This window comes from Salvelinus namaycush, chromosome 39 (genome assembly GCF_016432855.1).
Source record: "Salvelinus namaycush isolate Seneca chromosome 39, SaNama_1.0, whole genome shotgun sequence".
NCBI classification, from domain to species: Eukaryota; Metazoa; Chordata; class Actinopteri; order Salmoniformes; family Salmonidae; genus Salvelinus; species Salvelinus namaycush.
Genome location: NC_052345.1, coordinates 14,981,139 through 15,122,677, shown reverse-complemented (window position 1 = coordinate 15,122,677; position 141,539 = coordinate 14,981,139). Strand labels below are relative to the sequence as shown.

The 141,539-nt window shown below is 44.1% G+C and overlaps 9 protein-coding genes and 1 long non-coding RNA gene across 16 annotated transcripts in view; 8 read left to right on the top strand and 2 right to left on the bottom strand.

The window, feature by feature from the left end:
• LOC120032502 (regulatory-associated protein of mTOR-like) overlaps window positions 1–28,505 on the top strand; it is a 178,314-nt gene extending 149,809 nt beyond the window's left edge. Inside the window, exons 23-36 of the mRNA XM_038978613.1 lie at window positions 1,575–1,678; window positions 1,884–2,076; window positions 2,474–2,584; window positions 6,114–6,219; window positions 10,791–10,905; window positions 11,452–11,576; window positions 13,279–13,380; window positions 17,949–17,999; window positions 23,158–23,264; window positions 24,572–24,699; window positions 26,632–26,718; window positions 26,928–27,044; window positions 27,330–27,459; window positions 27,726–28,505. Of these exons, the coding sequence (XP_038834541.1) occupies window positions 1,575–1,678; window positions 1,884–2,076; window positions 2,474–2,584; window positions 6,114–6,219; window positions 10,791–10,905; window positions 11,452–11,576; window positions 13,279–13,380; window positions 17,949–17,999; window positions 23,158–23,264; window positions 24,572–24,699; window positions 26,632–26,718; window positions 26,928–27,044; window positions 27,330–27,459; window positions 27,726–27,794 (1,545 nt within the window). The 3' untranslated portion in view covers window positions 27,795–28,505. The remainder of the gene's footprint in view (window positions 1–1,574; window positions 1,679–1,883; window positions 2,077–2,473; window positions 2,585–6,113; window positions 6,220–10,790; window positions 10,906–11,451; window positions 11,577–13,278; window positions 13,381–17,948; window positions 18,000–23,157; window positions 23,265–24,571; window positions 24,700–26,631; window positions 26,719–26,927; window positions 27,045–27,329; window positions 27,460–27,725) is intronic.
• A 3,788-nt stretch (window positions 28,506–32,293) lies between these two features.
• si:dkey-237i9.8 (platelet endothelial cell adhesion molecule) lies at window positions 32,294–45,988 on the top strand. 6 transcript variants are annotated; one of them, XM_038979121.1, is made up of 17 exons: window positions 32,297–32,465; window positions 32,589–32,612; window positions 33,946–34,230; window positions 34,433–34,590; window positions 34,739–34,862; window positions 35,141–35,413; window positions 35,788–36,069; window positions 36,805–37,086; window positions 37,233–37,508; window positions 38,768–38,869; window positions 38,972–39,002; window positions 39,431–39,513; window positions 42,266–42,316; window positions 42,447–42,539; window positions 43,406–43,462; window positions 44,273–44,298; window positions 45,688–45,988. In XM_038979121.1, the coding sequence occupies exons 1-17, from the start codon at window positions 32,390–32,392 to the stop codon at window positions 45,796–45,798; spliced, it is 2,334 nt and encodes a 777-aa protein (XP_038835049.1). In that variant the 5' UTR covers window positions 32,297–32,389; the 3' UTR covers window positions 45,799–45,988. The 6 variants fall into 6 exon arrangements, 5 of the variants coding, with proteins under 5 accessions (XP_038835052.1, XP_038835053.1, XP_038835049.1 ...); XM_038979122.1 differs by having other exon boundaries at window positions 32,298–32,465; window positions 45,691–45,988; XR_005473867.1 differs by lacking the exons at window positions 43,406–43,462; window positions 44,273–44,298; window positions 45,688–45,988 and having other exon boundaries at window positions 32,296–32,465; window positions 39,435–39,513; window positions 42,447–42,504.
• A 9,701-nt stretch (window positions 45,989–55,689) lies between these two features.
• On the top strand, window positions 55,690–71,297 carry LOC120032627 (protein disulfide-isomerase-like). The gene is made up of 11 exons (XM_038978798.1): window positions 55,690–56,011; window positions 58,047–58,253; window positions 60,093–60,226; window positions 60,549–60,686; window positions 62,562–62,666; window positions 62,923–63,048; window positions 63,311–63,511; window positions 64,164–64,284; window positions 65,195–65,376; window positions 67,019–67,135; window positions 69,696–71,297. Exons 1-11 carry the CDS (start codon window positions 55,873–55,875, stop codon window positions 69,756–69,758), a joined length of 1,533 nt encoding a protein of 510 aa, XP_038834726.1. The 5' UTR covers window positions 55,690–55,872; the 3' UTR covers window positions 69,759–71,297.
• An 845-nt stretch (window positions 71,298–72,142) lies between these two features.
• On the top strand, window positions 72,143–74,407 carry LOC120032906 (protein phosphatase 1 regulatory subunit 27-like). Its single transcript, XM_038979163.1, has 3 exons — window positions 72,143–72,579; window positions 72,869–73,019; window positions 73,486–74,407. The coding sequence occupies exons 1-3, from the start codon at window positions 72,348–72,350 to the stop codon at window positions 73,613–73,615; spliced, it is 513 nt and encodes a 170-aa protein (XP_038835091.1). The 5' UTR covers window positions 72,143–72,347; the 3' UTR covers window positions 73,616–74,407.
• A 1,292-nt stretch (window positions 74,408–75,699) lies between these two features.
• On the bottom strand, window positions 75,700–79,239 carry LOC120032610 (anaphase-promoting complex subunit 11). The gene is made up of 3 exons (XM_038978775.1): window positions 78,412–79,239; window positions 77,637–77,756; window positions 75,700–76,042 (listed from the first exon to the last, which is right to left on the bottom strand). The coding sequence occupies exons 2-3, from the start codon at window positions 77,743–77,745 to the stop codon at window positions 75,897–75,899; spliced, it is 255 nt and encodes an 84-aa protein (XP_038834703.1). The 5' UTR covers window positions 77,746–77,756; window positions 78,412–79,239; the 3' UTR covers window positions 75,700–75,896.
• On the top strand, window positions 78,538–81,380 carry LOC120032609 (THO complex subunit 4-like). Its single transcript, XM_038978774.1, has 6 exons — window positions 78,538–78,914; window positions 80,073–80,231; window positions 80,327–80,474; window positions 80,595–80,664; window positions 80,771–80,960; window positions 81,061–81,380. The coding sequence occupies exons 1-6, from the start codon at window positions 78,681–78,683 to the stop codon at window positions 81,073–81,075; spliced, it is 816 nt and encodes a 271-aa protein (XP_038834702.1). The 5' UTR covers window positions 78,538–78,680; the 3' UTR covers window positions 81,076–81,380.
• A 988-nt stretch (window positions 81,381–82,368) lies between these two features.
• On the top strand, window positions 82,369–101,784 carry LOC120032563 (rho GDP-dissociation inhibitor 1-like). Its single transcript, XM_038978702.1, has 6 exons — window positions 82,369–82,450; window positions 94,171–94,362; window positions 97,679–97,762; window positions 98,577–98,653; window positions 99,640–99,703; window positions 101,003–101,784. Exons 2-6 carry the CDS (start codon window positions 94,173–94,175, stop codon window positions 101,200–101,202), a joined length of 615 nt encoding a protein of 204 aa, XP_038834630.1. The 5' UTR covers window positions 82,369–82,450; window positions 94,171–94,172; the 3' UTR covers window positions 101,203–101,784.
• A 4,986-nt stretch (window positions 101,785–106,770) lies between these two features.
• LOC120032941 (protein phosphatase 1 regulatory subunit 12C-like) lies at window positions 106,771–118,926 on the bottom strand. 2 transcript variants are annotated; one of them, XM_038979215.1, is made up of 20 exons: window positions 118,614–118,926; window positions 117,879–118,053; window positions 117,638–117,768; window positions 117,233–117,351; window positions 116,785–116,944; window positions 116,431–116,575; window positions 115,996–116,070; window positions 115,598–115,677; window positions 113,697–113,806; window positions 113,466–113,530; window positions 113,082–113,212; window positions 112,068–112,155; window positions 111,823–111,940; window positions 110,578–110,687; window positions 109,972–110,036; window positions 109,844–109,883; window positions 109,490–109,594; window positions 108,999–109,049; window positions 108,759–108,809; window positions 106,771–108,283 (listed from the first exon to the last, which is right to left on the bottom strand). In XM_038979215.1, exons 1-20 carry the CDS (start codon window positions 118,835–118,837, stop codon window positions 108,197–108,199), a joined length of 2,130 nt encoding a protein of 709 aa, XP_038835143.1. In that variant the 5' UTR covers window positions 118,838–118,926; the 3' UTR covers window positions 106,771–108,196. The 2 variants fall into 2 exon arrangements, with proteins under 2 accessions (XP_038835143.1, XP_038835142.1); XM_038979214.1 differs by having other exon boundaries at window positions 107,190–108,283; window positions 113,082–113,215.
• A 7,114-nt stretch (window positions 118,927–126,040) lies between these two features.
• On the top strand, window positions 126,041–134,613 carry LOC120032846 (nicotinate-nucleotide pyrophosphorylase [carboxylating]-like). Its single transcript, XM_038979057.1, has 5 exons — window positions 126,041–126,265; window positions 132,652–132,943; window positions 133,218–133,528; window positions 133,800–133,931; window positions 134,188–134,613. The coding sequence occupies exons 2-5, from the start codon at window positions 132,691–132,693 to the stop codon at window positions 134,401–134,403; spliced, it is 912 nt and encodes a 303-aa protein (XP_038834985.1). The 5' UTR covers window positions 126,041–126,265; window positions 132,652–132,690; the 3' UTR covers window positions 134,404–134,613.
• Window positions 134,614–135,666: 1,053 nt separating this feature from the next.
• Window positions 135,667–138,743, top strand: LOC120032807. The gene is made up of 3 exons (XR_005473853.1): window positions 135,667–135,714; window positions 136,068–137,079; window positions 137,465–138,743. It is a non-coding gene; the product is annotated as an uncharacterized LOC120032807 (long non-coding RNA).
• Window positions 138,744–141,539: the final 2,796 nt, after the last annotated feature.

Sequence of the window (141,539 nt, the reverse complement as noted above, 5' to 3'; positions counted from 1 at the left end):
GGCAGGATGTTCCTCAGCGCCGCGTTGGCGTCTCCGTTAAGTGCACCGGTGGCGGAACTGGACGCGTCTGTTCGAGTGAAGAACTCGGGCAGCGTACAGTTATGCAACAATATGTCATGTTTTGAGTGCATTACGTTAGGAAGCGTTGTCTATGGGGAAACCATACAGCTATGCGGCGAAGATGACTATGCACACACTGGTGGTGGAACGAGTTGGTTTGAACCAGCCGGGCACTGAATGCCATGCAATTATTGGACACAATTACGCAGCAATTCTATGTTCTGCTGGGAAGCGTTGCCAATTGGGGAACGATACGCATGTTTTCCATGCGTCGATGATGACTATGCGCCAATGTTGGAACGCGTCGGTTCGAACCAAGCACTTTATACCATACAATTATGGGACACAGTTACTCAACAATGGTATGTTTTGCATACAGGAAGCTTAGTCTGTGGGGTAACGATACCTATTGTCTTCCATGCAAGAATCATTATGACAGTGTATGTTACATCCCGGTTACGCTGTCAGACCGACTTCATCACCAGCTCTTACTGATTGTCATAAAATGGCACGTTTCACATCTTCCTCCTTTTGCTATTCTCTCTCCTTTTCTTCCACTTGCTATGACTATTGTTTAATAATGATACCTGGACTCTGTACAGAGGGAAAGCTCCATATCTCCATTGTTCCTTAGTTGATATGAGCATCTCAATTAACACTTAGCAAAGACTCCCAGTGGGAGATGAGAGAAATTTTACCCTTTTGAAGATTTCTGTCAAAAAACAAACAAATACTGCTTCTCAGCTCTCTCTCTCGCTGTGATGGTGTCTGTTTGTGCGTGTGCGCATGTTAAGAGATTTTTGCCAAGATGCGCCAACGTGGTGGTGTGTGATAATTACTTGTTTTCTCCCACCTTATTCATATTTTACTCCTGCGGTTTGTGAAGCCTCTCAGATTAGTGACAGCCCGTCCGTAACGACTGTCATTTCTGTGCTTCTTTTTAATGAAGCGCTCGCCTGCAAACACAAGTAATTGATGCTGCCGCAACCCACACACACACACAATACACACACTACTACTGGCATTTCCAGATGGTAAAGTATGTTTGCTGGTGTTAACTGTATCTCCTAAAGCTAACCAGGTTTTTCTCTCTGCTCAGGCTTTTGTAAACAACTCACTGTTATTCATCAGGTTTCCCTTATTGAGTTTTACTCTCCTCTGGTGAATATCTGTTTCAGTGTGTACTGGCATTGATTCTGTTATTGATGGGTGCAGTACCGGGAGGATTTCAAGGTGTCTGGCTGTTGCTGGTGTTGTTGTGTAGATCATGTGTTGAAGGGTAATATGTTGAAATACAGTAGAAGTTCACTGTCCAAGTTACTGAACATAGTACAGTAAGTTTCCTTACAAAGTGTGGTTTAGCCTGTTTGCTTATGTTGCATTGAGCTCTTCATGGCTATTCTCATTCCTCACTTTTTGTACTCCTGCTCTCTCTTCTCTCCTCCGGTCTCTCCGTCTCTCTTCTCCTCCTGTCGCCGGTCTCTCAGGCCCTGTCTCTGTCTCTGTCTCCCCAGGCCACTATGAACGCTCGGCCCCAGAGGATCCTGGACTCTGGCTCTCTCACCCAGTCGGCCCCCGCCAGCCCCACCAGCAAGGGGGCACACATCCACCAGGCAGGGTGAGTGACATGCATGCGCTCACACACACAAGACGCACGCTCAACTCATATTACACACAGTCTTCATACTCTTAACCCTACCAGGAATATTGGCGTAGCAGACACACACACACTACTTTACATCCACCGTCCTCATTTTCTCACCAATGTTCTCCTGCCACCGACACTAACCTCCCTCTCCCTCCCAAATCTACCTCTCCCCCAGTGGTTCTCCCCCCATGCCCAGTGCCAGCAGCTCCAGTCTGACCAACGAGGTGCCCAAACCCCCGACACGTGGTGGAGAACAGCCCCCCACGCGACCCCCCTACACCCCCACGCTGGGCGGACAGGCCCCCCACTCCCACCAGTTCCCCCGCACGCGCAAGATGTTCGACAAGGGGCCCTCCGGCTCTGAACAGGTACCCTGACATCTAAGAACTCATTTCTGTTCAACTTGTTTCTTAAAGGAGAAACGGAAGAAATAACGGAAGAACATTTTGAGGGACAGCAACTTTTCTTAACTTTCTTCTGAAGTCTATAGTAAAGGAAGAAGTGGCACTTGAGAAGAAATGTAGTCTCTGGACTCCACTAGCATACCCATTAGAACCAGAATTGTATGCTAATTACCTCAATTGCTCAATTAAGGCTTCTGGATAAAAAATGTTGCTTAATTTTTGTCAATTTCATCTGTTTGATTCATTATTTTTGGATGATCTTTTACAGTGAATTCTGAGACTGTGGTGGTGTGTATTGGTGGTAGTGTGTTAAAATTTGAATATTTGTAATTGTCTGTGTGTGTTTGCGCGTGTGTGTCAGGCCGGGGATGATGCAGATGACCCAGGAGGTCACAAGGCCTACATGAATGCCAACCTGTCTACAGGGCTGTGTGACTGGAGCGCCAAGTACTTTGCTCAGCCTGTTATGAAGGTACTGTACTACACTTCTCTTTCTATTTTCATCCCTCTTTCTTCCTCTCTCTCACACGCTCTCACATACTCGCTCTCACATTCTCTCTCTCACCGTCTCTCTTGCACACACACACACACACACACACACACACACACACACACACACACACACACACACACACACACACACACACACACACACACATAAAACTGTAGTGTGTCTCAGTACCTGTTCAAGGAAGCTGTTAAGCCTGTTACAGCACCTGACCTTCTTTTGATGGTCAGAGGAAGCAGCTGAGTCATGTGTATGGCTGTCTCCACACAGACACACACATACACTCACTCACTCCAACACACAAACTTGCGCACACACATACACACACTGTGTCCTCACACACACACATTCTCACACACACACGTGCCTTGGCAATGCAGTTATAGGAGTCGCTACACCCAGCTAGGGCTTTTTTCATTCGATGTCATGCCAATTAGATTATTTGCCCATATCCTGCAGCCCTAGCTGAGACCCAGCATCATGACAGCCTCTCACCTTGACACACACACTCATCAGCTCTGACTGAGGCAGGCCTTAGCTCTGTAGAGATGTACAAGCAAACAGTGACTTGCACACGCTATTTCCTTTATTTAATCATTCTTTTTCTCTCCCCCCTTCGACTCTTTCTCTCTCTCCCCTTCTACTCTCTCTCTCTCCACCATCCCTGTCTCTCTCCCTGTCTCTCTCCCTGTCTCCACCATCCCTGTCTCTCTCCCTGTCTCGCTCCACCCCCCTCCATCTGTCCCTCCCTCCACCCCTCTACATGTTATGTCACTGTGAGTGCTTGGTGGTGATTACCAGAGCATATGAATCCACATGCGGTTGCAGCTGCAGTAGCAGTCAGTGGCTGTGTCCGAAATGGCTCCCTATCCCCTATAAAACGCACTATGGGCCCTGGGCAAAAGTACATAGGGACTAGGGTGCCATTTGGGATGCAGTCAGTGTGTGGCTGCTCTGTTAGTGTTTAGTATTCAGAGGGCAGAGCAGGGAGCCTGGTGGGGCATGTACTTAATAAGCAGCAACACTCTGGCCTCACAACACTTCACCATTACACTCCATTACAGCCTTTCTCTGTACATTACCAGCCCTGTCCATAATGCTAATGGTTACAGCTATACAGGGACACGTACACACACATATCTCCATAGAAATGTGTGCGCACACACGGACGCACAGAAACAGACATGCACACACATCCACTTAGAAACACACATATCTACACAGAAATGCACACATGCACAGAAACACATAAACTCAATCCCTTCCTTGCCCTCTGCAATTACACCAGAGGACCTCCATTGATGTTCGCTAATGATTCTCTCCCTGTCAGGGACTAAGGGATGGAGGAAACCCTCAACACAGCCTGAGAGGCAGCCCTCAAAAAGAGGGATGAATGGATAGAGAGAAAGAGGGGGCTATGGGAGTGTGAGGGAGGAGAAAACCCCTCAACACAGCCTGAGAGGCAGCCCTCAAAGAGAGGCGATGGATGGATGGAGAGGGAGGGAGGGAGGGAGGGAGGGAGGGGTTAATGAATGGATAGAGGGGGGAGGAGAGAAGACAAGCAAGGATAGAGCTTTTAACACTTCAAGCCTACGAGGCGATCCTCTTCATTTATCTCATTAACCCATCATTCCAAAGAATGGGATGACAGAAAGAGAGGAGGAGGAGGAGGAGAGGGTGAGATAAGAGAGTGTTAGATGGGCAGGAAGAGGATAAGGGTGGGTTGAAACGTGGGAGAGAACACTTAGCAGCCTGAGAGGCAACCATGTTCATTTAGCCCAGTAGCAAGAAGCTCTTGTCTTTATACAAGACCATGAAGGAGTATAATTGGAGGAGAAAGAGAGGAAGGGAAGCAAGTGTGTCTTCCTCTTTTAGCTCTGTAACCACTTCCAGTTTAGACATGCTTCTGCCCTATTCAATCTAATATAAATAAAACATGTACAGTTAAAGTCGGAAGTTTACAGACACCTTAGCCAAATACATTTAAACTCAGTTTTTCACAATTCCTGACATTTAATCCTAGTCAAAATTCCCTGTCTTAGGTCAGTTAGGATCACCACTTTATTTTAAGAATGTGAAATGTCAGAATAATAGTAGAGAATTATTGATTCAGCTTTTATTTATTTCATCACATTCCCAGTGGGTCAGAAGTTTACGTACACTCAATTAGTATTTGGTAGCATTGCCTTTAAATTGTTTAACTTGGGTCAAACGTTTCAGGTAGCCTTTCACAAGCTTCCCACAATAAGTTGTGTAAGTAACTGAGTCAGGTTTGTAGACCTCCCTGCTCGCACACACTTTTTCAGTATTGCCCACAAATCTTCAATAGGATTGAGGTCAGGGCTTTGTGATGGCCACTCCAATGCCTTGACTTTGTTGTCCTTAAGCCATTTTGCCACAACTTTGGAAGTATGCTTGGGGTCATTGTCCGTTTGGAAGATCCATTTGCGACCAAGCTTTAACTTCCTGACTGATGTCTTGAGATGTTGCTTCAATATATCCACATACTTTTCCAACCTCATGATGCCATCTATTTTGTGAAGTGCACCAGTCCCTCCTGCAGAAAAGCACCCCCACAACATGATGCTGCCACCCCAGTGCTTCACGTTTGGGATGGTGTTCTTCGGCTTGCAAGCGTCCCCCTTTTTCCTCCAAACATAACGATGGTCATTATGGCCAAACAGTTCTATTTTTGTTTCATCAGACCATAGGACATTTCACCAAAAAGTACGATCTTTGTCCCCATGTGCAGTTGCAAACAGTAGTCTGGCTTTTTTATGGCGGTTTTGGAGCAGTGGCTTCTTACTTGCTGAGCGGCCTTTCAGGTTATGCCGATATAGGACTCGTTTTACCCTGGATATAGATACTTTTGTACCTGTTTCTTCCAGCATCTTCACAAGGTCCTTTGCTGCTGTTCTGGGATTGTTTGCACTTTTCGCACCAGAGTACGTTCAACTCTAGGAGACAGAACGTGTCTCCTTCCTGAGCGGTATGATGGCTGCGTGGTCCCATGGTGTTTATACTTGCATACTATTGTTTGTACAGATGAACGTGGTGCCTTCAGGCGTTTTGAAATTGCTCCCTGAGGTCTTAGCAGATTTTCCCATGATGTCAAGCAAAGGGGCACTGAGTTTGAAGGTAGGCCTTGAAATACATCCACAGGTACACCTCCAATTGACTCAAATGATGTCAATTAGCCTATCAGAAGCTTCTAAAGCCATGACATCATTTTCCAAGCTGTTTAAAGGCACAGTCAACTTAGTGTATGTAAACTTCTGACCCACCGGAATTGTGATAGTGAATTAATCTGTCTGTAAACAATTGTGGGAAAATGTACTTGTGTAATGCACATAGTAGACATCCTAACCGACTTGCCAAAACTATAGTTTGTTAACAAGAAATTTGTGGAGTGGTTGAAAAAGGAGTTTTAATGACTCCAACCTAAGTGTACGTAAACTTCCAACTTCAACTCTCTCTCTCTTTCTCTCTCTAGATTCCAGAGGAGCATGATGTGGAGAGTCAGGTGAGGAAAGAGAGGGAGTGGAGGTTCCTGAGGAACGCCCGCGTTCGAAAACAGAGCCAACGCATCACACAGAGAGGTGACACACACAAACACTATGCGTAGCTACACATAAATACGCAGATACACTATGCATATCTACACACACACACACTTGTGTAGATTTGCTGTCACTCACCCACAGTATAGATGAAAAAAACTGTGCCCATGCACTGTCACACATACCGTGGCAGAGGGATAGGGAGATATTTGAAGAGTGAAACAAACCAGTGAGGGGACCGTGAGTATGCATATGAAGTTAGAGTGGGAGCGAGGATCTATTGGAAACCCCCCTTGTTCCAAAAGCTCTGCCAGACGGGTCTCTCTGTGTCAGAGAGACACCCCCCCCCCCACACACACACACACACACTACACACACACATTAAAGACCCCAGGCTTCAGCGCAGCTCCCCAGCTCCCCCTTTGAAGTCAGAGCCTGCTCAAACAGAATGGCTAACACTCCCACGTCACTGCCAGCTCCTACAACACACACGGGCGTACGCACACTCACACACACAGGACATACACACACAGGACACAAACACACACTCACGAGTCCATTGGCGTCAGAGCTGAGGCTCACATACGCATGTATCGCTCTCTCCGCTTTTAACCATCCCTTTCTGCCATCCTCTAAAGTTGAGAGACTAAAAGATCAGGGCTGCCCTCATTCATTCTCCTGCCTCTGGGGAGATGGACAGACAGGGGAAGGGAGGGGGTACATTTAAAAAGAAAGCGAGAGAGACCGATAGGGGGAGTTAGAGGGTGACAAAGAATAGAGAGGGAGGAGTAGAGACTGAGTAAGTGAGAAAGGAGACGAGTAAAACAGGATAGAGGGTCAAGAGTGGGGAAGAAAAAAGAGGGCAGGCAACAGACAGGAGAGAACAGAGACAGGAAAGAAGAGAGTCGGGGAACAGAGACAGGAAAGAAGAGAGTCGGGGAACAGAGACAGGAAAGAAGAGAGTCGGGGAACAGAGACAGGAAAGAAGAGAGTCGGGGAACAGAGACAGGAAAGAAGAGAGTCGGGGAACAGAGACAGGAAAGAAGAGAGTCGGGGAACAGAGACAGGAAAGAAGAGAGTCGGGGAACAGAGACAGGAAAGAAGAGAGTCGGGGAACAGAGACAGGAAAGAAGAGAGTCGGGGAACAGAGACAGGAAAGAAGAGAGTCGGGGAACAGAGACAGGAAAGAAGAGAGTCGGGGAACAGAGACAGGAAAGAAGAGAGTCGGGGAACAGAGACAGGAAAGAAGAGAGTCGGGGAACAGAGACAGGAAAGAAGAGAGTCGGGGAACAGAGACAGGAAAGAAGAGAGTCGGGGAACAGAGACAGGAAAGAAGAGAGCCGGGGAACAGAGACAGGAGAGAAGAGAGCCGGGGAACAGAGACAGGAGAGAAGAGAGCCGGGGAACAGAGACAGGAGAGAAGAGAGCCGGGGAACAGAGACAGGAGAGAAGAGAGCCGGGGAACAGAGACAGGAGAGAAGAGAGCCGGGGAACAGAGACAGGAGAGAAGAGAGCCGGGGAACAGAGACAGGAGAGAAGAGAGCCGGGGAACAGAGACAGGAGAGAAGAGAGCCGGGGAACAGAGACAGGAGAGAAGAGAGCCGGGGAACAGAGACAGGAGAGAAGAGAGCCGGGGAACAGAGACAGGAGAGAAGAGAGCCGGGGAACAGAGACAGGAGAGAAGAGAGCCGGGGAACAGAGACAGGAGAGAAGAGAGCCGGGGAACAGAGACAGGAGAGAAGAGAGCCGGGGAACAGAGACAGGAGAGAAGAGAGCCGGGGAACAGAGACAGGAGAGAAGAGAGCCGGGGAACAGAGACAGGAGAGAAGAGAGCCGGGGAACAGAGACAGGAGAGAAGAGAGCCGGGGAACAGAGACAGGAGAGAAGAGAGCCGGGGAACAGAGACAGGAGAGAAGAGAGCCGGGGAACAGAGACAGGAGAGAAGAGAGCCGGGGAACAGAGACAGGAGAGAAGAGAGCCGGGGAACAGAGACAGGAGAGAAGAGAGCCGGGGAACAGAGACAGGAGAGAAGAGAGCCGGGGAACAGAGACAGGAGAGAAGAGAGCCGGGGAACAGAGACAGGAGAGAAGAGAGCCGGGGAACAGAGACAGGAGAGAAGAGAGCCGGGGAACAGAGACAGGAGAGAAGAGAGCCGGGGAACAGAGACAGGAGAGAAGAGAGCCGGGGAACAGAGACAGGAGAGAAGAGAGCCGGGGAACAGAGACAGGAGAGAAGAGAGCCGGGGAACAGAGACAGGAGAGAAGAGAGCCGGGGAACAGAGACAGGAGAGAAGAGAGCCGGGGAACAGAGACAGGAGAGATGAGAGCCGGGGAACAGAGACAGGAGAGAAGAGAGCCGGGGAACAGAGACAGGAGAGAAGAGAGCCGGGGAACAGAGACAGGAGAGAAGAGAGCCGGGGAACAGAGACAGGAGAGAAGAGAGCCGGGGAACAGAGACAGGAGAGAAGAGAGCCGGGGAACAGAGACAGGAGAGAAGAGAGCCGGGGAACAGAGACAGGAGAGAAGAGAGCCGGGGAACAGAGACAGGAGAGAAGAGAGCCGGGGAACAGAGACAGGAGAGAAGAGAGCCGGGGAACAGAGACAGGAGAGAAGAGAGCCGGGGAACAGAGACAGGAGAGAAGAGAGCCGGGGAACAGAGACAGGAGAGAAGAGAGCCGGGGAACAGAGACAGGAGAGAAGAGAGCCGGGGAACAGAGACAGGAGAGAAGAGAGCCGGGGAACAGAGACAGGAGAGAAGAGAGCCGGGGAATCAACCTCAAAGGCTTCTAAAAAAAACTGATTGAGAGCCGGGGAACAGAGACAGGAGAGAAGAGAGCCGGGGAACAGAGACAGGAGAGAAGAGAGCCGGGGAACAGAGACAGGAGAGAAGAGAGCCGGGGAACAGAGACAGGAGAGAAGAGAGCCGGGGAACAGAGACAGGAGAGAAGAGAGCCGGGGAACAGAGACAGGAGAGAAGAGAGCCGGGGAACAGAGACAGGAGAGAAGAGAGCCGGGGAACAGAGACAGGAGAGAAGAGAGCCGGGGAACAGAGACAGGAGAGAAGAGAGCCGGGGAACAGAGACAGGAGAGAAGAGAGCCGGGGAACAGAGACAGGAGAGAAGAGAGCCGGGGAACAGAGACAGGAGAGAAGAGAGCCGGGGAACAGAGACAGGAGAGAAGAGAGCCGGGGAACAGAGACAGGAGAGAAGAGAGCCGGGGAACAGAGACAGGAGAGAAGAGAGCCGGGGAATCAACCTCAAAGGCTTCTAAAAAAAACTGATTGAGAGCCGGGGAACAGAGACAGGAGAGAAGAGAGCCGGGGAACAGAGACAGGAGAGAAGAGAGCCGGGGAACAGAGACAGGAGAGAAGAGAGCCGGGGAACAGAGACAGGAGAGAAGAGAGCCGGGGAACAGAGACAGGAGAGAAGAGAGCCGGGGAACAGAGACAGGAGAGAAGAGAGCCGGGGAATCAACCTCAAAGGCTTCTAAAAAAACTGATTGAGAGCCGGGGAACAGAGACAGGAGAGAAGAGAGCCGGGGAACAGAGACAGGAGAGAAGAGAGCCGGGGAACAGAGACAGGAGAGAAGAGAGCCGGGGAACAGAGACAGGAGAGAAGAGAGCCGGGGAACAGAGACAGGAGAGAAGAGAGCCGGGGAACAGAGACAGGAGAGAAGAGAGCCGGGGAACAGAGACAGGAGAGAAGAGAGCCGGGGAACAGAGACAGGAGAGAAGAGAGCCGGGGAACAGAGACAGGAGAGAAGAGAGGCGGGGAACAGAGACAGGAGAGAAGAGAGCCGGGGAACAGAGACAGGAGAGAAGAGAGCCGGGGAACAGAGACAGGAGAGAAGAGAGCCGGGGAACAGAGACAGGAAAGAAGAGAGCCGGGGAATCAACCTCAAAGGCTTCTAAAAAAACTGATTGAAGTCTGTTTTTCACTGTTTTATTTGTGATGAAAAACGTGATGAGTTTGCTGAAAGCAACAATACAAGGTTTCCCGCTCGCAGTATTGAATTTTGCATGGTAGAGAAAACGACACAGACAAGACTAGCTTTTAATGAACACCTTTTCAGCTTTTGATCACCAAGTACAGAGTCGGAAGTCCTTGCCAAGGTCTTGCTAGGCTAGATTAAAAACCTTTTCCTCCGGTATTTCTTTTGTTCCCGACTTTATGAAATATTTTTTCCAATTAGTATTTCCTCTCTGAAATTCCTGACAGTCCACTTTGAGACATTCCAGATAGCCGAAGGACACCTCGACGACACAAGCGATGCTTGTCATGGCAGCGTAGCCAGACCTTTTAGACGAGGATTGTAAACGTGACTGTAGGACTATTGAATAGGGCTCTCACTAGCAAATATTCTGGTCTTTATGGGAGTTACAAGAGGGTTTTCATCCAAACATATCTTTACTATCGTGATACTACAGTCACACGCCCATATAAATACAGACCACTTGACTTATTTTCATGAATTGATGAAGCCAAATAATATATATAGATTGTATTGTTTGACCGTTTACGTTTGGTACATTTTTATTTATCTATGACTGACTGTTTGATTCTTGTTTGGTGTCAGGTGACTGATAGTGCTCGGTGTCTCCTCCCCCTCTAGGCGTGACCCGTCTGGACGACCAGATCTTCATCAACCGTAACCCTGGCGTTCCCTCCGTGGTCAAGTTCCACCCCTTCAACCCCTGCATCGCCGTGGCAGACAAAGACAGCATCTGGTGAGAGACTGCCATCTTGTTCGCGACGCCTCAGCTATATTTGAAGCGCGTTATTGACTGTCTCATATGAGTCTGTCCCTGTACGTAATGCTCTACTTTGGCCAGAGACAAACAGCGCCTTCAGAAACTATTCACACAAGGAGCACTGCAGTATATGACAAATAGGAAGCCATTCGAGATGTGTCCATTGACTGTGTTTGTTTGCTGATCTGAGAGGACTGGATATGTGGAAACAAGCCATATGGTGTGGGTTATTTGTGTTCCTCTCTGTGAAAAGAGTTTGAAAGTCATCAGAACCAGGTCATTCAGACACATGCTGTAGTGGCAGCCCTGAGAAAAGTCTGTCCCCTATCAGGGCCATGACACAGTCCAGTGACGCACATAGAGACATAGCTGGCAGTGCTACAGACACTTTGTTTGATGTATAGTGCTGGAAGTGCTGGAAGTGCTGGAAGTGCTGGAAGTGCTGGAAGTGCTGGAAGTGCTGGAAGTGCTGGAAGTGCTGGAAGTGACGGAAGTGACTGAAGTGTATATGTTTTTCTGTAGTTTCTGGGACTGGGAGAAGGCGGAGAGGTTGGACTATTTCTACAACGGGAACCCTCGCTACACTCGCATCACAGCTATGGAGTACCTCAACGGACATGACTACTCCCTGCTGCTCACTGCTACAGGTCAGACACACACACACACACACACACATACACCGTACACACCTATTCACTGTACACACCTATTTACTGTACACACAGGCAGGTAGCCTAGCGGTTAAAGAGCGTTGGGCCAGTAACCGAAAAAGTTGCTGGTTCGAATCACCAAGCCGACTAGGTGAAACATTTGCTGCCGTGTCCTTGAGCAAGGCACTTAACCCGAATTGCTCCTTTAAGTTGCTGTGGATAAAGTAGAATATAAATTATCCCCCCCTCGATCATCTCACGAACACGCACATACACTCAGACTCAATCATCTTGCGCGTCACACAGACATATGCAAGCACACACACACGTAAAAAAAAAAATAATAGAACAAACTCCCAGTCAGTCAATCACTTCAGCGTCACCCAATCGAACTAAATGCAGAAACTAAATGGACCCAAGTTGCCTCAATTCAAGGACACCATCAATTTGCAGTAAATAAATGTGCATGTTTTCTTTCTCCTAGACCTTGAAGCCTTAATAAGCCAGCCTCAAACGCCTACCTCACATCCTCAGACAGGAGCGCGCACGCACACATTGTTCCCTGGGTGAAAAATGCACTCTTAAATAATTCTAAAAGGAATGAAGTCGGCAGCATTATGTTGAATTGCTGTTCACTTTATTTCTCATGTCAAACCAATTATCGCTGGGCTGTGTTAAAATGCTTTGCGGCTCCAAAGTCATATACAGTAATGTGGTTTTGTCTGTCATTTTAAACATGGCCATTCATTCACCCAGGTTTGCGATCCTGTCTGAATACTTTCAAAATACATCCGTATTTGAAGTTCTTCCCTACCTTGACGTGAAGGATTGAGCACGATGAGTCATTACTTCTAGGAAGAACAGAGTGTACATTGAAACATGGCTACCTAGGCTAAGTGGCTCAACTGAACGCTCTGGGATTCTTTGGCAGTCTGTTCAGGAGGACTAGAGAAACAAGACCCTGTTAACACGGCCTTGAACTTAGTTTCAGTTTAGTCTGCGGTGCCTTTGTACAATGGGTGGCAGGGAGCATGGTATTTGTGTGTGTGTAGGCTTGAAAGCAGTGGGAAGGTGCCAGGCTTGAAGGGGAGGCACAAGCGCATTGTATTGTACATATGAGTTTGTTAAGTTGAAGGAGGCTAGAGGCTGAAGAGACGATGTCAAATTGCTTGAAAGTTGCTTTGTGTAGACCCAATGTAAGAACTTTTGTTCAGAGATTTGTTAAGAGATACATGTTAAGGGATAGGATGCCTCCCGAACAGCAACCTATTCCCTATACAGTGCACCCATAGGGCTCTGGTGAAAAGTAGTGCACCTATCTAGGGAATAGGGTGCCATTTGGGATACAACCATAGACTGTGCTTCTGTTGTGTTCTTTCGGCACTCTTAGGTCACGGACGCGCTCGAGGCCATAGTGGTTAATGCAAATCCATGTGCACATGCTTCGTCTCTCTTGGGCACAAAGGGAGGAAGTGTTTGCAAGTGTAAATATGGTGGTTGTTAGCGACCTCTAACCTTGTATGATAATATCTAACATTTTTTTCTCTTTACTTTTCCTTCTCTGTCGCCCCCCTTCCTCTCTTTCTCCAACCATCCTCTCTCTCTTTTGCTCTCTCTCTCTTTCTCTTGCTCTCTTTTTTCTCTCGCTCTTTTTTCTCTTATCTCTCTCTCTCTCTCTCTCTCCCCCCTCCTCCTCTAGATGACGGGGCGTTGCGTATCTGGAAGAACTTTGCGGACCAGCGGAACCCCGAGATGGTGACGGCGTGGCAGGGCCTGTCCGACATGCTCCCCACCACCCGAGGTCAGCCCTCCTCCAGCGCCCACAGTAAAGACCACGTTATTTACCCCCCCTAGACCCTCTCCGTTTATCAGCCTAGACCCTCAGTGTACCGCCACATCGACCTCAGTTTTACCCCCCGTCCCACCACCACCGCCACACAATACAACCTTTACCCATTCCCAACCACCCCACTACCCCAAACCCTCAATCCACCGAGTCCTCGTGTCCACAATCATTCAAGTCCCCCCTCCTCCCCACCCGCTCAGAATTCAGACCCGCATCTCCCCACATCCCCTTTCCACTAATTCTCCAACCCCCTCATATTTCCCACTCTACATCTGCCAATCGCTTGTCTATGTTCCTCTCTGTATTTCTCTGACATGTGGCCATTCAGAGAATTATAGGCTATGCTTATGGATGGCAGGTGCAGGAAATTGGCTGCTTCATTCTGCATTCATTCATTCATTTGTCAGGGACGATGTGCAATGTTTCATACTAATCTAGGAATTTATTTTGATGCAGATCACCAGGTTTTGGTGCAGTATAGGCTTGAGTTAGAATTGCGTCAAATCAAAACAACGTTTATTGGTCGCGTACACAGTTTAGCAGATGTCATAGCGGGTGCTGTGAAATACTTATGGTTACTAGCTCCTAACAATGCAGTAAACTGTAAAGAAATGAAGCGCGTCGGTATGAATCTAATTAACAACCCAAAAAGCGCTGTAAACAGTAATCCAAACGCAATCTGTACGTATGTACACCAGATGAATTTCCACGAGATATACGAAGAATGCTATGTGCAGCACTCGATTAAGAGTTGAGCTATGTCAGGAATCCAGTATATGAATAAGTATGCGGTGAGTATAAACAGTGTAACTAAAATGTACGGTAGTAGAAATATAAGAAGTGTGTGAGTACATACAGGTCAAGGATGAGCTGTTGTATGACATTCAATACATAGCTGAATCACATTCAATTATTATCTGTGGTGGGCGTGTAGGAGGAGGGCAGGCGAGTGCGCTAGCTGGTAGGACGTTAGCTCTGACAGCTCTGTGTAGAGTCATAGAATGAGACACGCTCTGGGGCGGCAGGTAGTCTAGTGGTTAGTGTTGGACTAGTAAGCGAAAGGTTGCAAGATCGAATCCCCGAGCTGACAAGGTAAAAATCTGTCGTTCTGCCCCTGAACAAGGCAGTTAACCCACCGTTCCTAGGCCGTCATTGAAAATAAGAATTTGTTCTTAACTGACGTGCCTAGTTAAATAAAGGTAAAATAAAAAATTAATTATATTCTTATGAGTGTATGTGTGTTCTGTGTGTCCCCCTTAACAAAGATGAGCAGCGTCCCTGCTCAGGCTACCTTCTGAGAGGCGACACACTTAACTAGCGTCACAGGGAGAGCTGTCAGGTATTCCGCAATCAGGATTTAGCAGGGTAACCGCCACTTTACCTTGGAGGTAGAGAAGGGTAGAGAAGGGTAGAGAAGGGTAGAGACGGGTAGAGACGGGTAGGGAGGGTCTGCACAGCTCAAGCTAGCGCCGTTCAAATGAACAGATGCCATCGTGAGATCATCGTTGGCACCGATATGTAACTGCTTCAGAAGCACAAACACAGACCTTCCAAATCTCCCCCATCTCCATAACACAGGCTCTCCCCTCCATCCAGTAACTTGTGTCGGGTGCTATTCCTCGTCATTTTGCCTCCTTTCATTGAGATCTTCTAACTCTGGCTTGCTACTTTCCTGCTACGTTGACTTTGTTGGTTTTATGTTTCATCTTCCTCTAGCAGAACAAGGCTGCCAGCTCCTCCACAATGTAATAGTTGTATTGGTGTTAATTGTCACTATGCTATATGCAGTTAGTCCTGTTGTATCGCAGTACACCCATGGACACACACACATTCATGTGCGAAACATGCTCTTTCCATGATAGACTGACCAGGTGAATCCAGGTGACAGCTATGATCCCTTATTGATGTCATTTGTTAAATCCACTTCAATCAGTGTAGATGAAGGGGAGGAGACCGGTTAAAGGATTGTTAAGCCTTGAGACAAATGAGATATGGATTGTGTATGTGCGCCATTCAGAGGGTGAATGGGCAAGATAAAATATGTAAGTGCTTTTGAATGGGGTAGTAGGTGCCAGGCGCACTGGTTTGTGTGTCAAGAACTGCAACGCTGCTGGGTTTTTCATGCTTAACAGTTTCCCGTGTGTTTCAAGAAGGGTCCACTACCCAAAGGACATCCAGCCAACTTGACACAATTCTAGGAAGCATTGGAGACAACAGCTTCCCTGTGGAACGCTTTTGACACCTTGTAGAGTCCATGCCGCTACGAATTGAGGCAGTTCTGAGGGCAAAAGGGAGTGAAACTCAATATTATGAGGCTGTTCTTAACGTTTTGTACACTCAGTGTACATACATACATACATACATACACACTCATTCACACTCGCATACGTGAACACCAACCACACGTGCATTCAACAAGGTGCACACACACACACACACTCGTCTTCCCTGTGGTACAGGGGATTTAGACTCTTCTGCCCTCCAGGCTTTTGGATGAGATATAATCTGCATCCCAAATGCACCCTATTCCCTATATAGTGCACTACTTTTGGCCAAGGCCGTAGGGTGCATATACACTGCTCAAAAAAATAAAGGGAACACTTAAACAACACAATGTAACTCCAAGTCAATCACACTTCTGTGAAATCAAACTGTCCACTTAGGAAGCAACACTGATTGACAATAAATTTCACATGCTGTTGTGCAAATGGAATAGACAAAAGGTGGAAATTATAGGCAATTAGCAAGACACCCCCAATAAAGGAGTGGTTCTGCAGGTGGTGACCACAGACCACTTCTCAGTTCTTATGCTTCCTGGCTGATGTTTTGGTCACTTTTGAATGCTGGCGGTGCTTTCACTCTAGTGGTAGCATGAGACGGAGTCTACAACCCACACAAGTGGCTCAGGTAGTGCAGCTCATCCAGGATGGCACATCAATGCGAGCTGTGGCAAGAAGGTTTGCTGTGTCTGTCAGCGTAGTGTCCAGAGCATGGAGGCGCTACCAGGAGACAGGCCAGTACATCAGGAAACGTGGAGGAGGCCGTAGGAGGGCAACAACCCAGCAGCAGGACCGCTACCTCCGCCTTTGTGCAAGGAGGAGCAGGTGGAGCACTGCCAGAGCCCTGCAAAATGACCTCCAGCAGGCCACAAATGTGCATGTGTCTGCTCAAACGGTCAGAAACAGACTCCATGAGGGTGGTATGAGGGCCCGATGTCCACAGGTGGGGGTTGTGCTTACAGCCCAACACCGTGCAGGACGTTTGGCATTTGCCAGAGAACACCAAGATTGGCAAATTCGCCACTGGCGCCATGTGCTCTTCACAGATGAAAGCAGGTTCACACTGAGCACATGAGCACATGTGACAGTCTGGAGACGCCGTGGAGAACGTTCTGCTGCCTGCAACATCCTCCAGCATGACCGGTTTGGCGGTGGGTCAGTCATGGTGTGGGGTGGCATTTCTTTGGGGGGCCGCACAGCCCTCCATGTGCTCGCCAGAGGTAGCCTGACTGCCATTAGGTACCGAGATGAGATCCTCAGACCCCTTGTGAGACCATATGCTGGTGCGGTTGGCCCTGGGTTCCTCCTAATGCAAGACAATGCTAGACCTCATGTGGCTGGAGTGTGTCAGCAGTTCCTGCAAGAGGAAGGCATTGATGCTATGGACTGGCCCGCCCGTTCCCCAGACCTGAATCCAATTGAGCACATCTGGGACATCATGTCTCGCTCCATCCACCAACGCCACGTTGCACTACAGACTGTCCAGGAGTTGGCGGATGCTTTAGTCCAGGTCTGGGAGGAGATCCCTCAGGAGACCATCCGCCACCTCATCAGGAGCATGCCCAGGCGTTGTAGGGAGGTCATACAGGCACGTGGAGGCCACACACACTACTGAGCCTCATTTTGACTTGTTTTAAGGACATAACATCAAAGTTGGAACAGCCTGTAGTGTGGTTTTCCACTTTAATTTTGAGTGTGACTCCAAATCCAGACCTCCATGGGTTGATAAATTTGATTTCCATTGATCATTTTTGTGTGATTTTGTTGTCAGCACATTCAACTATGTAAAGAAAAAAGTATTTAATAACAATATTTCATTCATTCAGATCTAGGATATGTTATTTTAGTGTTCCCTTTATTTTTTTGAGCAGTGTATGATTTAAGATGGAGTGTAGCTATCTGGAGCCTGTTTTAAATGCACAGCCAGTAGTGTAATATCTCTGTTTTTGATCCGGGCGTGTCAGTGGTGTTCATTTGGAAGATGTCATGCTGGGGAAACTGTGGCCTTGTTCTTCCGCTGCTCATTGTGTCTGTCGGTCTCCGTCTGTCTGTCAGACTCGCACAAACTAATACACAGAGAGAGTGCGAGACTGCGTGTATGCGTCAGAGTGAGTGTGTGTGTCTGTGCATGTGGGGGTCCTTGCTAACGGTGTGACGTGCTGGGGCTGATGTGCTTCTGACTCTCCTTCCCCCCTCCCCGGCGCCTCCCCATCTCCCTCCTCCTTTCTGCTCCTCCCCTTGCAGGTCTGGCCAGGCGGGTCTCCATCTATCTTGACAGGAGTAAGGGACAGGGAGGTGAGTGCTGCCGTCGTCTTTCCCTCTCGCCTGACTCAGTGTGCTGCACAAACTCCAGCAGTCTGCCCCCTGCACTACTTCTTCCTCCTGTAACCTGACCCGTCCATCCCTCCATTTGACGATCCCCCACCCCCCCAGGCCTCCCTTTCTTCAGTATCCCTCTCTCCACTGGCCAAAGCTGGTATCATGTATTCCTACCAGTGGTCATGTACAAAACAGACATGAAGGGTGACAAACTCTGCCCAGACGACTGTCTAGTTTGAACTGTAAGCTTTCACACACAGATATAGCGTGATTGTCATTTTAGTTTTCAGGAATTGTTAAAAAAAAATGTACCCTTATGAATAAATGATCACAAAAAACGTTTGTGTAGACGTAGTTAGAGCAATGCTTCAACTCCAGCGTGAACGTGCCGTTTCTGGTTCTATCGGCCCAGTATCGTTGCAGGGTTGGAATTGCAGGAGTTCCAGTGGGAGTCGTGTACTAATCGGGGAACCCCCATTAGTCTTACAACTGTCAACACGGCACCCCCATATGGGTTATAACATATTATATTTAGGGCATCCTCAATCATCTAATTAGAGGATCATGTGTATAATTAGAGGCCTGCTGGTAATGTGGGATGTTGATAGTAGAACTAATGGACCTCCTTCCTCTAGCCCTGAGGCCAGTACCCATGATTAGTTCATGGGTACTGGCCTCAGTATCCATGATTAGTTCCTTACAGTACCCATGATTAGTTCCCTCCACAGCCAAGCAAGGGGCCTTAAAACTGTCTTCATCCAGACTTGGGTTTTTCCCCTGCAGCTGAATTGGCATGCGAAGTGTGTCGGAATGAAGACTATAGAGATTGGGAAGGAGGGTAGAGAGATGGATGGGACAGGGAGAGAAAGAGAGGAGAGAAAGTGAGGGGTTGACCGAGAGCGGAGGAAAGTGAGAGAGGGGGAAAGCGATGGGTGAGAGATGGGAGAGCCTGCCTGCCTGTTTGGGTGCTGTTTATTTTCTATCTGTTGTGGAGCAGCGCCGTCTCCCTCTCAGCCCTCATTATACCCTATGGAGTTATCATTAGTGTTTGTTTAGCATTCCGGAGAGGGAGACCCACATTGACTTCCCGTCCACACAGACAGAGCGCAGACCTAATTAAGTTCTCATGCAGATGTCGTTTATAACATCTTGCGCTCTCCCCCCTTTCTCATTCTCTCTCTCGTCTATCTCTCCTCTCATTCTACTGCAGCTTGAGGAAGTTTTTCATTTCTTTTCTTTTTTTCTTTTTTTCTTACGAGACTGGGGAAGTTTGAGTGAAAGTAGGGCAGTCCTACTCCACATACACTGGATGGCTGGAGGCTTGTTAAAAAGGCCTCTGGGAGGTAGTGGCTGGGAGATGCAGGACTAAAAGAGGATAAGTACACAGAGAGTGGAACAGAGGGGGGAGGACAGACAGACGAAGAGAGGGACAAACAGAAACTAAAACAGACTGAATATGAGAGAAGGCTCAGATGTCTCAGCGACTCTGGACCCAACCCAAATATCTGTGCCAAAGTTTTTAGTAATCACTGATCTAACACTCAGAGTCCCTTAGCCTGTAATACAGGTTAAATACAGGCTCCACTCTAGAGCTTTTTTTCTCTCGTCAGCTCACAGGTTAACTAGCCTAGCGCCAAAAGCGTCATAAACTACCGGTGTCAGTGTCCATCAAATCAACCCCATCCATGGTGACGGCCTCATCGTTAGTTACAGGCTTGTGCAGCGTAGTCCTAGTTAATTCCATCACCTGGGTCCTGGAGGACACTTTCAAAGCAAACACGATTAAGGGAATAAAAGAGAGAGAGGAGGGAAGTGTGAAGTCGGGGCGCAGTCTTTAATAACCTGCGGCATGTGAGAGCCAGTCCATCAACAGGTGATTAATGGTGTGGAATGAGAATGCAGAGGCAGTGCTAGTCCCCTAGAGAGAAATAACGAGTGATGGAAATATAACGTGACACTGAGGGATATATAAGGAGCGCTATAGAAGGGGATTAGGGATGAGAGCCAGGGGCAGAGGTGAATAGTGGAATGGGGTTATCGTAGCCACTGGAGACCGCTAACGCTAGCTTATGCAAACGCTAGCTATAGGGCTAACCTCAACTAGCACATATATGCACCAGCAACACCCACGCACAGGCAGCCCCGAATATCCATTCAATTATACATGATGCTAATGCTAACTAAATCATTAGCCGCTTTTGTAGTCGTTATTAAGGAGAACAATGGGCCTCCAGATGGGAGGGAATTTGAGATGGAGGGAGAGAGGGATAGTGTGAGAATGAGGGAGAGAGGTAGAGTATATATTCGAGGAGGTTTTCCCCTGTGTATAAGAAGAACCCTGAGAATCCGATTGTGACGAGGCAGCAATGCCTAGGCTGCACTCCCTCATCCACTCCCTCAGTCACACATCTCCATACATAATGTCGCTATTGATTTCTGTGTGGACTTCTCAAATCCCTGCCTCACTGGTTAGGCTGCCATAGGGAACTGGGATTGATTCTCTCATTTTAGGGAAGTTGACTAGTAGCATATAGAGTCTGTGTATGAACTCAATGCGTTGACCCTGATGTGACCTAAAGCAAGGGAAATCTTTCAACGCCTGAGAAATGTTTTTGAGTGGAGTTGGTTACGGTTGAACTGTATGGAGGGAGTGAAGAAAAGAGAGGTGATGGAGTGAGTGGAGGAAAACCTGAGGTGGTGAAGGAGTGGGAGTATAAAAAAGATGGGATGGAAAGAGAGAAAGCAAGCGAGATGGGGTGGACCGTTTTGTTCTCTTATTCTCCTGGCATTGGGTTTAGTCAGTGTGTTGACTTGTAAGCAGGGGTTGGAACCGGTTCAGAGAACAAAACCGAAAACTGGAAAGAATTATGTTTTTTGAGGAACGTAAACAGAACCGGTAATGAAAGTTATCTCTAGTGTTCGGGAACATAACTATTATTTTAAAAGCATGAGAGACGGTTATTAACGTTCTCTTTTTTTGTCCCACAAAAAGCGACATTCAAAGCACTCACTCTGTCACACAGACACTTCTCCTTCCAGTGTCTGCCTGCCAGCTATTTTTCTAGGTTAGGTTGCGAGGCTGGTTGGATGTACTACAAAATTCTCTGAAATTACGTTTGGAGGTGGCTTATGGTAGAGGAATTAACATTAAATTATCTGGCAACAGCTCTGGTGGACATTCCTGCAGTCAGCATGCCAATTGCGCGCTCCCTCAAAACTGCACATTTTAAAGTGGCCTTTTATTGTCCCCAGGACAAGGTGCACCTGTGTAATGATCATGCTGTTTAATCAGCTTCTTGATATGCCACACCTGTCAGGTAGATGGATTATCTTGGCAAAAGAGAAATGCTCATTAACAGGGAGGTAAATAAATTTGTGCACAAATCTTGAGAGAAATAAGCTTTTTGTGCATATGGAAAATGAATGGGATCGTTTATTTCAGCTCATGAAACATGGGAACAACACTACACGTTTAGTTTATATTTTTATTCAGTGTATATATAAACCGGTACTGGTTCGAACCGGTTCAGAACTTTATTATGCTGGTCGGAACATTGGAATGGAACTAAAACAAAATTGTGCTTCTGTTCAGAACAAAATGTTTGGGGTTTCCAACCCTTGCTTGTATTCATTGACTTTAGTACTATCTGCCTGGAATAGTAAGAATAAACAAGGTCAGGGTTTCTCTGCTGCATTCTCTTCCTCTCTCTTCATCAACCAGAGATTTCTCACTAACAGAGAGCTCCGGACTTCAAAGGAATGCCTCCTCTTCCTCTGTCTCTGAATGGGGCCAGTCGTTCTGTGTGTGTGCTTGTGTGTGAGTGTGTGCACGCGTGTGCTTAACGGGGGAATCACAGAAGTTTGTGTGTTGTGAGGGTCCCAGCTCTGTGGGTGACTGAGTACACTCTGTGAAGTGTTCCCCCACGCGTCTGCATGTGAGCCTGAGCTAGCTAACAGCCCGCGTAGCTGTGACGCCAGAGCTAGCCACACTGGGGCTTTGAAACAGGGCTGTGAGGGATTTGGACCAGACTGATAGAACAGGGTTGGGATTGTTGATGATGGGGAAGAGGAAAGGAGATCATATGTAGGAGGTGGAAAAGTAGGAAGAGAAGCTGTGTGCGATTCACTTAGAGAAAGTGTGTGTGTTTACAGTGTGTGTTGCAAAGCCCGTAGCCGCTTTTTCAGAGTTATCCCCTGTTCCTCTCCACACCTGTCTATCACACAGCACAAGTACAACACTCCGGGAAGCAGTCTCCCTCTGCCAGTCTTTGCCTGTTTGTCAAGGTTAGGCTACGCCCCCGGCCCTCTGCCGGGTGTCACACACTCAGTAGCAGCATATGGAGGTGCTGAGGGCTCCTCTCGTCCTCCTCTCTCTCTCTCTGGGTGTGAGAACCTGTCACTGCTGCCTGCCAGTAGCAACATCTGGTGGAGGAGTTGGTCCTATTTGATTTATTTTGACCCCCTTTATTTCCCCCTACCCAATGTCCATCTTGTCTCATCACTGTAAGTCTCCAACGGGCTCGGGAGGCGAAGGTGGAGTCACGCGTCCTCCGAAACCTGACCTGCCAACCCGCGCTTCTTAAAACCCGCCCGCTTGACCCCGAAAGCCAGCCGCACCAGTGTGTCGGAGGAAACACTGTTCACCTGATGACCAGGCACCCGGCCCGCCACAAGGAGACAGTAGAGTGCGATGAGCAAAGTAAAGCCCGCCCCTAATCCGGAGCTGGGCCAATTGTGCGCCGCCCTAGAGGAGTGGGTCTTTTAACCCCAGCCTGTTGTGAATCACAGGGTTGGCAACCGTCTGAAAGGCTTTTTGTCCACTTCCAAATCGACCCCTAGCCCCCTAATCTTAGGGTTGGATAGGTATTAGTGATATCCTGATGGCTGGTGTCAGACAGTGACCTTTCATTTGACCCACAGTTGACTCAGATGGTGTGTTTCCTGTTTACATCCGCCAGTCTGAGTGTCTGAGAACTCTTGGCAGATGCCATCAGAACCCGTGCTCAGCTGGTAGATCATGCGTCAAACTCCCAGGCATTAACAGCTGGGTCGTTGTCAATGGTAACCATTGGTTTCCGCCTGTGTGTGCTCCCTTGTATCTTTCTGTCTGTGTTACTAACCAGTGTCCTCTTAGGTGCAGGCATGGTGGTGGACTGGGAGCAGGAGACGGGGCTGCTGATGACGTCTGGAGACGTGAGGGTCATCAGGATCTGGGACACGGAGAGGGAGATGAAGGTCCAGGTGAAGAGAAACACACTGAACATAAATAACCTGTTTATTTATTTATGACGTTGTTTTGAAATGTCACAGTTGCCTATTGCACATCCAGGATTTCTCAGGTGACAAATCTCAAATCCAATAGGTACATTGGGAGCGTTATGACACTCTGGAACTGTGGATACTTCCCCCTGCTTTCTTGCATATCGGTTTACAGTGGCTTCAGAAAGTATTCACACACCCTTGACTTTTTCCACATTTTGTTGTGTTACAGCCTGAATTTAAAATGGATTACATTTAGATTTTGTGTCACTGGCCAATCTCAAAGTGGAATTTTGTTTTTATAGAAATGTATAAAAAATGAAAAGTTGAAATGTCTTGAGTAATTATTTAACCCCTTTCTTATGGCAAGCCTAAATACGCTCAGGAGGAAAAATGTGCTTAAAAATCACATAATAAGTTGCATGGACTCACTCTGTGTGCAATGATAGTGTTTTACATGATTTTTGAATGACTACCTAATCTCTATACCACACACATACAATTATCAGTCTAGCAGTGAATTTCAAACACAGATTCAACCACAAAGACCAGGGAAGTTTTCCAATGCCTTGCAAAGGGCACCTATTGGTTGATGGGTAAAAAATAGAAAGCAGACATCGAGTATCCCACTTTGGATGCTGTATCAATACACCCAGTCACTACAAAGATACAGGAGTCCTTCCAAACTTGGAGAGGAAGGAAACCACTCAGGGATTTCACCATGAGGCCAATGGTGACTTTAAAACAGTTACAGAGTTTAATGGCTCTGATAGGAGAAAACTGAGGATGGATCAGTAACATTGTAGTTACTCCACAATACTAACCTAAATGACAGCGTGAAAAGAAGGAAGCCTGTACAGAATAATGGGTGAGGGAAAAAATCTATTTAATCAATTTTGAATTCAGGCTGTAACATAACAAAATGTGGAATAAGTGCAGGGGTATGAATACTTTCTGAAGGCACTGTATGCATCCTGGTATTCAGCACCTGGCTCAACATTATCGGTTTGTTTTTCCATTCAACCTGTTAACCCTTTATTTGACAGACAGTAGTATGGGAAGCATGCGAGCCCTACCCTGTCTCTGGCTGTATTGACGGCAGAACCCAGACGACATTCTCCATCAGTCAGCTGTAGACGTGATTGATCGAGTTGTTAGCCAGTTACTCAAAGTTTAATGAGCGCCGTGACAACCACAACGTTCGCTATGTCACGGCAACGACTATGTAATTACATTTTTTTAAATTCTTCCAACATTGCTTGAACTAATTGTGTGTGTGTGTCTACCAGGACATCCCAACGGGGGCAGACAGCTGTGTGACTAGCCTATCATGTGACTCACAGCGGTCCCTCATCGCAGCGGGGCTGGGCGACGGCTCGGTCCGCCTCTATGACAGGAGGATGGGCGCCAACGAGTGGTGAGTGGTCGAGCGCACGCGCACTCACACAAACGCAGACACAAACTTTTAATGCTGCCTCCACACCTTGATTTTCATAAGGCTTCAACAATGAGAATCATCCCTGCACGCACATGGACCTCATCACATTATTCTGTCTAAAATGTGACTGGAGGTAAACGTGAATGTGCTTCTAATCTTCCTAATTCATTACTAATCATAGGGTTGCTTATTCCCAGTAGCACAAAGAGAAGCTGTGTGTCTTAATGTTTTATGAAGGCCTCATTAGCATCGGATATATTTTATGCAGGAGTGCTTTTTTAAATTCCCTTAGTTATCATCAGACACACTGTAAAATCGTATGAGCAAAGCAAAATAGGTAAAGTTGTTAATAATTTTTTTCTTAGTCATCTCATATACACTTACTGGACAGTTTTAGGTACATCAATCTAGTACCGGGTCGGACTCCACTTTGCCTCCAAAACAACCTAAATTCTTCGGGGCATTCTCCAAGGTGTCGGAAAAGCTCCACACGCAGATTGAGTTGTGCATTCCGAGATGCCGTTCTGCACACCACTGTTGTTCTGCGCCATTATTTGTCTTTGTGGTCTGCCTGTTAGCTTGTCATTCTCATTCGACCTCTCTCATCAACGAGCTGTTTTTGCCCATAGGACTGCCGCTGACTGGATGTTTTTTGTTTGTCGCCCATTGTCGATAAACCCTAGACACTGTCGTGGGTGCAAAACCCAGTGTGGTTGTGGTTGTTCTGAGATACTGAATCCGGCGCGCCTGGCACCAAGATCATGCCACGCTCAAAGTTGCTTAGGTCACTGGTTTTGCCCATTCGAACAGTAACTGAATGTCTCGATGTCTGTCTGCCTGCTTTATATAGCAAGCCAAGGCCACGTGACTGACTGTCTGTAGGAGCGATCCATTTTTGTGAACGGGGTGTTGTACCTATTAAACTGGTTGTTTATTTTATGACTCATATCACTGTACATCATTTCATTGATGAGTTGTTCATAAAGTGAGTTTTGCTGTATTCTCACCTGTGGAGCTCCCAGCTCTCCTGCCACATCCTGTGTACACACGGTCATGTGCATCTTCAAATGCCCCCCCCCACAGCCAAACATTATTTTAGTTCCCCCCAAAAAAGAAAACAGGGCAATTAAGGCATAGTGTCCCATAAATCTTTAATGTTAATTTAAGAGCTTCCCCTCAGGCACTGAGACTGTAGCACCCGTTCCCTATGTGCTTTCCTTTTAAACCAGTAGGGGGCTAAGCAAACACACGCATTGCATACACACTCAGGCGCACACACACAATCATGCACACTCTTACACAGAGTTTGTCACTATTTTCGCCAAGGGAACAAGGATAGGTTTTGGTCCTCACTTTGGCGTTCTGTTTGCTTCTTACTGCTGGCCCAGGGTCAGATTTTGTTTTCTACTTCTTAAAGCTAAGATTTGGGGTTAGGTCATCTGGAACATAGATCTGTGCTTAGGTGCAACTTTCCTCCTCAGTCTTCAATCACAGTGCCTCAGTCACTCAAGGATGCTGTTACCATGGAGATTGGCTGTCCAATAGTGCTTATACCCATGTACTGAGGGCGACACCCAATGGCCATATACACACACTACAGCCTTGCTTACTGTTTGGGGTTTTAGGCTGGGTTTCTGTATAGTACTTTGTGTGACATCTGATGTAAAAAGGGCTTCATAAATATATTTGATTGATTGATAACATAGACTCCGTTCAACACCACGACACTGCTTTAAATTCTCAAACACCGGTCACTTTTACACTGTGCGGCGTCTTGCATGTTGATTACTGTGTGGGAGTCCATCCACCCACGCCGCATACTTTTCACATCTCCCTCTGTCTCTCCCGTGAACAGCAACGTGGTTGTAGGTGGACTAAAGTTGATGACGCTTTTCTTCTGTCTCCCCACAGTCGTGTGATGACGTACCGGGAACACTCGTCCTGGGTGGTCAAGGCCCACCTGCAGAAGCAGACGGACGGCAAAATCATTAGTGTCAGGTAGTGATTTGAACGGTTGATTGATTGGATTATTTCTGTGACGGTCAGGTGTCCAGATATGGTGGTACTACTATTCTTGACTCTCTCACACGCTCTAGTTCTCTCGCCGTCTGTGGCCCGGTCCAAGACCAGCGGCCTACTTCCTGTAGATCTAAATGGATGTCATGTCATGTCATGTAATGTTTGGACTCCTTCATCCTCCTCCCCAGTGTCGATGGAGACGTGCGGTTCTTCGAGCTGCGGTCGCCGGACTCTGTGAACGTGCTGCAGACGGTGAAGGGTTTAACGGCGCTGGACATCCATCCGCAGGCCAACCTGTTCGCCTGGTGAGTTCACAGGTTTTACGGCACGCGGCAGGAAGGGCCTTTATAATTGGTCTAAACCATAGAGTTCGATAGAGTACTCTAGGTGGATGTAAACCGTTTTAGCCCTCTATCAAACTCTATGGTCTAAACTCACTTTGAGGAATTAAATGTGGTCAATATTATATCAACGGGTGAAAGGTCGGGGACAGTCTGACGATTTCAACGTTTGCTACATTTGGTATAGCAGCTATGAAACTAATTTCTCACTCTTTCCTTCATTCTCTCGTTCTCTCCATCCTCTCCCAGTGGATCAATGAACCAGTTCATAGCAGTGTACAACTCCAACGGTGACGTGATCAGCAACATCAAGTATTATGACGGTTTCATGGGCCAAAGGATCGGGGCTATCAGCTGTTTGGCCTTCCATCCCTACTGGGTACTATGCCATTCTTACTCTCTTCATTCATAGTCTGAATCCCAACTAGATAACGTAACATGGGAACTACAGTTTGGGTGAATAATGCATTAAAGTGAATAAGTTGGAATTGCGTGGGTACAAGGAGTTATCCCTATGTCTCTTAAACTATACTCTGCAGAGCCTACTAAACTGTACATGTAGTTTCATCACACCTAATTACACGGAATGGTTTGGAAAAGGAATGTTTTTACGAGTATTCTTTCTCTCTCCCTATTTCCTAACAGCCTCACCTGGCGGTGGGCAGCAACGACTACTACATGTCCATCTACTCAGCGGAGAAGAGGCTCAGATAACCCCCCCCCCCCCCCCCCCGAACTTTACCTTTGACCACTGACCCCTCTCCCCTCGGAGCCAGGATGTAAATGACTTCTAATGTACATATGCAATTGTTACCACCCCTGAATGTTCTATAGTGATGGCTGCTGACAAACTCGTGTTTATGATGTTGACTTATATTATTATTCTTGATCGTTTCATTCATATTCTTTATTATGAAGCTATTGATTGTAGACTTGGCAGTGCTGAGGAGCGTGTATATTTAATTGTGTGTATACAGAGATGAATATTAGGTCTATTTTAAAGGTTCCAGCCTTGGCTGGGGGAGACGGGCGGTGTCGCTACTTGAATGAACTCGGAATGACCTCTATGCATCGGGGTCAAGAGGTTATCGAGAGATAGACAATTCCCTCTCTCACACACGACTCTGGACCTGAAGGCGTGGCTCACGGACACCCGCATGACCCTTATTGAAGCCCCTCCCCCCTGCTGTAGCTAGTAGACTTTCTCTCACAAGATGGTGGACTACGGGGCACATCTGGTGTGTGAGAAAGTGAAATGTAGAACAGAGCACAGATGAGCCCAAAGTTGGCCCACAGCCTTGGACACAAACCGATGCCCATACAGATGTCCACTATTTTTTATTTTACCTTTATTTAACTAGGCAAGTCAGTTAAGAACAAATTCTTATTTTCAATGACGGCCTAGGAACAGTGGGTTAACTGCCTGTTCAGGGGCAGAACGACAGATTTGTACCTTGTCAGCTCAGGGATTTGAACTTGCAACCTTTCGGTTACTAGTCCAACGCTCTACCCACTAGGCTACCCTGCCGCCCCATGCTATACATGTACATGCTATACTGTAGGACTAACCAGACCTCCTTGCATCCATGCACCCTCACCCCGTTGTGCTAAACTCACCAACCTTTGCCATTCATCTCCATTATCCTATGCCCAAGGGCTGACCCCATGTCCTTAGCGCAATGGTTGACTACTGCTCAGCTCTAATCCCAAGACTGATGCTACCTGTCTGCCCTACCTGCAAAGCAATAATGAATTAGCTTGGAGCTCTCTACAGCCTCCAAGCTTCTGCTGCTCCAGACCCCCCGTCCCCCCCACTCATCGGCTGAACCATACCCGCCTGAGGAGCCCCAGCACTGGGAGACATGGAGCAGTTTGCTGGGGTCCTGAAGTATCAGTTCCAGAGTTCTGGCTGAGGCCCGCTTGGCCCATGCCCATCCCCAGTCTTTCCTACAGACCCCAGCCAGAAGCACTCCGAGGCTGGACAAGAAGAAACAGCGCCCACTGCATCCCCAGGGGTGGGGTTCTGCTGCTACTTTTCTGCATCCTCGCACACAGGCTTATGAGGACTGTATGAACTGTGTATGGACTGTCCCCAGAATCACACACACCAGCCCTAGGCAGCCCTTTCCCCTGTGTGCCAACTACCAACCTCCACCCTGCTATCTGCTACACTTTTTGGAGAACAGTCTGTGGCAATTTTCTTCTATCTTTGTTTATTTTTTTCTTTTAACCTTGATTTTATTTACCAGCCGTGTTTGGTTTCTTTAGCAGAAAGGGAGTTTCAAGAAGATTGGGATAGAGAAGTTGGGTCAAAAAACAGGAGTGACTTCAGACCTTACTTTGTGTAATACAGTGCACTGGTAAATACACAGTAACGCTCCATAGCACTTCTTCAGTTCAGTGTCCTTGTTGTCAAAAGCCACAGCTCTCCTGTCAACCTCCAACACTAGCTCAGGTACCTCATGAGCCACGATATACCACATAATACCGCGGCGTCTCTGCATGGTAGACTCACAGAGGTCTGACGTTACTCTTGATATGACGAACTAAGATGGTCAAAATAAGAGTCCTGAGGTGCCTTTTTTTTTTTTAACAAGGGTTACCCCTCTGGTCAACACTGGCTCCAAGTGCGGTATCGCCATTAATGTGCCTCCATTAGGGGTCACTTTTTTGGTTTGCTCTGTATTACCTTCCTGTTTTTCTTTGAAACATAATTTTTTTTTTGCACACTTTTGTAATTTTATATTTTTTAATTTGCTGGTATTTGTTTGCCTTGGCCCTCAGTGAGATGGAGATATGGGAGAGGACTGTTTCTCCCCCTTTCACAGATTCTCTTACCCACACGGTGTCTCTCCTCATACAGTACTCCCCGCATGGACGCTACTCTCACCTTTTTGCCTCTAAAGTCCTCAGCTTGGCTATCACCCTAGAAAGGAATGGACAATAATGCTTTGCCTGTGGACTGAACCGGTCACAGTAACCGGTAACACATGCCATGCATTCAGTATAAGCGGCTGCACTCGCGGTCATAACCAAGCCCCACTACGCTCAGTAGCTCCCCCTCTAGGGTACGGAGGAGGTACTGCAGCCTTCACTGCTATCACTGACACCTACAGCAAAACCCCACAACGCTGTCTGTCAGCCATGCTCAGAATCACATCTCTAGTTACCCTGCTTTGAGTTTTAACATTTTAGATATGGAAACAAATGAAACTTTGAAGATGTAAAAGGAGAAATGAAGGCAATCAGGTGTTTCTCTGTGACGGTAGACTGCTTTGCTGACTGGTTTATAAGACAGGAGTTGAAGTCAGTCAAATAAACCAAATACACAACACAAATCCTGGTGATTTTTATTTGGTTTGTATATTCATGTTTGTGTTAATGTTCATGCTCTCATTCTACATGTATTGTGTAAAACAAATGTGTCTGCTATTGCGTCACAATATTCATGTCGTCATTACCATATCGGTTGAGCTGGAATGTTTTATTTAAATAAATATAACACTATCAGGCATATTATCCTTCTCACCAGACCGCTTCAAAAAAATCCCCTGAGGAGTGAGTGTCTGTGATGTGAAAATCAGTCCTGATATGAATTTCATAGCAAAGAGATGATTCAAACATTTTTCATAGACTTAATTAAGCCTGAGATTTGAGGTGCTGCTTGCTACATTTTGTTTTAGTTTTTCATTCTGAATCCTTGTATTTATTCTTTGTTTGGTATTTCATGAATATTCTGGATAAAATCAGATCCGGGGCTGTATTCAATCCGTATCGCCGAAGTTCAGTGTTACAGCGTGATTGAAATGATATGGCAGTGATATGGCATACTCACCATAAATGCTGCATATCCTCGGCTCAATGGGAAATGACCTTTTACAATTCTTTTGTGCAATCTGTAACACTTCAGCGAGACAGATTGAATAGAGGTCTTAACTTTGTTAACTGTTTCTCTGTTTGCTGTGACATTGGTTTGTCTATGGTTAAAGGTCAAGAAAGCCTTGGTATAAAGAGAGACCGTTTAATTGATAACAACCAATGATACTTGCCAACTAGCAGTCCCTTATCGGAGTTTAGACATGCAATAGAATCCTACTCGTCTGGAAGTAGAGATAAGTGTGCCTTAGCTCCTGCCCTGGCTCCAGTTAAGATAAGTCCAGTCTCTCACAGTCTTGTGCAATTGGATCTCAGGCCAAAAAAATTAAGTGAATTTAAAAGTAATCCAAGAAGAAATCTAGTTTTTCTAAAGTATCTGTAATCTGATTACAATATTTTTGCTGGTAGTGTAACAGGTTAGTTTGTTTTGTAATCAGATGTAATCAGATCAGTTAGTCCCCAACCCTGCTTAAGGGGGTATAAAGAGGTTGCTGGTTCTTGAGCGAAAAAATACATGGACACCTTTCTGTTTTCACAATGACATTCAAGTCAGCATTGAAAAAAGTGCAAGTTTGAGTCTGACCACAAGTCAGAGACCACTATGATGACACCAAATGCGTTTGATGTATCTTTTTTGTCTTCTAATGCCTCTTAAGGACATGAATCCAAAGTAATCAGATTACGTTACTGAGTTATTGTAATCCAAAAGTTAACAGATTACATTTAGAAAGTAACTTAGCCTGCCCTTAAGAAATTTACATTTTTGTAATTTACCAGATGCTCTTAACCAGAGTGCATACATTTTCATATTTATAATTTTTTATTTCATATTGGTACAAAGGTAAGAGTGGTATATCATAGTAAAACTGTTTTATTTTGTTCTAGTAAATTCATCCAATAAGGTATATGTCCGGCGGTAGGTAGCTCAGTAGTAGTTAAAACAAACAAAATCGTAACTAGGAGCTTAAGTTAACAGTAGTTTGACAGCTTTGAAGGGCATGCTGTGATTTACGACAGTGTAAACCCTCAAGAAACAGGGTCTGCTGAGCACAGAAGCAAGGGTGCCCCTCTGCATGTTGCCCCATAGTACCTGCAGAGGCCCAGACACTGGGGGGGGAAGGTTAGCTCCAGCTTACTGCACCCTAAGCATGCTGAACAGTGTCTATGACTACGCACACGGCCCAGAAAGAGAACATTCCAAAACAGCAAAACGCCAGCAGCGCACATCCTGAGGAAACAACAGTCACTTCCTGGCAAATTAAGCCAAGTCGAGGGCTCTGCTCGCTGTGATAACCAGCGGCCAGGCGTCCCACTCTGTGGCCAAGGTAGAGCACCTCCCATGTCCTCTCCCTCCTCCCCTCCCACCTCTGCCCCCCAGTCAATCCTCAGCCTCCAGTCACTCCAGTCGCATCAGCCCAGGACAGCCACCACCAATGTGGGAGCTCCAGCAGCCCTCCGTCAGGATGGTCACCCGACTACTACTGCTAACCTCCGTACTCCTCTCCACCTGTAAGGAAGCTTGATAATAATCTACCTCTGGGAGGGTTTTGGGTTGGGTGGGGAAATAAGGAAGTATGGATTTTCTTTACATTGATGTACTGTTTTGTTTTTTTCCCCTCCTGTTCCGTCCAGGCCAAGTGGCGGAATCGCAGGCATGTAAGTATTAAAGGGTTCTTGAGGAGATTCTTAAAATAGGATAGTCAAGAGTGCAGTGAATGCAGTTTTCAAAAAAGGGGAACTCTTGAGTGTGTTTCAGGTTTTTCTTTTTGGAGTGGTATGTTATTCCGCTGTTGTTTTGTTTCTCCTATCAGTGAAAATGTGTGTATTTGTAGATAGTGTGCTTTGGGACTGGACATTCTTGCTTCTATACTTCTTTCTAACGCTATGGACCTGTTTTACTAAGAAATATCTTATACTGAGAGGTGACCGATATACCCTAATCGTAGTATTAACACAGGTACAACTCTATTGACACACTGGAAATACCATAACTGGGAGTCCTATGAGAATGGTGCCTGGATCTTGTCTTATCAGTGTTTTCACTCTTTTAGAGTCCGAGGTTGTGGAAGGCTTTGGGAACTCACTTGTTAGCTGTGTCACACGCCTCCTCCTGTTAGGATAAGGGAAAAAGCCAAGCACTGGGCAGAGAAATGAGTTCAGCTAGCCAATGGTAGAGATGGACGCCTTATCCTGACCATGCCGAGATTAGCAATTCTGGGCTTGGAATAGCAGAATACCTCTATTCTAAGCAGGGACGTTGACTCCATGGCTTTACCAAGACCAGTCAGTGGTCACACAGCCTTTCCATGGGGTTCCGCTATGGCTCGTGCCCTGGTTGGAACTGCCCACTACCCTCTGCCCTCCTATCAGTGGTTTTCCCCTCGGTCGCGCCAGGCCCTGCTGAGTGACATTGGGTGGGGACGGCGGTGTCTAAAATAACGATGGGTCCCCTGAGAGGGTGTCTGTTTGCCTGTTTGTTTAACAAAATGCCTTTCCTTCCTCTGGTTGGCGGGGGCCTGTTTACTGGGACGAACCCCCTCGGGACAGGAGCCACCCGGCCTGTGGGTCTCAACCTGACAGACTGTCTGCACTAGACCCCACTGGGAGGCCCCTTATCTAGAGAATCACTCTGTGGAGGACAAATGTGGGAAAACAGTTTGCCATCAGCATGCGCTGAATCAAAAGACTTCTTGTGGTGTTTTTGTTGAGGGTCTGTGTTTATGTCCAATTCATTGGTGTGGGTGATTTCATCTCCTGAGTATCTTGGAGCTGGAAGATGACTAGCTATATAGCACTGTGATTTATTGCACTGTTCTCTTACTATGGAGGTATATTTTTTTGCCTTGGTGAACAGATTCATGCGACTACAAGGTTGTGAGTTCACTAAATAATGTGCTTTGGTACAAGATCACACAGGCTTGTTTTCTAGGACTTTTGTTACACAGAACGTTTGATCAGTCCGAGCATTGACCTTGAGTTCTTTCTCCAGTGTTCACAGGTGTCACCCTGACTCTCGAGCCCAGCAACGACGTCTCCCAGGGTACCAACGTGACGGTACGCTGCCAGGCCGTGGTCAGCAGCTCTGGGTTCCTGAACCGTAAATACACCATCTACAAGGACAACGCCGAGGTGCACACGGAGAGCATCACCACCGCAGAGGACCTAATCTACTCTCTGCGCATGGCCAGAGTGGCCAACACTGGGAAGTACAAATGCAAGGTGAACATACAGGACAAGGAGCTAAGCAGCAACTCTGAGAAACTGACTGTGACAGGTTAGTACTCTGTCAACTCCTCTGTTGTGGACTGAAAAACTTGCAAGTTAAGCATTTCACTCTACTGTTTTACACCTGCCGCATGTGACAAAGCGACTTTGTATCCTGCATGAATGTAGTCTCTTGTAACTCTGTCTACGGCATGTGATTTTTATCTGTGTGTGTTTCCTGCGTGCTTTCACTCGTACTCGTGTCCGTCCAGGCCTGCAGACGCCAGTCCTCAGCGTCGACAAGCGTGTGTTCAGCGAGGGAGAGGAGGTGACTGTTTGGTGTAAGGCCCCTGAGGAGTCCGGCAATATCGTCTTCTACTTCTACAAGGATTCCAAAGAGCTCTATGAGGAGATGGTCAACGCCAACCAGGTGCGTTAATATTGAGTGTGCTTTGCTTAGTTTTTTTCTTCTACAACTTATTTCACAAACATCAATACTTCAAGTAGCAAGCACACACGTTTACTTTTAGGAAATGTCCTTTTCTAGTTAACGTTGTTGTATTATTATGACCAACCAGGTGGAGACTAGGCTGCGATTCAACAACGCTGGCGACCACAGGCTACACTGTGACTACAGGGTCATACTGCTGCCAGACTCGGTCCCGTCCACTGCCAGCAACAATGTGGTGGTCACTGTAAAAGGTGAGTGGGAAAAAAAAAGAAGAAAAAGAACACGACGGTGAACATCTCGGGTCGGTTTCCAAGACACAGGTTAGACCTAGTCTTGGACTGAAGCGCACATTCAGTGTAGATTTTCAGTTGAAATACCTTTTTAGTCAAGGACCCTACTGTTGTTCTCAATCTCAATGAATCTCTAATCATTTTAACCATGTCTGAAACTTAATAGAATGTGTCTGGGGAAAAGTCTCTTAGTTTCAACCTTCAGCTTCCAGACCAATTTTTCTCGTTTTGTTCTCCAGAGCTGTTCATCACACCTGTAATCTCTGTCCGACCACACGGATCAATGATCATCGAAGGGGACATTCTGGACATCTCCTGCAGTGTCAGTGGTAACCTCCAGAACAGCTCCAGGCTCAAAGTCTACCTGAACAAGGGACAGAATCTGCTGAGTACTGGTCAAAGTAAAGCCAACCACAGCATAAGAGCCCTGGCCGAGCACTCTGGGGAGTTTCAGTGCACTTTGGAGATGGGAAATGTAGTCAAGCAAGTGACGGAAAACGTGACGATTACAGGTGAGTGAATGGATTTACAAGGAATCTGAAATGTAGAATGTGGTGTTAGCTGTTGAAAAAAGCTGATTTAAAAAAAAGCTATTATCTGTTCTATCAGTTTATAACCAAGTCGCAGCTCGGGTTAAAACATTCTGGTGAACTTTCCTTAAATTCCTAGGTTTTCCAGAAATCCTGGTTGGAAGTTTCCTGGAATCAGGAGCGAATAAACAGGAAATCCAGAATCCTCCAACCAGGATCTCTGAAAAAACCTGGGCAACCCTATTCACATCTATTACCTTATCAATGTTAATCACAACATTCCTCGGGAATGTTCTTACATGTACTCAGCCTCCAAGAGTGTTGATTAATCCATGTTTTTTTAATCCACCCAACAGAACTGTTTTCCCAGCCAGTTCTGACCATGTATCCGACAGAGGTCTTTGAAAAGGAGAAATTCACGTTAACCTGCAGGAGTACCAACTACTCCTCTGACAGAATCAGCGCTTCGGATGTGAAGTACTCCATTTACAAGGACAATTACACACTGACACCGGGCAGCTTCAATGGGATATATGTTGTCCCCGGGGTGGTACGGAACTCGAGTGGGATTTATTCATGTAAAGCAGATGCCAGGATGATCTCCAAGTACAGTGCAAAGCTGCCTGTCCATGCAAAAGGTACTACTACAGCCTATAAGGCTTTAATGTGTGACCCAAAGTAAGTCAATCTCACTTGTCTTTGGTCAGTCCCTGGATGGGAGACCAGATGCTGCTGGAAGTGGTGTTGGAAGGCCAGTAGGAGGCACCCTTTCCTCTGGTCTAAAAAAAAATATATTCCAATGCCCCAGGGCAGTGATTGGGGACATTGCCCTGAGTAGGATGCGATCTTTTGGATGGGATGTTAAACGGGTGTCCTGACTCTCTGTGGTCACTAAAGATCCCATGGCACTTATCGTAAGAGTTGGGGTGTTAACCCTGGTGTCCTGGCTAAAATCCCAATCTGGCCCTCATACCATCATGGACACCTAATCACCTAATCACCATTCACCCCCCCTCCTCTCCCCTGTAACTATTCCCCAGGTCGTTGCTGTAAATGAGAATGTGTGCTCAGTCAACTTACCTGGTAAAATAAGGATATGCATAAGGATATACTGATAATATGTATGGATGCAGTATCTGTCACAACAATATGATATTAAAGGGGAACTCCAATCAAAAATGATAATGTGGGAAATTGTTCTTTAGGTGAAATTTCCATCTTTCAATCTTGACTCAGATACAACCTTTGAGTCGAAGTTTAGTCATATGTGTAGCTGCTAAGTAATGTTGGGGATGTCATTGGAAGGTAACCTCTCCACATTAACAGTCCATTTTTTAATTTCCGTCACTTTCCTTGTTCTATTCATTCCCCAGTTCTTGTCAGTAAACCGGAGTTAACGGCCATTGGCAGAGTGGTTGTGGGAAAGCCCTTCCAGGTGCGCTGTCACTCAGACCGAGGCAGCCTACCCATCGAGTACACCTTGTGGAAGAAGTATTCTGAGGTTAACTCGACCACCGTGCAGCAGCCGCACCATCAGGCCATCTTCCCTATCACCGTCCAGCACTACAGCGACATGCAGGACTATAAATGCGAGGCGCGGAACAACCCCAAAATCGACGCGGTGGTCAGCAACAAACTCAACACCACAGTCATAGGTGAGCCTGTTGAAGTGTGGAATGGTATACAACATAATGCACGTCCCTTGCTTCATTTGATTGTAGCATTATTGGACCTTTATTATTTAATCATCAGAAATACCTTTGTGTCGTTACACCACCTAACACTATTCACCCTCTCCCAGTGCCTCTGTCCAATCCAGGACTCAGCGTCGTCCCAGATCTGTTGGAGGTCACAGAGGGAAATGAGATGTACCTGATCTGTGGGGTGGAAGGTTCCCCGCCCGTCACCTTTAAGTGGTACCGACGTGGGAACAACCAGCCGCTGTTCACCATCACCTCAATCCAATCCAGCGAGTCCCTCCAGATCAAAGGATTGGGGAACGAGCACAGTGGCACCTACTACTGCGAGGCTATCAACTACGCTAACATGGTCCGGAGTCAGCCAGTCACCGTAGATGGTGAGAGTTATGCATACACACACACACACTCTCTGAGAAGATAGACACACACACATGTACAGTGATGTGCAAGGCCCTGCTGTACTTATCACAATAGGTTGAGAGACAGACAAACACCACACTCCACCATAGAGTCCACACACTCCACCATAGAGTCCACACACTCCACCATAGAGTCCACACACTCCACCATAGAGTCCACACACTCCACCATAGAGTCCACACACTCCACCATAGAGTCCACACACTCCACCATAGAGTCCACACACTCCACCATAGAGTCCACACACTCCACCATAGAGTCCACACACTCCACCATAGAGTCCACACACTCCACCATAGAGTCCACACACTCCACCATAGAGTCCACACACTCCACCATAGAGTCCACACACTCCACCATAGAGTCCACACACTCCACCATAGAGTCCACACACATGTATTTACTGCTCTTACTGGATGCAGAAGTCTAGATTAATTTGCGTTCACAGTACCACTTGTGTAAGATCTAAAGACCCTCTTTGGACCAGCAGCGACAGTTTTGCTCTTTTCACAACACTGTTCAGGTGCTGCTTCAGTGACAGCTGACAAGTTTACTTCCGTCTGATCTGATCCCTCCACCCCCAGTGCCTGCCAGCAAGGTTATCTGACCTCACTATTAACGAACCCCAACGAGCTCCTCTGCTGTGGCTGTTGATGATCATGAGCCACACTAAATACCCCGCCGCTAAGCTAACCTTGGCCCGTAGCCACTCTGCCCTCTATGTCCTGTGGTGTGGTTAGCGCCGACGGCTAACGCGAGAGCACAGTCAATCCGGATGCTAGTGGCGACGCGCTAGGCTCCCATGGGTTGTGACTCCTCAGCAAGACGTGGCTAGCACTCATTAGCCAGAGCAATTAGACCCGGCCTGCTTCCCCCCATAGTGGCACTACGGCAGCTACAGTGGCAAGGCAGAAGATGGGGAGGAGAGGGGAAATGAAGGGAACACTTAAGTTCAGACCCCAAGAGGAGGAAGCAGATGACTCTGAACTTTAAGATTGACTTTCTCTCTCTCTTTCAACCATCCTTCTCTGTCCCCTCCACTCTGTCCTCATCTCCACCCACCCTAACTTTCTTTTAACCTTTACCCTTTTCCTCTCACAAACACCCTGCCTACCTCCCCCCTCTCCCTGCATCTCTCTCCCCTCTCCCTGCATCTCTCTCCCTACCTCTCCCACTCTTGCTCCCTTCCTCTCTCTCCCCCTCTCTCTCTCTACAGTGAAGATGGCAATGTGGAAGAAAGGTTTGATCGTGGCCTGCTGTCTGCTAGTGGTGGCTGTCCTAGTCCTCGCCTGCGTGCTGCGCTACAATTCCAAGAGAGGTAGAGAGACCTACAGTCCCCCAGCAACACAGGCCTTTGCTGGTGTCTGACTATGTATGAACAGCCTCTTCTCTCTCTCATCCCCTTCTCTTTATTGTATAGGTAAAAGAGAGAACGCAGCTGAACTGTCAGTGTGAGTTGGCTTGCCTATTTCCTAAGTCGTTTTCTGTGATAGTGGCTATCTAGGATGATAGCATTAGCTGGCGCCAATGGTTTTTGGTCAGTGCTTAGCACCATGCTGCCACGTACAGCACGGCCAATGGGCCTTAAAGGGATAGTTCACTCCAAAATGAAAAGTTTGTCAGATGTTTTCAGATCTTGAGAGTGGTCTATTGACAAGATTTATCCATGTGCCGTGGTATCTGTTATGTAGATCCGGCCGTATGCCTCAATTTCTCGTATGCCACCATTTCATTTTAGGTGTGAGCTGAAAACATTTAACAACCTTTGATTTCATAATGAATTAACTGTCCCTTTAATAAGCTTTAAGGGCCCTAGAATTATGAAATGATCTCTTGTTGTGTCACTGCCAACGTTGACTTTATGTTCACCATTTCTCAGAAAGCCTTCGAGCCCTAAATCAGATGACTCTCTAACAGTGAGTCTTACCCACAGCACTATGGAGGTTTATAACCCACCCGAAGGTAGCCCGTTTTCCTACTCTCTCCTGTGTGTTTCCGTCTTGACCTATCGTCATGCTTCGAACCATAACCGACATTCAACTGCCCACGTCTGTCTCATCCCCCATTTGTGTGTTCCATTTCATGCTAGCCGTTAGCATGCTAGCTGCTTGTAGCATGTCGGTGTCAGAAGTTGTCATCCTAACGTCAGTCTATACCATGACACCCATACTGTGTGCATGTAAGGGTCTCTGAGGGGACCTTAGGTGACTTCTTAACTCCCTGCATCTCCTCTCCTCATATTTTCCTGTTAGAGGAACAGAAATGCATCGTCTTACCGTCCAGCTGTAGACATCCTGTGCAACTTAGAATTCATGAGAGAGGACATGGCAGAGAAGCTTGCTGTGTGTGTGTGTGTTTAGACAGGAAAAGTAGCTTAGTTCCTTATACAAATCGATGCAGGTCTTAACAATTGATGTTTTACTTCAGCAAACATTCCTCATTAGATGTGCAGATTCTGCAGGGGTTTGCAGGATGTAGCTGGCTACAGGGCAGCTGTGTTCAGTAGTGATTGTGTCAGGTGTTGAGTGTTTGTTGAGAGTGGCCATATCATCTTATTACAGACGCAGCGCCACCCTTTGACGGCATGGAGGGGAGAGCGACCAATGGGACGCGAGATAGTGTGGCATCACTTCCTGCTGGCATCAGCAACAGGAGCAGCTACAGTCTCCCAGCAACAGTGTAGAGAAATCCCACAGAGGGAGGGACTTTTTTGGTTTGAACAAAAAAAAGAACAAACATTTTGCACCACTTGGTTGAATAAAGGGATATATGGGATGAAAACCAAGGATAACAATTGGAACAATGGCTCAAACAAACAAAATCCCCACTGACATTTTAGAGAGGGAAGAATGGCCAAAAATGTCTTCCTTTTGAGAAAATATGACTTATTTGTTATGTGTTGTAGATGTAATATCAGAGGGTACAGGTGTAGTGGACTCAAGATGGCTGACACCAAGGGACTTGTTGCCAACATCAGTCCCAGTGACAGACAGCTGAACTGGCCCTATTGCTCCCTCTCCTCTCCTGCTGCTGTCTGGAAGAGCTGTACTTTCCTGTCATTATCAACATACTGTCTTTGTCCTGTGTTCTCACCTCACTCTGCCTGTCTGACTGCATGTCTATCGAATGATGGAACTAGCCCATTTGTCTAATAGTCTGTTTGTCCAAAACCAATGTGTGCATGTCTAAATGCATAGACCTGATGCTGTATATACAGTACACTAGACAATCATCAATAGAAATGTGTGTATATATTTTTGGTTTGGTTAATTGATTGATTTTGAAGAAGCACTTCTAGAATAAAACATTTTTTTTTTTAGCAATGTGTCAATACTGTGCATTTTGTTTTCAGAGATACCATAAGCTACCAATGAATGTCTATAATGTGTAGCTACACTGAGTGTACCAAATATTACCACCTGCTCTTTCCATGACATAGACTGGCCAGGTGAATCATGATGAAAGCTATGATCCACTTCAAATCAGTGTAGATGAAGGGGAGGGGACAGGTTAAAGACGGAAGCCTACGCCTTGAGACAACGGAGACATGGGTTGTGCATGCGTGCCATTCAGAGGGTGACTGGGCAAGACAAAAGATTGAAGTGCCTTTGAACAGGGTATGGTAGCAGGTGCCAAGTGCACCGGTTTGAGTCAAGGACTGCAGCGCTGCTGGGTTTATCACCCTCAACAGTTTCCTGTGTGTATCAAGAATGTTCCACCTTCCGAAGGACATCCAACCAACTTGACACAACTGTGGGAAGTATTGGAGTCAACATGGGCCAGCATCCCTGTGGAATGCTTTTGACACCTTGTAGAGTCCATGCCCGGATGAATTGAGGCTGTTCTGAGGGCAAAATGGGGGAATGCAACTCAATAATTGTAAGCTGTTCTTAATGTTTTGTGCACTTAGCCAGTATATGTAGGCCATATTAGGTGCTTTATCAACCATCTTAATATGTTGGCTAAAGTACTTTAAGACGCAACACCCTTAAAGGAGTTTACTAGCTAAGGCTGCCTTGAAGGAATACTGAAACAATAGCGTTTGTGTGGAATTTCCTATGTTGGCACCAACCATTTATAAAACGGCGTTTGTTAAATTGTGGACTTGGGGGCAGACTGTTTGTTTCAGACCAGTCGAGTTTGAATGCAGGCAGCAGGTGGAGGAAATGAATCGCTTAGGCCCACTCTGAGGTTCAATAGAATCTGAGATTGCATTAACGAATGGGAAGTTGTAATGGGATGTTGTTTTTGCAGGGAGCTATTGTGTTCCTGTTGTTTACCAAACAGTAGCCAGTGTGCGTAAGGTACCGGAACAGCTCTGTGGAAATCAAAATGGAGGCCTGATATCCACTCCTCGTTTGTCACAGAATGTTCTCTCGCGGTGTTCTAATCGCTCAGCAGCCTGTTAAAGGCTCCAATAAATTCTAGAAAAGATTTGTGGGGGGATTTTAATTCATTCAAGCGTTGGAATAATATTCAACTTGTGAAACAATAGACATAACTGTCTACTAAATGTTTTACCTCGCCTCAGAACTTTCCGGTTGGCGGTTTTAATTTAATAGCACCCTAAGTCTCAATTTCCTGTTACACCTAACAGTCATTTGACTTGGCTGGGCAGTAACTTCACTGGGAATCTTGGATCATTAGATCTCCAAGCTTGTGTCAGGGAGCATTGCTTTATGTCTGTGTGCATCTATGTGTTTGTGTCTTGTAGTTGGAGTGGATGCTGCTGTAAGTGTCTGGAGCGAGAGGCCGGTAGACCCAGGTGAGACCAACAGAGTACCTGGGTTATAACCTAAGTTGCATATAGAGTTCAAGCTGTGTTGTCTAAAGTCTGCCTCTTGTCTTGGGCTGTTTTGTGTGATGGAATTTATATGTATCTTGTCCTGGTGCAGGCAGTGACGGGGAGAGCAGTGTAGCGTCTAACAATGAGCCTGATGTGGAGTACACTGAAGTGGTACACCGTCAACCTGTGGACCCTGCCAGAGGTGACCACACACACACACCTGTTTTTCACTCGGGCTACCTCTCCCCCTTATTCCCTTTATCTTGCTCCCCTTTTCTACAACAGCTATCCCTCTCCCTCTCATAGCTCTTTCTCTACCTCTTCCCGCTCTCATTCTGTCCCTTTACTTATATCGAATCATCACAAGAGGGCTTGCTTTGCCGTCATTATTTCAGCTTATAAGACTCGGCGCCACTTCCTGGGGGGGGTCTAATTGGCCACGATTAAGTCGTCTCCATAGTAACCTGTGTGATAACCATGGTGACCAGGCTTCCAGAAACATCTTCTGGTAAATAAACAGGAAGGGCTGAACTAATTGCCGGGTTACTCTCTATGGTACCAACCCCCCTTGATTAGTATACTCTGTTGGTCCCCATGGGTTTGCTATGGCAGTTGGTTGGGCTTATCCTTAAGCAGGGGCGTGACTTTGGTTTTAGAAGTGGGGGGACATACTATTTATTTTATTATTATCCAGTTGGATAAACAGTCCAAACAGCCTACCCGACTGCTCGGAGGCGTCCGCATGGCCCTAAAGCACACCGTTGCCTCATTTTTGTATCACATACCAATGATAAAACCGATGGGGAAATAATGCAATTTTAGTATGTGGGGGTGACATGCCCCCGTCCCCCATCCCCAGTGAAAGTTGCGCCCATGTCCTTAAGTATCCAGTACAATGATTTGCCAGGAGATGGAGCATCTGCTAAGAGACGAGAACAAGTAAATGTGTAACGGTTGTAATGCAGTGATATGTGATGATGATTATCTAATGTGTGTGTGCCCATGAGCAATGTTTAAGTGGTACAATTGTGAAACATTGTTACATTATTTTGTTTCTATCTTTTGCAGTTCCCCTGAGAAAAGGCACAGAAACGGTGTACAGTGAAGTCCAGAACTCTCCAACAGGTGAGTGCATCACACTGTAAATGTGGATTACATTTATAAAGTGCTTTGAACTAGGTCTCAAAACACTTGACATTTCATGGGGGTAACTCACCTCATCCACCAGCAGTGAGTAAAAGGAGGTGGAAGGTGAGGTGTTCATTACTGTATCCAGAACTGCTGGAACAGCCAGGTCTGTATGAAGGTGACCATTTCCTCTTGCTGCTAGCAGGAAGTTCCTGTTTTTAGAACGCAATCCAAGTTGAATTTGTCAGTGAAGCAGTCCATGTGGAAATGTACCTTTGTCAACACAAATTGAACATAAAACACGTAACATACATTTGTTTGTAATTTTCTCATCTCAGGTGAATTGGTGGGTGTTTGCGATAAGGGTGGGTGTTTAGGAAGAGGGCAGAGACCGCGCTTGTTGCTTTTTTGGCTTAGTTATACCCCTGCTGTGATAAAACAATGGGCTCTGCTTCAAGGGAACCAATGAGTCAGCAACTAGGCCTGGGCGTCATAACTGTCAAATGAGACATCATGATGAATACATTCAGAGAATGATTATTATTCAATGCCCTCAGAATGTGGTCTAATGAAAGAGGGAAAGGGAGGGTGATATGCACATCCTGAACTTGAGAATACTGATGCTGGGCTAAGAAATGGTACACATAAAGGAATGAGAGGCCCTATAACACACTGGGGAGTAGTAGTCCCTCATTCCTTTATCAAATGAAGGAGTACACACACAGAGACACAGGTTATACACTATGTCATCTCTGTAATGGACTAGAGGTTGTCCTTCTTCCCTGATCCTGTGTCTTGTGTTTCCAGGTGCACCTGGTGACCATTATGACTATGTAAGTACAGCTTGAGTCTCAGTGTCTTACATTTTACTGTCTGTGACTGTGAAAACAAACGCACACGGCTAACATACTCCGTAACCACAACTGACCTTTCCTCCAGCCCACAAAAAGGGTGAGGAGTGACAGAATCAAGGCCACAGGGCGCACCTTCTCCTCCTTCCCTCTCCCAACCAGCCCCAGTCACTCTGTGGGCTGAGGCTCTTGGGTAGTAGTAATTTCACTATGCAGGAGAGAGAAGCTGCGGTCAGAGTTTCCAGGCAAGAACAAAGGGATTTTGGGCTGGGGCTTCCTTCCCTATCGCCCAGTGAGATCAGCAGCCAAAGGCCCAGTCAAATTATACCTCCATGCACAGCTCAACCTCAACCACCACACTGTCCTCCTCTGGCTACTCACCAAGACACATCAGTGATTTACAGACAGCCCATTACAGTCCACACTGTTTGCCCTTACTTGGAGCTGAGGGACTAAGGCCGGGTTATCTGTTTTGAAGGGGAATTTGACATAATGAGTCAGGATATGACATGATGGTCTACACTTAAGACACTTAATTCACTCCTTGATGGTAAAAGAGGAGCAGCCAAGATTGTGGTGAGGTGGTTTTTAGTGATAAAAGAATTTCATTGCATGTTTTTGAATGTGTGCCGCTACCCCTGGAGAAATATCGTTTCGTATTCTGTGAAGCCTTGGTGAAATACAGTGTAGTGTTCTGTGAAGCCTTGGTGAAATACAGTGTAGTGTTCTGTGAAGCCTTGGTGAAATACAGTGTAGTGTTCTGTGAAGCCTTGGTGAAATACAGTGTAGTCTTCTGTGAAGCCTTGGTGAAATACAGTGTCGTCTTCTGTGAAGCCTTGGTGAAATACAGTGTAGTGTTCTGTGAAGCCTTGGTGAAATACAGTGTAGTGTTCTGTGAAGCCTTGGTGAAATACAGTGTAGTGTTCTGTGAAGCCTTGGTGAAATACAGTGTAGTGTTCTGTGAAGCCTTGGTGAAATACAGTGTAGTGTTCTGTGAAGCCTTGGTGAAATACAGTGTAGTGTTCTGTGAAGCCTTGGTGAAATACAGTGTAGTGTTCTGTGAAGCCTTGGTGAAATACAGTGTAGTGTTCTGTGAAGCCTTGGTGAAATACAGTGTAGTGTTCTGTGAGGACCACTTTCAACAGTTGATGGACTTTTCGCCTGCCTTGAGAGAATCAGATTGTGTTCCAATGTGAGGGTGTAGAGTTGCGCTGTAACAGTTTTGATTTGGGTTGCGTTATGGTGTGGACTTTTCTGTGTGTGATGGTGTTGAGGTTAGTTACGTGTGTTGACTTTCATTGTGACAGTGTTTAACATAATTGACACTGTTGTGCAGTGTGTCAATATTCAGTGGGATCTCTGTTGTCTCAGCAGGGTTCAGTGGAGTACGCCGATCTCAACGGTGACCAACCGGAGGTCAACCAGGCCCTGCTGGAGGTCAATCACCAGGACCACCATGACCTCCCAGTGCCTGTGGAGTAAAGGTTACCTCTGATCCTAGGACCACAAACTAAATTATCCCCACCTCTGCCCCCGACCGTAACCAGTCCTTATTTCAATATTGTTCTTGTAGTCTGTACATTTTCCCAATAAGGAAAATTGTTGACTCATGTAAGCTGTAGGTATTTTGCATAATTTTATAGCCAAATAAAATCACAAGTCCTAATTAGGATTTACTCTATAGTTCTGTCATACCTTCTAGACTCTTATCTTTGTTTACCTTTTCATCATATCTCATGACCATAGAGGGTGCTCCAGAGTTCAGTTAGCCTGGCCCCCTCCCTCCAACACAGTTCCTTTTGATCTCCTAAATGGACAGCATGACCGTTCCGCTCTGTCATGATGGCAAAAAAAATCCCCCTTTTAGACTTCGGTTGCAGGGCAGTGTGAGTGGACTGATAACCTCCCTACTGTCACTAGACTGGGTCCACACCCAAACCAGGGCATTCTCCAGTAGGGCCATCCCTGAATCACACTATGGAAATAACTATGGAAAAAAAGAGTGAATGTAAACAGAGGACCTGCCTGTCTCCAGCTGCTCAGCCTGATGGCATATGGCATCTGTGATGTCACATCCTGCCAGGCTGTGTCCAAGTGTGTCGAAAGTTAGCGGGGGAAAAGTGTCAGGCTTGAAGTGATTCAGGCATGCAATATTGCACATAGTTTTAAATGACCTTCTTACTGCAGTTACTGTTTTTGTAAGATCACACACAAAATGATCCAAGTGAAGTCAAGGTAATGTTAAAAACATTTTTTAAAGATCCATCTTTCTAAACTTTGAGAATCGTATATTGAGTTATTACGGTTTGTTAAGCAATACGTTATATTAATAGACAATGGTTACAATCGTCCTGTAAATTACAACGTAATTGTAACCAATATCTAGTATAGTGGTTTATCATTATTGTAATATTCAGTTTGGCCAGTAGAGCGCAGCATCCTCTTAAAAATACAGTGACGTTTGTACAAGAATGTTTCTGTTGCCTTATACTTCACACAGACATTCGCTGTGGAGAGTTATTGGTGTGTGGATTCCGCCATCTTGTGACTAAAAGTCGTATGTGTCAGATAGTTTCTAGTCATAAGAGCTATAAGGGCCCATATCTCCAATTCTCAACTTAGTAGTGCTGATCTAGGGTGTCCATAATGTTATTCAAAAAGGTAAAACTGATCCTAGGTCAGCCAGCACTCCTACTCTGAGACGCGTTTTAAATACAGTCCCTGATTCTGTTTTTGTTTTATTTTGGAGACAGGAATCCTATTCCTATCATATAAAAAGGCTTAAAGTAACCCTAAAAGTTACAAAATGCAAATAGTTTGGTGGTTTTTGAGAAACTATAATATATGTAGGCCTATGTCATCTTAAACTCAGAGCACTTGCAGAGTAACTCTGTCTTAGAAACAGATAAACACCATTTTCACACCTTAAAAACACGTTCAAACAGCTGTGACGTCTTTGTAGCCCTCCTTCCGCTGAGTGTTGCTTCCTCGAGTACGGTGCATAATGTCTTTCCTGCGTTGTTTACGAACATGTCAGCTAACACCGAGACACTCTCGTAATCATCTCTCGTAGTCTTGACAACAGGACCTTCCGTCAATTATCTATCTAAATTGTAATTTCCTCTCTTTGATAACCTCAAGGCCATTGGGAAACTGCAATTGCAGCATTGGCATGGCAACCACAAATTAAACCCTCTTCGTTCTAAGGTCCATTTACATAATGTCCCCAGTTCTCGCTCTCTCTGTCATCGTGGTCAGAAGCCTGTTAGACTAATTAAAGGACATTACCGGAATGGCCATAACATCGCTTGAGTGCTTCGATAGTTGACCTGTGTTAATGGTATCATGACGCTGCGATTTTGGATGAATACATTTGGTTCATTTGTGCGCACCATTTTTCACATCTAGAGTGGGAAGTAGAGTAATGTTTTGCTGGATCAGACAAGATGAGTAGCCTATACTATGATAATTTAACTGTTATGTAGCCAAATATCATTGTTTTATAGCTCAAACATATAGCACCGTTGGCCTAATGAAATGGCAGGGGACAGGGTAACTGGGAACAGTTACAGTGCTCAAACACCCTTCTATTTGCATATCATTTGCATATTGACTTACAGATAAAAGGAAACAATAGATAATCATCCTGCCACCCTTCACACCAAATGCTATTGTTTCTGCCCTGCAGGCACTGTGAGTGTTGCTAATACTGGCGTGTGGTGAATGGGCGTGGAGAGAAACCTATATATTTGTTTTGTCTATCTGTCATTCCAGAGTAGCCTACTTTAGTACTCGCAGTGTTTTTGCATTAGTGGAAGGAGATTGGACTGACTGTGAGAACAGGGCGGGAAAAGAATGAACTCCAATGACCGTAGTTGAGATGATGTGGACAAACCAAGTGTGAGCAGAGCAACTGTCAAATCAGTTTGTCAGCCAGTCGCATGACAGATTAGATGACTGTGAGAAGAGCTGGCGCCTGTTAATGCGATGTCACCTACTAGTGTTTGCACATAAGCAGAAAAGTTGTGAATTTGTGTTGTCGGTCTTTGTTTGGAAGGAAAACACATCTATGTAAACAGCATTATGGTGCCAAACGTTTAAGAATTCTATTATCTCTACTGTAAGTCGCTCTGGATAAGAGCGTCTGCTAAATGACTAAAATGTAAATGTAAATCTGAAATGAAGCAAGGGAATGCAATTAATCGCCCTATCGTGCGCTGTAACTAATAGACAGGTGTGAATTACCTCTTAGATCCATGCACGTTATTTCTTTGAAAAGTCGGTGAAAATGAAGTATTGTCATCTGGGTTCAAAATAAAATTGTGGGCAATAGCAATGAGTACAAGAACTAAACATTGGCTGAAACCTGTCTAAAAGAAGTGCCCTGTCTGCCCTTGCCCATAGGGCTGAGCAAGAATACCAGTTTGTCAGTGGTATGCTGGCAGTTAGATTGTTTGCACGTCCTTATCTGGTCTATTTGCATTTATTCAGCTCAACTGTTAAAATGGACTTTGTGTAAGCTTTATTTTCCCGAAGCCATCTTTATGAAATATATACTGAAAATGCTCAGTTTGACTGACTCGGTTGTAGAGTATGTATGTCATCAGTGTTTCAGTATTGACCAATACTGTGACTAGCTTTCAGTGCACTCAAGGACAATACAAAGCCAATGGCTGCAGAGGTTTTGTTAGTAATCACCAGCACACTGTTACAATCATGCCTTAAAGATCACAAGACAATCCTTGTCTATTGGGAAATAGCCTGGTTATTCAACTTGCTCAGTGCAGCGTCAGCGTAGTGATAACCCTGAATTGGAAGAAGTCATTATGATGTGTGCTGATGGCCTCTGATTTGGGATGACCTGGCTCCTGTGACCTGACCGTCGCAGACTTTGTACTTCCTGAACACATCACCCAACACTTACTCATGCCAGGTAGTTAATATGGCCAGCAATGTTGTAATTAATTCAACTCAACACTGTCAGTTTAGCGAATGAATAGAAGTCAATTTCGTGAATTTAAAATAATAATATAAAATGTTCTAATTCATACATGGTGTTTCCATTCAGTAGCCCTGTAATTTGATGTTATACAATAAAATATAAAATCAGGTAATAAATAATTTAGTATTATATTGTTTACATTTACGGTAAGCTAGCACAGAACCTTTTACACAATATTTGATACCGTCATTGTAAACCTATTTCTTAGACTTCAAATCCAAGGTTATTTGTTGTCTACACAGATTTGCAGATGGTATAGCAGGTGCAGCGAAATGCTTGTGTTTCTAGCTCCAACAGTACAGTCAGTAATACCTAGCAATAAAAACAAAACAATACAAATAATCCCCCCAAAAATTATTTTGGGGATAAATTAAGAAACGAACAATGTCAGAGACCAGAATATAAATATACAGTGTATATATAATGGTGTGTATAGACAATATGGACAGTATATGAATAGAGAATTGACCCTGTATAGCTTCTTACTTTCTTGTTCTTATTTCCTATTTTGTGTTTTTGTTCTACCTTATGTTATCTTTAGTGCTACATTTATATTGATTACTGCATTGTTGGGTTTAGAGCTTGCAAGAAAGGCATTTCACTGTACTTGTGCATGTGACATTCAAACTTGAAACTTGAAAAGGTGTGTACAGCAGTAGTAATATAGGTTGTGTGTTCCGAGTTGTGTGTCCCTCGTCCATAGTAGGCTATTAGAAATTAAATGTTTTATTAAACTTATTTTTATTTTAGGGCGGCAGGTAGCCTAGTGGTTAGAGCGTTGGGCCAGTAACCGAAAGGTTGCTAGATCGAATCCCCGAGCTGACAAGGTAAAACGTCTGTCGTTTGGCCCCTGAACAAGGCAGTTAACCCACTGTTCCTAGGCCGTCATTGAAAATAAGTAGAAGAAGAAAATAAACTTTGGTATCAATATTTCCTGTGATAGGTCAAATGTACTATATGACAAGTATGGTGTGTTCCTTGACCTCTCTTATCAAAGGGACAACTTTTATTTATTTTTAATTCCTCACCTTTGATTTTCTACAAATACACTACTCTACACTGAGCCTTTTTATAAAATGATTTCTGAGATTGCAGAACACGTTGGGAGGGATCTTAGACCTTTCCTCCATACAGAATCTTTCTAGATCCTTGATATCCTTTGTCAGCGTGTTTGGACCGCCCTCTTCAATTCAAACCACAGGAGATTGCCATTGCAAAATATAGAATTTCTGGTAAATTTACCATATATTTGATGTGTGCTTGGGGTTATTGTCTTGCTGGAAGACCCACTTGCGGCCAGGTTTCAGGGGCCAGGAGCTGATCTACGCTACTATGCCCATCATTGGGGCGCTGGCAAAGACCTCACCTCGTGCCTGCTCACCAATGGTCATCAATGGGGAGAACAGAATTAGGTAGGTTTAGAATGACCTGTTCAAACTTCAACATAATATATGTTTGTGTGTCAGATATCACCTATCCCTAACTGCCATTGGTAATAGAACATTGACTGTATGTGTTCACAGAAACATGTATGGAGCCAGCACATGGAGACTTGCAAGATGATGTGACGAGGTCCAGACTGACAGACGGGCTTGATACTGATGTCTCCGAATGGAGAGAGACCTGGCACTCGGCATACACATTTTACTAGACAAAACTTTCTTGTATTGTCTTTTTTATTATAGAATGGAATGGGGAGGAAGAAACCCTGTTATTCTGCATCAGGATCAGGGAATTACTGATGTATAGGGGACACACCACACAGGAAGGTATGACCTCTGATATGTTTGCCAAAGTAGCCCCATTACCACCAGACAAAATGCCTATAGGCACATTATCTGTATTGGCTGGGAATGACAATGAAAGGTACACATTGTTCTATTAGCAGATCACTGGTATTATGTAAAGCAGGTGTCAAACTCATTCCATGGAGGGCCGAGTGTCTGCGGGTTTTCGCTCCACCCTTGTACTTTATTGATGAATTAAGGTTGCTAATTAGTAAGAAACTCCTCTAACCTGGTTGTCTAAGTCTTAATTGAAAGGAAAAAACAAAAACCCGCAGACACTGCCCTCCGTGGAATGAGTTTGACACCCCTGATGTAAAAGGTTGTTTATTTTACTATCTTTGAAAGTTATCAAAACACTTCGTTTAGAGTATCTACATAAATTCCGCACTTGCTTTCTCCTCATATTACTCTGTAAGCTACTGACCTATTCAAAGCTCCTTCCGGCATCTGTAGTTAGTTATTGAACTCAACCTGCAGGAGGTTTGTTTGTTGTGACTGAGTGGGGGAAGAACCGCTGCGTGCAAGGTTCTGACAGATGGGTGTGTCTTGGTGGTACCAAAGACACACCCATGAAACACCCACATCAAACCACACCCCCAAGCCAACTCATGTTTGGCCTCTGTCATGGCCAGGGATGTTGCTGGAAAATTTATTCTGAACAATTCTAAATAAATGATATTTAATACCACAAATATACCATGAAAACGGTAGAATGACAAACTAAATACATGGTGGTTTCTTCCTTGTCTTCTCTCTGGTGGTGGCGCGAATGATGAATAACTGTAGGCATGTGTGCAGAGGTCCTTCGGTCGGAAGCTTGACCACTTTGAGCAGGCCAAATCCAACGTAATAAGAACAGCCACAGACATAAAAATATACCAGGGGTTGCTAGAATGGCTGTCCTCAAAACAGTTTGTTATGGACTTAGGGCTCATGTACGATGCACTTTAACCCTACTGTCAAGAGTGCTACAGAAACAAACGTATACACCGCATGGACCTTATCACACCAACAAGATCTAGGATCCAAGTCCCCCGCGTGTGGGCCTGGCTGTGTCACAGCCGGCCGTGACCGGGAGACCTATGAGGCGGCTCACAATTGGCCCATAATCGTCCAGGTTAGGGGAGGGTTTGGCCGGCCGGGATTTCCTTTTCCAATCCAATTTTCCTAGGAAGAAACCTGGAGAGGAACCAGGCTATGAGGGGTGGCCAGTCCTCTTCTGGCTGTGCCGGGTGGAGATTATAACAGAACATGGCCAAGATGTTCAAATGTTCATAAATGACCAGCATGGTCAAATAATAATAATCACAGTAGTTGTCGAGGGTGCAGCAAGTCAGCGCCTCAGGAGTAAATGTCAGTTGGCTTTTCATAGCCGATCATTAAGAGTATCTCTACCGCTCCTGCTGTCTCTAGAGAGTTGAAAACAGCAGGTCTGGGACAGGTAGCACGTCCGACCAGTAGCCTACATTGGGTTTATTCTGTTACCGATAATATTTACTTTAATACTATCTTCTGATTACAATTATTGTCTCATCTTTTAACAAAATGCTTTTTATTAGTTTTAAGTAGGCATATCTAGCTGTCCGATAACACGTTCTGATGGAATGGCTTGTCCTGCACTTTGTAAAAACCCAGAGAACATTGAGTAAATGTTGGAAAAAGATCTTGGTTCCATTCTAAAGGTAGAAATGTGAATGCAAAGAGGACTCTGACCACAAAATAGGTGAACTGGCAAGTGTTGAGTCCTCATTCAAAGGAAGGGCAGTGTGGATACAAAGACATTTGTTGTTCAGCTTTTTTCTTCTTCCTAGAGTTCACTTTAAAGAGCACTATGTATGTGAAAACACTCTTCTCTCCCAACGTTTTCTCCAATCTCAAACATTTTAGAAAAAGGCTGTGTCATTATCCTCACAAGGGGAGGATAACGAGTATTGAAAACAGATGGTTCAATAACTTTGACACTTACATTTTTGAGAATTTTGTTTGACTTGTTAAACAAAATCTTTCTCAGACCAATTATGTTAGTATAAAATAATATAATTTCCCCAATATTTTTAGCATAAATATACACTCACCGGCCAGTTTATTAGGTACACCACCCCGTTCACGCAAATGGATATTTTACAGACAGTGAGTCACGTGGCCATAGCTTGATATATAAAACAGGCATCAAGGCATTGTTACTGTTCAATTGAACATTAGAATGGACAAAACAAGTGCCCTAAGTGAATTTGATCGTCGGTGCCAGGTGCGCCGGTTCCAGTATCTCAGAAACGGCTGCCCTGTGCTTTTCTCGCACGACAGTGTCTAGGGTTTACCGAGAATGGTGCCACAAACCAAAATAATATCCAGTCATTGGCAGTCCTCTGGGCGAAAACAGTTTGTTGATGAGAGAGGTCGTAGGAGAATGACAAGGATCGAGTAAGCTAACAGGCGGGCCACAAACAGACAAATAACAGTGCAGTACAACAGTGGTGTGGCATCTCAGAACGCACAACTTGTCAATCCTTGTCACGGATGGGCTATTTCAGCAAACAACCACACCGGGTTCCACTCCTGTCAGCTGAAAACAAGTTGGAAGTGGCTCCAATGGGCACGCGATCACCAACACTGGACAATTTGAGGAGTGGAAAAACATTGACTGGAACATGACAGTGTGTTCAGTTTACTTGAGTGTCCTGCAGTCCCCAGACCTTAACCCAATACAGCATCTTTGGGATGAGATGGAACAGGCTGTTCGCATAATGAATGTTCCTCTGTCCAATCTGCAGCAACTGCGTGATGCCATCGTGTCAGCATGGACCAACATCCCCGTGGAACGTTTCTGACACCTTGTAGAATCCACTGAATAATGCAGGCTGTTCTAGTGGCAAAGGGGGGGTCAGACCCAGTACTAGATGTGTGTACCTAATAAACAGGTGACTGTTAAATATGTACAATATTGGTAAGGGGATACCTAGTCAGTTGTACAACTGAATGCATTCAACTGAAATGTGTCTTCTGCATTTAACCCAACCCCTCTGAATCAGAGTATTTTTAGTGTTAGATTTCAAAACCATCTGGACATAAAGCCATAGAAAAGTAGATCTGTATGTGAATTAGTAACCAAAGCAGTAATCTGAAAAATATTTCCAGTAGGACCAAGGGCAGGAATATATTTTTTAAAGTGTACCATTGATAAGAAAGGTCAAGGAACCCACCGCACTTGTCTGTAGACCTGAGGCTCTTATGGATGGGAAGGTACTGAAAATTTGACATCACAGGAAATATTCATGTAAAATCTGTTATATTAACAATTGCAATTCTAATGGGTGTACGATGAAGTAGGGAGGTCAGTGACCTAACATCAAGGGGTTAGATGTATATGTTATATGAAATGGAAGCTATTGAAAATGAAATCTTTACATGAATTAATAACCACAGCTGTAATATGATAAATATTTGTCAAAATCAAAGGGGAGGAACTTTGAAAAAATAAAAGGTGCCAAGGAACCCACCACACTTGTCTGTAGACCTATAGCTCATATGGACAGTGAGCTATTGAAATTTAGACCTATCACAAGCAATATTCAGGTAAAATAATTTTAAAATCGAATTGTTGTGGGGGAAAACTAAGTCGGTTTAAGATCTCTCGATCATTTGAGACAATTAAGTGTTTCTGGAAACACCAGGTTTGGCTGATTGCAGTTTTAAGACGGCCCCTTAAAAGGCACAACCTGACATCTGCATTGGCGTGCAGCATTTAAGGGGATACAGCCTCTGTAGAGTTCAGGGCATTCTTAAAGCCAATTTATGCTTGATCTGAAAAATGTGGTCAGGGGCTCCATATGGCGGGTGAGACGCAATTTGGAGCCTCCAGAGGCATGCAGACGCCAAATTGAGCTACAACTTTCGCCTCCCAAATGTTTTAACAATGCCAAGGGATCCATATAGCTCTGCAATGACATGATTGGTTGACTGTAGGTGGGGGCGGGAGGTCCTGTATAGAGACAAACTCACTTCCTTGACTACTTCCTCACTTCCTTGACTACTGCTCTGCAAAGCGCAAGAAGTATGAATGTCCCGACTTTTGCAGAAGCCATATCACCGTAAATGCTGCACGTCCAATGCAGATTGCGGATTGACCATGTAGCGCCTTTAATATTCCCCCATTGGAGGAAAAAAGTAAGAGCGCGAGGTACAATCTTCATTTGATTCTATATATTACCCTAATCATCCAAGAACCTTATGTCGAAGAGGTATTGACGAGCAAACTCCGATTATCAAACCATGCAAAATAAAAACAAATTTACTGCAGTCTTTAATAACCGGCAAGGTATCATTCATCATTACATCTGCCATCTCCCTGCATATTATACTGTTACATCACCTGTTCTGCATTAAACCTAAGTCTTCATTCTAAGGAATTTTTGTTATTTGTGTCAACAATTCTCAAATATAAGCAAGAATGCGACTGGAAAGAATTTCAATCGATTTCAATACACATCCAATGACAAAGTGGATTCACTTCCAGGTACCTTCAGCTGTGGTCCAGTCACAATTCAACACGAGCAGCTTTCAAGCTGATAAATGCGCCTGCGCACTACGGCTGACCCTTCTGGTTCCTGCACGTAATGCCACGACGTTAGTAGCGGTAGACACAAAAATACAAGCTTCAGTTCTAACTGTAAGAAGAGAAAATACATACGTACACCACTTTAAGTCGGTAGCTCATTCACTTGTAGCTACGAACACATTTTCTGTTAGAAACCACAGTTGACAGCAACTATGTTTAAGTTTTTCCTACTCTGCACACTGGTGGTGGCAAGCCGGGCTGATATCGGCGAAGAAGATGGTGTTCTGGTGCTGAAGAAAAGTAATTTCGAGGAGGCTTTGAAAGCTCACCCAAACATCCTAGTTGAATTCTGTAAGTAAACTACTTGATCATATAAAGGCTTAGACAACCTAACTTGTTCACGCAGCTGTACTAGCATGCTAACTAGCTGCGTTCGCTTGCCGCTGTGTTATAAGCTTCACTTCAGCTAACGCAAAGATATGTGCAATGGCATACCAACGTCAGCTAGCTAGCTTTCTTGATAGCTAACAAGTGTACGTTAACTTAGTTACCATGGTTTTGCTTGGCAAACGTTCGTTATTCAAATTGGTCGCTAGCTGGTTAACGTTAGGCCTGTGTCATACATTATCTGTTGATTACACACACTGCTGGCCATTGTATTGCAAGTAGTAACGTTGTATATTTTTTAAAGGAATCTAAGCCCTATTTTTTAAAGGAATGTCCTTCCCAGCTAGCTTGCTAACTGTAACGTTAACTAGGTAGTTAGTTACTGCAACACATTTGGATGAACCTTGTTTGTACAGAACTTTGTTGCGTTTAGCTAACTAACTAGTATACCTGGCACAGTCAACTTGAGTATTCAGTGCATCCCCATCTAGCCGTCTCAGGGCTGATAAGTAAACAACTAAATGACAGTCACGTTCGTCTGTGACCACTTGTTGGTGCAAGTACCTGTTTCTTTACCAGCCTTGGTGGCTTCATGGATCTAGAAGTTGATAAACGTGACCAACTTATTCTTGTTTGTTTAGCTTAGCTTGTGCTTCTGTGTAGTCTCGAAACAATACTTAATGCACGATTAAGAATACTCTATCTATGTGCAACAGTGCTGTCAAAGCAGCTGTTGAGTGATGATATCATTATTCACTCGTGTGAATACATCAGGCAGACTCATTTAGTTGCAAGAGGGACGTCTGATTTTGATTTCATTCACCACTTGAGTTTCGATTGCTAGATATCGTTTCCTGGTCATGCACACTTTCTACCCCGGTTTCAGTTAGGAGCTGTTTTGATGTAAGTTTACTAACATTCACATAAGTTGCTGCTGTGGTTTTGCAACACATTTGTTAAATGCTTATTAACTTGTGAACTTGGTGGTTTCCACTTTTTCTTGAGTGTAGTGGGTTTCTTTTATGAATAGTTTTGATTTAACCAGCAGGCCAGTCCTGCTACAGCTGTCAAGCTCTGAGGTATTCTGCACTTTTATCTGACAAACTTGCAGACCAATCGGAGAACTCCACGACTCTGACATTCCAATGAGTGAAGGGGGGGAGGGCTAAATACTTTTTGCTCACGGACAGGAGGGACCTGGAAGGTTGAATGAGATGCTAGGTTGACGTGTACTTCAAAGTTCAATCATCTGTTCAACTTTTGTTTAACTCTCCTGGCTGATGGAACTTTCTCCACTGAAGCTAAGAAACATTGCAATGAAAACACACCAATTCATTTTTATTGAAGTTTTGAAAGAATGATAAATATAATATTTAGTTAAAAAGGAATTGCTGTAGGACTCTTAAAATTTGAGTAAATATCCTTTGGACTTTGAACTTACAACCAAGCTTAATAGACTTTGTCAGGCTTATGGTGTTAAATTGACATCTCAAGGCACATTAATCACACAATCAATGGGTTAAGTTTGTTCAAACTTTCATGTGGTTTTTCAGTGTTCATGCATTCAGAACCTTAGCATACAATTCTATGTCCTTCATGAATCAGATTAGAAATCCACATATTTCCTCAGGCAACATTTTCACTATCTTAGTTAGAGCCCAAGGCTACTCTTTCCAGTGATCTCATTGAAAACTAACTTGCCAGAGGAGGTTTTTTTCCACACCCTCTAAATAGCCAACTGTAAGTAAATGTTTTTCTCAGTTAACTGGCTATTCTAAAGATCCAAGTCTCCCTCCATACAAACATTGTACCAATATTAGTGTTTATTTAGTAATTAGAAATCATCCCTTCGGCCCAAACGTAGCAACACTCACATGTTAACGTAGTATATCAACAGAGTCACTACAGTATTTACATCTACTTCACCCATCAGTGAAAATCTCTCAGCTCTGAAGCTGTGTGGTCTAATTGTATTTCTACGATTTCCTTCTTGTTCTAGATGCCCCGTGGTGCGGCCACTGCAAGGCCCTGGTCCCGGAGTATGCCAAAGCTGCCAGCATGCTGAAGGCAGAGGGCTCAGAGATCCGCCTGGCCAAGGTGGACGCCACAGAGGAGGCAGACCTGGCCCAGGAGTACGGTGTCCGCGGGTACCCTACCATCAAGTTCTTCAAGGGGGGAGACAAGGAGTCGCCCAAAGAGTACTCTGGTGAGTTGTGATGTATGTTACAGCTAGGGCTAGTACAGCTATCGTATAACTGAATTAAAGAAAGTACTGATCAGAATCGTCGTACCCCGTTAACTTCAGGAGAAGGGTGATTCAACTTTATATTTAAGTAGATGTAGTTTACCCAATAGCAGTTCATTTTTACATGAAGTGGGTAAAGTTTGATACTTTTATGAGCAGAATGTCACGGGCGGGATGAGAAGCTTTATTTCCAAAAGTTCCAAGTGGTCAAAACCTTATGTTTTTCAGACTGGGTAGGAGGGGGGTTACCAAAGCTGTTTTTTCATTGGGTATGTTCTAGCTCATTTTCCTGTTATGTATTGGTCTATAAGCTACGTTTATTTGTTTTTTACAAAAATGTATATTATGACAGCCGTGTCTTTGCATGACAATTAATCGTTACAACATATACTGCGCTTGACATGATCGTGGACTGAGTCTATAGGCAGAACTGGGCTATTTCTGTGTACTTGGTTAGCCGTTACAAATTTATCCCAGTTTTTCACTTTCTCAAGTCAATTGGACAAGGCTCTACCCTGAATTCCTTCAGATTTTGAAATAACCAATTATATAAAATAAGATTGTCAACTGGCAAATTTTTCTGTTGTGAATTATTGTGCTGATCTCAATGACTAAATCTAGAACAACCTAATTACTCAATGCATAAGTACCTCAGGGACTGGGACAACTATTACCAACAAAGTGATAAGCTGTCTCGTGTAGTGCAGTAGTCCGGTTATGATCATCAGTCATAGATTCTGTGTATGATGAGAATTATTTTCTGAAGGATGGGTTAGACACTAAGTAATGCCTTTTCTTATGCTGGTAATGTGACTCCTATCAGCCAAGTGTGTGTTAGCCAATGGCCCGTTCACTCTGCCCAATATAACTGTGACTAAATGAAGGGGCCCCTCCCTCCTCCACACATTCTATCCATGCTCTTGCTCCCTCCCATCCCCCCAGCTGGGCAATGTGCAGTTCCTCATGTTTGCTCACTGTGACTGGCTGTTTTTTTTTTTTTTTTGCGGGGGTGTGTGGGACAGCCCTAACTTCCAGCACTCGCTCTCTCTGGGCATAAAGCGGTGTACTCGTAAGGCCGCAGACAGCAGTGTCCCTTCTCCAGCTGTGTCTGTCTGTCTGGCCTGGCTACAGCGTCGCTCAGTGGTGTTGCTCCACTGTTGCGTCATTGGCTATCTTTGTAATTACATGCAGTTTAATCATGAGTCAGTCCACTTAATTGGGACACGTTGGTTCTTAGAGAGCTTAAGTCTTCTCTGTTGGTGCAAACAAATCACGGAGGAATGTAGCTACTTTTTTCGTTAGTCTGCCAGTAACAAGGCTGGTGTGACCAAATAAGATAAGAAATACTTAATTAAATGAGATGTCTTTCACTGTCCTTTGTCCCTCATAACGACCATTCAAGTAGAATAATGGCAGCAATACTTGTAGCTGTGTTTACTCAAGTACACCATAGTCGTGGCAGAATACATTTGCTTTTCCACCTGTTCACCCTGAAGCATTGTTTGATGCTTCGTACCATTAGTCTCTATTCAGCCAGCCCTGGTCATGTGACCTAGGCCCAGTTCCAATACTTCAAAATGCGTCCTTGCGTCCACCCTTGCCGTCATCTCTGATCTGTACATGATTAGAAAACATGAAGGCAGGCTTGCCTTTCTGTTGTCTTGTTTCCTATGGCCAACCTTGTCTGCTCAGTGAATACATTACAGTACAACAAACAAAGGAAGTAGGGAATCAGTCTCATACATTATTGTTTGAATGCGGCCAGAGTGACATACCAGAACTGTTGTTCCCTTCCTGCAGCTGGCAGACAGGCTGATGACATCGTCAACTGGCTGAAGAAGCGTACTGGACCAGCTGCCACCACCCTGGGGGAGGTCGCCGAGGCAGAGACCATGATTGACGAAAACGAGGTAGCAGTCATCGGCTTCTTCAAGGTGAGCTGATGACCTCTGACCTACTACTCAGACCTAGCTGCGCGAGGTCACTGTGATGCTACAAAGCCAATCTGTAGTGATTCTTTGCAGGAAAGTTTGTGCCTATTAAGCCACATTTCCCACTAGACAGCTAGTTTGACATTTTCAGTACTGATCAATAGTTTTGGCTAATTTTCTAAAGAAATACATGCAAATCATTCTCTCACAGTTCAAATTAATTATCAAGGCATAGATGGGCATGTTTTAATCGATAATTTCCTACATTATTGAGTCCTATGGTTCATGAATGATGGCGTCTAAGCTAAGCGTCTCTGTCCTGCAGGACGCCGAGTCTGAGGGTGCCAAGGCTTTCCTGAAGGCTGCGGAGGCCGTCGATGACGTTCCGTTCGGCATCACCTCCAACGACGCCGTCTTCTCCAAGTTCGAGGTGTCCAAGGATGGAGTCGTCCTCTTCAAGAAGGTACGGCGCGAGTACTTTGATTCAGTATGATTTAATCACCCCAAGTGTTTGCATCTCTTTCAAAATTACTACCCTGATCATGGTGTAACCCCTTCTGTCCATCGGACTCTGTAGACTGTTTACTGCCTGGAAGCTCTATCTTAGCAGTGAATGCCTTACCGTTTTTGCAGTCTCCCATTTGCTATCTAGCTGTGAATGTTGGCAGGTTTTACCAGTTATTTGTATTTAACTAGATTATAAATACATTATGAATGACCTGGTCATCAGATTTGATTATATCATGAGCGTAACCATACAGCAATCTGGACAACTTAAAGCAGGGTAGCTGCAGACAGGTTTGATTCTTTTGGGATGTCAGCTAGGTAACGGGATCCCACAACCCCATAGCTACAGCAGTATCCGGTCTTGGCCTGCTAATATTAGCCTGTAGACCTGCTCTGGGAATGTGTCTGACTGTCATTCTGCCTGCGTTTGTGCTCAATGCTGCATTCTTCCTTTCAGACGATGAGATCATCTATCTAGACATGGCTAGATCACTGATGGGTTAGTGGCAGTAAGTCGTAAGTCGTAGGATTTCCATGCTAGTCTCATTGGCTGGTGTCTGTGAATGAAGAACAAGTAGAGCGCAGCTCTTTACAGTTCAGAAAAAGGGGCAATCTTCTTTGATATAGACCTCGTGAGATTCTACCTTCATACTCAAGTCTCGACTCTGTCTGTGGAATTTGCTCATTTGAACCGGCATTTCCCTGGTAATGGCAAGATGAGGGATTCCTCTTCATTCAGGCCAACTGGTCATTAAATTTGGCTCTGACATGTAATGGTCTTACCCTCTTCCCTCCCTCAAATGACAATGATTCTTAAAAGGACCAGATATGGTAATTGGATATCCATATTTCAAAGCCAAGCCACATCTTGTCAGCTTAGAGTAAACTGACCTGGGCTGAACTGGGTCACAGTCCACATGGACATTCCATGATATGTTATGCGACATATTATGACCACATTCCTGCCTTTTCATAGATATCAGATGTTATGTCAAATACAGTCTTCCGTCCACCTGTTAAGTCATCACTGGTCAACAAGGAAAGCAGCCAGCTGCTAGTGGGGGTTTGTGTTGAGTAGTTGTAAACATGGTCTGAAAGTCTTCCATTATGAGGAATAGTGCTGAATATCAAACTTCAGAAATAATGCACTGATGTTTATGGGAAAAAATGTGGGTAAGATCTCAAGTTATGTTTTGGCTCCTATTCAGCAGAAGTACGATTCCATCTGACATTTAAAAACAGATGCCACCCATAAACCTTTGGAATTTCATCGCTGGACCAGACCAGATTTGTCAGTCAACCTGTTTCCGTCTCTCTCAATCTGCTTTGAATTTTAAATCATTGCCCTTTAGTGGTCAGGGAGGGCACAGCTCAACGGCAGGCCTTTACATGTTGCGATTCAATAGATTTCTGCCTGTCATTTTAAAGGCGTAACCCTCCATCTCTAATGAGACATAGATTGGATTCCTCCATCTTATTGCCCGGTAAGCCCCCCACTCATCAGTCATCATACTACCCCACTATTGTCTGCTTACTGTGTGTGTGTGTGTGATCCAACCCTGACACACACTCCTGTGGTCTCCCAACTTTCCCTTTGTGTACCAGTAAGGGCTGCTGTTCTTAACACTCAATAAAACCCCATTTAGCCTAACGTTGGTTTTCTTCAGCTGGGGTTACCAAAGGGATTTAAATGAGCTTGTTTGATACATCTATGTTTGGGTTGTGGGGAGTTCACAGGCAGAGTATAATAAAAATGGGACTAAACTGGGAAGTTGGTGGCGTATTAACGGGTTCGGCTACCAACTGTTTCCATCGGTTTTCTCCTTTACAGTTCGATGAGGGTCGTAACACCTTTGACGGAGAGCTGAGCAAGGCTGACCTGCTGGCCTTCATCAAGGCCAACCAGCTGCCCCTGGTCATCGAGTTCACCGAGCAGGTAATGGCCGTTCTTTATACTGCTGATACTCAAACAGATGTGCTGTCTCAAATATACACACTCACACAGAAAATACACCTTTTTCTAGAATAACTTTCTCCTCTGTCACACTAAGCTACAAAATAGTTCTCATCCCCCACCAAGGCCCTATGACGGCTATCACGAGGCCCTTCGGTGCCATTACCGCAACTTTAATACAAGCGTTTATATCCTGAGCGTTGTTCCCCGCGTTCATAACGTCGTGTTTTCTCCGCAGACTGCCCCCAAGATCTTCGGAGGAGAAATCAAGTCTCACATCCTCATGTTCGTGCCCAAGACTGCCTCCGACTTCAACGACAAAATGGCCGAGTTCAAGAAAGCATCAGAGGGATTCAAGGGCAAGGTGGGTGGACCAGACTGAACCGAGTCAAAGTGACGACCTTCATTCATTGTACCCCCATCTCCAGTAAAGGCTTGTTTTTCCTGATCTATTTGTGAGGCAGAGTTATTTTTCATCCAGCGCTTTGAAAGTAATTTACTACATGTGTGGTACTGCGTCTCGGTATGTACCACTGAGACTGTGCTGGAGTGTACGTCGCATACCTACCTAGACTAAAAGCCAGATACTTGAGCCTCGTATTTCATCCTCTTTCTCTCCTCCCCAGATCCTGTTCATCTTCATCGACAGCGAGGTGGACGACAACCAGCGCATCCTGGAGTTCTTCGGGCTGAAGAAGGAGGAGTGCCCTGCCATCCGCCTCATCACCCTGGAGGACGAGATGACCAAGTACAGGCCCAAGAGCGAGGCCATCACCGCCGACAACATCATCGCCTTCTGCACACTCTTCACCGAGGGAAAACTCAAGGTGTGTTGGCCTAATAATGTCTGCAGACAATCCAAGTGTACATGCTCTGTGTGTGGTTATGTTGAAACATAGTGTTACTCAGATTACAGGGTTAAGCTGTTACTGGGGTTTCTAGGACTTTGGGGTGCCCCTGACTGCTGATAAGTTCAGTACAATAGGCCACAGCCCAGCCTAGACGGTGAGAACAGCCGTGCCCTACTGTAGACATTGATGAACCAGTCTCTCTTACTGTTATGGCACTACAGTGCAGTCATCATGCCTCGATGGCTGGGCGTCAATGGCAGTGGATTGAAAGTGCAGATGTAGGCTAACATGCTGTGCCAGAAAGTGTTGCAAATTTCAATTCTTATGTCATAAGGTTTAATGCAATGTGGGCCTGCATCACGAACGTGAACATACAAGTATTGGTTAGACTCCATATTTATTTTAGTGATGTGAGGGAGTATGTGCACTGTGCAGGTTTTGCATCATTCCCATTCTATAGGAGATTGCCTCATGACTTAGGAATCATGTTTCTGTAACATTCAGCAGAGAAACAACCCAAAATTCAAGTGTTTAGTTTGGAACTAACATAATTCGGCTCGTTCTTGGTTTTGCAAAAATCATGTAATCCATCGTAAATCTCTCCTCCTCGTGTGTGTCGCCCGTACAGCCCCACCTCATGAGCCAGGACATCCCTGAAGACTGGGACAAGAACCCCGTCAGAGTCCTGGTCGGCAAGAACTTTGAGGAGGTCGTCTTCGACCCCAAAAAGAACGTCTTCGTTGAGTTTTGTAAGTACTACCCCCCCTCTCGTCAATACCATATGTAAGCCCCAGGTGGTCGACAGGCTCACTTTTCAGGGGTCGATGGCCCTGATATATTTTGAGGTGCTCTCTTTTGATTACACCGTCCACGTGGAGGGAGGGAGGTGGGAAGCTATCCTGAGTCTGAAACCGGAGTCTTTCTCCTAGCCCTGGCGATGCACCTTTGTGCTAAGCCCCAGCAGATGTACAAGAGACAGGGACCGAAGATCATTCCATCAGCCCTCCACATGAATCGATGCGTAACCCAGGACTGAGTAAGGAAACATTGGGATACATTTTTTTTTATAGCTCACGAAGACTAAACTTGCCTCCACTGTTGTGGTGAGCCAGAGTGAGGAGTTTTCTATCCCTGGGCTTTAATGTGTCGCTTACAGTCACTGACTGGGGGGGTGGGGGGAGTCAGATTCTTGTACGGCTGTGGAGGGTATTTCCTAGCCGATTGAGGAGTGGGGGCGTTTAGCTGGGGGTGCACGTGCCATGCTCTTTGCATGTTTGAAGTGTTCCAGTGTTTGGGTTGCCGGGGCAGGATGGCATTGTAGGGAGACACAGCTGTCGTAAACCTAACTGCCAGCCTCAGAAACTACAGCCCACAGGCTTGAATTAATGGGCAGCTGGCAAGCCATTCTCCTATTCCAGTCACTTTCCGTTGTATAAATGATCCCATACAGCTGTGCATTGTTTTCCATGCATGCGAATCTGTGCATCAGTGAGTAGTTATATCCATGCTGATACATTGTCATGATACTTCTATGGATACAAATGAAAGGCAAAGTAACATCATGCAATACAATAACCAGCCTAAGCATTCAGGTGATGATCAATGAGCTTGTATGGGACAGGAAAATGCTCTTATCCCTGATTGCTCTTCCCACTGCAGATGCACCCTGGTGCGGCCACTGCAAACAGCTTGACCCCATCTGGACCAAACTGGGAGAGGAGTACCAGGACAGAGCCGATATCGTCGTGGCCAAGATGGACTCCACAGCCAACGAGATCGAGACAGTCAAAGTACACAGCTTCCCCACGCTCAAGTTCTTCCCTGCAGGCGACGAGCACACGGTCAGTCTACTGAAACGATGTGGAATGTCTGCCAGTGTTAGCAGCCATTTGTAACTGTTGGCAGTTGACTCCCAAATGTATCATTACAACGTTTTCACTGACATGGTCCTCGGCTGGACAGTTCCTCTGTCCCACACTAGGGGATGGAGATTGAGTTGAGACGGAGGGGCTCTGCTGTATACCCAAATGTGATGAGGTTATTGCGTCACTATTCAAGTCGTCCATACAACCCCATTTTGGAATGGCCAAGGTCTACAGGTCTAATTCCACTTTTGGGATAACATGACAACATATCTTTTTAATTGGCTCATTTCCCCCAACATAGCCAGTGATAAATTGCCCAGCATTTGAGCACAGGTCTCATTTTTGAAAAACAAGCCCTCGCAAGAGAGGGAACTAATCCCCTCGTCAGTTAGTAGCACCACCCATTCTGGGCTTTGGCTCTTTCGGTTAACACCTGAGAAGCATGTCTTTTGGCCACCCATCCACACTACTGAAATAGCATTTTTCATTTCACAGCATTACAGGTGGGTGTGTGGTTATTATTATGATCAGGTTAAGTAGCTGCCACACTCACCAGGAGGGTTGATTTAGCAGCGCCAGCCACACATGCAGAAACCCAAGCCTGCTGGCCCTCTGAGTGACCCGGCCATTGTGGTGGTGTTTACGACTTCCACCAAACCCAACCCCTCTCTTTATGGCTGCCCGATAATGCTCTCTCCCTCTTGGGATCCTCTTGAGACCCTCACCCCAGCTCTTAAAGAGCAGGTTGTCATTTATTGTCATTAGTCTTGTCTTGGAGGCAGAGCTGAGCATTTCCCCTTAGATAGGCCAGCTGCAATGTCAAAATTGGCTTTATTAAAAAAATGATATATTTATTTTAAGGTTAAGCAATAGTTTTAGTTAGGGTTAAGATTTTACCACTCGAGAACAAGATTCAAGACGAAATGCAAACCTGCTCTTAAAGACCACCCTGGCCCTCAATCCCCCCCCAGAGGCATGCCAGCCACCCTACTGAACTATAGCCCATAGCAGTCAACTACAGAAAGCCTCCTGGAAGAGATTAGGAGCTGTGTGTTGGGATTCCCCTCGCAAAGAGCCCTGGGGTTAACCCCTGACCCTGAGCCATTCCTGCTTGTGACAGAGCCAGAGATGGCTTGGGATGGAGGCAGCTGTCTGTTGGCTCGCTATGCTCTGTATTAACTGACTGGCTGAGACTACGTGGGTCGGGAGGCAGAGCGCTGTGACTGTCCTCAAGACCGATCTCAAGGGCAGCCCTATAGTAACTGGTTCTATAAACGAGAAAGGCTAGAAACAACACCTTTGGCCTTCTCTCATCCATTAATAGCTGTATATCTCCTCTTGACTGCTCATTGGCACAGATCTGAAGATGGCTAGAGGCCTCAAAGGTTATTGGCTCCAGATTCAAATTTGCATGTGTTGTTGAAGGACAATACAGGCTGATTTTAATAATTAGACATTCAGTATTTCTTTGACAAATGGACCACTGGAATTTCTTGGTTTTATAGCTCCAATTTTGCCACATTTGATAGTTGGTGATGCATGGAAAAGCAAAGGAAAATGATCCATTTATATTTAAATCGCTGTAGAAATTTGATGTATGCGACTTTCTTCCATGCAGGTGGTCGACTACAATGGTGAGAGGACACTGGAGGGCTTCACCAAGTTCCTGGAGAGCGGAGGCAAGGATGGCGGAGCACCGGCTGGAGAGGAAGGGGAGGAGGATGAGGGGATTGATGTAAGTACACACCTGGGATTGGTATGAGGTTTGTCTTCATCCTTAAGCAGACACTATAATTATGTTTGCGAGACAGATTGCATTAAACCGCAAGGCATTGCTATGACGTGAAACCGGAATCGTGCAAACCGTTTCAAGGCCCAGTTTTGATCTGAAAACACCCACCTTTTTCACAATTATTTTTTACACTGTCATATGCTGAGTACACTCTGAAATGTGAATGTTGCTCAAGGCTGCTTGAGTTGTCAAAAAAATGTATGCGTTTGAAATACAGCCAACCCTTATCCAGTAAGAGCAATGCATTAGTGGACGGGGAAGGAGAATACAGCGATGTTGGAGAAGGTTTAACTTTTGGTGCAACGCATCCTGATCAATTGAGTGTTCCCCAGAAACTGGCCCAAGAGTTGTGCAAGCAAGGCCTCTTATCATACTAGGTGCCTTTTGGGGGGATATTCAGTATCCTGTAGGTCACCCAGAATAGACCCACCTCTCCTGAAGATTTGGTTAACTTGTAACCCTAGAATTGGGGTCACATGCCTACGTACCTATTTTTAAGTTGTTTAAAAAGTGAACGCAACCTGTTCACGTAAAAGTGATCGCAACCTGTCCTCCCTGCAAGTAAAGCCTACCTTTTGCCTTGGGACAATGCAGAAACAATTGTAATGGCTATGTACATGGTGTTATTTATCAGTGTTTAAGTCGGGTGTCTTTCCCCATCTCACTTCACTGACTCAACCACTTTCCAATCCAACCTGGAGGAAACTGGGTCTTGTAGAGATGATGTAGGTCAGGCTGACTAAGACTTCCATGAACTCCGTCTTCAAGCACAGCAGGCAGCCAGACAGACGTGCTCATTACATGACCCGTTAAGGCAGAGACAGTCGTTAGTCCAGCAGCCCATGTCTGTCATCAATGAAGGAGATGACAAACCTTACCCACTCAAAATCCTGACCCGAGTTTGTAATAAATTCTCTAACTAATAGAATGTACAGCAGGCTATTCCCGGGTGTATGAAATAATGCACGAAACAGTAAGACTTTTTGAGAAATTGAATTATGTTCCTTATGATGTCGTCATCCAAGACTTCTTGCACAAGGGAATGATGGGATTTTTCTCTCCCCATTTCAAAGCCAAATGACAAGAGCCGGTAATCTCTGTCTAATGCTCTAAAAAATAAAAATAAATGTTTTTAAATCCTGGTGTCTTTATGAAATGCGGCTGGGGTTTCGCTTCTTCCCTGGCACCTAGCCGGGTGCTAAGACCAGGGCCTGCATCCAAAACATACTGGCGATCCAGCTCAAACTAGTTGAAGGCCCTCATCCCACTACCACACCCCCTTCTCAGAAGTCTAATTGCAGACCATGCCCCGACTGCGGTCGCTAATGCCCACTGCAGCTGTCGCCGCTGTTTACCAGGCACTCCCTTGGGACCAGGCCCCCTGTCCGAAAGTGCAAGTCAACATCCCCAACCCCACCTTACTCACACCCACATCCTCAGTCAACTGTATCCCTCCCCCGGCAGCCATGACGGAATGGCATCTTTGCAAGACTGTCATTTCCTATTTTATTGGTCGCATACACATTTAGCAGATGTTATTGCAGGTGTAGTGAAAGGGCTTGTGTTCCTAGCTCCAACAGTACAGTAATATCTAACAATACACACATCTAACAAGTAAAATAATGGATTTAAGAAATATATAAATATTAGGACGAGCAATGTGAGTCTGGCGTGTTTGTGTGTGATGCATAAACAATATGGACAGTATTGTAGTGCAGTGCATTCGGAAAGAATTCAGACCTCTTGACTTTTCCACATTTTGTCAGGTCATTGCCTTATTCTAAAATAAATAAAAGCATCCCCCTCCCCCTATAATGACAAAGCATAAATAGGTTTTTAGATATGTTTGCAAATTTATTAAAAATAAAACCGACCTTAGACCTTTAACTCGGTACTTTGTTGAAAAAAACTAACAATTGAATCCATTTTAGAATAAGGCTGTAACAATATATGGATTAAGTAAAGGGGTTTGAATACTTTCTGAGTGCACTGTGTAGATGGATATCTGAAGATAGTATATGTACAGCAGTAGTTAAATAGGATAGGCCTTGACTACAATACTGTATATACATATGAAGTTGGTAAAACAGTATGTAAACATTATTCATTATTAATTACGTACTGTTTGGGTTACCATGCCGCATTTGTTCATGCGGTCTGCCAGAAGTGATGTATGGGCATGGAGGGCCTTTCAGTTAAATCCTCAGTGCCCCACGTGTCCAGTCCTTAGGTTGTTTTCATATGTACATGTTTCACCATAGATGAACATATGTTTCGCCAGAGCACGTTTTTTCCAACAACCGTTCAAGCTTGTCATGTTGCCCATTTTTTAAATTGAGCATATGTGGTTGGGTCAGGGGAGACACAAAATGAGCTGCGTAGTATCCTCCCACCACTTGTGTTCATTATAGCTTCCAAGCTTTCTACTCCCAATAACTCCAGACTCAGAGAGCAGCTTCCTCCAGGCAGATGTTAAAGACCCTCTCCTCTCTCCTCCTCCTAGGATATGGAAGACCTGGATGAACAGGACAGTGATTCCGACGGCGACGACCATGACGAGTTATAAGACCCGGCGAAGGAGAGAGGAGAGACGAACCCCCACCCCTTATACCAACCAACCACCATCACTTCCACCACTGTTCTGTGAACACTAATACTTCTCCTTCAACTGCTCCTCAGTCAGTCTGCAGATGTGGCAGGACCCTCGGCCAGCCCCCCTCCTGAAGCCACCTCGACAACCTCTATCTCCCTCCCGCTGGACCAGATGGACTCGTCTTTCCCCGTGTCATGGGAACTCAACAGAGCTGAACGGCACCTCATGGTCTTAACGGCTTTTTACATTACCAACGTTCCTCATCAATCAAACGATGGAGTTGTTATTGCCTTGTATATTTGAACCAAAATGTTAAAAACCGCATTAAGATACTGTGCTTGACATATCCAGTTGGATCCACAAATTGGGTTATGTACCTGTCATTTTTTTTCAAATTACTTTCCCCCAGTCTGCTGCAGTGTGAGTGGTGCAGTTTAGTTTTGTGGTGTAGCCGGTTTGGGGGTGGGGGGCTGCTCATGTTCTTGTTCCTCTGCTAGTCTTTCTGAGGGCCAGAGGTGTTATATGGTGGGATGTATGGACTCTCAGAGGACTTGGGGCCATCCTATTGTCTTTTTGTAAAGAGTAACAAAATAAAGAAGCAACGTGTTCTATGTAGCAATATATGCATCTGTAACTGAGACCAATCTTGAGGGTCACTGTATTTCTCTCTCTCTCTCCATTCCCTCTGTCTACAAATCATGTTTTTCAGTTCAGTTTCCCTCATTTCAGCATGGCTACTGACTTATTATTTTTTTTAAAGAAAGAAAAAAAGATACACTTTGGAAATAGCTTGTTTTATTTAATTGTATTTTCATTCAATATATATTTTTTAAATAATCTGTGTACCAGTAATTCCCAGGTGAAGTTTAAGCTGGGGTAGAGTTGGCCATCTGACTCTGTTAGACCTGGGATTAGTGGGGAGGCCTGGGATGGTTTCTGTTTGTCACTGTGTTCATAGCCTGGACCCAGATCTGTTTGTGCTGTCTCGCCAACTCCTATGGTCTTGACCAGATGGCACAAATAGATCTGAGACCGGGCTACTGTGTTTATGCCGTCAGATTCCACATGGTTACTGAAGGAGCAGAGGTGGTCACTTAAAAGGAACTGTGCTTTGGGACTCTGAGCGGTCTCTGGCCTGGTTATCTTTGGGGAGGGGGGAACAGTGCAACAGCCCTACCCCACCGTACCTCTACTGCCCCCATCCCTCTGGCTTCGGCTCTAGCTGACACTCTTGTCCCCATGGAGGTGTTAGTGTGCCTGGTTGTGTGTGTAAGCGTGCTTGTGATCGAGTGAATGCTTTTTTTTTTTTACATCCAGGGACAAGGTTGAATGTTTTTGATGTTTGGCTGGGATGGGAGGGTTGAGTAGGGCAGACCGGGATGAGTGTTGTGACGTTCAACAGCAGCTGTTCAAGGGGGAAATGACTTAGAAACAAACGCATTCCATCACATTGAATTTGACGTGGAAAAGTGAAAACTGGTGGCCAAATAAATAAAAAATATGAAAAAATTACTGTTGCCTTTTATTCTTACACTTTTCAGCACATCTTTGTTTCAATATATCAATAATGTGGAGTTTTAAAGGAACTGGCATACATACGTATGCCAGTAAATAGTACTGACGCTATTAAGATGGCGCCGACAGGTAGGGCAGCCGTGCTTCTAGCTCCCAAAAACATTTCGCTACACCCGTAATAATGTGTATGTAACCAATAAAAATGTATTTGAAATAGGCTGTAACTTGGGAACAATGTTTTCTAATGGTTAAAACACATGGACAGTAAGTACTTCTGTCCGTAACTATGACTCAATGAAGAAAAAGTGCCAATTTTTAAGCCCTGCTTACTGGTCTCTTGCAGTAAATTTCCCACGACAACCAAACTAAAGCCATATTGACTGATTACCTTTCTGTAATGTTAACGGTATGCATAGAATATGACTGATTAATTTGCCTATTTCTAAAACGCCTTATCAAGGTTATTTTCAAAAGCACAGTCATGACACTTGACCCCCTCTTGGCCCGATGCCTAGCATTGGCTTCTATGTCCTATTTACGAGACGGTTCTGCCCCTTCTGTGGTGCGTGACCAGTGGCTGTCATGCATCTTGAATGATGAGCTGGAGGGGTCAAGTTCAAAAGCAGGGGGGGAAGAGTGGGTCTAATAGGCTGTGGGTGAAAACAGAAGCTGTGGTTATTGCTACGGTCATGGCTGGCGATATGAGTTGCGTCCAGTGCTTGTGACAGGATGGTTGAAGGGACCCACCTCCTAGGGTCACTCATCCAGTTCTAGAACTTGACCTGTCAGGTGACAGAACCTAAAATAGCCCTGCAGAGAGTATATAGAGGTCTATACGCAGGCCTTGGATTCCAGAACAGGACTTGCCCCGCTGTCTGAAACATACAGGACACTGCACCACGAGAGCCATTGACAAAAGGCTTTTTTGAAGGACATATCTTAATTCAATTTCACTGCCTTTTGGTTTATAATTTTCCCACTGAAAAAGGCATGAAGATTTTCTTCTGAAGTTTTTATCTTTGAACAAGCCTGAACACTTTCATAAGGATGAAGTACTACCAGGACCCAGTCTGCCAGTCCATGGGCATCAAGGCTTATGGCCCCAAAGAGTCCAGCAGCTCTTCTTGCACCCACTCTTCTCCACAGATCAAACCAGTCCGCAGCGTCCACTTCCCCAACGACATTGTGTTCCAGGACTACGTCCGGCAGGGCGAGCTGGACAGGATCGGACTCTTCATCCGAAAGAGGAGGGTCAGCTTGGAAACCATATACCACTCTGGTGAGTCACCATGAAATCAGAACAACATGGAAACCATTTTAATCCATTCAAGAGCTTGAAGCATCAGAAGCATCTTCATCCTCTGGTTAGATTTCAACCGGGTTTAACAGTTCCAAAGACTTGATCATCTGTAATCCCTCCAGTATTGGTGCAATGACTTGTCTCTGTAGCACGTGCAGTAATGGAATAATGCCTCAGTATAAACTGTTCATTGAATGATCCTTCAATGTCCCTACAATTAACCTGTACTGATGCTATTTGCCATCCATTCCCATTGACTGCTCTGCAGGTATGGCAGCGATCCATGAGGCTGTCCTCTCTGGGAACCTGGAGTGTGTGAAGCTGCTGGTGAAGCACGGAGCAGACATCCACCAGAGAGACGAGGAGGGCTGGACACCTCTCCACATGGCCTGCAGCGACGGATTCCCTGACATTGCCAAGTGAGTCAACGCACCTAGCATACCCACAACGTCTACAGTCACTAGATTTAGTTTTTTTATCCACACACATTAAGCGAGGTCAGTGGTCTCGCACAAGTGGGACTTCAGCCGATGTACTATTAACATCAACTTGAAGCTTTGAATGCTCTGACTAACTCGTATTTACGCTGCTGGCCATACCATGTCAATGCAGCATCCCTGCAGTTCAGGAATTCAATGCACTTCGGGATAGGTGAAGATTCCGATTTTTACGTCACTAGGACACAGCTCACACTGCCGGTTTACAGTTTCAAGTGCTTACAAGCAAGACAAACCAAAACACGCACTGGCTGAATTTTGAGTAGCCCTCTGAAGAATCTCACGTTTAACTATCTCAGCGTGGCACATACCATTTGGATACTTTCTTTACTGAATGAATGCTTCCCCCCCCCCCCCCCCCCCCCCCCCCTCCTGCTTCTCCCGCTAGGTACCTGCTTTCTGTTGGCGCCGACCCTCAGGCGGAAAACGAGTGTGGGGAGACACCTGCCGATCTCATCGACCCAGAGTGCACGGGGGTTCGGGAGCTGCAGGGGCTGCTTGGGGTGGAGGACGACTGAGCTCTCCTCCTCATCTAACCTTAAAACTCCACTGAATCTTCAGTCTCCTTCCTCGCCCAGGCCTCCCGGTTGCCCCTCGACAATGGAATTAAATGGACAGATCGGTAGAACATTGTCATTCTGTGCCCTCCCTCCCTCCCTTGTAGAGGTCCTGGAGACATATATCTGGTCTGGTGGGAGGAAGGCGGCCAGCCAACAGTAGATGGTTGCCTTTGAGAGTGAACTGAACTGTTGCTGGAAAGGGGCTCCTCTCAGGCAATCAGCAGGCATCGCTTTGTAATGCTGTTTGTTTGCAGGTGCAGAAGTTTGAGCTTTTGTACTTTTTTCATACAGGGTGAATGCAGCACTGAAATTAATTAGATAGCAGTCTGGTAATGAGCTTTTCGAAGTACTTTATATAGTTGATGTGTGAAAGCTTTTTTTGGAAGTTGTGAAACATGGATCTGTCGTTGTCCTCTGACTCATAGGGCCATTCTGAAATGGGGCCCACCGCAGTAAACCAATGTGATAGGTCAACTATACCTACTGACAGCATTTATAGTTCAAGATTTGTCATTTACATCTTACAACTTTTCAATTTGAAAAACAAAGACCCTGCATATGTACCACATGAATATGTACCCTGCATATACTGTATGTACTCTAAAATGTACCACATTGTTGTTAGTCTAACACTTTATCTCTATACATTTGCAAACACCACTGGAATGACTAATTGTGTGTTTACAATTGCTTTTACAATCATTTATAACTGAAACCATGTGCAATCAATTGTGGTTACACCGCTTTATAAATAATTGCCTTTTTATACATTTTTTCCATACAAAAACAACTTAGTGGTGATATGTTTGTCTTTATCAACTACTGGTATAAGAACTTGACAAAACTGTTTGAAGGGAAAGAAAAGGTCTTCTTTTGACTTTAATTTCAAACTACAGTAACCAATCTTGGTTCCAATTAACCTTGGTGAACTGAGAAGCACTTCTAACATTGAAGCAAGGAACAGTTCCCGGTAGGCCGGGGATCAAGTTAATGATTGTTAATTGGACCAGCTCTCTGCAGGAGGTGATTATCCATGCCTCTGCACAATGAGTACTGTACAGTATTGGCTGAGGTGCTGGTTTCTGATGGATTTAGAGAGACAAGTAGAATTTGGGAAAGGGCGGGTGAGGAAATCTAAAGCCAGGTCAGGATTGTGCTTTAGCTACAAGAAAATACCCCATCGGTATTAAGAGTGGAAGTTTCCTGTACACCACATATCTAGCATCAAACTATCATACCCCTAATGTATTAGTGGACTATATGTAGCTGATCCTGTAGAGTGGTTTGAGAGAAGTTGCTATGTACTTCAGGTGGGGCTCTACTTTTGGTTTGTTCTGAGTGGTCCTGACTGTCAAAACAATAGGGCATATACACAGTCAACAAAACATTAGACACACCTTACTAATCTTGAGTTGCAACCCCTTTTGCCCTCAGAAATGCCTAAATTTGTCAGGCATGGACTCTACAAGGTGTCAAGTGTTCCACGGGGATGCTGGCCCACGTAGACTCCAATGCTTCCCACAGTCGTGTCAAGTTGGCTAGATGTCCTTTGGGTGGTGGACCATTCTTGATACACACGGGAAACTGTTAAGCATGAAAAACCCAGCAGCGTTGCAGTTCTTGACACACAAACCAGTGCGCCTGGTACCTACTACCCCATTCAAAGGCACTTAAATATTTTGTCTTGCCCATTCATCCTCTGAATGGCACACATACACAATCCATATCTCACTTGTCTCAAGGCTTAAAAATCCTACTTTAACCTGTCTCCTCCCCTTCATCTACACTGATTGAAGTGGATTTAACAAGTGACATCAATAAGGGATCATAGCTTTCACCTGGTCAGTCTGTCATGGAAAGAGCAGATGTTCCTAATGTTTTGTACACCGTGTAAATCTCAGGGACTGTCAATACCAATTCAATGAATTTGCATTGATGAATCATTGGTCAGCTTGTTAGAGGTGAATTACTCTCATACAATGTAAATAACTTTGAGAAAACTGCTATATATAATATTGGTACAGTAGTAGGTCAAGATTAAATCCTAATCACATTTCTTCACATTTATTGTTATTCACACACCCCTCCACATAATACAAACAATGACAGCCTCAGAGAAAAACAAAGTAGCTGGAAATGTACAACAAAAGAACAGAAGCATATTTATTAGAATTCTCTGATTGTGACGCATCAGTCTCAGTCTTTGAAAGGGCATTCAAGTGGCGTTCTCCGGATGAGCTCATTCTTTGAACTTCCACTCCTGCCGACACATGGGGCACTGCTGCTGAACCTGCTGGGAGTTGAGCCATTTGAGGATGCAGTGCATGTGGAAGCAGTGGGAGCACTGGCCCCAGACCAACGGGCAGTCATCTCCAGGAACCTTACCTGGAAAGTAGACATTATGTTGCTGAAAAGTCTCCCCTCAACAGAGGATAAGTGTCCATATAGGTCACAATGTTGAACACGTCGTGATATCAAAAAGGACAATTTATGCATAACCGTCAAGATATGAATGCATCGATAGACATACAGGTTATACATTTTTGCTAATTTATAAAAAATGTCAAATGAAATATCACATCAACATAACTATTCAGACCCTTTACTCAGTACTTTGTTGAAGCACTTTTGGCGGTGATTACAGCCCTGAGTCTTCTTGGGTATGACACTACAAGCTTGGCACACCTGTATTTGGGGAGTTTCTCCCATTCTTCTCTGCAGATCCTCTCAAGCTCTGTCAGGTTGGATGTGGAGCGTTGCTGCACAGCTATTTTCAGGTCTCTCCAGAGATGTTCGATCGGGATCAAGCCTGGGTTCTGGCTGGGCCACTCAAGGACATTCAGAGACTTGTCCCGAAGCCACTCCTGCGTTCTTGGCTGTGTGCTTAGTATTGTTGTCTTGTTGGAAGGTGAACCTTCACCCGAGTCTGAGTTCCTGAGCACTCTGGAGCAGGTTTTCATCAAGGATCTCTCTCTACTTTGCTACGTTCATCTTTGCCTCAATCCTGACTAGTCTCCCAGTGCCTGCCGCTGAAAAACATCCCCATAGTACGATGCTGCCAGCACCATGCTTCACCGTAGTGCCAGGTTTCCTCCAGATGTGACGCTTGGCATTCAGGCTAAAGAGTTCAATCTTGGTTTCATCATACCGGAGAATCTTGTTTCTCATGGTCAGGGTCCTTTAGGTGCCTTTGGGCAAACTCCAAGAGGGCTGTCATTTGCCTTTTACTGAGGAGTGGCTCCCGTCTGGCCACTCTACCATAAAGGCCTGATTGGTGGAATGCTGCAGATGGTTGTCCATCTGGAAGGTTCTCCTATCGCCACAGAAGAACTCTAGAGCTCTGTCAGAGTGACCATCGGATTCTTGGTCACCTCCTTGACCATGGCCCTTTTCTCCCGATTGCTCAGTTTGGCCGGGCGGCCAGCTCTAGGAAGAGTCTTGGTGGTTCCAAACTTCTTCCATTTAAGAATGATGGAGGCCACTGTGTTCTTGTGGACCTTCAATGTTGCAGACATTTTTTGGTACCCTTCCCCTGATCTGTGCCTCGACACAATCCTGTCTCAGAGCTCTACGGACAACTCCTTCGACCTCATGGCTTGGGCACAACTGTGGGACCTTATATAGACAGGTGTGTGCCTTTCCAATTCATGTCCAATCAATTTAATTTATGGACACCTGAGCTCAATTTCCAGTCTCATAGCAAAGGGTCTGAATACCTGTTTTCACTTTGTCAATATGGGGTATTATGTGTAGATTACTGAGGATTTAAAACATGTTTTTATCCATTTTAGAATAAGGCTGTAACGTAACAAAATATGGAACAAGTCATGGAGACCAGAAACTTTCCGAATGCACTGTACATGCACTAAGAAGCATATTGAGTTTGTGCATACATTCATTTCAGAGAGTTAGTAACATGTTCATGAGACGTGGAATAACTCAGTAGTTAGTTAGTAAGCAGCGTTATATAGAAACTCACAGTCTGGGCAGCAGCCATTAAAAGACATTCTGCAGATCCCACAGTTCTCATCATTGGCCATCCACAGCCAGGATGCCACGCCGTTCCACTGCTTGATTTTAACCTTCATCTCCCGTGAACCTGATGGGCACACGTTGTATGAATGTTCAAAGTGGCTAGCCTAGCTAACTACTAACGTTAGACCTCTTAACGTTAGCTTAGTAGCTAGCTACCGTTACAGTAACCAGACAGCTAGCTAGCTGTACACAGTAGTTTAATTTAATGTTTGCTCGTCTAGAAAGCTAGTGCAACACATGATGTTACTTCGCTGTTGACATTTGGAATAACTAGCTTGTAAGTAACATGGCAAATGTATTAAGGTTTTAAAATGAAGACAAAACATGTCCTGAGAGTTCCGACACATTTAACGTTACATCCTCGAATCGGGGGAAAACATCGCCACCCATGCCTGTGGAGGACAAAAAGAGGTACAATACTGCCATCCAGAGCGATGTTTATTTAACTAGGCAAGTCAGTTAAGAACAAATTATTATTTACAATGACGGCCTAACCCGGACGACGCTAGGCCAATTGTGCGCAACCCTATTGGACTCCCAATCACGGCCGGTTGTGATACAGCCTGGAATCGAACCAGGGTATGTAGTGTCTCGTCTTTTCCATTGATTTATTTGCATTTGAGAACGAATTGAAATGGAAAAATCTAAAAATATTGTCAAAAATAAATATATGGTGGTCTCTTTTGACTATACACTGCCCACCCCAACCAGAAAGGTACCTTTATGATTGCAATGCTGGATAGAGGCACAATACAGCAGGAGAGAGGACGTTGGTCGCGAAAGACGCGCTAAATCGAACGGAAATGGTAGTAAGAATGCATTTACGTCACTTCCTACAATTATTTTTAAGCCCACTAACGTCACTTAAACTTTAGCTTTTCGCCATTGATTAGCACGGAGGAAAGCGGCTAGATTTTGCTACCAAAAACGTAATTATTAAAGTTAATTTTCCAATTATTTGGTGATCTCTAACACGACAAGTGCCACCATGGCTGATAAGATGGATATGTCTTTGGATGACATTATTCAACAAAGTAAGAAAGGTGGAGGTGGCCGCGGAAATCGAGGAGGCCGCAGCCGAGGATCATCGGGTCGAGGTGGGAGTGGAGGCCGACCCGGTGGAGCTGTCTCTGGAGGCCGAACAGGCGGATCCGGGCCCATGAGGAGTCGACAGAACTTCAGCGGAGACAGAAGCGACAGCAGACCCACGCCATACAGCAGGGTAGGAACACGGAGGATCACAGAAAAAGGAGGAATGGCAGAGGCGACGACGACGAATGTTAAATAATTTAGCTGATCTTGTTAAATGTGCTGCGACACGTACGAGGTAACGTTAGTTCGCAAAGTTGCTGATGGATGTGGAATTATCATCGGGAAGTGCGCTATAGGGCACAACCCAAAGAAGAAACCACTGTTCAGAAACGTTTATTCATTTGATAATGACGTACAAAGTCGTGTTTGGCTTCAGGTCAAACAGTTGCTAGCCAGCACTATTGAATGTTACTCGCCATGTCCTAAGTTTCTGGGAGGGAACGTTAACTAGCTAGGTAACGTTAACGTGTTGTTCACACGTTGGCCACTTCAAAACGGAGCTGATCCGCAAAGCTAGCCAACACTTGTTTGTGTAGTTTGAATGCGACCTGGCCCAGATATTCACCTTTGGTCTACAAGCCGTGTACCTCGTGTTTTTTTTTTTGGGTAGTCCACAACTTCCTGATCCTATTTGTCGACTGGCGCATTGTTGGCCATAAATTAAGTTCCAGATTTGTCAAATTATCAAGAATTGGACTGTTTACGCAACGAAGCTAACAAAATGGCGACCCTCAAAATGGATGTTATGTCAACTGGGCCACCATTCCTGTGCCACATTGAGTTTTTTTTTTTTCTTTGTTTCATATTTTGACCCAGATTGCAAAGCACAACACCCCAAGGAACTTTATTGAACTTTCCATGGTCGGTTAAAGGGAAATGACTTTCACGCGTTTTGAAGGAAGGATTTTTCTTTGGATGGACTTTTTCGTCACTTGGAGTTGAAGCAGAATCTGGATGCTGTCCTTGCCATCGAGATCAAGTCAGTTTTTTTGTTACCTACACCACCTTCAAACCACCTGTAGGGCAGGAGCCATTTTGAGTTGGAAGTCCTGCCATCCGTCCTACTAGCTTAGTTTTGGTTCTTATATTTGTTTAATTGTTTTTATTAAGTAATATGTATGCTGTTACACTGACCATGAATCCACCATAGACTAATGTGTCTAAATGGTAGTGATGAAGCAAGATTCCCCTGCCTGCCTAAGCAACTGACTCAAATGTGCTCAGTCTGATCAGCAGGAGCAGGGGAACCAGAAGTCAGCAGCTGCATTTTTTCATTTTACCTTTACAGCCCAGAGAGCTTCCGGACAAATGGCAACACGACATGTTCGAAGGTGGCTTTGGCGGTAATGCTGGCGGTGGTGGGGGAGCAGGAGGCGGTGGTGTAGAGACTGGCGGCAAGCTCCTTGTCTCAAACCTTGACTTCGGTGTGTCTGACGCTGATATCCAGGTAATTTCTACAGTCAATCGATACAAAGATGTCGGCCTTTTCGCCGAACCGTTTTGAAGTTAAACATGAATTCTTATTTTGTTTGGTTTTTTCAGGAGTTGTTTGCGGAATTTGGTACATTGAAGAAAGCGGCTGTGCACTATGACCGGTCTGGCCGCAGCCAGGGAACCGCTGACGTCCACTTTGAGAGGAGGGCTGATGCACTCAAAGCCATGAAACAGTACGACAATGTACCACTCGATGGTGAGCTTTAATTTGAGTTAGTTGATTGATATTATTTTGACGCTAGTTCGTCATAAAATGTGGTCATTGATTAACTCTCCTGAACAACGATGCCTAATCTTGTTTTCCCTTTGCTCACAGGTCGCGCCATGAGCATTCAGCACGTCACGTCACAAATCAGAGACGATAACCAGAGACGACCTTCACAGAGGTATGTGATTCTATAAGCTTTCTTTTATCTTGTCATGTATGATTGATTTTTTTTCAATTCTAGTGAATCCCAGTAGCTCATTGATTTTCTTTGAATCTGTTTGCAGTTCAAATGGAGGCGGTGGTGGATTCAACAGAGACAGAATTGGACGCCCCAATTTCTCAGAAAGGCGTGGAGGCGGAGACAGGCGGGGAGGCTCCAGGGGCAGGGGTAGAGGCGGACGTGGTGGTGGAGGCAAACCGCAGCAGTTGTCTGCTGAAGAGCTGGATGCCCAGTTGGATGCTTACAATGCCAAGGTAAATGCATGAAAGTGAAGAATTTATATTCCTATAATGTAAGGGGCTTGATCTTTGTAGTTAGAATATGGTCCTAATTTCAACTTGTTTTTAATTGCAGATGGAGACCAGTTAGAATTCCCAGAAGCACTCGTTTGAATCCCTCACCTCATCCCTACCCATCTTCATCCTCTGTCGCATCTGAACCTTGTTGTTGACTTGGACCTGAGAAATGGACCAGATCTGTTACTTACTGTTCTTCGGCATCATTTTAATGTGTGGATGGATCTTGCTTTTCTCCCTTTTTAATATTATGAACACTTTTTGTACCATTTTATTTTTGGGATGGTTGTAGGTTTTTGAGGGGGAGTTTGTTGCCCTTTGCCTCCCCTTCTACTTGTGCATAGTTGTAATAAACCTACAAAACAAACTGTTCCAGTGCATCTGCCTCTTGTTGAAGTTCTGTACGACACTAAGGGCTGGTTTCCCCACACATTAACTTTAGTCATGGGCCAAAGCTGTTTCGGTGTAGTTTCTCCGTAGAGCTTACATTAGTCCTGGACTAGGTTTTATCGGTGTCCAGGAAACCAGCCCTACAAGCCTGAAAGGCACTATATGGCGTCTGCGTTGGCCATGTAGCATTTATGGTGATATAGCCTCTGCAGAAGTCAGGGCATACATACTAGCGCTTAATGGCGCAGAGCCTTTGTGAAGTGAGATTGTTTATACAGGCCCTCAACTACTGTCATCCAATCATGTCAATGAGCTATATGGAGCCTTCCGCATTGTTACAAAATTTAAGGCGCATGGTGATGTGGTATGGAGCTCAATTGGGCCTCTGGAGGCTCCAATTACACCACACCATCCATATGGTGCCTCTGACCACATTTTCACATCAAGCATTAATTGGAACTTAGACCTCTATGGGGGTGATCATGTAAAATGTGTGGAAATGATTGAACTTCCAATGGTAGTTCACTGCTGCAACTATATAAAATGCTTGTAAAAAGCTAAAGCAATTTTATAACATGCACAATATTCTTGTGAGATTGTCAAACCCAATTAATGTATAATGTTAATACCTTTTCATATTTTGTGGTTAATACAATGTTAGAAATTAAATTCATTTTCAATCTCACATCACTGACTTGTTTGATATTAGTTGAAATGGTCAAAGAACTAGACGGACCAGTTGATTAGTCTTCGGAATGAAGGATGGGGACCTAATAAGTTGACCTAAAAAAATTCTAAAGTTTTAACATTTGAAACTATTCAAATTAAGTGTTAAATACACTTCCGCTGCTTGTTCAAGACTTCAAATTAGCCCCACCTAAAATCTCTTTAGGGCGCGCGGCAACTGCACGCCACCTGCATAGAGCGTGCGCGCCTCGGCATAGTTCCCGGAAACGAGTTGTATGGGGCGGCGCCGTTCCTTCTTCGCCATACTTGCACAGGGAAGAGCAACAGAAGCACTTATTCTGCAGCGCCTGGGAAAAAACAGCAGGAAAACGGTAAAGACCTGCTTTCACAACCTATAAAATAGTTAAAGATCAAGCACAGGACGATTCGTTATGTTTTAGACTTACTTTGTATCTGGTGTCATTTCGTCCCAACTTTGTTAACTAGCAATTTGCTGAGTTGTGCTAGCATGTCAACCACGGTAACGTTAGCCTGCTAACGTATCAAACGTTACAAACTCCACACCCTGGTTGCAGCAGTGCCCATATGTAGCCAGCGAAACATTAAGTTAACGTTTGTCTACTGTTAATATTTTGTTCTGCTGTAGTGGGACTTATGTAAAAGCACGGAACAATTGTAACATAGTGTGGTTTAATTGGGTGGCAGGTGGCTAGACTCCAAAACCCATGTTGCTAATTAGCCAGCTAGCAATCCTCGTGCAGCTTGATGACTTGCGGCAGTGTCTAGCCGTTCAGAGACTAGTTAGCCAGTGGTGTTAACACACTAGCTAGCTATTTGGCTGTCTTTGACGTTTGGTTACTTTGTCACCTGAAACAGTGCCACATTCGACGATTATGTAACCTTTGTTCTTAGATAGTTTAACACATTATGTTTAGCTTATTATTTAGCTATTCGTTTGGATTCTCCAAAGTCAGCATCTGTCACTGTCAGTAACTACATTAACCGGTCAGTCTTTCTTTGCAGCAAGCTAACGCTACAACTCAAGCTATCTAGCCAACTACAGACAACAAAAGAATGGAAATGAGATTTCTTTGTTAGATGTTTCTCTTCCAGGAAGTAACTCAAGTTAATAAAGCAATGTTGATAAGAGAACAATTGTATTGACGTACTATATTGATCTGTAGTGCACACTGCATACCCAGTTTCATTGCAACACAAATTATAATTTTACAGCTGGTGGCTGTGTAAAGTATTGTCAGTGATTGCACAGGAGAAAGAGACTGTTCTGCACCTGTGCAGAGTACAACTCATTTTGTTCACAAGTTTGAATAAATAATGAGCCATTATTTCAACTGTAATTAATTTCATCCATTGATGTTTACTGATGCAAATTCTAGTTGGTGAATGTGAGAAAGGAAATTCATTAGCGTAGTTAGACTAGTTTCCTCTGTCAACCTGAATTTTAAGTACCACCTCCTGTCTGCTAGAAATAATTGACATCTTCCTCTGACTGGGCGGGTGTAGTGGACCCTTCAGACTAGAAGCCAGGGTAACATTGATTGAGCCCTGTACAATGGAACATCACGGCTCATTAAATAGAGCATCCATAAAGTTAGCATTGGAAATTGCTTTAAATTCTCATTATTTGTCAATGAATAATCAATCCGCGACAAACAATCTCTCGTATATGCTCAGGAGCTTGCAAATGGTTATATGTTTCTGTTCTGAACTTCCCATGCGCTTGCCAGCTGAGTTAAAATCAGACCGACAAACCCCTGGCCCCTAGCTCCCAGACAAAGTTGAGGATGTCATTTGCCTAAGAGCAGAGAATAGGAAGTGAGATTTTACTCTTAAGTGACACTGCAAGTTTAGTGCAAATCATTACACAACATTAGCTCTGAAATACCCCCACCTTTGGTCAAAAGTTAATATAATCTGACACATTTGCCAACCCAAACAGTTGAGTTAATTATGTGGTATAGAGGTCTACACGGGTCCAACCAAATACCAGACCAGGGTGGGTCCAAAGTGCAAGCTTTTTCCTCGGATCTGGGCCGGGCCCTATTTGATTGTCATCGGGTCTTGGGTCTATGTAACTACAGCTGATAGACCCGAATGGACACCACCACCACGGCTCTGCATAGCATATTTGTTTTACACTAATATTCATTAAGTAGAAGAGCAACTAGGCTGATATATATTTTGCTTTTACATGGGTCTAGACCTGGACCCATTAGGTTGGGCGTCTGGTCCATTCAGGTCCGGGTCTGATTGTCCTCGGATCTGTTCTAGCAAGATGGTGGTAGGTCGACCACTTGTGTTTGTGTGTGTGTAAAAGCAGTCGGTGTGAGTCTGCAACCTGGTCTTAGAACGTTTCGTATTATTCTTTACGCAAATCGAAGACAGTAGATTTCATATGGTATGTATTAATTTGTGGATGTCCATCATCCATTATGTATGATTTGTTATGAACCAATTTGTTGTGGCTACCGTTAGCTACGTGGCTAATGTTAGCTATGCTAGAGATTTAAGGTTAGGAGTTTGGTTAGCGGTAATGTTAAGTAGCTAACAAGTAGTAAGTAGTTGCTAATTAGCTCAAATGCTAAAGTTGTCCATGATGAAATTCGAACACACAACCTTTGGGTTGCTAGATATTCGCGTTATACGCCCGACCAACCACCCACCTTTAGTTTTTGCCTTAAGTAACATTCTGTCTTATGTAACCATATCCTACTAATTTGAGTGTCCCTGATTTACACTTACTATGCTACATCAAGTCTGAGACCAGGCTTGAGTCTAAGCAGGCCCCTGGCTGCCCTGTGCTCAGGCATGTTTATCTCTGCAGTCAAATCCATGTTCCACTGTCTGCAGGGTGAGCCGCTCTCCTTCTGTGGCATGTATGTTAGCAGAGTCACGAGCAAGTCTCAAGTCACAAGGCCCGAGTCTCAAGTCGAGTCCGAAGTAGAACGGGTCGAGTCTCGTGTCAAGTTCAAGGCGTGTATTCTAAGATCAAGTCACGTGTTTTTTCAAATCGAGTAATAAAAAAAATCTATACATGCAATGACTTGTTCAACTACAATTCTTTGTCTATTTATTGAGGCTTCCATACAGCCCTTTTCATTATTTTGTCTCAACACATTTTGATTATGTCATTGTAAAATAGGGACCTTGTAGCAGTCTTAAACACCAGTCTCGACGTCAACAGTGAGGAGGCGTCTCCGAGATGCTGGCCTTCAAGGCAGAGTTGCAAAGAAAAAGCCATATCTCAGACTGGCCAATAAAAAGAAAAGATTAAGATGGGCAAAAGAACACAGACACTGGACAGAGGAGCTCTGCCTAGAAGGCCAGCATCCCGGAGTCGCCTCTTCACTGTTGACGTTGAGACTGTTTTTTTGCGGGTGATGAAGCTGCCAGTTGAGGACTTGTGAGTCGTCTGTTTCTCAAACTAGACACACTAATGTACTTGTCCTCTTGCTCAGTTGTTCACCAGGGCCTCCCTCTCCTTTTTCTATTCTGGTTAGAGCCAGTTTGTGCTGTTCTGTGAAGGGAGTAGTACACAATGTTGTACGAGATCTTCAGTTTCTTGGCAATTTCTCGCATGGGATAGCCTTCATTTCTCAGAACAAGAATAGACTAACGCGTTTCAGAAGAAAGGTCTTTGTTTCTGGCCATTTTGAACCTGTAATCGAACCCACAAATACTGATGCTCCAGATACTCATCGAGTCTAAAGGAGGCCAGTTTTATTGCTTCTTTAATCAGAACAACAGTTTTCAGCTGTGATAACATAATTGCGAAAGGGTTTTCTAATGATCAATTAGCCTTGTAAAATGAGAAACTTGGATTAGTTATCTGCCATTGGAACACAGGAGTGATGGTTGCTGATAATGGGCCTCTGTACGCCTATTTAGATATTCTATTAAAAATCAGCTGTTTCCAGCTACAATAGTCATTTACAACATTAACAAAATCAGCTGTTTCCAGCTACAATAGTCATTTACAACATTAACAATGTCTGCACTGGCAGTTCTATCTATCGGATCAATTTGATGTTATTTTAATGGACAAAAGCAAAAACAAATCTTTCAAAAACAAGGACATTTCTAAGTGACCCCAAACTTTTGAACGATAGTGTATGTTAATAGCAGTGACGCTATTACTGTGTAACTCCGGTAGGGCAACATCTGAAAAACGGCGCACTTGGTGGTGTGTACTGGTGCTCGACCAGTCGGCGAAAGCCAACATCACCCACGACAGAGAACGGTTGATTGTCAAGGGCACTTGGTTCTATTTGTGACGCAGTGCAAGTCCCGCCTCTCCTATCTCCTCATTGGTTTTAAGAGCATATACCCACGTTGGTGATTGAAAGATGAACTTAGGTCCACATTCCAGTCCAGTTGGTGGTCTTTTATTTTTTTAACCATTTAACTAGGCAAGTCAGTTAAGAACAAATTCTTATTTACAATGATGGCCTCGGAACAGTGGGTTGACTACTTGTGCTTGTAAAAGTCCATACTCAACAAAAATGACATTCGATAGCTACTATCTATGTTTAACTTTGAGCTGGATTTGCCTGTCTTTGCGATTTATTAGTTTGTTTTTCGCTCGTTAACATTTAGCTAACAGCATCTATAGCTGTGCTCGAATACTCATACTAACCATACTATTTGTGACGTGAATTGAGTATATATTATGCTTATTGGTCATAGTATGGATATAGTTAGTATGCCAAAAGTTCCCGATGTTGGGAAGCCAACAGGGGTATGGCTATCCGTACCCCTGTTGATCGGGGTATGGGTAGCCAAGTGGAAAGCATGGCCAGACGAAGAAAATTGCTTATTGAAATTCTCAATTATAGTGGATTTTTCGGTGGCGACTGTGTTTCCTCGCCTCAGTGCAGTGGGCAGCTGGGAGGAGGTGCTCTTATTCTCCATGGACTTTAGTGTCCCAGAACTTTTTTGAGTTTGTGCTACAGGATGCAAATTTCTGCTTGAAAAAGCTAGCCTTAGCTTTCCTAACTGCCTGTGTATTTGTTCCTAACTTCCCTGAAAAGTTGCATATCACGGGGGCTATTCGATGCTAATGCAGAACGCCACAGGATGTTTTTGTGCTGGTCAAGGGCAGTCAGGTCTGGAGAGAACCAAGAGCTATATCTGTTCCTGGTTCAACCTTTTTTGAATGGGGCCTGCTTATTTAAGATGGTGAGGAAGGCACTTTTAAAGAATAACCAGGCATCCTCTACTGGCGGGATGAGGTCAATATCCTTCCAGGATACCCGGGCCAGGTCGATTAGAAAGGCCTGCTCACTGAAGTGTTTTAGGGAGTGTTTGACAGTGATGAGGGGTGGTCGTTTGACCGCAGACCCATTACGGATGCAAGCAATGAGGCAGTGATCGCTGAGATCTTGGTTGAAAACAGCAGAGGTGTATTTGGAGGGCAAGTTGGTTAGGATGATATCTATGAGGGTGCCCGTGATTACGGATTTGGGGTTGTACCTGGTGGGTTCATTGATAATTTGTGTGAGATTGAGGGCATCAAGCTTAGATTGTAGGATGGCCGGTGTGTTAAGCATGTCCCAGTTTAGGTCACCTAGCAGCACAAGCTCTGAAGATAGATGGGGGGCAATCAATTCACATATGGTGTCCAGGGCACAGCTGGGGGCAGAGGGTGGTCTATTGCAAGCAACAACGGTGAGAGACTTGTTTCTGGAAAGGTGGATTTTTAAAAGTAGAAGCTCGAATTGTTTGGGTACAGACCTGTATAGTATGACAGAACTCTGCAAGCTATCTCTGCAGTAGATTGCCACAACGCCCCCTTTGGCAGTTCTATCTTGTCTGAAAATGGTATAGTTAGGCATGGAAATTCCAGGGTTTTTGGTGGTCTTCCTAAGCCAGGATTCAGACACGGCTAGGACATCCGGGTTGGCAGTGTGCTAAATCAGTGAATAAAACAAACTTGGGGAGGAGGCTTCTAATGTTAACATGCATGAAACTAAGGCTTTTACGGTTACAGAAGTCAATAAATGAGAGCACCTGTGGAGTAGAAGTGGAGATGGGCACTGCAGGGCCAGGATTAACCTCTACATCACCAGAGGAACAGAGGAGGAGTAGTTGACCGTTATATGTGTGGATTAATTGGTGGAGTAGAGGACCCTGTGCATTTCAGTTAAAATAACAACTCAATGTTTATATCCCAGGACAAATTAGCTAGCAACAGCAAGCTATCTAAATAGGACAAATTAGCTAGCAAATGCAATTAGCTAGCAAATGCCATAAATGTGTAATGCTTTTCGATCTGTCCCCAAATTAATGTAATTGGTTCAGAGTTTATTTTGATATTTTAACCTGCGTGTTGTGATCGTGTTTGGTGTGGGGGGGACAAAATAAATTTATGCACGATGGCGCACGTGCGCAACCAGTTTGGGTTCCGTGTATCTCACCCGATCTGTGTTGATTGACAGTTTGCTGTTCCATTCAAAGGGCCAAGTCTGCGTTTCACTAGCCAATATGTGGCTACTGTCTCTGGCTGCGTGGAGAGTAATCCATGGTGCTTCTGTACCACAAAATGAGTAACAAAATGTTACAAAACCTGGCCAGATCATTTCAAATCATCAGTCTTGTGGCGTCAAGTCTCAAGTTATTTTATTTTCTATACAAGTGGACTTGGGTCAGACTCGACAACTCTCTGTTAGTGTTAACTAGAGGTTGACCGATTATGGTTTTTCAACACCGATACCGATATTGGAGGACCAAAAAAAGCCGATACCGATTAATCGACCGCTTAAATTTTTTTACATTTGTAATAATGACAATTACAACAATACTGAATGAACACTTATTTTAACTTAATATAATACATCAATAAAATCAATTTAGCCTCAAATAAATAATGAAACATGTTCAATTTTGTTTAAATAATGCAAAAACAAAGTGTTGGAGAAGAAAGTAAAAGTGCAATATGTGCCATGTAAGAAAGCTAACGTTTTAGTTCATTGCTCAGAACATGAGAACATATGAAAGCTGGTGGTTCCTTTTAACATGAGTTTTCAATATTCCCAGGTAAGAAGTTTTAGGTTGTAGTTATTATAGGAATTATAGGACTATTTCTCTCTAAACCATTTGTATTTCATATACCTTTCACTATTGGATGTTCTTATAGGCACTTTAGTATTGCCAGTAACAGTATAGCTTCCGTCCCTCTCCTCACTCCTACCTGGGCTCGAACCAGGAACACATCGACAACAGCCACCCTCGAAGCAGCGTTACCCATGCAGAGCAAGGGGAACAACTACTCCAAATCTCAGAGCGAGTGACGTTTGAAACGCTATTAGCGCGCACCCCGCCAACTAACTAGCCATTTCACATTGGTTACACCAGCCTAATCTTGGGAGTTGATAGGCTTGAAGTCATAAACAGCGCAATGCTTGAAGCATTGCGAAGAGCTGCTGGCAAAATGCACAAAAGTGCTGTTTGAATGAATGCTTACGAGCATGCTGGTGCCTACCATTGCTCTATCAAATCATAGACTTAATTATAACATAATAACACACAGAAATACGAGCCTTAGGTCATTAATATGGTCGAATCCGGAAACTATCATCTCAAACAAAACATTTATTCTTTCAGTGAAATACGGAACCGTTCCGTATTTTATCTAACGGGTGGCATCCATAAGTCTAAATATTCCTGTTACATTGCACAACCTTCAATGTTATGTCATAATTACGTAAAATTCTGGCAAATTAGTTCGCAATGAGCCAGACGGCCCAAACTGTTGCATATACTCTGACTCTGCGTGCAATGAACGCAAGAGAAGTGACACAATTTCACCTGGTTAATATAGCCTGCTAACCTGGAATTCTTTTAGCTAAATATACAGGTTTAAAAAAAAAATATACTTCTGTGTATTGATTTTAAGAAAGGCATTGATGTTTATGGTTAGGTACACGTTGGAGCGTTGGAGCAACGACAGTCCTTTTTCTCGAATGCGCACTGCATCGATTATATGCAACGCAGGACACGCTAGATAAACTAGTAATATCATCAACCATGTGTAGTTATAACTAGTGATTATGATTGATTGTTTTTTATGAGATAAGTTTAACGCTAGCTAGCAACTTACCGTGGCTTCTTACTGCATTCACGTAACAGGCGGGCTCCTAGTGAGGCAGGTGGTTAGAGCGTTTGACTAGTTAACCATAAGGTTGCAAGATTGAATCCCTGAGCTGACAAGGTAAAAATCTGTCGTTCTGCCCCTGAACAAGGCAGTTAACCCACCGTTCCGAGGCCGTCATTGAAAATAAGAATGTGTTCTTAACTGACTTGCCTAGTTAAATAAAGGTGTAAAATAAAAAAAACTGCGAAATCGGCGTCCAAAATTACCGATTTCCGATTGTTATGAAACCGTGAAATCGTCCCTAATTAATCGGCCGACCTCTAGTGTTAACACCTCTCTAGCCAAAGGGGATACCCATTCTCCCAACTTTTAATGAGATGTTTTGTGTACAGTTGTTTCCAAGGCAAACTAGCCTTTTGTGAAATAGGCTACAGTTAACATGTTACAAACTCTGCCAGTAATATAACATCACATATCATTGTTATAGATGCGTGGAAGGGCTTCTTTTTTTTATTACCAAAGTAGAATGCATTTGTCCAATTAGTTGGAGTATTTGCCGTCAAGGTTCCAAGCTGCCTTCAAGATAAGATGACACGCATTTCATATTAGGCCTGAATCATAATTGCAGACTAATAATTGTTTGTCTCTTGTATATGTGCCGTCGTAAGTTACTGACTAAGCATTAGGTCTATGATGGAACTACTACGCTGTCACACTGATGGTAGGCTTCCTTAACTCTTGAGACCAGCTCACATAAACACATTAGAAACATCTCTATATTCAGCACAAGGTTTCCGTTAGGAAAATGTGTGCCTGACGTTTGACCGGCAGCATTTATTTACTGGACCCATATGCATCGGGAGCGTAACCTAATTAGGGCGTCCACCCACGGTACTCAGGAAGACACAAATCCCGTTTAGGTTATGGTAATTCATTTGAACAGAAAATGCAAATCGAGAATGCAACGATGTTATCTAATTCCGATGCCCACATATACTTTTCCTCAGTCAATAAGCAGAGTAACGAATAACAAAATCACTAGCCTATTTTAATTTACTATCCCCCATGTAAAAGTTGACCAATTCTATTGTTCAGCTTGTCGAGAAAGAAACTATTCCAAACTGACTCTGGGACAGTTGTGGGACGATAGATCCCAAATTCATACAACCAGTAGGCCTAGGCTACATAAAACAAATGTTAAAAAGCCATGAGTCTGATGCAACCGATAAGAACATTTATCCTTAAAAGGTTGATCAAATCAAATTTATATAGCCCTTCTTACATCAGCTGATATCTCAAAGTGCTGTACAGAAACCTAGCCTAAAACCCCAAACAGCAAGCAATGCAGGTGTAGAAGCACGGTGGCTAGGGAAAAACTCCCTAGAAAGGCCAAAACCTAGGAAGAAACCTAGAGAGGAACCAGGCTAAGGGGTGGCCAGTCCTCTTCTGGCTGTGCCAGGTGGAGATTATAACAGAACATGGCCAAGATGTTCATAAATGACCAGCATGGTCAAATAATAATAATCACAGTAGTTGTTGAGGGTGCAGCAAGTCAGTCAGCACCTCTGGAGTAAATGTCAGCTATTATTTCTTCATATTTATAAGCGCAGCAATGCGCACAAGACAGTAGGCTACGCGTGAATGTTCGTTCCATAGTGCAATTAGCGGGGAAACACCGTTGTCATAATCAAGCAGTTACATGTGACAGAGATGAAATGTAGATAGATGGGAGAATGAATATGCAACAACTAGCATGGGTTGCTAATATGACAAGGATTGTGGCTTTGGCTAACTGGACAATGAAAGAAAGTAAAAATAATAATAATAAAATAATTGCCTATATGGATATGGTCTGATTTTGACCAGGCAACTTTGAAGCAAGGTAAGATATGTAGTAAAACGTTCAGGACTCCAAAAAGGAAGTATATATTTTCAAAATGCATACTGCCTCCAGCTGATTGCCAAGTGGTGTGTGACGCCCTGATGAAGCCTGCCTTCTATTGCTTATGCATTTGCTGTTTGAGATGCTGTATCGGCAGCTCTCACGCTGTCTTGCAGATTTTCCACTTAAAGGCTCTGTAGCTGTATGCTGTGCGAGTGTGATAAATGAGATGCATAACCAATATACACACACGGAAATTTAATTTCACTAAATTATTCAAATGAACCTATACTATAGACCGATGAGCATGACCAGTCAAATGTATTTAAATCGACTGGTATTTCCATCAATGAATAGGCTACAAAGCATTATTTCGCAATGGGATTTTCTTCTTCTGGACAATTGGCCAGTGCCAATTGTATTTATTGGTCTTTCTAAAAAAGTTATTCTGCCCAAAAGCCGGCTAATAACAGCTAACGGAAACCCTGATGCAGCAGTACTTTATTTTTCTTTTGTTTTATGGTGTACTTTTTGTTCCTGTATCTTTGTTACCGTGTAGATTGGGATTAGTTTCCTAATACATGTACTATACACTGTATGCCATACAAAACCAACTGCGTCATTCATTCTCCCCGCTCCATTTTCCTCCAAATCAAACTCCCACCAGGCTGCTAGTCTTTTTTATTATTTTTTTAATAAAAAAAAAATAGTCTTACACTCTTTGGTGAACAAGGATCCAGATGTGCTTTTAACTCTTAAGACTAAACGCCAACATTTAAATACTTTAACTCCCCCAAGCTCCAGCAAAGAACGATAGATCACCGAAAGTGGAATATAACTTTCAGCGAATTATTATATATATTTTTTTCCATTCCTCTGCAGTAGCAGACACAGAGGATTCATGATAAGGCTATTGTGGGAGAGAAAGCCTTATTGGGATTTTTGGACGCTTCTTGGCAAAAACACAGCTCTTCCTGCTTTTGTGAGTCCCTCATGATTCAAGTATATTGAGGAGAGGCCGCTCATTCCAATTATTACCCCTGGATGGGGATGACCCATCTGGAGTGGATTTTATTGGCCATCTTGCTGTCAAACGGTTTTAGTTGTTGGTAAGATGGCATCAAATGATGTCGGCATGAGTTCAAAGGACAGAGATGGGCAGGTTGAATTTTGAGTAGTTTGAGAAAAGCAATTTCAAGAACAGTTTCATTCAGATTTTACTTGAGGAAAGCCCCACAAATTATGCCCGGAAGTCGGCCCAGATCCAAACAGGTTTTCTCATGACATCTGGGGAGATCTGGGGCAAACAGGCAACAACATCTAAGGAACATGGTCATTGATTGCGTTGATCTAAAGAATGTAGCCTGCATGTGGTCTATTTTAGGAGCATGTAAATTCTGTATGTCAGCATCGTTTTGACCGAAGCTTGACCACATCTGCCAGTGTAGTTGAACTTACTTGATAAATAATGAAAAGAAGACATCACTGTAACACATGACAGTCAGTGTAAGTAGATTGGTGTGAGCTTGTTTTGAAAAGTCAGGCTGAGAGGCCCCTGGGGACCAATGGTTGTGAGAGACTGATGGTGTTTGATTGATCTGTTTTTAGAACAACCCCTCTGGTGGTTCTCCCAATGCTAAGGAACACAGCCCCTGCTCCTCTGACCTCAATCTTGTGTGTGTTAGGGGCCCATGTACACATGACCTCATTTGAGGGAGATGGTCTCCCACCAGTGATGATGCTGTTTCAGTGTGCCCAGATTTTTCACATTAGATCCTGGATTAAGTCATCAGTAGTGACTTAATATTTTTGTGATGTAAAAATAAAAAAAAAGATTCTGCACCTTTTTTGGTTCTTCTGATCAGGGAACCTTTCTGCATTTGAGTTCCTTGTTTGTTGCCTTGTGTGATGTCACAGCAGCATTTCATAGTAATTGATGAGATGCTGTCATCCCTTTTATTTGAGCAGAATATACTACATCCTCTGAGGAGTAGCGATTAGTGGAACTATTTATTTGCCGTATCTTGGTTGTAAACATTCCTCTCTCTTCTTCCTCTTCCCCGCCCTCTCTCTGTCACTTCTCTTTCTCTCCACAGACATGGCTGAGGACGATTTGACTCCGGAGCAGCTAGCAGCCATCGCTGCGGAGAACGACGTAGGCGAGACGGTCAACTACAAGCCCCCGGCCCAGAAGACCCTGCAGGAGATCCAAGAGCTGGACCAGGATGACGAGAGTCTCCGGAAGTACAAGGAGGTTCTGCTAGGTGCCGGCGCTGCTGCTGTCGCTGGTGAGTGTGTGTGTTTGTCATTTCTCTCTCAATATGTGTGTTTGTATGCGTGTTTGCCTGACGCCTGCTTAGTATCTTTACGTGTCATATCCAAGATGGTGTAGCAGTCGGACGTGTGTCTTGTCCCGTCCTGTCCCGTGTAAATATAGTTTTCCTCAGTTTTTTCTCTCATATATATTTCATATATTTTAATCTCACTTTTCATCATCGAACTGAATATACTCTCCTGCAACCCACCTCACCCAATGTGGTACGGATCTGCTATTTTTATACTTTAGAACCGGAACCCTCATCAGAAGATAGCCAGCTAACTAGATACTAGTCAGTTAGCCACTGCTAGCGGTCTTCACCGTTAACTCGGACACCAGCCAGCCTCAGCTCGGTCAATACCTGCCAGTCTGCCATCTCCCGGCTAGCCAAAGAGGTCCACCAGCTAATTCTTGGGCTACAATACCTATTTTTCCATATGTCCTGGACCCTTTACTGCTGACACGGAGTCCCGCCGATCCATCACGACTGGTCTCTCATCGAATAGCCCCCGCGATATGCAACTTTTCACGGAAGTCAGGAACCAATATACACAGTCAGTTAGGAAAGCTAAGGCTAGCTTTTTCAAACAGAAATTTGCATCCTGTAGCACTAATTCCAAAAAGTTTTGGGACACTGTAAAGTCCATGGAGAATAAGAGCACCTCTTCCCAGCTGCCCACTGCACCGAGGCTAGGAAACACTGTCACTGCCGATAAATCCGGGTTCATTGAGAATTTCAAAAGCATTTTTCTACGGCTGGCCATGCTTTCCACCAGGCTACACCTACTCCGGCCAACAGCTCTGCAGCAACTTGCCCATGCTCCCCCCCACTTCTCCTTCACCCAAATCCAGACAGCTGATGTTCTGAAAGAGCTGCAAAATCTGGATCCCTACAAATCAGCTGGGCTAGATAATCTGGACCCTCTCTTTCTAAAATTGTCTGCCGAAATTGTTACTACCCTGTTCAACCTCTCTTTCGTATCGTCTGAGATCCCCAAAGATTGGAAAGCTGCCATGGTCATCCCCCTCTTCAAAGGGGGAGACCCTCTAGACCCAAACTGTTACAGACCTATATCCATCCTGCCCTGCCTTTCTAAAATCTTCGAAAGCCAAGTTAACAAACAGATCACCGACCATTTCGAATCCCACCGTACCTTCTCCGCTATGCAATCTGGTTTCTGAGCTGGTCATGGGTGTACCTCAGCCACGCTCAAGGTCCTAAACACGATATCATAACCGCCATCGATAAAAGACAATACTGTGCAGCCGTCTTCATCGACCTGGCCAAGGCTTTCGACTTTGTCAATCACCACATTCTTATTGGCAGACTCCATAGGTTTCTCAAATGACTGTCTCACCTGGTTCACCAACTACTTCTCAGATAGAATTCAGTGTGTCAAATTGGAGGGCCTGTTGTCCGGACCTCTGGCAGTCTCTATGGGGGTGCCACAGGGTTCAATTCTCGGGCTGACTTTTTTCTCTGTAGACATCAATGATGTCGCTCTTGCTGCTGGTGATTCTCTGATCCACCTCTACGCAGACGACACCATTCTGTATACTTCTGGCCCTTCTTTGGACACTGTGTTAACAAACCTCCAGATGAGCTTCAATGCCATACAACTCTCCTTCCGTGGCCTCCAACTGCTCTTAAATGCAAGTAAAACTAAATGCATGCTCTTCAACCATTCGCTGCCCGCACCCGCCTGCCCGTCTAGCGTCACTACTCTGGACGGTTCTGACTTAGAATATGTGGAGAACTACAAATACCTAGGTGTCTGGTTAGACTATAAACACTCCTTCCAGACTCACATTAAGCATCTCCAATCCAAAATTAAATCTAGAATTGGCTTCCTATTTCACAAAAAAGCATCCTTCACTCATGCTGCCAAACATACCCTCGTAAAACTGACTGTCCTACCGATCCTTGACTTTGGCGATGTCATTTACAAAATAGCCTCCAACACTCTACTCAGCAAACTGGATGTAGGCTATCACAGTGCCATCTGTTTTGTCACCAAAGCCCCATATACTACCCACCACTGCGACCTGTATGCTCTCGTTGGCTGGCCCTTGCTTCATATTCTTCGCCAAACCCACTGGCTCCAGGTCATCTATAAGTCTTTGCTAGGTAAAGCCCCGCCTTATCTCAGCTCACTGGTCACCATGGCAACACCCACCCGTAGTACGCGCTCCAGCAGGTATATTTCACTGGTCATCCCCAAAGCCAACACCTCCTTTGGCCGCCTTTCCTTCCAGTTCTCTGCTGCCAATGACTGGAACGAATTGCAAAAATCACTGAAGCTGGAGACCCATATCTCCCTCACTAACTTTAAGCATCAGCTGTCAGAGCAGCTTACTGATCACTGTACCTGTACACAGCCTGTCTGTAAATAGCCCACCCAAATACCTCATCCCCATATTGTTATTTATCTTTTTGCTCTTTTGCACTTCAGTATCTCTACTTGCACATCATCATCTGCACATCTATCCATTCCAGTGTTAATGCTAAATTGTAATTATTTTGCCTCTGGCCTATTTATTGCCTTAGCTCCCTAATCTTCTACATTTGCACACTCTGTACATAGATTTTTCTATTGTGTTAATAACTGTACGTTTGTTTGTGTAACTCTGTTGTTTTTGTCGTCACACTGCTTTGCTTTATCTTGGCCAGGTGGCAGTGTAAATGAGAACTTGTTCTCAACTGGCCTACCTGGTTATATAAAGGTGAAATAAAAAATAAAAAAAGAACACTGTTTAGCTCTGGGAGAAGGCTATAGCTAGTACCCAGGGACTGTTTGTTTCTCAAAATAAACAAATGTTTATTTCATGTTGGGGCCCTTCCAACTAATGGATAGCTGTCCTGATTTCAGTGCTCATCTGGGGCAGACCGCTGGACAGCTGGTTGTTACTGATAGTATGCATGCAGTCCTCATTCCTAAATGTTGCCTCTAAGATGTCTTGGTCTGTACAATCGATTAAAAGTTGTGATGTTTAAATGGAGGCCTAGGTAAGGGCAATAACTTCACAGATATCCCTACTTGGATGTATTCAGTTTGGTTGTCATTTAGACACAAATGCAGAATGATATAAAAATACATTTAAGTATTGTCTTTGTGCTAAATGTCAGAATATAAAATACGTTTGTGACGTATTTTCACACCGAATTACCTATAAAGTTTAAAGGTCTGAAACCAAACATTACATATCAGCAGGGTGTAATTGTGTCAAGGTTGCTGTGGGTCAGTTACCTGATCCATATGAATGTTCTTTGTCTGGTCTTGTTGCAGATCCCAGCGTTCCCAACGTCCAGGTGACACGGTTGACACTGATGTGTGAGACTGCCCCGAACCCACTGACCCTTGACCTGCAAGGTGAGCTGTAGAACTTTTGTTTACTGTAATCCCCAGAAATGGACATCTTATCGTACGAGCATCTCAAAACATGGGGGAAATGGTTCCGAGTGTGTAACTGCCGTTGACAAACTGATCTGTTAGACCGTGTTCTAAGAAAAGACCTGCTACTGTCACCTGACTCTTGAGGTGAGCAAGACACCTTGTGCCGCTGAACAGAATGACCTGAGTCACCCTGAATGAGGCAGGCCAGTGCCAGTAAAAATGCGTGCATCACATCATGTACTTGTAGTGACGACTGGCGGTCATAAACTAACACAGAGAAAGGGTTCCTGGGGAACAGTATAACACAGCCACTCCTGTCAGAAGTAACATGCTGGAAACGGTGAATGAATAGGAATAAGTTAGGTCTCTCTTGAACATTTCAAAGCCTTACCTCATGGTCTTTCCATGTACAGCACTTATTGCAAATTCTGGGGTAAAAACTGGTTCGACGCATTCATCGTGGTGGGAATAAAGAGAATATTGTATTGCTTCCCCAGTCTGTTCCACTGCTAGATGTTGAGGGAGAGTGCTGCAGCACTGCTAGAAGACAGTATTAAAACCCCTGATTAAGTGTGCTAATGAGGCAGTGCCACTGCTGGGCTGAGACAATGACCCCTGCTGAGGTGTCAGCGCTGCCTAGGACTCTACGTGGCTGTTAGACACCCTACTCTCACACTCCACACTGGGGCCCTGTGGACGGCAGTCGCCTGCTGCATGCCCTAGTTAGTTAGTGTGTGTGTGTGTTGGAGAAACCTTACTGTTTTTTTCCCCTTCGTTGTCTTTCTAACAGGAGATCTGGAGTCCTTTAAGAAGCAGTCCTTTATCCTGAAGGAGGGAGTGGAGTACAGAATAAAGATCAGCTTCAAAGTGAGAGCACAGTTCAGATGTGTTGCAGTGGTCCTTGCTGACGTTTAAATGTACAGGTAACTGCCAAAATAAAGGAAACCCCAACAAAAAGTGTCTTAATAGGGTGTTGAGTCACAACAGCTTCAATGCACCTTGGCATAGATTCTACAAGTGTCTGGAACTCTATTGGAGGGATGTGACACCATTCTTCCTCAAGACATTCCATAATTTGATGTTTTGTTAATGAAGGAAAACGCTGTCTGAGGCGCTGTGCCAGAATCTCACATAAGTGTTCAATTGGTTTGAGACTGAGACAGCCATGGCATATGTTTCACATTGTTTTTATGCTCATCAAACCATTCACTGACCACTAGTGGCCTGTGGATGGGGGCATTGCCATCCTATAGGGGCATAGCCATGGTGGCCAAAATATTGGACCGCCCAGCATTTTTATGCATGATGGGATGTTAATTTCTTAATGAACCGAGGAGCCACACCTGTGTGGAAGCACCTGCTTTCAATATACTTTGTATCCCTCATTTACACAAGTGTTTCCATTATTTTGGCAGTTACCTGTACAATATGTAAGATATTGCACAAAACAATTCAATTGAACTACATTGATGCTTTTTTGTTATATTTCAGGTCAATTGAATTGAGAATCAATGTAGTTCAATTTACGTGAATGAAAGCTGTTTGTATAAAGACCCCATCAGTTAAATGCAGATGACACATTTCAGTTGAATGCATTCAGTTGTACAACTGACTAGGTATCCCCCTTTCCCTTTTCCCTTTCCCTAAAAAGGTGGTGGCTACACTTTTCTTTACCCCCCACTAGAAATCAAACACTCAGATTGTGCCATTAATGAACTTGGCTTACCGGTAGGTATTGTATTTTTCAGATTTCACGGTTCACTAGGTCTTTTAAATGGCCTATTTCTGTCAGATGAGCTTGCGATAAGCTAGATTGATTTTCCATGCCGCTAACGATGCCTCTGTCTTTGCAGGTGAACAAGGAGATTGTCTCGGGACTCAAGTATGTCCAGCAGACCCACAGGAAAGGAGTGAGAAGTGAGTGCTTGCTGCTTCCTATCCCTCTTGTTTGTTCCCTCCTGAACTCCATCTCAACCGCACAAGCCTTCCTCCCATAGTAAATGTGGGAAATTGTGCCCTAGACTGAAGCGAATGTTGACATCAACGTTGAAGTTTCCCACTACCATCAGTTTCTACAGATTGCCCTGTTAAGGGAATGTACTAGGTGATACATTGTCATGGTTTCCAAATGTTGGTCCTAACAGAATTGAAGAGATAAGTGGCATGATGCCACATCAACACCGTTGCTTTAGACAGTAAGTAAATGAATTAGTTCAATGAAGAGCTGTAAACACTTAAGGCCTGTGGAAACTACCATTGTTTAATGTTGACAGACAGCCCCGGCCCACACACTGCCTTCCCTTTTTAATCTGCCAAGAGAAACAGGCAGAAGGGCCAGGGACTGAAATTGAGATATTGTTTGAAACCGGATGAAAAGGTTGAAAAGGAGGCTGAAAAACAGACTCAAGTGTCAATAGGGATATTATTGAGAGATTGTTTTGAGGCATTCATCTCACATTTTACTGAGCAGAAGAGAAAGGCGTGAAATGTTTGTTTGAAACTGGATTCAAGTCGAGGCACAAAACAGCCTGTTGTGTCAATTGCTTTATTAGTGAGTCGTGTTTTGAGGCTTATTGAGAAATCGATAGATCAAAATAAATTCGAGCAGGCCTCCTGAGTGGCGCAGCGGTCTACGGGCACTGCTATGCAGTGCTTGAGGCGTCACTACAGACCCGGGTTCAATCCCAGTGTCTTCCGGGTTAGGGAAGGGTTTGGCTGAGCGAGATTTCCTTGTCCCGTTGCGCTCTAGCGTCTCCTTGCTGGGGGCCGGGTGCCTGCAAGCTGACTTCAGTCCCCAGCTGGACGGTGTTTCCTCCGGCACATTGGTGCGGGTGGCTTCTGGATTAAGCGAGCTGTGTGTCAAGAAGCAGTGTGGCTTGGCAGGGTCGTGTTTCGGAGGACTCATGGCTCTCGACCTTCGCCTCTCCCGAGTCCGTAGGGGAGTTGCAGCGATGGGCCAAGGCTATAACTACCAATTATATATCATGAAAAAGGGGTAAAAGTACAACAAATTCTATAAATCGGAGTAAAACAATCAGTCGTGTTTTTCATTAGTCCTGTTTATTGATAACTTTCTTCCCAGAGAGCAAGTCTTTTCTCCAAATAGTTACTCCCTGTTTCATTCAGTTTTCTGTTTATTGCCTAATGAACACCACCCTGTATTTCTTGTCCTCCCTGGTGATTCAAACAGCCCTTCTTTTCTCTCGGTCTCTGTAGTTGACAAGTCAGACTACATGGTGGGGAGCTATGGGCCGAGGCCGAACGAGTACGACTTCCTGACCCCGCTGGAGGAGGCTCCTAAAGGCATGCTGGCCCGCGGCACCTACAACATCAAGTCCAAGTTCACCGACGACGATAAGCACGACCACCTTTCCTGGGAGTGGAACCTCAACATCAAGAAAGACTGGAAAGACTAAGAAAGAGGCCTTCAAAACCAAACCCCACAACCATGTCCCCATTTCTCCATGAGTTTATTTTCTTCTACTTCATTCCATCCTCATGTCTTCAATCTTCATTCTGACCCTTCCTCTTCATTCCGACCCTTCCCATCCCTCTCTCGTTTCTCCCCATTTATCCGTCTGCATTAGTAGCAGAAGCAACGCCCCCCTCTGTCCGTCCATCCCCCCTCTCCTTTCATTGGTTGCACAAAATCCACCATCATTGATTCATTGCCCTCAACCTACCATCCATGCAACCTTAAAGGCCCAGTCCAGTCAAAAATGTGATTTACCTGTTTATATATTATATCCACACTGAGGTTGGAATAATATTGTGAGAATTATGATAATGCCCTTTCAGTGTTGGAGCTGTTTGAAAAGACTGCCTTGGTGGGATGGTGTTTTGGGCCCCCTGGTGACATCACCAGTTGGTAAATTAGTTGATAGACCAGTAAAGAATAGTTCCAAACCTCTCTGCCAATAACAGCTAGTTTTCCCTTCCTCACTGAGGCCACTCCCAGACAGTCCTAACCAAATTCTTGCTTGAGAAATTGCTCTTTTCTAAGAAGCTATTTTGTTTATTTTTTTACCATTGTTTTCAATTAAAATCACAGTAAGGTACTTAATTGTTACCCAGAAATGATTTGATATATTAAAAACAGCTGCATTGGACCTTTAAGTCTCCCATAGCTGTACTGTGCAAGATCTATCCTCAACCCCTCATGGTTTGTCCTGATTGAAGTGATTAAACCCCCCTTTGCTCCCTAAATGGTCTTCCTGTCAGTAAGAAGTACATGTGGAAAAGCAAGTGTACAATCAACTTTTTATTTAGCCTTTTTTTATATAATTGTATGAATAATAGTATACTGTGGCTTTGTTCATGTCACTGTTGATATTAATCAGCTTTTATGGTCATTCCTTCCCTGACATATTTTTCTGCCCCTTTTTAGCATTCCTTTGCTTGCCTCCTTGCTAGTTTATTTTTTATATTTACCAAGACCTGCCTTGTTAAAGATATTCTCCTGAACTTTTGTATTCTTTTTTGCCAGTAGTTCTGAAAGTGGCACCCACGAGCCAAAAGTGGTCTCTGAAAATTGCATGTGTCACAAATGTGCAGATATGTGCACCACGACATTGCTCTCGCTCTACTGTGTGTGCGACTTGCTAGCCGTCAATCAAATGGTGAGGGGCTGAAACTCAAATTACTAAGGGGCTTGCCCAAGTGGGGGTAAATATAGGGAAAAATGTTCTGGAGCATGTCTTTTAAACGTACAGTGAATTAATGAGCTGCTTTACTTCAGCTCCTCCTACCCCCCTTAAATGTTTAACCCTTTCCTCCTACATGGGGATTGGGGCCAAGGTAACCTGATGTAGCAGGTATAAAAAATTATTTAAAAAACTGAAACTAGATCCCCTACATAAGGGGTATTCAACTCTTACCTATGAGGTCTGCATCCTGCTGGTTTTCTGTTTGTGGAGGAGGAGTTAAGGTGGCGTGTCGCCTTGTTAACGTCCAAAAGCAGAAGTCCATTTCCCCTGAAAACAGGAACATCCAGTTGTTGGGGACTCTGCAGAGGCTAGGGCAAAGCAAGTGAAAGATAATATGACATTGGGGGGAAAAAGGGCGTAAGTCCCAGTGCTGCCTTATACTGAAAGATCAAAAGAATCAGTTTCACTCACCAATAATTGGTTTACTACTCTTACGCAGTTATCATGGTAGTGCACTAACAGATGGGGCATGCCTTGGGCTGTATGTTGTGTATTTCATGTGGTGCTTGCCATCAGGTAGACTCACTCAAGGGCATATTGTACTGTCAACTGTTCCACCATTTTAATCTCTTTGCTAGTTGAGATTCTCCCTGTAGTGTTTACACACATGCTGCTCCCGGCCTGTTTTGTGTACACTCAACCTCCGCTAGTAAACACAAGTTAACATGGTAGTTAGAATGAGAATAGAATACACCACCTAGAATTTACCAATGTGTTTTTTTCCTTGCCCACCCCAGCAGGCCACGTCATCATTATTGATAACACACTTGTGTTCCTTAGCCATGAGGCCTTATCGTCGACTTTGGTCGTGTGAAAAAGAAAGACATTATTTTATTTTTGTTGGTTGCCTTAATGTACATCAATCCCCAGTCAGATTTCCCTCCTCCCCACCTCACTCACATTTTGTTATAACCCTTAGAGCCTGCTGTCGGAGGTCAAAGGTGATGACAAGTACCAGAGAAGGCACAGGAGTAGAGAATGACTCACCGTCTGCTGCTGGAGACATTGACGGTGTTTCAGCTCTCATTAGGAACAGGAGCTGGTAGGGTTAAGATATACACCTCCACAGTCAGGCCCCAGCCTTTGTCCAATGACATATTGACGAAAAGAGACGTTGATGGAAGAACGGTCGAGTTTGCACAGAGTAGGATGTGCTAGCAGAAAACGCGTGATACTGTTTGAGTATGTTAAGAGGGAGGGATTTTGGATCAGAAAGTGGAATTGACATGTACTGTACCCTAAGCATATGGATGTAAAAGTGTTTCAGATATTGTGAATGATCTTATGCTTTTCCATACATTCCTTCACACATTGTACAGTTTCGATGATGCTGGTGGGGTTGTATAAATATTTGATCATTTGTGATTGCTCTTCTTGGACAATAAAGATGTTGCTCAACTTGGCCTGTTGTACAGACTATCTCTGGATTTCAAAGTTTATTTGTGGGTAAAATAAGTAAAACCATTATTTCCAGTCTTGATCTATTCAGCAATCACATTTTACAACTTCTCAAGATTTCTACTAGTCACACATTTTTAGGCTAGTGGCCAATCTTAACAGGCTTAAGTTTGAGATAACCTTACCCAAGGTATAACAAAGCACAACCATGTTTTTCCATATCTCTTAAGGTCTCCCATATATGGATGGTTGTATACAAAAATCTTATTGCAAAAGTGGTTATATTGATAGATATGGTGACACACACCCTTACCTGGTGGGGGAGTGGGCCACCTAAGCTTATGATGACCCAAAATTGAAAGCTCTATTGCTAAAATTGAGTATACAAGTAATCAGTCGTCTGCTCTTCATAGACAAATCAAGAGCATTAGGATATCTTAAAGCATGTAGAAAATAGACCTGTAAGCACACATACAATAGGGCGACATGTCAACCATGAACATTTATGATGAATAAACTTCACTCTTTGGTAGCTGTTTGTTGTCGTTCAGTTCTGTATGGTCCAGTCTGACAAAAATGTATATTGTGGCCAGACACTGATGGTCCCTCTGTGAATTGTATATGTTTAGTCGCTACTCTTGCAATTACGTTAGAAGGTCCCCCTAGATTTGACTCCAAATTACCATTAAATGGTGGTTTTATTACATGTATTAAATTAGACATTTTTTAGATTTTTGTACTGTACTTATGACCTGTACTCAAGGCAATTTCTATGTACTTCAACTATGTTTGGAATCCAATATGCCCACAATGTACACTCAAACACCTTTGTCTGGTTATATAAAAATTTTAAAAAGCCAGCAGACTGCTTGTCATGGCAACACCAAGTATTCTAAGTTACGAGCCTCAATGAGGCATCTGAGAGGCTCCAACTAAAGGAAAGAGAATCCTGGACTCTAACAACCTCTCTCTAGCTCTACAACTTTCCCCCACTGTGGTATAACTTGCTTCTCCAGGATTGGGCTCTTAAGTCACCTCTTTACAGACCCGGTGCCAGGTTGTTTTTTGTTGGGGGGGGGGGGTTTAGTAATGAATTTAGGCTACAAGATAGGGTAATTCACCTATTATAAGCAGCCTATGTGAATGCAGCCATACACACAACTCTCTTACCAAAAGAATGCAAACTAAATGCTGAAAGTAGTCACTTAGTTATTCATACATGCAAACAAAAATAGGGCCCAATTCTGACCCAAGTTAAGCGTGTGGAAATGGAACTGAAGCTTATGAAAAATATGAACACAACATGCAACAATTTTAATATAAGGAAATCAGTCAATTGAAATAAATGCAATAGGTGCTAATCTATGGATTTCACATGACTTGGTCACAGATACCATTAAAAAAAAGTAGGGACGTTGATCAGAAAACCAGTCAGTATCTGGTGTGACAACACATCTACTTCTCATAGAGTTGATCAGGCTGTTGATTGTGGCCTGTGGAATGTTGTCCCACACCTCTTCAATGGCTTTGTGAAGTTGCTGGATATTGGCGGGAACTGGCACACACTGTCGTACACGTCAATCCAGAGCACCCCAAACATGCTCAATGGGTGACATGTCTGGTGAGTTTGCAGGCCATGGAAGAACTAGGACATTTTCAGCTTCCAGGAATTGTCTACAGATCCTTGCGACATTATCATGCTGAAACACAAGGTGATGGTGGAGGATGAATGGCACAACAATGGGTCTCAGGATCTCGTCATGGTATCTCTGTGCATTCAAATTGCCATCAATAAAATGCAATTGTTTTCTCTGTTCGTAGCTTATGCCTGCCTATTCCACAACTCCACCACCACCATGGGGCACTCTGTTGACATCAGCAAACCACTCGTTCAGACAACGCCCTACACGCTGACTGCCATCTGCCCGGTACATTTGAAACCAGGATTCATCCATGAAGAGTATACTTCTCTAGCGTGCAGCCATCGAAGCTGAGCATTCGCCCACTGAAGTCGGTTATGAAGCCGAACTGCAGTCATGTCAAGACCCTGGTGAGGACGAGCCACGCAGATGAGCTTCCCTGAGAGAGTTTCTGACAGTTTTTGCAGAAATTCTGACAGTTTGTGCAGTATCATGGTATACCATCATACTTCAAGGCTAAAACCATGGTACATTTGCATGGTATAAGTGAAAGTACCATAGTAGTACCATGATATAAATGAAAGGACCAAAGGGTATTATAAGAAACTTTATTTGTTATTTATTTCAAATGATCACACGAACAGTTACTTTAGTTAAGAACTTTGATTTGGTAACAGATTCAAGCAACAGTTTTTATAAAAGTCAGCTCTAAATGCTTAATTCCATGTGAAGCCGTATAGTGGATATGTGACTACTTTATGAAAGTGGATATGTCGATCTAGTGCAGGACTCTCCGACCTTGTTCCAAGAGAGCTACCCGCCTGTAGGTTTTCCCCAGTTGTAACTAACCTGATTGAGCTTATCAACTAGCTAATTATTAGAATCAGGTACGCTAGATTAGGGTTGGAGTGAAAACCTACAGGACAGTAGCTCTCCAGGAACAGGGTTGGGGAGCCTTGATCTAGTGGATGTTGTCTATTGTAAAATGATACACTTGCAAGTGGAAACTCAGAACTCAGCTGTGGAGTCATTACTGATTGTGATGTAATTATTAATGTATCTTGGTCTTGACTTTTTCTTTTTACCTACTAAGATTCATCTTGAAAAGTCCAGTGCAGTCAAAAACATTATTTCCCCGTGTTATATTTCCACACTGAGGTTGGAATAATACTGTGAAATTATGATAATGCCTTTTTAGTGTCAGAGCTGTTTGAAAAGACCGCCTAAAATTTCAGCCTGTTTTGGTGGGATGGAGTTTTGGCCTGCCTGATGACATCACCAGGTGGTTAAATGAGTTAATAGACCAATAAGAGAGTTCTAAACCTTTAGTTTTCAGTTGCCCCCTCCCCACTCAGATCACTCCCAGACAGTCCTAGCAAAATTCTTGCTTGATTATCGCTCTTTGATAAGCTGTTTCTTTTTAACCATTTTAATTGAAAACAATCACACTAAGGTACTTTATTGTTTCCCAAAATTGATTTGATATTGAGATAAAAACAGCTGCATTGGACCTTTAATGAAAAGCACAATATAAATAAAATGAGCATCGACTTCCATATGCAGTGAGTGCTTCCCTAATGTCTCCATTAGGTAAGGTGTTGATCATGAGTTTTATTCTCTTCACCTCACAGGAACTGTAGGGGGGGCAAGATGGTGAGCTTAATTTACCATACTGTATTTTATTTTTGACGTTGTGTAAATATTAATTACAAATATATATAGAAAGGCACATTGTCAAAATACAATTTGGCATGCATTTAAAAAAAACGCAGTAAACATTCAAAAGACTTGACCCATCTTGCAGTCTACTAACTAACAGGTCTCCGTCACAGTATGAGCACCCAGCATCTCCATCCTTTTCTAAATAAAAGAGACCATTACTACGTCACTGGATGAGGAGAGGGCCCCTGTACATAAATATACACATAAATATACATTCAAATTTTTTTAACATGCACATATAGTTTGGTCCAACTTTAACAGTAGTCAGCTCAAGTACAGTATTGACCCAGACTCGTCCTGAGAGAGACAAACCAATCACTTCACCTTTCCCCCAAACAACATGCCAAACAAGCCGTAAATGGGGTGTGTGTTTTTGGCACATTTTTGTGGAATATGCATGTCAAAACCTAGTAACAACCTTCTCCGCCTCTCCTCAGAACTGAAGCACCTGGCGTTGGCATCGCCCCCCCCAGTCCTGTTTAGGTGTCTAGTGGTATGTACTCTGAAGTAAAATCATGTTGTTATCGTAAGCGTGCACTTTGCATGGTTATTAAAATAGATCTTAAAAACACATGTATCCTTAAACAAGGTAATGCAGAAGCAAAGCACAAAATACTTAGGTCAAAAAAACTAAAAAATATCAACTTTAAGAATTTGAACAGGAACACCGTACAGTACCCTGTGAATCCATAGGTGCAGTTCAGCTTGTTATACAGTAGATCGAGTAATGAACCAAACCAAAGGCGAATAAGAACCCTGCAAAAACTATTCTTTCCAGTTATAAATCCAAAAATGTAATTGAACAAATGCATCGTTGGTCTTCCATCAGAGCAGAACGCAGTTTGTTTTATGCTGGGTTTTGTTCCCGGTATGTGCCTTGTGAGTTGGGCAAGAGACAGGAACCTTTAACACTTTTCTCCGTATAGAGGTTTGGGAGAGGAGGCTCATTTGGAAAGTTTGCTGATGACACGGATGAGAGCGGCATTCTCGTCCTTTAGCCTCTGGTTGTCTGCTCTGAGATCCACCAGCACCTGGAAATACACGATAACAAGGGAAGACAAACAATATTAGAAAAAAAAAAAAAAAAAGTATTATCTTTATCATCATGATCGGTTGATGGAAATCTATTGGTTATTGTATGTTACAGATAATGCAATGTAGAACGAACGGTACAGAATAAAACCATATTCTCAGAACACTTTTTTTTTTTTTTACATAGTGTTTGGGGTAGATTCATTAGTGTTTGTGTAATTTGGAGTTGGTTTGAGTACTTTTATGTGGTTAATGTTTTTGATAGTTTATTCTTTGGGGTAGTATGTTGTTGTTTTTTTAGGTTGTTTTGGGTTGTTGAATAGTTTGGGGTAGCTTATGGTTAGTGTTTTGGGTAGTTAGTAGGATCCCTAAGCACATAATCAATGCTAATAATTATGCAGGTTAATTCAAGTCTGAACAGACAAAATATGAGTTAAATAGGCTAGCCCCGGTGACGGAACAATTCCCTTATACCTTCAGCTCATCCTCCAGTTCCACTGCTTTTCTCTGGAGTGCTCTCTTCTCCTGCGAGTAAAACAGACACTGATGTTATAACTCACTCCCACATAGGTATGCAGCCTTTATGGCTAATGACATTAGGTTATATTCCATTTGACCTCCATTGATCCAATAAATAAATCATTTCCTGAATTGGGAAGCTAAAAGTGAAATGGACCCTAAACATGAATACAGACAGTTTAAGAGGGGACTCACAAATCTCTCCAGTTCCAGCAGGGCCGGCCTCTCTGTGCTGCTCTCTTGACTCTGCAATGGAGACACAGAAACGACAGGGCCAGTCATTGACATGCACAGCTCAACACAGAAGCCGAGCGGTATAATGCCGACACATTCTGTGTGCTATAATCTGGAATCCATCTGTGTTCCTACAATACTGTGTATTGTTTGTCTTACACAATGTAACTTCCCTTCACACTGTCAAGAGTCGGACACAGAACACCATCAGGTCCCGCCTCCCTGGCAAGACTGACAGTGTCCCAGTACTCTTCGTCTCCCTCCTTTCCACTGCTACGTGGATCTGATATATTGAAATGGAATACCTGATAATCATATCCAGACTTATCTGTAGTTCCCTACCTGGAGTTATGAGCGAGAGAAGACAAGGAAGAGTCATGGCACAGGGCTTTGCTATACACCATGGATCTTGACCCATGGCCATCAACATCCAGACAGGATCATATCCTCACCTGTCGGAGTCTCTCCAGCTCCACTTTGCTCTGGCTGAGCAGCAGCGCCGTCTCCTGCAGCTCGTCTTTGAGCAGGCCGTTCTCCTGCAGCACCGACCTGTACAGCTAGGGGGCGACACCAAACGGGGATTTGGTCAAAAGGCAGAGGACAACAGCCTGGATATAGCCGAGCCACTGCAGTTCTAAATAGATTCAGTTGAAGTGGTTTAAACTCCTATTTCCCAGCTAGTCAGCTGCATCCATTCATTCCCCCTCATGTTTTTCTCTCACTTATTAAAACCTTAGCTTCCATCTTTCAAGTGCCTGAAGAATGTGTATATTTAAAATCACTGGGAGTTGTCAACAATACCATACCATCTTGTAGTCTGGTGAGGAATCTCCCAACTGAGGCTCACTGCAAATATGGAGTACATGATTTCATCAATATAAAAAGAGGTTTAGTAATTCAGTATACTGTAGTATAGAAATGAAAAACCACTTACCTGGGTGAACTATGACGGTGGTTTTCATCCTGTTGGGCTTCATCCATTGCATCCAAATGTTCATTCTTGTAAAAAAAATATATATATATATATATACAGATACAGTGTATAATGAACATTGTAACAAACACCACGTTGACAATGGTATGTTTGACATGGACCACTAATATTTTAACAGGTATTGTAATACAAGACCACTTTTGTGACAAATAATCAGATTGCAACATTTTGTGTGTGGGGGGGGGGGGGGGGGGGGTGTCCTATCTTCCAGGCCTACATTATAAAGCAGTCAAAATACAGAAATGCCGCAATTACACAACTGAAAAAGAGGAAAAAAAGAGAACATTTCAGGTCGGTATGGAGTTCCTGTTCTGAGTATGAGGTTACGAAATACTGTGTCATTTCCTCTTTGACTTTGTAGGACATAACATTTATTTTGTACTTGTGACATGTTGGATGTGGACAAGAAAGAGTGATACTGATATTCAAATTAAAGTTCAATCAGTTTATACAAAGAGGAAATGGTCAAACGATTTGAACAAAAAAAAACTTCAAAAGCTCTCGCACGAATACTATGAATATGTATGAAGGGGTTCCTCCGCTTACCCCTAGCTGAACCACCCCGGTGGAGCGTCTCTCTCGCCTTCCCTTCCGTCGGTCCCTCACTCCTAGCCGCGTCTCTCCCTCGGACCCGACCTCCTTCACTGTGTCAGTGTCTACAATACAATAGGAACAGAATGGCATTTCTAGATCACAAAGGCATTCAACAGCACGGCTCGAAACTAACTTTTTCCACCGGTGGCACTGGCGCTACCAACTTTTTCAGTTGACGGCACCAGCACGTGATATGGTCGCACCAATTGTTTTGCCGCTGCGTGCCAATAATGACCTGACCTGTGTCTCATAATGTGCCTGCATTCCATACAGAACCAGGCTAATAATGACTAGCCATCTTTAACATTTGCATGCCATTGCAGTGTTTGACATTCAGATGAATTTGCCAGTGGCACACTGGGCCAATGCCAACTGAAAGTTACTGGCCTGAATGAAAAGAATGCTGGCCAAGGAAAGCAGATGATGCGTGCAACAATTAAAATGTTATGTTTAATTTGCAGGCTGAGTAAGTAGCCAACAGCAGGGCTCTCCAACCCTGTTCCTGGAGAGCTACCGTCCTGTAGGTTTTCGCACCAACACTAATCTAGAGCACATGATTCTAATAATTAGCTGCTTGATAAGTTGAATCAGGAAAATTACAAATGGGGCTGAAATTAAAAGCTCCTGGAACAGGGTCTGAGAGCTCTGGTCTATAATGACCTACCCTCCATAAAAAAAAATCATCTTAGAGCAATCTCAAAAAGGGTGTTCTTGCTAGCGATTGTAGGGCCCTAAAAAATATATGTTTTAGTTTTTCACATGCAAAAGTCACCTTTTTTGGTTGAAAAACTGCTCAAATTTGATGTTCTCAGACCACAACAATGCTTAAACCACATTGGGAAAACACTTGAGATCTGGGAACATTTATTTATTTTTTGAAATTGGAGGGTGTAAATTGTGAACCAAAAAGTAACGTGCCCAGGAGAAAAAACGATTAAAATCACTGGCACCCTAGCATCCAATTAAAAATGTGTGTTGCACTGCCAAGTCAAACGGTCGCAAATACGAGTTTTGGTTGCAAATTTGAGCCTTTAACAGACACTAAGGCAAGGCTAGGGCATGCATCTGATATTGCCAACTTGATGTTTTCATGACACTAAAATACTTTTAAAACTAGGATTCATAATCCTGTCTTCCTGAATGGCATTACTATTAATAAATGAAAACAGCTCATTTTCCCACCACAGTCCCACTCACCTCTCTCAGTAGGTGTTATGGTGACTATAGGGCTGACATGCAGGATGTTGCTAGGTGGTGAATCAGCCGGTTTGGCTACGCTCTTCTCTGCCTCCTTCAAGTCAGTGAGCGTCACACCCTGTCACAGGAAACAAGCAAAAAAATCATGTTTATTATTTATGCTGAAAGGTGGTCAGTTATGGTGACAAGATCCATTTGAAGTCCTCTGTAAGAGACGTAAAGAGATGGTTTATAGTGGCCAGTACCTGTGTGGAGCGGCGAGACTGGCGCATGAGGCGTGATCGTGCCTTCCTCTGAGACTCAGACTCCTCGTCTCTTACCGGGGCCTGGAACCTGAGGGGCAAACATCCACACCGTTCCATTAGAACCCTTAGATTCACAATGCTCCAAAAAAGAACCCATCCACACCGCTCCATTAGAACCCATAGATTCAGAGCCGTAACCAGGGTTGGAGTTTCAGTGAAAGGGGGGAAATATGAGAAATGATTCATACTGACACGTTGCATCAGCGACAGTTCAGTCAGTTGTAATGATGAATTGCATAAAACAATCAACTCTTTACATAGATATCTGTTTTTTCAAACTACAAAGCGTTTTGGGGCATTACGTGGCGAGGCATTATGAGGCATGAACTAATCAAGCTCCGCACAAACACACATCAATGGAGCACACAGATGATCGTATCATCACAGTCACATGAAATATTAGCACATTACTTACGATTCTGTATTAACATCAGTGATGTAGTGGTAAAAAAAGTGGGTAATGGGTAAACTATAAACTCCAGCGGGGGATCAAGACTAACAAGAGCGGTGGGTCAGTAGCCGAAAGGTCGCTGGTTCGAAGAACACATCCACACAGCCCCATTAGAACCCTTAGATTCATTATGCTCCAAAAGAACCCACCCACACAGCCCCATTAGAACCCTTAGATTCATTATGCTCCAAAAGAACCCACCCACACAGCCCCATTAGAACCCTTAGATTCATTATGCTCCAAAAGAACCCACCCACACAGCTCCATAAAAGCACATCCACTTAATTTACAGCAGAAGAGACACACTCCTCTACTAAAACACATTGACAGCGCTTTAACAACAGCCTGTCTTGAGTGTCTTTCATTCATTAGCTCTCATCACCCCTTCCTTTTTATGTGCCACGCCCTGCCTCCTGCTACACCAACTATTCAGTCATTTGTCCTATAGTTGTGCCAGGCCACTAAGCTTTAAATGTGTGTTTACTGTGTCGTGTGGCTCTTACTTCCGTCTGTCTGGGTTGGTGTTGTTGGGACTATCAGCCAGGGGGTCTTTCCTCTGGGGGGTGGGCTGGACCCGGGCTGTACGACTGGCTCTGTCCTGGTCCCGCTCCTCCACATCCTTCTCCTCTGGAACCTGCTGGACCACAGGCAAGACAGGACCACATTAATACAGGGAAATAATAACACTCCTCTTGACACTAATTGATTCATTGTTGCTAGTCTGATGATTCACATTTTTCTTGACGTTCAAACGGAAAGGACATTTTGTGAACATCAACAGCGAAGATACGAAAATAACGAATAACTAAGTGTGTAAAGCCCGACGGACCCAGGTAGACTACACAACATCGACAGTACAGCATAAGATACATTGAGACATGTCTTACCTTCTCAGCAGGGCTGACGGTGGAGGTGGCACTCTCTGTATCTGGACTGGATAGAGTGGAGCTTTCTAAGACAGGACGTGTACTCTGGTCAGTGGGTATTCATGACTGGGTACTCAAAATTGCCATACCACTTGACCAGAGCATTTTAAAATGTGAACATGTACTTCAATACGTCTTCATGAAAGCAGATATGTCTGTGTGTGTATGTGTGAGACCAGACATATTATATACCAGGGCTGCTCTCTTTCTCCTCACTGAGCTCCAGGCCTTCAGACCTCCTCTCTTTAGACTGGTCCTGCACGTTCATCTTTTCCTTACTGCTCATCCTGCACACCGAGGTCCTGAAACACACACAGAGATGATTATTATCAGCATTTCACAGAAATAGGCTGCATTCTGATTATTTACCCTTCTCCCAAAGTGTGCTCTCGTTCACTCCCCTCCGTGCATTGAAAAGCTTTGGATTGGTGCATACATGGGAGGAGATAATGATCGGAATGTAGCCATGAAATTCAGTGGAGGAACGCATCCAGTTCTGACACTGTCCAACACAATCCCTGCTATTATTTACAAGGAAGATGCCTTTTTCATAGTCAGCCATCTTTGTAAAATAACATCAGTCAATGAAGAACTATCCAATTGAATCTCATCGAAATGTCTTATGAAGACAAAACCATCTTTCTGCATGAAAATAATAAATAAATAAATGTGATACTTGAGGCCAAGCCCACCACATTTACTCCAACTACAGTCTAACCGCAAATTAAATACTACAGATCAGAAGAGGAAAATAAACTATAGAAAATAAGATGCAGTAATAATAAGGCATATACTGACCTCCGTTGTTTGTAATGAGATGCAGTAGTAATAAGGCATATCTGTTGTTTGTAATGAGATGCAGTAGTAATAAGGCATATCTGTTGTTTGTAATGAGATGCAGTAGTAATAAGGCATATCCGTTGTTTGTTATCAGATGCAGTAGTAATAAGGCATATCCCTTGTTTGTAATGAGATGCAGTAGTAATAAGGCATATCTGTTGTTTGTAATGAGATACAGTAGTAATAAGGCATATCTGTTGTTTGTAATGAGATGCAGTAGTAATAAGGCATATCTGTTGTTTGTAATGAGATGCAGTAGTAATAAGGCATATCCCTTGTTTGTAATGAGATACAGTAGTAATAAGGCATATCCGTTGTTTGTAATGAGATGCAGTAGTAATAAGGCATATCCGTTGTTTGTAATGAGATGCAGTAGTAATAAGGCATATCTGTTGTTTGTAATGAGATACAGTAGTAATAAGGCATATCTGTTGTTTGTAATGAGATGCAGTAGTAATAAGGCATATCCGTTGTTTGTAATGAGATGCAGTAGTAATAAGGCATATCCCTTGTTTGTAATGAGATGCAGTAGTAATAAGGCATATCCCTTGTTTGTAATGAGATGCAGTAGTAATAAGGCATATCTGTTGTTTGTAATGAGATGCAGTAGTAATAAGGCATATCTGTTGTTTGTAATGAGATGCAGTAGTAATAAGGCATATCCCTTGTTTGTAATGAGATGCAGTAGTAATAAGGCATATCTGTTGTTTGTAATGAGATGCAGTAGTAATAAGGCATATCCCTTGTTTGTAATGAGATACAGTAGTAATAAGGCATATCCGTTGTTTGTAATGAGATGCAGTAGTAATAAGGCATATCCGTTGTTTGTAATGAGATGCAGTAGTAATAAGGCATATCCCTTGTTTGTAATGAGATGCAGTAGTAATAAGGCATATCCCTTGTTTGTAATGAGATGCAGTAGTAATAAGGCATATCTGTTGTTTGTAATGAGATGCAGTAGTAATAAGGCATATCCCTTGTTTGTAATGAGATGCAGTAGTAATAAGGCATATCCCTTGTTTGTAATGAGATGCAGTAGTAATAAGGCATATCCCTTGTTTGTAATGAGATGCAGTAGTAATAAGGCATATCTGTTGTTTGTAATGAGATGCAGTAGTAATAAGGCATATCCCTTGTTTGTAATGAGATGCAGTAGTAATAAGGCATATCTGTTGTTTGTAATGAGATGCAGTAGTAATAAGGCATATCTGTTGTTTGTAATGAGATGCAGTAGTAATAAGGCATATCCTGACCTCCGTCGTTTGCTATCAGCTTTTGCAGCAGTAGAGCCTGCAGGGTTCTGTCTGTCCATGATGGACTGCTCATTACGCCACTGTGAAGGGACACTCGGTCATCAGTGACAGAAATATGACCACTGTCATATTGATAACACACATAATAATAATATTGCAAGGCAAATATAGTAGCAAGAGTCATGACAGCATCACTCATCAGTAAGAGAAACATTGGAAGACTGCCTTTTGCAGAACAGCCCAATATTAGATGGCAAATATGGCAAAAAGTCAAATGATACTATTCCAAAAAGATGTGAAATCTACAATTAATATTTCACAATCAGGCAGTTTTGTATTGGCCATCTACAGAAATATTTTGCACACATGAACAGTGACAAAAAAAAGGGAAGTCTCACATTGGCTTGTTTCTGTGACAGCTCCTCCAGCAGTGACACAACACTCTCATCAGCGACATCAAACGGAGTCTGACCCTGCAGGGTTGACATTACACAATGAAAATAGAGCACAAAGGAAGCAGCAAGACAGTACGTGGCATCACACTTCCTACCACATGACGAAGCTACATTAGCCTAGCATTTCAAAAAGTAGTAACAAATACTACAGAGACCTGGTATACAAGCAGTCGGCAATATTTCGAGGGACATTGAGTAATGTCTTGAGGAGGACGGGCTCATTGGAATTGGCTGGAATAGAATAAATGGAACGGTATCAAACATATAGAAACCACATTTGACTCCGTTCCATTAATTCCATTCCAGTCATTACAATAAGCCTGTCCTCCTACAGCTCCTCCAGGATACATGTGTATGGCTCTAGTCTGTCTGTCTCACCCCATTGCTGCAAACCTCCATGTCGCAGAGCTGTTCAGCCAGTATCCTGCAGGCATCTCCCTGCCCCCAGTGTGACGCTGCGTGGAGAGGCGTCCAGCCATCACAGTCCATCTCTGACACGTCCAGACCACACTGGCATAGCAGTCTGAACCACAACAACACAGAGTGGTTTAGCACAGAGAGCAAAGCAGAAAGCCTATGCAATTGAGTTCATTCATTTTGTCTGTTTGTTTTTTAACAATGCCCTGTTTTCCCATAAACTCAAGAGTTATTGAGCTTGTCAGAGTGGCTGTGAGGGAGAGACAAGAAAAATAGGTTTATTGAGAGAATTGGGACACGGTCATGGACACTCACTTGATGGCTTCTAGGTAGCCCTTGGCTGCAGCCACGTGCAGGGGAGTGGCCCCAGTTTTGGGGTGCCGTAGTTCTGAGGGAGGCCCCTCTGTCAGCCAGGCTCTGGCGTCTTTCATGATCTGCTCCTCTTCCACCCGCTTAGCTGCCTCCACGTCCACACCTGAGACAGGAATGAAATGTATAACCAACAACTCAACAAGAACGTGTAAAAAGTGGTAGTCAAGAAGCTTCTTCCTCTCTCAACTACATTGAAAAAGGGAGAGCCTTATTCTTGTTTAGCCCGATATGAAACGTTGACAGCATCACAAGCCAAAAATTGGCTAAGAGTGTGCCCTGGCTTCCCTTCCTTCTCAGTACCTAAGTAAGTCTTTATAAATCAGACACCACAACACTTATCACCCTGAATCTCTCCTTTGTTCCGTCCCCATGTTGGTAGCACCGTACTCACCTTGTCTCACTGTGTATTGGTGCAGGAGCGACTCAGTGGCCTCGTCTTCAGCTATGTCTAGGGGGACGTCGCCATCGCAGTTCACAGCAGTGAGAGACGCACCCTGCTGCAAAAGGAAACTGAGATATAGAAAGAGAGTTTGAAACCATCCACAACTGAGAAACAGGCCACATAATTAAGAGTAAACAAAAAGCACTTGACCAGCTTTACAGGCCCTGCTGTACCAGACAACAATACAGCCTTGTTGAATGGAGAAACATTGGCACAGGGAGGCTTAGGCTACAAAATCAGGTTAACTCAATTGCAACGACTGCCCAACACTATAACAGAGGAATGTAGAAAGCTTTCATAGGTAGTCCCTATTCTATTGCCTGATGTTGAAGTGATATACTGTACTGTACATACTCAGTGATCTCCAGGTTCCCACAGGTGGCTGCCACATGCAGCGGAGTCCAGCCCTCACTGTCCACCTGGTTTATGTTGGCACCCTGAGCCAGGAGAAAGACCATCACCTCCATGCTGCCATCTATACAAGCCTACAGTGAATGAGGAGAGAGGGTGATGATATGCATTGCTCCAGTATGACTATAGGTTGTAGAGTCAATACACAGACACTACATTCTACTCATTTACCACAAGTCCTTACCTGGTGAAGAGCTGTGATTCCGTCAGCATTGGCACAATTCACAACCTCTCCCTGATAGTCTCCATTCTTGCCTTCTGACTCTTTTGCATCTTTCAGCATCTCTTGGGCCTCATCTGTGTCACCACTGGCACAAGCTGCCAGGAACTCTGCAGCAGTATCAAACCGCACTCGCCTCCTACAGTAGAGGTCATCATTTAGTGACATTACTCAGGTTATTAAAGTGAATATTTTACCAGCACTCCATGGCAGCTATTCAAACCTCATTATTTGCATACATGAAAGGCTGGTCATATTCCCCTCCTCCAAATAGTCCATGTTAAACCCAGTGGTTGTCAACAACAGTGGTGGACTGTAGCTAACTAGATATGTAGTTAGCTAACTTAACTAGTCAGCCAGAAACATAGTTAACTGCCTGATAACTTTCCAAAAATGACTAGCCAGCCAATGTGGGTGTGTTAGCTACATATCCTGTCGAATGGTGTAGAGAACTGTTCTAAATCTACTAACGTTACTAGACAGTAGACAATGTATGTATGCATGTGCCATTGTTGTGATTGCAGACATAGATAGTTAGCGAGATAAACATTCAAGTATCAGCAAAGCTAACTAGCAAGTGCCTAGCCCACGCACAGCATTCCTGAATAGCATCCGGTATAGTATTAGTACTAGTTAGCTAGCGATAACCTAGCTAGCTGGCTAATTAGCTAGTAATGCATCAATCTGACAATACAGTACCTTCGTTTGAGTAGAAGACTATTGGCTTCCCCGGTGGTCGATCCGCTTCCCTCCACATCCTGAGAATGGTCCTTTGAAACGGCGTTGTTTACGGCCTCCGAGCAGCCTGCATCCTCGACATCGCCCCGCCACCTTCGCCTGGGCACAGCCGGTTCTCTGTCGGTGCTAGAACCGGACCAGCGCTTCAATTGTTCTTGCCGTTTATCCTTTGCTGTGTCCCCCATTATTATGCGACGAGGACTTTATTCAATAAAATATATATTCGATAGAAAAGACACACCCTCCATGTGTATAGTTTCACTTCCTTATTCAAAGCACTGGGTGTGAAGCCAAAGATGGTGCATAAAATGAAGATGTCCCACTCAGGCCGTTAACCATTGAAAAAATATGTCACAGTTCCGGTCTACTTATGGAGTAGGTTAGCTGACAACGAAAACGATGCGTACGCTTCAATGGGGGCAGAATTCAGTGTGTTGTTGTGATTCTGGTTGGCCAGATAGCAACAATGAGAAGAAGCTGCCATCTGGGGCATCGTAGGTGGCTCATTTCAGCTAGTTTAATCTTCTTCTTGATACAATGTCTCGTGTTGAGGTGTTTTGACTGATGCAATGTCTATGCTAATGTGACTAAAATGTACTAGCTAACTAACGAACAATGTAACTATGTATTTGAGAGACAAGTGCTCATTGTGCAAATGTATTTATGTTTTCAATAAACATTGGAGACAAAATATAGTTTACATGTTGTCAACAATCTAAGCCAACCCTGTCTGTTTTCCCCAATAGTCCGCCACAGTGGACAGGTCATAATACCCATAAAACCTAGCGGTAAAACATGTAAATGGTTTCATACATTTTTCCCCATCATGAATTTTGCAAACACTTTAAGACAGTGTGTGTGTTTGGTGTAGGCGTACCTTGCTGTGACGTTTTGATAACCGTTAAACTCAAGGTGAGTTGTATCAATATATTTGCCTCAATATACTCTCACAAATTCAAAATGCTAATTCACAACAGAGAAGACCTCAGCAAGCGCAATCAGAGACCTGTGCCCAATCCATGATGAATACATGTGCTGTATTTAAATTAATTTAATAAAGTGTTGAACTTCTTCCATCCTCTTTCTCTGTCTTAGTTAGCCACTGACTACACTTTATCTAGCTAGTTAGCAGAGCAGTAGATCAGAACATATTCTTGTATTACAATGCCTAGATAATTATTTGTACAGTATCTCGACGTTGATGTCTATTTCAGACCTTATGGCATTTTTCAAGGATAAGCATAAGAGCATTAAAAGGGGAGAAAACCACTATAAGTCTGGCCATGTGGAGAAGTACAGCCAGCCAGAGTGAGGGGCAATTTACCGGTTTGGTCAGGGCCATGAGGGATAGAGTTTAATCTGTGTAGGTGAGTTAAGTTTGAGCATCTTAGCAATACAATATGTTTTATACTGCTGTCAACATTCCACACGGAAAGAGCCACTTAATCAATTATACAGTGCATTTGGAAAGTATTCAGACCCCTTGACTTTTTCCACATTTTGTTACATTACAGCTTTATTCTAAAAATGATTCAATTAATGTTTTTCCTCATCAATTAACACACAATACCCCATAATGACAAATCGAAAACAGGTTTCTAGAAATTTGTGCACATTTTTTTAACATAAAAAAACTGAAATACCTTGTTTACATAAGTATTCAGACCCTTTGCTAAGAGACTCAATGTATCTCAGGTCCATCCTGTTTCCATTGATCATCCTTGAAATGTTTCTACAACTTGATTGGAGTCCACCTGTGGTAAATTCAATTAATTGGAAAGGCACACACCTGTCTATATAAGGTCCCACAGTTGACAGTGCATGTCAGAGCAAAAACCAAGCCATGAGGTTTGTCAGTAGAGCTACAAGACAGGATTGTGTCAAGGCACAGATCTGGGGAAGGGTACCAACAAATTTCTACAGCATTGGAAGGTCCCTGAGAACACAGTGGCCTCCATCATTTGTAAATGGAAGAAGTTTGGAACCACCAAGACTCTTCCTAGAGCTGGCTCCCCAGCCAAACTGAGCAATCGGGAGAGAAGGGCTGACCAAGAACCTGATGGTCACTCTGACAGAGCTCTAGAGTTCCTCTGTGGAGATGGGAGAACCTTCCAGAAGGACAACCATCTCTGCAGCACTCCACCAATCACGCCTTTATAGTAGAATGGCTAGACTGAAGCCACTCCTCAGTAAAAGGCACATGACAGCCCGCTTGGAGTTTGCCAAAAGGCACCTAAAGACTCTGACCACGAGAAACAAGATTCTCTGGTATGATGAAACCAAGATTGAACTCTTTGGCCTGAATGCCAAGCGTCACGTCTGGAGGAAACCTGGCACCATCTCTACGGTGAAGTATGGTGGTGGCAGCATCATGCTGTGGGGATGTTTTTCAGCGGCAGGGACTGGGAGACTAGTCAGGATTGAGGGAAAGATGAACGGAACAAAGTACAGAGAGATCCATCATGAAAACCTGCTTCAGAGTGCTCAGGACCTCAGACTGGGTCGACGGCTCACCTTCCAACAGGACAACGACCCAAAGCACACGGCCAAGACAGCGCAGGAGTGGCTTTGGGACAAGTCTCAATGTCCTTGAGTGGCCTAGCCAGAGCCCAGACTTGAATCCGATCAAGCCGCTCTGGAGAGACCTGAAAATAGCTGTGCAGCGACGCTCCCCATCCAACCTGACAGAGCTTGAGAGGATCTGCAGAGAAGAATGGGAGAAACTCCCCAAATACAGGTGTGCCAAGCTTGTATCAAACTCAAGAAGACTCGAGACTGTAATCGTTGCCAAAGGTATTTCAACAAAGTACTGAGTAAAGGGTCTGAATACTTATGTAAATGTGATATAAGTGATAAATGTGATACACAAAATGTGTAAAAAAATCAAGGGGTCTGAATATTTTCCGAATGCACTGTAAAATCATTAATCAGATTGCCTCGGATACCAGACTTAGATGAGTGATAATTCAGTTCTAGAATGTTGTCATTGATGAGACTGAATCTAAAAATCTATTGACATCCAGAATTGACTTTGTTTAGATGTCCTGCGTGTGTTATAGTTTCATAACCAGAGACAAATCTTCAAAGGCACAGTATTTATTTATTGGGAGTGGCACATGCATTCACATAGTCTTGATTCTGTCGCCAAAAATGAAACGCTAATTATCTGCTAATGTGACTATCATACAGAACCACAAACGTCTGTCTCAAGCTTCACATCTCACCAGGGCCATGATGATCTGGATGAGACTGCAGGATCGAGGCAAAGGTAAGAATCTCTGGATTAACTGTGTAATGTTAGCTAAATTTAGTAATTCATAAATTAGCTAAAGTTGTTTAAATTGACAATTCTGCGAATTGTCTTGGGCAAGTTTTTAATTGAAAATGCCTGTTATCTAGCTAGGTAGCTCATGGTTAGTTAGTTAGCAACATTAGCCTGGCTAGATGGCTAATAGCAGTCTATTTGCATAGCCATTTAAATGCATGAGAAATTCAGAAAAACAAGTTTCTTTCTTTGGCTTTTATAAACCGTCTAGCTTGGCAGCAAACTTGGGGAAGCTATGGCTAGGCGTTCTTGATAATGTTTGTTTGTGTCTGTGGGTGAGGGGTGGGTAGCCTACTTCAAGTACTACTTGACTTGTAGCTACTCTAGCTAGCTGGATTATTTTAGTCTGGATTTTTGAGATTTCAGAGATGGACTGATTCATCCTCTCGAGTCAAGAGTGTGTTTACTGCGGGAAAACGCTGTTTGCTGTTACCCTCTGGACAGCAGATCATTAGTATGGGCAAGGTTATGTAACCTTTATTTATGAATGAATGGTGGAAAAATAATTGTAACCATTTCTGTGTTTGACCGCTAGGTTTTATGGGTATTATGACTCATACTGTGGTAGACCAATGCATTATGGTGCGTTCAAGACAACTGGGAACTCTGAAAAGTACAAGGTGAAATCATGACGTCAGTGATCTTCAGGTCAGAAAGTCGGGGCTCGAGAAAGAGGCCAGAGTTCTCGAGTTGGAATTCCGAGTTGAATCACTGTTCAAAATGATTTTCCCCAGTCAGAGCTAGTTTTTTTTCTCGCAAGTTCCCAGTTGTCTTGAACACGCTGAAGTTGGAAGTCTGATATTTCTGAGTTCCCAGTTGTTTTGAACGTGGCATTAGCAGTTAGGTCTGTATATAAACCCTGGATTGCTGTTGCTATGTATTGGACAATGAGAGGCTTTGAAAGCACCGGTCAGCCATATTGGCACTCCTCAGAAGAAGCAGTCCTCCATAGGAATGAATTGAATTCTACAGTATTTGAATTAAATGGTTCAAGGACAAAATTACATGTATGTAGCTCAGATAATATAATTTAAAAGTATGCATTAAGGAGTCTGTAATAGAATAAACGTGGCAAAACAAATGTATAAATTCATTTCTATAGCTTCCAAAATATTTTTTACAATGGTGCCGGAGTGCCAAGACGGTCTGGTCTGCTCAGCTAGTTAATTGACTATACAGCATATGAAACAGAAAAAAAAGGAGCGAGTGAGATGTTTTGCTTGCTCTTCCATCTCTAGTGAAGCTACGGGATGTGGTCGGGAGCGTCCCGTCTGCGCAGTGCTGCGCAAGAGTTGTCTGATAAACGATTGTGCAGTGTTATAAGTTGTAGGTTTAAGGCAGCCCCACATCCCTTTCACTTCTTATCAGAAAACTGCATATTGCACTACACTCAGGTGAGTATGTCCGAAACCAAACCACCACTTTGCATTTAGGAAAGTGACATCTGCTGTGCTTTAGAATGACTTATAGTTCCAGAAGTAAGATTGCAACTTTTAAGGCTTTGTTTTAAGGCTTTGGGGCCAATAAGGGGCACTCTTAAATTAAATTGACATGTCGGTGAAGATCTTTGTCTGAATGAAAAGTATTCTAACGGAATTATTAAAAAATATATACATCTGTAAATTAACATTACTTTTTGTATTAGAATTATTTTAGTTTGACTTTGACATCCCAAACTTGAAATGTCTCTCAGGACTTTTACGTTGCTCAGATTGTCTGGTTAAAAAAAAAACATGAAAAAACAAGAAGACTAATACTTTTTTCAAAGCTGTAACTCAATGTGACTGATTTTCACATTCTTTGCTTAGCCTGTAAACATTACAACATGAGCAAAGGAGCAAATTCCAATTTTCTGGTGGCGTTGTTGGCTTTGAATGTCCTAAACAATCAATAAATCAAAGAAAAGAGGAACATTGTTACTTTTGTTGGTTAATTTGGTGGTAAATAAACATTCCTCTGTAGCCTATTGTATATCCATATTAATAATTTCATTTGGATATTTGATTTAGTGTATTGTTGAATAGTGTTTAGGTACACAAATTGTAAACATTACTATAACATTTGTTGCGGTAGGTCCTGAGATGCGTAAGAACTTGCACATGAGGGGGTATTTTGGATCAAAATGTGATGGAGATACAGTAACTCCAAAAGGTTTGAGAACTACTGTTATACACAACCATTGCTGTGGACCAAATGTTATTACAATGGATAATCTCTGCACACAAAATGACTACTGTACAACAGACTCTTTTTGTATCAAAAATGCATTTTTGCAAGTCTCTAAAATAGTCTTCAGTTGATTAGCACATCATAGGTGCCATTTGAGGACGCAAACAGGCTTTTGATGCAACAGGTGCAATAGGATGCAAACAGCTGTAGTTCAGAGTAACCTAGCCCTTGTTCATGAATCTCAGTTCCAGACATTACACATAAGTCATTGGACAAGGGCGTCTTCTGTGGGGGGGGGGGGATTTGTTGTGGGTCTGGGATAATGGTGTTCATGTGAGCCATGACCAGTCTTTCAAAGCACGTGCTATGGGTCGGTAGTCATTTAGGCAGGTTACCTTAGTGTTCTTGGCCACATGGACTATGGTCGTCTGCTTGAAACATGTTGGTATTACAGACTAAGACAGGGAGAGGTTGAAAATGTCAGTGAAGACAGCGCATGACAGCGCATGCTCGGAGTACACAAAGTAATTTAGCTCATCTGGTAGGCTTGTGTCACTGGTCAGCTCTTGGCTGTGCTTCCCTTTGTAGTCTGTAATAGTTTGCAAGCCCTGCCACATCCGACAAGCGTCGGAACCGGTGTAGTACGATTCGATCTTAGTCCTGTATTGACTCTTTGCCTGTTTGATGGTTCGTCGGAGGGCATAGCGGGATTTCTTATAAGCTTCCGGGTTAGAGTCCCGCTCCTTGAAAGCGGCAGCTCTACACTTTAGCTCAGTGTGGATGTTGCCTGTAAACCATGGCTTCATTTACAGATATCATTTACAAACAAAGCATTTGTGTTTAGTGAGTCTGTCAGATCAGAGACAGTCGGGATGACCAGGGATGTTCTTTTGATAAGTGCGTAAATTGGACCATTTTCCTGCCCTGCTAAGCATTCAAAATGAAAAATGTAAAAAGTACAATATATTCTTTAGGAATATAGTAAAGTAAAAGTTGCCAAAAATATAAATAGTAAAGTACAGAAAAAAACGACTTAAGTAGTACTTTAAAGTATTTTTACTTAAGTACTTTACACCACTGCGAACACCTGTGTGTAAGCGTAACTTGGGAAGTGTAGTTTCGTTGGATGGAGTCACCCATAGCTGTATTGATCTATGCAAAACTACAGTATGTATCTTATTTGAATGATTCTTTCTCACTGATGAAAGATAAGGGTCATATGTTTCGAAATCCTTATCGCAAGCTATGATTATTGACGTTTCTAAACGTTAAATCACAGCGTCAGGGTTGTAGTTCACGAGGCAGGGTTGTAGTTGTAGTTCAGGGTTGTAGTTCACGAGGCAGTCATGGGCGAAGCTAATGGCTGATAACTGTGTTTGAGACTACAGTTTGAGAGCTAAAAGTATCCTAACCTTTAACATACACGTATTAGTCGGAATTTGGAAACGGACATTTCTGACTTGCTAACTGGTTGTAGTTATACAGTTTATTTTTTTAAATTGCATTTCCTTTAAAAACAGCTCATATTTTTGTTCAACATTTTATACACATAAAATGGCATAAAAGCATAAAACACAGCATTTGAATATTACATTTAAGTTTGTTAAAGTACGTGTTGTTAAAACTAATAGAAACAACCATGAATAAAAGTACTTTTTCTTGTGAAACATCCAATCTGTAAAAGCCATTTAAAATGTGTACAAATTATTTAATAAAAATAAAACATTTAAGACATGAAAACATGTAAAAAAAAAATAATAATAACTTTGTTAAAAAGCTGTCTTCGGTCCTTTGTACAGGAACGGGGTGAGTCCTTATCAAGCTCGCCTCCTCCTGCTCTTCCGAATCAATCACCGTCCTGTCACTTGGGGCCCAGAGGAGACCCCTCCCCTAGGCGCCACAGCGCTGTCAGGCCGTGGCCACCGGGACCTTGGGTGTTGTGGGGGACCCTTCGCCTGGGGGACCCTTCGCCTGGGGTCGAAGCCCCCTTTCTTTTTTACCATCCCAGGGCTTCCGTGGCTACCATGGCCACTGCCTGGGGGTTGGTCTCTACTCGTTTCGCTACCAGCAGGTTGCAGGAGGACCACAGTGCATCCTTCAGACACGTGTAGTTATACAGGTGCCGCGTTCAAATAGTTAGCAAGTCGGAAATTTCGGAGTTTCATCGTTTCCACTAACACTTGAATGCACCATTAGACTTTTACATGTTCTTATTGCCGCTGGTTATCCATTATGCAAATGCTTAACATTTCATATTTTGACATTTGCAGGGTTCTACACTGCGACCATTTTACTCGCATATTCAACAAAATGTGTGCGAACTGCAAAAGTCAATGAGCACATGTACAAGTTGCAGTTTATACCCGCTGTTTGTTTTATATCATGTATGTCCCGCCTACTTCCTGGTTCAAGTCCTGTACTGTTTTTGAAGTCCTGTACTGCTTTTGAATGGGCTTTCGGCTTACATAATCAAATTCTTGAAAATGGGGTCATTTAAGAAATTTTAAATAATATTCGTATTCATGGATTCATTTACCTTTAACCAATGCCTTTTATGAAGGTTTTCGAATATGAAAAAAAATGCAATCAGGTAGAAGAAAATATAATATAAGAATAATTGTACATATCTTAAAGGACAACGTTATCATTGATCATCAAAGATGTTTTATAACTAAACCAAGATAGACCACAGCCTGTCGTTTCAAATGGAAACAATTGAGTCATTGTGGGCAGAAAAGAAAAGACGTGTGCAGAACCAAGAACGAGTTAGTGAGTTCCTATTGGCGCCTTCTAGCACATATTTGCATATTTCCGTGAGGGAACGCCTACTCTGAAGTGCGCGTGTGCATTAACTCAATTCGCCTTTGCACTCCTAAACAACGCAACAACAAAAAATGACTTGGCAAAGTCTACAAAACTTAGTCCACTCTGTTCGTAACTGATTTTAGTTTTGTGAACCGAACTATATTGAGATCAAATGTTTCATCGATGAGGAAATTTGCATAATGTCGGTAAAAATCCATCTCGTAGTGAGTGGAAACGCAAAGCGGATGCTTCATATTGATACATCCGGTAAGATATCTGTCTCATTGTTCTATCTGTGATATAAGCTTGAAGTCCATTAAAAAAACAGTACGGGCCTTGAACAAGGAAGTAAGCAGTACTTGCCGTTTTCAACGCGCAGCTCAACGAGCCAATCGTAGCCGAGTTGAAGCTCGTTTAGCTGAACGCGCCAATCATAACCTAGTTAGAGTCTGGAACCGCGAGCCTTTGAGACGAGTACCTTAAGTGCGCCCGTTTTGGCTCGCTACTGTAAAGCAGAATGAAGAGCATCCAATTAAATTTTAGGCGACAATGTCAACAGGATCCAGAGGAGGCCGGGTCCGAGTCTGCCAGTGATCTTGTCGATATTGATTTTGCTGAGCCACCAACAACACAAGATGAAGATTCGGCCAGCAGTAGCCTTAACACTGGCACTGGTGTTGCCCCAGTGTCGCCAACCACTGCCGGTGGGAAACAATACAAATACAACGCACAGTGGGAGAAAGCGTTCCCGTGGTTGCATTTTGAAGGAAATGTTATGTTTTGCAAATATTGCAAGGCCGAACCACAACTTGCAGGCAAGCTTTCTTCGTTTGTGGTGGGGAATCCTCACTTGAAGAAGGACACTGTTAAAAAACACAACGCGTCGAAAAAGCACATTGAGTGCAGAGATATCCACATCAAGAGTACCAACGAATATCCGGTAACAATTCAATCGGCTCTGAGGAGGCAGGTGAGGATTTCGGAAGATAAGAGAAGACAATTAAAAAAATATATATAGCATACTTGATTAGAACATTTCGACCAATGATGGCGTTCTGCAACCGGTGTGGTGATATATGCCAAAGACAACTTGGAACGAGAGGTCAACTCATGACGTCAGTTATCTTCAGGTTGTAAAGTCGGAGCTCTAGAAAGATGTCCGTGTTTCCGAATTGGAATTACAGTTCAAAAGATTTCCCAGTCGGGGCACGTTTTCCCCCAGTTGTCTTAAACGTGGCAAAAGCTAGGTCTTGTTCCCAGACGTTACCAACCAATGGTTGCGTATGTAACAGTTTTGCTTCCGTCCCTCTCCTCGAACCCTCTGCACACACAGACAACAGTCACCCTCGAAGCATCATTACCCGTTGCTCCACAAAATCCGCGGCCCTTGCAGAGCAAGGGGAACAACTACTTCAAGGTCTCAGTGACGTCACCGATTAAAACGCTATTAGCGCGCACCCCGCTAACTAGCTAGCCATTTCACATCGGTTACACGTACAACGTCATCGACTGACAAATTGCTATAACGTGTGGTTAGCTGGAAAAAAATATTTGGGTAGCTAATATTTATCCTGCCTTAAGATATGGCATGCGTAAGCAACGCCTGTGCAGAGGAACGCGCCCATATAGCTCGCCAGTTTGTCCTAAAAAACGGAAAGGAGTTATTTTACGCGTGCCGCGGCAACCACTTATGAAGTCGGACATTACGAGTTTCCTAGTTCCGACTCATACACGTGAACGCGGCATTAGGCCGACGAGCCATTACAGAATTAGTGCCTATAAAAACGCTCCGGCACTATTGATTGCAAAGGGTTGTCACTAGTTAACACAGCCACAAAGTCATAAATGCATTCTATTTCTACAGTTTATTTTCTTAAAATCCCATACTGCTAATCGTATGCCTAACCTCAAATTAAGACCAAAAAGCTACTTTTAGTTTATACCCAATTTTGACTTTGGCTGTGCGATCAAGTGGGAACCACTGACGGGCTTCGATTATCTGCCCCGGTAGGTGGGTGAAAAGTGATTGCATTCGTTTTGCAACCGGGCTGCCTCCCGGGCGTGAGTCAGGTGATCCGCCCTGGTCAACAGCGAAGTCGGCTCAAAACAAAATTGACGTGTAGTAATGACAGAGCTGCCAACTCACGCATTGACCCTCTTCTCACACTCTCACGGCACACCTCTATGTCACGCATTGAAAAGTACTGCATTTATTTTTCTAATTAGTCCATTGTATAGTCCGCGCTTTAACTGTTCAACTGTGCTCCAAATCGTTTTGAAATCAGAGCATCTGCGCCTGCAATTTAACATCACGAGCGGGAACCTCTATCATTGTCTTGTCTTGCCACAGCACTGTGAACCATATCTAGCAGTTCAAATGATGTAAAGGGATCAAGGGGATTGGATGCATGGTTTAAAGAAACGCCCCCCAAGATTAGAGTGGAGATGAATGGAGAGAGAGAACATAGTCTGCTGAGTTTATAAAACTGTAAAAAGACCTGCACGGCAGTGCTGTTTTATGTACAATGTTGTCCACAAAATTAGTTTCTCCTGTCCCTATTATTGCAGAATGCAGCCTTTTTGACAGCATTTAATCCACACTGTTTGTAACTATGAAAATGATTTTGTCAAACAGATTGTGAACCAAAAACTGTAAATTTGATTCTACAGGGATGACAATGAATTTAACAATAATTCGGTTAGGATGTCGGGAGTTTTGATCTTTTTACTTTATTTAGTCCGATCAGTAGAACAATTCTCATTCTTAACAATAGGCTACAATATAGAGGAATTACTGTGCTTTTCAGAAAGTACACTACTGTTATTCCCCACAGGTATTTTATTATTCCACTTCTTCCCAGTTTTACCTGTGTAATCATATATTTGAAATATATGCCTACTTGTCTTTGAAAATTAATAATATTAGGCTATACATTATTGCTGCCATTCATGGACAGTTTTGAATAAGTCAAACAAATAAGTATTTGATATTAAATGCTCCAGGAATCAAATATTATTTGAGATTTTAGTATTGTGCACATGCTAGCAGAGATGACAAGGGGACTCACTACTCCTAAACACGTCATATTTTGTCTAGTTGGCATAAACCACCTGAATATTGATATTCATTAGATTTTTAGGGGAGATTGGTAATCGAACACTGCCATTAAAAAGAGTGCTCCTTAAACCACGCCCCAGTGGGCAGAGCTAGGCATGTTGCTTGTGCACTGGGACACATTTTATTACTGAGATAGGCCTCTCATTTTTACAATGGGTCTGCGGTGGTTCTGTGTAGTTCATCTAATATATTTCAGACCATGTGTATTGCAGTTAATTTTGTCTATGACTTAATAAGTTAAATATCTTTGAGTAGCAAACAGGGAAACAAGTCCCAGACACTTCTCAATAGAAACTGTTCTGCCTAAGGGGGGCGCTGTTTACCTGAATTCTTTGTATTATCTAGTGACCACCATTCCTCTGAATAAATTTTGCTCGTTCACAAGAGACCTGGTTGATATTAAATTCACATTATTGTAATTGTCCCTTGTCATAGACACACTTTGTACTTTTCACAACAAAAAAGACCGCCATTGTGAATTCATTGTATGTTTTGTACAGTCTGATTTGGACATTTTTGTTCTCTGTTGTAGAGCAAGTAAAATATAGACTTTATGTAAACTGGAATTGTGACTAATAGTATACTGAAGGTTGAGTTCTCTTGATATCAGAGATGTGCCTTACGGCGTCCACATACTTCCCAGCCGAAACAGTTCGGAAGAGTTTGTGTATGTTTGTTTTGGACTTCGGTTTTGTGCCCGAACAGCTGAAAACCCTTACCGAAGTCTACGCCCCTTTATCGGTGATAGGTCAACAATAGGGATTATTCAATAAGTCTTTGTCATTCAACGATAGATTACTAGTTTTCATGCACATTTCATTGAGAAATACTGCAAACATCTTAGATGTAAAATTGCGTGACTTTTTTGACTGAGTTTATGACCGATTTTCGTGAGTTATTTTAGATTAATTCTGAGGAAGTGTATACTGGCTACGGCATCTCAAAATGGACAAACAGTACTATTGCATTTTTTCCCCTTGTTTTTCAAGCGAAGTTCTTTTAAGGGAGTATGCGAGCACACTCGTTTGGTTCAGCTAGGAGCAAGCCGAACTGAAGCATGCCGACACGTTTACCCAGTCTGTTGGGGGGAGTTAAGTGAACGACTTACATTAGTGAGTGCATACATTTTCATACTGGTCCTCCGTGAGAATCAGACCCACAACCCTGCCGTAGCAAGTGCCGTGCTCTACCAAGTGAGCCACACGGGACTGCACAGATGCTAGACCGTGGAATCACAGTTGACTTGTAGTATTTTGATACTTTAAGTATTTATTTTATTGACAAGTTGTGTTGAACACAGGGTGTACATGTGTCCACTGTCCAAAGTCTCTCACTCACTGCCTCATCACCTGGGAGCTAACACATCTTCAACTACCAGCACCTAAGGAATTAGTCCCCTTGGTTAACCCCAACACAGGCTAAATACTAGGCCTACATGGCAACAAAAACACTTCCAATTGTTACATGACTGTTCAGAATCTGTAGAATATAAAGATCCACTGGGCTGAATTGTGTCATTCAATTATTAGCAATTTTATTAATTATAAACATTGATCCATCCATCACACAAGCGCACAAAGGCTATGATAGGCAAGGTTCAAATGATTCTGCATTGCTTTTCAATGGAATTGACCTCAACCCTAGTAGTAATAATTTATTGATCCCAACTTGGATGATTGCGTATTAAGGATGCCATGCATTTCAATAAGGATAGAGCAAGTGTCTGTTTTCCATCCAGTATTAAATCACGGTCATATGTGACCAGCAGGCTCAGACAATATCCATAGCTAGGCTATAGTGGATAGCCAGATTTAAAACACTTCAAGACCCTGTGGGTCAGATGGCTTTTCATAAAGATGTCATGCTAAGTAAAGAAATCCATGTGTGGGGGGGAGACTGAAGCAGTGGATGCAGCAACAGGCAGATAGAGGGGAGGCCAGGCACGTCCAGGTGTAGGCCAGGGTGCCCTCAGGCGTTGTCCTGGGAGATGCAGAGAAATAGAAAAGAGGGGTTAGTGAGAACATCCCTAAGATCTTACTTATTAGGTCATAGATAAAATTGACTGCAATGTACTTGACTCAGATATATTAGCATAACTACACAGAAACACCGCATGCATACCCATTGTAAAATGAGATTCTATCTCCGTATGATATCTCCTTACTAAAATGTGTACAAGTGCACAAACAACATGCCTAGCTCCGCCCGCTGGGGTGTGGCTTACAGAGCGCTCTTTGCAATCTGCACTCGTAACTTGTACCAGGGTCTCGAGTTATATCACCACACAGACTGGGATCAGAAATCGGCTCTGGCATTTCTAACACACCAGCCCCCATTGAGGCTCCCACAACGGCCAATTTTTTCCCCCTCTACACCGCGCCCTTTGTTTGTGGTGAATCTTAACCTGAAGACGGACACTGTTGCTAAGCAACAGGTCGAAAAGCACATTGACTGCAGGGATTCATTCATACCAGAACTCAGGATATTTTGTAGGGTACAAATAAACTACAAACTGTTAACTATCATCAGTGGATAGCCAGATTTAAAGCACTGGAACTAACCCCTTTCTCCATTCTTAACAGAACAACTTTCTGGCGTCACATTTTACCTCACCTCTCAAGATGACGACGACTCAGTATGACCTGTCAAACACGCTCCCACCCCACACACTGACCCGGCTGGCACGGGAGTGGCTGGCAGAGGACACACCAAACTTTGACCCTGCAGGGCTGTGTGTGGGGTCACATGAGGTCGAGGCCAGGTTGTTGTGCAAAACGCCGTGCAGCGTGCTGGCGGGCAGGCCTTTCTTCACTGCTGTCTTCACTGAGCTCAGCTGCACTGTGGAATGGGCACACAAAGAGGGAGCACAGCTGGGTAAGAGACCAACTATGAGCCTGGTCAAAAAACATGCGGGAGGTTTTAGAGAATACACAGATACCTCACAAACGTGATGACAATACACCTCAACTCTGATCACACTGCCAAATTCATTTGGAGAAGGTATGGTGGAAACGAGCTTTGAGTTTGGCATTCACAAAATTCCATTGGAATAGATTCCAACTGATTACAATCTAACCATTAAATACAGTTCACTCACATGATGTTTGTAATTTTTAGGTAAACTCTACTTTGACCTCACCTCCACCAGGTCCAGATGCGGTGGCCCAGACTGCTGTGGTCAGAGGCCCAGCAAGGTGCGTCCTCCTCGGGGAGAGACCGGCCCTTAACTGCCTGGCCCGGGCCTCGGGGATAGCCACCCGCTGCTCCCAGCTACAGAGCATCGCCAGGGAGGCAGGCTGGCACGGCCATGTGGCTGGCACGCGTAAAACCACCCCTGGGTTCCGGCTGGTGGAGAAGTATGCCATGCTGGTGGGCGGCGTGTCCATGCACAGACAGGACCTGAGTGGGATGGTGATGCTGAAAGACAATCATATATGGGCATCAGGGAGTATCACACAGGTAGGCAGGGGTGGATGTCTCAAACTGTACATTTGACATCAACCTATACTAGGATGTGGTTGTCGATTCCTCTGTAATCCTTTTACAAATGCATGAAAATCAGAGTGCAAGAATACATGTATGTCTATCATATTCCAAGATGTACCATTAGATCTGGCATTTTTCTAATATGAGAGCTGAAGTTTTCCCCTCTGTGCATTTTGAATAGTGATTAATTTTGCATTCTGATAGAGAACTGATTTGATGTAATACCTACCTGTGGGTCTTCCAGGCGGTGAGGGACGCCCGCTCGGTGTGTGGCTTCAGCAGTAAGATCGAGGTGGAGTGCGGCAGCCGGGAGGAGGGCAGTGAGGCGGCCACGGCAGGAGCCGACATCGTCATGCTGGACAACTTTAAGCCACAGGTGAGGCTGATGGACGTCCCAAAGACATCAGGGAAGTAATGTAGAAGAGGTAGAGACGTACTGGAGGGCTTGCGATAAAGCAGAAGAAATATTTCCGTTGGACATTCATGTACATTGGACTATCAATTAAGTAATATTCTTCTTCCTCCTGAATGTCAGTGCTGTGCATTTCGTTCAATCTATTCTTTCCTACACGGTCTCTTCCCGCACTCGTCCCTTCCGGCCTCTATTCCTCCTCTGTCCTTTCCTCTCTCAGGAACTCCATGCGGCTGCCCAGCTTCTGAAGGAGGAGTTCCCGTCTGTGCTAATCGAGGCCAGTGGAGGGGTGACCCCAGACTCCCTGCCCCAGTATCTCTCCCCCCATGTGGACATCATCTCTCTGGGCTGCATAACCCAGGGCTGCCCCGTGGTAGACTTCTCCCTCAAGGTTCAAAAGCCTGTTGCCTTTCCAATAATTTTCCAATCACAGTAACTGGCAATTCAGGATATTTGTTAATAAAGTGAAAATAAAAAGCAATGGTCAATTTCCTCACTATTGATCCTGGAGATGATCAAGAGACAAAAAAATCCAGGAATGTTACATGAGATTTAAAACTGACATTCAGAGATGGTGACTGTATAATTTCTATGATGCGTACAACTAATTTATAAATCATTATTAAAACTGTGAAGTAAGACTGTTCCCTCAGTTTCTTTTGTCCCAAAGTGATCATTATCTATTATATGGGATATGCTTTAGAATCCCAAATCTTTATGATCCACTGGAAGAAAAGATGACAAATTAGTAACCAAGTCACTATACTGTTAAACCTTCATATGGATTAAAACACACTGCACTTCTTCCACTAAAAGTGCCATCACCTGTTAAATGAATAAACCAGTTATCAGTATTCAAAACACTTAAGTTAAACGCATAAAATGGCCATCTTTGAATTTACATTATATAGGCCTAATAATGCTATGCCCAAACCGGGTCCGCATGCTCCTACACCAAACGCGATCACGACACGCAGGTTGAAATATCAAAACAAACTGAACCAATTATATTAATTTGGGGACAGGTCGAAAAGAATTCAACATTTATGGCAATTTAGGTAGCTAGCTTGCTGTTGCTGGCTAATGTGTCCTATTTAGCTAGCTAGCTTGCCGTTGCTAGCTAATATGTCTTGGGTTGTTATTTTACCTGAAATGCACAAGGTCCTCTACTCCGACAATTAATCTACAATGGTCAACCGAATTGTTTCTAGTCATTTCTCCTCCTCCCAGGCTTCTTTCTCTGCTTTGCACTTTATATGGCAATTGACATCTAACTTTCATAATAAGGTGTATTACCAACCGACCTCAGTTCATCTTTCAGTTATATGCTTTTATACACCAATGAGGAGACGGGAGAGGTAGGACTTGCATCGCGTTCAGCGTCACAAATAAAACGGACTGACTAGCGAGCGTTGAAAAATAAATGTAGAAATCTATATTATTCAATTATTGCACCCACACTGCTTGCGCGCGCCAAGGAGCGTCTGCGTTGCCAAGGGCTAACGCTTCGAACACACCGACTGTGTCATTGCATCACTGCTGCATAACATTTTGCGCAGCTAGGCAACTATACTGATGCAGGTATCTTTTGCAGATGGTCGCATGCGGTTGGACACATGGAGGAGATAATCATTTTCGCAGTATCCTCAAAACCGTGTCTTTTTGACACAACTGCTGACAGCTACAGGGACATAAACACAAAAAAATGCTGCTTGGAGACAAGTGTCCACGATAGTAGGATTGCCAGGTCAGTTTAGTAGTGAGCTTGTGCTAGATGTGGCTAGTTAACATTAGCTAGCTAACCTAGCCAATGAGGTGTGTGTGTGTGAAAGAAATAGTCATAAAAATTATGCTAGTTACTACCCCTGATAGTTACTACCTCTGATAACTTTACCAAATAATCATGTTTGAAAGAGCGTGAGTGTGTATGTCAGATAAATAGTCATATAAATGGTAGATACTACTGTACCCCTGATAATTTGGTGAGATAACCGTGTGTGTGTGCCTGTGTGTACAGTAGGTGACATGTTCATGATAGCTATCTAATAACTATAGTTATGCTAGGTAATGGTTTGGCTTATCATGTTCATGTCTATGTAGAAGATTTTAGGAGGAAGTGGAGAGGACTCAGGGACAGGTGACAGAGAGAGAGAAGAAGAGGTCTGGGTCAGCAGCCTTGGCGCTTCTGCTACATTCTTTCTTTTCTGGATCCATTTATTGTGCCTATGGCAACGAGTGGCAATTTTACAGCCAGACCCTCTACTACGTCATCCACAAGTGTTGTCGCCACCGGTGCATCAAGACCCTCAACGTCACCTACAAGTGTGACCATCACCTCCACCGGTGGAGTGAGACCCTCTACAACATCATCCACGAGTATGACCACCACCGGTGCAGCGAGACCCTCTACAACGTCTACATCATCCACAAGTATGACCACCACCGGTGCAGCGAGACCCTCTACAACGTCTACATCATCCACGAGTATGACCACTACCGGTGCAGCGAGACCCTCTACAACGTCTACATCATCCACGAGTATGACCACTACCGGTGCAGCGAGACCCTCTACAACATCTACATCATCCACGAGTATGACCACTACCGGTGCAGCGAGACCCTCTACAACATCTACATCATCCACGAGTATGACCACTACCGGTGCAGCGAGACCCTCTACAACGTCTACATCATCCACGAGTATGACCACTACCGGTGCAGCCATGGAAGATGATGAAATGGAGGAAGCACCTCTGGATCTAGGACCACCTGAGATTATTATGAACCTCACGGAAGTGACCACTGAGGACCTCGTTGAACAGGATGTGGCCGTGGAGACAAACGAGAGAAACAGAGAGAGAAACAAAGAGGAACAACGTCACACCAGGCGTCATCGGAGGTACCAGCCCCCAGATCCGCTCAACTCATTTCAGCAAAGGCTCCTCCAAGTCGTCAAGAGGGATGCAGCCCAACCTGATGCTCACAGGAAGGAGGATGAAGAGACCCTCTTTGCCATGAGCCTGGTGCCAACACTGAAGAGACTGCCTCAGCAAAGAAAAACAGCAGTATGGGGTTAAAATGTATCAGCTGCTTTTCGAAGCCAAGTTCAATGGTAAAAACAATATGTACATCACAGGTAGTGTCATAAGTGTTGCGACAGTGAAGTAAAGTAGGTCATTTTTACAGTATACTCATGTAGGCTAATTGGTATTTCAGATCAAAGTATTAATGAGGCAAATGTATAGCTGTTGTTTCTAGGTTAGAAAATATCCCAAAACAACAGTTTGCTGTCTAAATATTTGCATGTCATATTCATCTTTTGATCTGAAATACAAATTCCATGAGTAAACAGCGAGTATTACCAACTTTACCGCACTCTTCCAATATTTATGCCACTAACTACACTATACAAGCAGTATTTAGTTAACATAAATCTCACCTTTTATGGTGTCATATTATGTTAAGCTTGTATGTATTGTTTTTCTCTTCCCTTTCAGAGATGGAGTCCATTTAGCCGACCAGCTCACAGGAAGGACAGGAAGAGGAGAGGAAGGACAGGAAGAGGAGAGGAAGGACAGGAAGAGGAGAGGAAGGACAGGAAAGACAGGAAGAGGAGAGGAAGGACAGGAAGAGGAGAGGAAGGACAGGAAGAGGAGTTGTCTGGGTGTTGTTTTGACCTCCCTCATTGTACCTTTCTTTTCACACACGTCAGTTCCCTTTAAATTCAGTCAATTCATAAAGTCATTTGTTTATAAAGTCTTAGGATAGCATTCATTATTAGTGTTACATAGATTTCTGAATTGACAGAATCCCTCACCCTGGTGACATCAGGTAGGTGACCATTTGGCGTGCCCATCTCCATCCGGAGCGGCTCCTGGAATGACCTCCGCAGGTAGTTGTGGAGAACACGTGGCCTTCACGCAGGCAGCGACATTTGAGGGGCTGAGACCAAGCACTCTCCGATACATTCTCCACCGGGCTGCCAGAATCCCAAAGGCGCATTCAACAACTAACCTTGCCCTGGACAGTCGTTTGTTAAAGATCCTTACAGGCTTTGGCAATGGCAGCTGGCGTCCAGCGTAGGGCCTCATGAGGTTGGGTCTTAAAGGGAAGGCCTCGTCGCCGACGAAGACGTGGGGAACAGGTCCCAGGTCTTCAGCCCCAGGGAGTGATGCAGGTGGTGAAATCTCCAGGGTGCCATCCTGAAGTGCCTGGCCGAAGGCAGAGTCCCGGAGGGTCCCGCCATCACTTCCCTTGCCGTAAGCACCAACATCGACAACACGGAAACAGTAGATGGCATCTACTACAGCCAAGAGTACAACTGAATATGTACCCTTGTAGTTGTAGAATTGTGAACCTGAGCACGGTGGAGCCTGGATTACTACATGTTTCCCGTCAATGGAACCAAGACAGTTGGGGAAATTCCACCTCTCCAGGAACTCGGCAGCGTTGGCCCTCCAGTCTTCCTCCTTGGGGACAGGCATGTATTCACCAACCAGACAGTCCCAAATGGCTTGTGCCACAGGGGGACAATGCCTGCCACCGTGGACCGTCCAACTCGGAAGCTGAATCCTATGGTCCTGTAGGAGTCCCCTGTCGCCAAGAATCTGAAATATAATTCAAAATAATGATCAATATTGTGTGTAACTTGAATTCCACCCACATATTATATATAGCTACCTCATTACAGTTTATTATGCTCTTGTAACTGATGTGAAATGGCTAGCTAATTAGCGGGTACGCGCTAATAGCGTTTCAATCGGTTACGTCACTTGCTCTGAGACTTGAAGTAGGGTTGCCCCTTGCTCTGCAAGGGCCGCGGCTTTTGTGGAGCGATGGGTAACGATGCTTCGTGGGTGACTGTTGTTGATGTGTGCAGAGGATCCCTGGTTCGCGCCCCGTATCGGGGCGAGGGGACGGTTTAAAGTTATACTGTTACATTGATGCTGTTGACCCGGATCACTGGTTGCTGCGGAAAAGGAGGAGGTTGAAAGGGGGGTGAGTGTAACGGATGTGAAATGGCTAGCTAATTAGCGGGTACGCGCTAATAGCGTTTCAATCGGTTACGTCACTTGCTCTGAGACTTGAAGTAGGGTTGCCCCTTGCTCTGCAAGGGCTGCGGCTTTTGTGGAGCGATGGGTAACGACGCTTCGTGGGTGTCAGTTGTTGATGTGTGCAGAAGGTCCCTGGTTCGCGCCCGGGTATGGGCGAGGGGACGGTTTAAAGTTATACTGTTACACTCTACTAATTATATTGTAATACTCATCAACCATCATTAACAATGCTTTGAAACAGTACAATTCAGTCTATGACTGTATCAATAAACTGTAGCCCAGGCCAACTTTACTCTTAGAAAGAATGGTACTATCTACTTAAAAGGGTTCTCCAGGTGTCCCCATAGGAGATCCCCTTTTGGTTCCAAGTAGAACCCTATTGGGTTCCATGTATAACATTTTCCCCAAAGGGTTATACCTGGAACCAAAAATGGTTATCCTATGGGGAAAGCAGAAGGACACTTTTGGAACCTTTTTCTCTAAGAGTATGTGAGTCCAATAACAATGTAATGAATGACTGTAACTGTTTTGAACAACAATGGGTCCTGGAGAAGACTAGCCTACCTTCATCAGGGCAGAAGGCACCTCAACTTTCTTTTCATATGGTAACATTGCATAATTAAAAAAGGATTATAAACCAACTTTGGGAAAAGTTATAGTCCTAATGAACATTCTGTAAGTACATCTGATGTCAAATAAGGACTATTAACTAGAGAGCCCTTTAGCTAGCTAGGTTGCACATAAAAACAATGTATCAAATATCAATCAGTTATGGTATCAAATGCTTTAAAAATGTACTAGAATGTAGCTTACCGGAGACAAATCGCCAGGCGTTCAACTGGGCTGATGGACTCCCGGTAGTTGGTGTCCATCCGGGCGATCCTGGCTCCAACCATCTGGAGCAGGTGATCGAACTGGCTTCGGTCCAGACGAAAGTAATTTTGGAATTCCTCTCCAAACAGTCGAAGCTCTTGAATGAGACGGTGGAACTCACCCTGCCTGCTTTCGGGACTTTAACCATCTCTGGACCCACACAGACCTGTGCTTTCAGGACTTTAACCATCTCTGGACCCACACAGACCTGCGCTTTTGGCGGGGCTGGTCCCGGCCCAACAGCGTGATCAAGACCACCTTCCTCAAAGTTGGTCTCATTGTTGAAAGAGCCTACTCTGCTATCTTGACTATTTATTATTGCATTTCACTCCAAAACTGCATTTTGGAGGGACATTATATTATAGGCTCTCACAATTAATTTGTGGATGTCATCGAATAAATAATATACTTGGCAAATAAATGAATAAAACACGTAAAGAAATTATGCAATTAAACTGTTTTTATTATGTAATCCCAATTTTTTTTACTGGATATGTGTGCAACAAAAATTCAACATACACATTTACTACTTTCTGTCAGGTCTACGCATACAATTTGAAGCATAAGTTCGATCCACACAGAACACGCAGCAACTGCCTCTGCAACGCAATGGTGCAAGGCAAACGCAGCGTTCCATTGGAAATTAATGTACTTCTGGTGTAAGATTGCGCAGCAAGTCCTGCCTCTCCCATCTCCTCATTGGTTTATAGAAGCATAGAAACGATTTGGTTGACCGTTTTATGTGGCTTAATTGTCGGAGTAGAGGACCTTGTGCATTTCAGGTAAAATAACCCAATGTTTATATCTCAGGACAATTAGCTAGCAACAGCAAGCTAGCTAAAAAAGATAAGTTAGTTAGCTACATTTACATTTAAGTCATTTAGCAGACGCTCTTATCCAGAGCGACTTACAAATTGGTGCATTCACCTTATGATATCCAGTGGAACAACCACTTTACAATAGTGCATCTAACTCTTTTAAGGGGGGGTTAGAAGGATTACTTTATCCTATCCTAGGTATTCCTTAAAGAGGTGGGGTTTCAGGTGTCTCCGGAAGGTGGTGATTGACTCCGCTGACCTGGCGTCGTGAGGGAGTTTGTTCCACCATTGGGGTGCCAGAGCAGCGAACAGTTTTGACTGGGCTGAGCGGGAACTGTACTTCCTCAGAGGTAGGGAGGCGAGCAGGCCAGAGGTGGATGAACGCAGTGCCCTTGTCTGGGTGTAGGGCCTGATCAGAGCCTGAAGGTACGGAGGTGCCGTTCCCCTCACAGCTCCGTAGGCAAGCACCATGGTCTTGTAGCGGATGCGAGCTTCAACTGGAAGCCAGTGGAGAGAGCGGAGGAGCGGGGTGACGTGAGAGAACTTGGGAAGGTTGAACACCAGACGGGCTGCGGCGTTCTGGATGAGTTGTAGGGGTTTAATGGCACAGGCAGGGAGCCCAGCCAACAGCGAGTTGCAGTAATCCAGACGGGAGATGACAAGTGCCTGGATTAGGACCTGCGCCGCTAAATTGCCATAAATGTTTAATGCTTTTCGACGTGTCCCCAAATTAATGCAATTGGTTCAGAGTTCGTTTTGATATTTTAAGTGTGGTGATCGAGTTTGGTGTGGGGGTACACAATACATTTATGCATGATGGCGCATGC

Coding starts and splice junctions, on each gene's coding strand:
- LOC120032846 (XM_038979057.1), top strand. CDS start 132,691: ATGACGACGACTCAGTATGACCTGTCAAACACGCTCCCACCCCACACA. Junction 132,944..133,217: donor CAAAGAGGGAGCACAGCTGG/GTAAGAGACCAA, acceptor CACCTCCACCAG/GTCCAGATGCGGTGGCCCAG. Junction 133,932..134,187: donor TGGACAACTTTAAGCCACAG/GTGAGGCTGATG, acceptor TTCCTCTCTCAG/GAACTCCATGCGGCTGCCCA.
- LOC120032609 (XM_038978774.1), top strand. CDS start 78,681: ATGGCTGATAAGATGGATATGTCTTTGGATGACATTATTCAACAAAGT. Junction 78,915..80,072: donor GACCCACGCCATACAGCAGG/GTAGGAACACGG, acceptor TTACCTTTACAG/CCCAGAGAGCTTCCGGACAA. Junction 80,665..80,770: donor CAGAGACGACCTTCACAGAG/GTATGTGATTCT, acceptor ATCTGTTTGCAG/TTCAAATGGAGGCGGTGGTG.
- si:dkey-237i9.8 (XM_038979121.1), top strand. CDS start 32,390: ATGTGGGAGCTCCAGCAGCCCTCCGTCAGGATGGTCACCCGACTACTA. Junction 36,070..36,804: donor GCTGCCTGTCCATGCAAAAG/GTACTACTACAG, acceptor TTCATTCCCCAG/TTCTTGTCAGTAAACCGGAG. Junction 39,514..42,265: donor GGTTTATAACCCACCCGAAG/GTAGCCCGTTTT, acceptor TGTGTCTTGTAG/TTGGAGTGGATGCTGCTGTA.
- LOC120032941 (XM_038979214.1), bottom strand. CDS start 118,837: ATGGGGGACACAGCAAAGGATAAACGGCAAGAACAATTGAAGCGCTGG. Junction 117,352..117,637: donor GGGAACCTGGAGATCACTGA/GTATGTACAGTA, acceptor TCTATATCTCAG/TTTCCTTTTGCAGCAGGGTG. Junction 112,156..113,081: donor ACCAACCCAGACAGACGGAA/GTAAGAGCCACA, acceptor TTTGCCCCTCAG/GTTCCAGGCCCCGGTAAGAG.
- LOC120032906 (XM_038979163.1), top strand. CDS start 72,348: ATGAAGTACTACCAGGACCCAGTCTGCCAGTCCATGGGCATCAAGGCT. Junction 72,580..72,868: donor GGAAACCATATACCACTCTG/GTGAGTCACCAT, acceptor ACTGCTCTGCAG/GTATGGCAGCGATCCATGAG. Junction 73,020..73,485: donor GGATTCCCTGACATTGCCAA/GTGAGTCAACGC, acceptor TTCTCCCGCTAG/GTACCTGCTTTCTGTTGGCG.
- LOC120032610 (XM_038978775.1), bottom strand. CDS start 77,745: ATGAAGGTTAAAATCAAGCAGTGGAACGGCGTGGCATCCTGGCTGTGG. Junction 76,043..77,636: donor TAATGGCTGCTGCCCAGACT/GTGAGTTTCTAT, acceptor TCTACTTTCCAG/GTAAGGTTCCTGGAGATGAC.
- LOC120032563 (XM_038978702.1), top strand. CDS start 94,173: ATGGCTGAGGACGATTTGACTCCGGAGCAGCTAGCAGCCATCGCTGCG. Junction 94,363..97,678: donor CGGCGCTGCTGCTGTCGCTG/GTGAGTGTGTGT, acceptor GTCTTGTTGCAG/ATCCCAGCGTTCCCAACGTC. Junction 98,654..99,639: donor GAATAAAGATCAGCTTCAAA/GTGAGAGCACAG, acceptor CTGTCTTTGCAG/GTGAACAAGGAGATTGTCTC.
- LOC120032627 (XM_038978798.1), top strand. CDS start 55,873: ATGTTTAAGTTTTTCCTACTCTGCACACTGGTGGTGGCAAGCCGGGCT. Junction 58,254..60,092: donor GTCGCCCAAAGAGTACTCTG/GTGAGTTGTGAT, acceptor CCCTTCCTGCAG/CTGGCAGACAGGCTGATGAC. Junction 65,377..67,018: donor CTGCAGGCGACGAGCACACG/GTCAGTCTACTG, acceptor TCTTCCATGCAG/GTGGTCGACTACAATGGTGA.